Source organism: Mesoplodon mirus, assembly GCF_964341445.2.
Source record: "Mesoplodon mirus genome assembly, chromosome: 3".
In the NCBI taxonomy this organism is placed as follows: Eukaryota; Metazoa; Chordata; class Mammalia; order Artiodactyla; family Ziphiidae; genus Mesoplodon; species Mesoplodon mirus.
The window spans coordinates 197,224,248-197,368,426 of NC_138978.1; the positions used below are offsets into that span (position 1 = coordinate 197,224,248).

Genomic DNA, 144,179 nt, shown 5'->3' on the forward strand with positions numbered 1-144,179 from the left:
AACAGGCATGATAAAAAAGCTGGTTGACAAAACATGAATAAATAAATGAGCACGAGCTCGGGAATGCTACCTATAGTGCTTCAAAGTGTCAATCATATCCCTAGTCATCACTTAAAGAATGAATGTCTGCCAACGTTATCATCTAAAATATATTTACAGAGGTCAGAAGCGCTACGTCTGTCCTCCTCTATGCAAAGAGGCGATGACATCAAGGGGGTATGTCACAAGCCTAAGTTTAGTTAGTGGATTTAAGCTGGTTTGGAGTTTTATCCACTAAGTATGATCTTCTGACCCCTCAGTTTTACAACTTTCCACTCTCCAAGCTGCACTGCACCTCTCCATTTCTGAGTTAATCATTTGTTTGCCATTATCTGCCAAGAGTTCTTATCTCTTTTGCTGTCACTTTATAACAGGGTCCTCTTATCAACCTGCATAGAGTCATGTGATTAGTCCAAGCCTATCAAAAGTTTCCATTCCTCTGATTAGAAACCATCATGAAACTGGATACATTGTTTACAGCAGGTCACTAATGCTGGAAAAAGTACAGAGTCCAGGGAAATACTTGCTTGTAACTTTCTGGATTCTTGGATTTTTTTTGTTGTTTTTTGTTTTTTGGCTTTTTCTTAACTTTCACTAAGGGTTACTGTAGTCTGATGTGTCCTCCCCAAGGCTACAAAGTTTGACAAGCTGCACTTTTTCTTATGCTCAATGATTTCTGCTTTAAGCCAAAGGACTGCCTATAATTACATTGACAATGTCTTCTAATTCGGATACTGGGGATTTGCAAGAATCTCTAAAGCACGGACTTACACCTATTGGTAAGTAGGAGTTGCTCTTTTTATCATCTATTTATTATCCTGCTACTACACTAATACATGTAATTTAATCTCATTGATGTATTTACTGTTATAAGTCACTGCTTTTCCAATTGTGTTTATTAAAAGCACATAAGTCCTCATATATATCACACATTTATCTTTCTTGAAGTTCAAAAAAGGCAAACGAATATTTCAAATATTCATTATATCCTCTGTTTTTGCATGTCATCCTATTAGCCTAAGACAGCCAGAAAACAAAATGTACAATATCTCACCTTCATCCCTAATATTTTCTGATAATTTTAAATGAGAAATAATAAACTAAAATTTGAACAACTTGAAACAAGTTAGCCATATGGAGTCACCATTGATCAAACTTCAACAAGTGCTTTCACGTATCTGTGGAGTTTCAAGCCACATCACAGTATGTCTCATTCATTGCAGATATTATAGAAAACTTTTGTTTTTCGAGCCAAAAACAAAAACAAACAAAAAAATACCATCATTAGTTAAGGATTAGAAGTTAAAGGTGACTGTTTTTCAAAATAATAAGCATGTCTTCTTTTCATAAACAGAATAAGTAAACAAAGTTTATTTTCATTTTTAAAAAATAATGGCGAGCCACAAACGTTAACGTTACAGCAAGAATACCTCTAATTAATCCTGAAAGTAAAGGACTAAAGGCAAGTAATTCCCAGGGGTCTGTAATTATTAGTCTGTTGGAAATCTTGCCCTTCTTCCTTCCACTAGTTTTTGAGGGACCTAAGCCCTTTCTTGTAGCACTTTCTTAGACTTTCGAACCGGAATTTCCCTGTAATTCGCAGAGGCCTGTCATCGGCGCTGAGTTCCAGCGCCGCTGGAACAAGAAGGAAAATCAAGGCTCCGGCTTTTCCTCTTTCTCCCTTGATAACCAGCTGACTCCACCGAACGCAGTGATTGAATTTTTTATGGGCCAACTACACCCTAAAGTGTATCAATTGAGGAAATGGTTACAAAAAAAATGTTCTGTACTTACGAAAAAGAAAACACCGGGAAGGCAGGCAGAGTGCAACAGAGAATCAATTGCTCTGCTGATAAAAAGAAAATACGGGCACAGAAGAAGCTGGAAGAGAACACAGAGCGATTTCAAATCTTTGCCCGGGGCGCAGCCGCCTGGGCGCATGGGCGAAGGGTCCCTACAGGCAGCGGCCGCGCTGGGCCACCGCGCTGCTGGCGTCGGCGGCGCGCGGCGAGGGCGCGCTCGGGCTGGGGATGCGGGGGCGCGCGGGGAGAGGCGCGCTCGGGCCGGGGAGGCGGGGGCGCGCGGGGAGAGGCGCGCTCGGGCCGCGGAGGCGGGGGCGCGCGGCGAGGGCGCGCTCGGAGTCTCATCCGCCCGCGGATGCGAATTCAGGGCGAGGGGATTCCCGAGACCACACACGAGGATCCCCACGGCGCGGCGCAGGCCCGGGGTGAAGGAATGCGGGGGAGATGGTGGAGGAGCCGCTTTCGCGTTGCCTCGGCTACCGCGGAAGAAGCGTATTTTTCACCCGACGCCCGGCACTCACACCGCGCCGGGTCCGTCCCGGGCGTGAAGCAGGACCACCTGCAAGTCTGGGGTCCGCCGGGTCCGGAGCGCCGGCAGCCGGCGGGGCATCCGTCTAGCCCCGGAGGGATCGCTAGAGGCTGAGCCTCAAGAAGGCCCCGAAGGAGAAGCCCAGAGCCTCCGCGAGCCCGCCCCCGACACCCGAAACCTGTGCGGGCACTTCCGGGCGCCAGATCCTGGGGTGACAAAATAACAGTTAAAAAAACCCTCTTTCCGGATCTCAGTCGCAGCCACCGCCCCCTCCCGGCCCAGGCACACTCTCTCCCCCGTCCCCGGGTATTGCAGCCCCACGGTTGGTTGTGAGGTGTCCCCATTTTGAACATCTTGGTTACCCGGAGGCGGCTGCTGGCACTGAGGGTCGGTGTGTTCCACAGCGTAGCCTCCCGGCGGTGCTGGGGGCCATTCCCGGGGTTCTTGGCTAGACCATCACCCGGAGGGACAGTGGAGCCATCAGGTCCTCCAGTGGGTCCCTGAAGGCCAGTTGCCTCTTGGATGGGGGTCTGACGGCCCCAGGCAGGCCCAGTGAGGAGAACCCACGGGTGCAGCTTATAGGGTCTGAGGTCCCGGTGGCTTTGATGGCACATTGGGATGGAGTGGGGAGAGGTTCCCAAAACTAAGCCAAGTGTATGTACAGCTCAGTCAGGGTTTGACTTCTACATCAGCTCATTTGTGTTCTTCTGGGAAATGTGCCTCTGTTTATCTAAAAAGCTGTCTCTATGGGTCCTAGAGACATGGCATGACACTTTTCTTTTATGCACACTGGCGGTTCCATGAAAATTGCATGTAGACGTCTGTGCTCGTATCGAAAAGTGAAAATAAGATGCCGTTCCTTCTGCCTACCTGCAAGATAATCTGTGTGGTGTAAGAGCAGCAGACTTGGGTTACAACCAGATTGTTCCCCTAAAGTTCACTAGCTCTGGGATGCTGTCCAGATTCTTGGTTTCTGGCTTAGGCTTTTTTCTTTCTGACAAATGGGGTGATTTTACTGAATAATACGCAGTACTACTTTGAGAGAGAGAATAAAGTACCTGTCTATGTCAGCCAAAGAGCCAAATCTGTGTGGTAGGAAACGTCATGTAACGAGTATTTATTGACCCTCTTGCAATGTGCTCAACGTTATGTTTGATTTGTATTAAATTTATGTAATTCTTCGAATTAAGTGCATTTTTGAAGAATATTATACAGTCCATATAATGTTGCATCGTGACCACAGGAGGTTCTGTCTGTGTGGCTAGGGGTACGTCATACACAGTGCAAAGGCTGTCTTGAGACTGTGATATAAACGTTGCTATCTGGTCCCCTTAGCACTCTTGGAGTCTGATTTGATTCCAGTGATAACTTCCAGTAAGCTCTGTGCCCTTAAATCTCTGGAAGTCAACGTCACACAGTGGAAAGTGAGAAAGCCTGTTATGTCACCAGAACCTCTAGCCAGCTTTATTTGCAGTGCTGTTTAGAACACCAGTTACCCAAGCCCATGGTCTGATTCTTGCTGCTGGGCTTAGGCAGCCAGTTCCCTCCAGGAAGCTAAGCCTCGGAGCCTTGTCTCCTTCCCGGCTCCTGCCCACTTCCGAAACAATGCATCTCAGATTCTCTTTGCTGGCCTGGATCCTCAATTGTGATGGGACTTAAAGAATTTCTTTAATGCCTCTTTTAATAAACCAAGAGAGATGTATGGATGAAGCCAGAACAGAGGCTTGGGAATGCTTTTTTTCTTTACTTGACCCCTCCACGCAGACACAAATGTCTAGGGTTATCTTGGACTCAGCCTTGAACTTGAGCTGAGCTAGAGAGGGGCTCTGGGACAGTCTCCGGCCAGTTTTCCAACCTCCCCAAACACCTCCAGGGATGCCCTATGCAGGGCAAGAGTCAGATGTCTTACTCCCCAAGTCCAGAACCTACCTCAGGATAAAGCTACTTATTTGAGGGTATGTCTTCACTCTTCGCCTTGCTGGAACATCTTCTCTGAGAAACCCACTTGGCTTCAAGGAACTTCAGGAGTTTGGCGGGCATTGCGTCTGGGAAGGGCCTGGGGAAGAGCTGAAATATGACTGGTGCATGAGAGATTGAGCCTGGGGAAACATGTGGACTGAAATTGACCAGACCGATCAATAAAGGCTGCCTCTTTCTCAGTCTTTGAGGAAGCTCTGTTATGTGTGTTTTTGCGTGACTGACAAGTAAGAAAAGATATACTTTACTTTTAAACCTCAAATAAGCTGAATATCTGCGGGTAACGTGATTGAGTCCTGAGGACTGTGTCAAACACTGCAAGATGGCGGCATTGGCAGGAACCTCCCGCTGGAAGGATCCATTTTTAATGGTCCTTAGAATGGCTAGTGATTCCTTTCCCAGTTGTTTTCCTTATAGAGGATGGTTTGGGGGAAATTAGGGAGAAAGAGAAAGAACTGATATTAATAACAGTGTGGTGGGCTGCTCTTCTGACACGATCACCTGTGTATAAAGTTTATTTTGTTTAAAAAAAGTTTTCTTTGTGAGCCTTACTTTACTGATGAAGAAAAAAAAATGGACTCGGAAAGGTCAAGTGATTTACCCAAGGTCACTCAGTTTGTCAGAAGAGTGGGCTGTAAATAGAAATCATGGATGTGACTCTGAAATCCATGCTTTTTCCTCAAGGTAGTATCTTTTTGCTCTTGTTGATATAAAGAAATTATGATTACAAACAATGTATGTCTACTCAGACTTTCTTCCGAAAGGCATTTGGGGCTTAAGTAAGACGTTTGTCAATCGCTCTTTATCTTCCTCTTCAATCCGCAGTGGAAACCCCGAAGAATTTGGAAGGGTGGGCTGGGGCGTGGCGTATGGGTGGGGTGGAGCCATCTGGAGCCCTGAGAGCTGAGCAGAGATGGGGGGTGGGGGGTGGGGGGCAGGGAGGCACTTCTGGTCTCTGACTCTGGAATTTCCTGAAAGGATCTCTGGAGTTTGACGTTGAGCTTGCAGTTCTGTGGCTTATGGTAGCAACTCGCGGGGCTCCTGAGTGGATGAAAAGGAAATTGAGAGGAAATTCACAGCATCCACTTGTTATAGAGTCCGTGATATGAGGACGGCAGGGAAATCACTCAAAATGAGTGAGTTTAGAGAGGACTTTTTATTCCTAAGAAACAAGCAAAGGTCTCCTGGGGGGAGGGCATAGGGAAAGAGATAGTTTAAGCACCTCCTCCCCCGCCCTTTTAAAGCACTTTTGACAAAGCCGGGTGTGTCTCCTGCTGGGAGATGCTGGTCCCACGCCCGGCGCTAACGTTTTCCACAGTTAATGCTGCTGAGGCTTGGCTCTGGACGTCCGCAGCCTCAGGGCCCCAAAACTCCGCCGCCTCCAGCGGTGCCTATAGGATTGGAAAGAAAACTGCTCGGAACCCGCCACCAAGTCCCCGAAGCGACGCCCCACAGTGTCCAGACGAGAAATCCTGGGGGAAAGCGAAAGAATTCGTCCCCAAGGCTCGGTGCACGCTGGCCACCATCTCTTAACCACGAAAGTTGTCTGCAAGTTGGAAAAGGAGCTGACACCCTCCGAAAAGCGCGACCCGCGGCATCTCGGGGCCCCTAACACTCTCCCTACGCCCACGCGGCAAGTCCCAAGGTGACGAGACCACCCCGAGTGCCCCCTTTCCAAATCCAGTCTTGCTCTGTTGTCCAGGAGGGACCTGAATTGCTCGACGGCCGCAGTTCTGCGGCTCCGGCACTCTTTGATCTTAAAAACCAGAACACCCTGCGCGGGGGCTCCCCTAAGGCCGGAGGCTCCCGATCCATCCCCGCGCGGCCACAGCCGGGGCCCCATTCGGAAGCTGACCGGCACGTCGTCCCTTCCCTCATGAAGCTTCCAGTCTGGCCAGATTCAATGGGATGTCAGCCTAGAATCACCTCGTGCTCAGATCTGAGTTCCCGGTCCAGGTTGGGGCGCGGGAGGGACGACGGGGGGGTGGAGTCGCCGTGTGAGCGTTCGCAGGGTTCACCCAGGGCTCAGTGGCCTGCAGGCGCCAGCGTCGTCCTCGAGAACGCCACTCGCTGTTCTGGTTTGTCCCGAGAATGGACAGGGATGGTTCCGAGAGTGGAGTCTCCAGTGTTGAGTTGGAGCTGACTCACATCTCCATTTCAATTACAGAGAGGAAGAGCTAGATTAGATTGGACCACCTACCCAAGGTTATTTCCCAGCCAGCTCCTTTCTCCAGACCGGATCTCCCCATTCACCTCGAAGGGCACCGGCTCGACCAAGGTGGGACGCGCCTAGACCCCTGGGCAGGGGCAACCCGCCCCAAAGAAAATGAAGTCTAAAAAGTTCTACAGGGAAGCCTTATTACCGAGAGCTGTAGATTCCGATAATACAGGCCAAAGTCTCCAAAAACCTCACATGTCCTTCAGGGAAAGGATGCGAGTTTGTTTGGAGGGGGTGGAGTCTTGATTACCCAGATAAATGCGGCACCTTGCGTTTTCCTCGCTGGTAAAGACGGGGCCCTGATATACTAAGATACTCCCATAGTGACTGTGAATCAGTCGCCATTGGCTGGCCACCCCCTACCAGGCAGTCTTTCTCGGGGTAGAAGGTCTAGCTAGACTGGCCGCAGTTTTTCCTCCTGGACGACAGGCTGTTTACTCAGGCAGCAGAAAGGGATTTTTTTTTTTTTTTAACATGACACGACTTCTCACCTATTCCAGTTTATTCTCTGAAAGCTTCGGCCAATTCGGTGCTCTTTGTTAATTTATATGTCTGCACTAAAATTTAACCTCTCTTTAAAAAAAAAAAAAAGTGCTTCGAACGCGGGGGTGGAGCGCCTAGAAGCGGGGGGTGGGGGGGTAGCCCAGCACCACCCCCCTTCCCGGCTCCAGCTCAGCAGCGGAACTCTGGAGTTCTAGCTGAACTTGATTTTCAGAGGAAAGCAAAAGGGGCTTCTGATGGGCTTTTCGAATGGGAGGGGCGGAGAATTTAGGCAGAACCCGAGCTTCAGTAGACTGATAAACTTGTTTCTCTTTCCCCTCGGGCTATCCCGGCCTGGTTGTGGAGACTTTCGTGGGTGGGTGGGTGGGTGGGGAAATCTAGGTTTCTTTTGCGGCTAAAGAGTAGGCACGTGCTACGAGAAAAGTATTCTGGTTTCTCGAAAGCACCAAAAAGTAGGAATGGAGGAGGTGTTAGACATTGGTTCCAAGGATGTAGATTTGCAAGTTTCGTGCGGGGTTGGGCGGGTCGTGCTGGGTCGTGGCAGGCTTCTCCCACCCAGGCGGGCGGGAGACGTAGGTCTTCCACGCTGTAATTCCGGGGACCCGTGTCTGCCGAGCCCAGGAAACTTGAACCAGTCCTGAAAATCATGACCTCTTACGCCTTTGCAGACTGCTCGCGGGAAGCGCGCGGGGCCGCCCGACACTTCTCAGGTCAGGTCAAGGGCAGGCTGTGCCCGGCGCGCGCTCGGGAACGCGGCGCGGAGCCACGGGAAGGCGGCGGCGGGAGAGCAAGGCAGTCGCATCCTCGCGGGCGGGGAGCGCGAGACCCCCTCCGCTCCTGCCCGCGGGTGGACGGGGCGCACGGCCCCGCGGCGCTGAGTCTGGATAAAATATGCCGGGACTGCGCTTCTCGGGCTCATCAAGGCTGCGGGAGCCTCCCCGAGGCATCATCCTTTGTAATTGCAACCGTCAATCAACGCTCGAAGACTCAGTCAGAACCGGGAAGGACGAGCCTGGAGACCAGCCCCGTAGGAAAGGAGGTGGAGGCGCGGGGGAAGCGGGGGGAAAGGGGAGCGAAGTTTGCCAGGAGTTGGCAGGGGAGCGGGGGAGCGAGTTGAGAACGCGCGGGGCGGCTAAAGCCGGAGCGGTGTCGCCCGGCCTCGCGTCCCCACCGGTTAGTTACATGCCCCGCGGCCGGGGTGGATTCCTAAGTGCGCTCCCACTAAGAGGCAGTCGGTGAAGACTTCCCCGGAGGAGAGTGGGAGGCGTCGGCCCGCCTGCCGGGGCTTTATCATTCCAAGGCGGTGGGTGTATCTCTCCGTGAACGCAGACCACCGCGAGCCGAGACGTTTAGACCACACAGGCCCAGTCCCCCATCCCCATCTCAGGTGCCTCCCCTCCTGGCGTCCGCTTCGCCCTCCCGCCTCGCGCGGAGGCCTCTGCCACCTGGAACCATCCCCAGGTAACCGACCCGGCACCGCGGGCGGGCTCGGGCACCTCGTCCCCCAGCGCTCCTTCCGCGAGGGTGCTCTGGGAGACGCCCAGGCCCATCCCAGGTCACGGGGCAAACGGGTCCCGGGCTCCAGTGGGGACCCCCAGCCCAGCGGAATTGAAGGGGCAAAGGACCAGAGTAAGTGCTGGGGGGGGGAGGATGGGGGAAGGGTGCACTTGGAGGGCGGGAAGGAGCGCGAGGTCGGAAGCCGAGGCCTGCCCCCCCTGCCTCTGCGTCTGCTCCCCTAAACCCCACTCAGAGCGCCCGGGGTAAAGGTGACTGTACTCTCGGGTCTCTCCCGCGGGAGATTTCCCGCCCTGTCCACCGAAGACGGGGTTTCGACGTCCCCCTAGGGGACCTGGCGAGGTCTGGGGACCTCGGGAGCTCCTGCGTTCCTGGAGCTGGAGGCCCGGAGCACTGGGGGCTTGGGGTTCCTTTGGTTCTCAGAAAGGGAAGTTTTCTCTCGGCTTGAGACCTCCTGCGCTTTCGGTGCCCGTTGGGCTCGCAGCTGACTAAGCAGAGCCGTCAGCCTGGACTAGAGAGCTTCAACTGTGGCTTCTCTTAAGGAAGGATTTTTAAAACCTTGACCCCAGCCCCTATTCTCCCGCCATCGCCGCTCGCTTTTGTGAGGAGACAAATGGATGCCAGCTGGCCCTTTGTCACCGTCACTCCAGGTGTCTGGGGGTGTGATGGGAGGGCAGACTGGCCTAGACGGAAGAGGTGTCAGGTGTGGCCTAAACAGGTCCCTTCTGGGGCTGAGGCTGGGCCCTGAACATAATCACAAAGTTTGCCTCCAGCCAGGTCAGGCTCAGCCCCAAGTCCCGGCAAAGATTTAGGCCACACTCCAAGTCCCTGGTGCTGTCAGACCCTCTATCTACTTCTTTCAGCTCTCCTAACCTCCTCCTCCCGTCCCAGCAACCAGAGGGCCTTCCCTCCCACAGAGCTCCAGCCTGGTGTTGGGAAGGCGTTGCAAAAGTGCCCCCATAGGCTGTTTGGTTGCTGTGGGATGAGGGTGCTCTTAAATTAGGGCTTTGTAATAAACTGATGCTCAAAGTTCACCTGCATCCATAAGGAAAGCGCACCGAGCACTGATCTGAGCCCTGAGACTTTATCCCCTTTTTGAATTTAATTCACAGTGATACTTAAAATAACTATAGGAAATCCTGCAAATGGACGGACTGTCACCAAAATCTGAGCATCTTAAGGGTCACTAGTTTGGCAACTTCAGCCCACTCCCCTTTACAAACTATGGGCAGCCCTCCCACCAAGTTTAAACATTTTCATGAAACCTGCAGATGCTACTAAAACTGAGATTTAAATAACTTAGATTCTGCATACTGCATGTTAAACAGCAAAATGACAAATCAGTTTCAGGAGGCAACAGTATCTGAATCGCCAGGCGCGGGGAGGTGATGAACGACCCATTTCATATAAGAGTGTAGATTATGCATGGCAATGACTGGAGTATTTTTCAAGTCTTCAAATACTGGACTGGCCAGTTTGACTGTGTGATCTCTATACCATTCAAGTAGAATAAATTCAGAGCCTTTGAGATTCAAATTCACCCCCTTGTGGGTGGACTCTGATCATTACCCGGTCTCACAGCAGACACTGAATATGAGGCATTTCACATGCAGTCAGGAGGCTGGAGAGAAAAAAAAAAAAATGTTTTCATCGTGTTGCGATGAGATCTGAAAACTTTGAAGATGGGGCTGGGCGGGTGGAGGAATAGCTTGCATAACAGATGGTTCTTTAAAACTTTTTTTAAAGTGCGGGGCCTCTGGGCCTCATGTGGATCGTCCCACCCAAGAGGCAGCAAAATGAAAAAGAAAGCCCAGGCTGCTCTTTGCATTCTATATGGAAACCCAGTTCACCAAAATTTAGGAAGTCTGCCGCCAAGATAATCTTGGGCTCGAGGAGGCGGGGTGGTGTTTATAAGTGAGAGAAGGAACTGGGGAAGAATGGGGAAACGGGGATAGCCGTTCAGATTCCCGGCGACACGGCTGTCCCCTCGGTGAGCAGGTGAACCGTGACTCTCCGCCACTCCCGGGGGCCCGCGGACTGAGCGCCGAGGGGAACGAGGCCGGGAGGCCCTCGAGAGCAGGCCAGCTCTTCTGTTCATTTCTGCGTTGTTTAAATGTGTTTAACTCCTCCTGCAGCCGCTCACCCGGCGCACACGGGGGGCGCCCCCTCACCCCCAACTCCCACTCGCGTCCCTCTGGCTTCCCCTCTGCGCGCGGACACCTCCGCCCGAGCTTCTCCTTGGCCGCCGCGCTCAGACAGAGGTCGCCTCTCACCCGCTGTTAAGACCCGCCGCGTGCGCATCCCCCGCCCCGGGCCTGGGTGGGGTAGGAGGGGGCGAGGCGGGGTGAAGAGGTTGGGGCAGGCGAGGGGACTGGAGCCTGCGCCTCGTCCTCATTGGCTGGCGCCTGGTGTCCGACCCGAGTCCGGAGCCCGCGTCCCCATTCACTGTCATCACCCCTCATCCCGTCTTGCCCCTGCCCAGCCCCACTCACCTCCCTTCTCCTCCTCTTCCTCCCCTTCTCCTTCCCAGCCTCGCCTCCCCGGGCTGGAGAGTAGACGAAGCGACAGAGGGAGGCTGGAACTTCCTAACTCCAAGCCTGATAGCGAGCGGGAGGGAAGCAGAGACGGGGAAGGGGCGGAGAGGAGAGGAAAGGCGAGGAGGGAGAGGAGAGTGAAGCCAGAGAAAGCGCGCGCGAGAGACCCTGCGGATCCCGAGCGCTGCGCGGCGGAGGGCGGGGTGCGGGCTGCCCGAGCCGAGCCGTCCGGGAGCAGCGGCACCGCCGCTGCGGCAGCAGGTCGGCCGCCGCCTCCGCTGCGCGCCCGGAGCTCGGCCGTACGCGCGTTCGCGCCCCGGGCAGCTGCGCCCTTGCCGAGCCGGACCGGGGCGCCCGGACGCGGTCTTCGCCTGCAGCCTGCTGCCTCCTCCTCGCGGTTCGGGGGCGGCTCGGGAGCCGCGAGCCTGGACGGGGCTCAGGGGTCCTGACGGCAGCCCCGGAGGCGGCGGAGGCGCGCTCCTGCCGGCGGGCGAGGAAGCAGCCACCCGGTCGCCCCCTCCTTCCCGGCGGAGTTGAAGCTGTGCTGCCGGCGTCCAGGTGCTGGGCTTCCGGACCGGCACGGACCCCCTACCCCGCCCGCGGCCGCCTTGTCATGCTGCCCAAAGTGGAGACGGAAGCTCTGGGACTGGCTCGGTCGCATGGGGAACAGGGGCAGATGCCGGAAAACATGCAAGGTAAGGAGGCGCTCGCGGCGCTTGGCTCCCGCGGCTCCAGCGCCCCGGGCTCGCCCCGCGGGCTGCAGCCGCCCGCCCAGCGCGGGCGCTTGACTGGCCGCCGAGCGCTGGTCGCCGCGGGGCTGCGGGGCTGCGGGGCGGCGCGCCCCTTCCCCAGGGGCAGGCATAAAAGTTTATGGCTCTTGAACAATGCGGGGCGGGGATTTTCCAAGCAATGCCTAATTGGCCACTTCTAATTAAGAAAAGAGAGGCTTCGAGCTCTGGCTACAAGAGCGGGGCAGCTTCAGGCTAAAGATCGTATTATTCTAAAGATCATTCTAAGGGACGGAATGTCTCGCGGGAAACCCGAGCAGGTTCCCAGTCGTTGGAATCGGCGGGAACTTGAACCAGAGCTCTTGAGCGGTGGAAGAGCACTGCCTGGGTAAGTCAACTGCAGAGAGAGATGGAGCCTCGGGGAGAGCGGGCTTAGCGGTGTTAGGACGCACGGGCACCCCACAGCCCAGGCGCACCCAGGGAGCCGGCTCGAATTTGAACAACTTCATAAAACTGCAGGCAGAACTGGAGAGAACCAGTTATTCCCAGCCCATCCTCTGGTCGGCCGCTGCGGAGTGAGTGTGGGACGGGGGCGGCGGTTGAGCCTCAAGCTCTTCTGTCTGAGACCTGGGAAACTGGAAGGCCTTTTTCATTTCCCAGCTTTTGATTGCTAACAACAACAGCAAAAAAAAGGCAAATCCCGTAGGCTGTATTTTCGCCGCATTCCAAAATAAGCGACTCTAGATCTGGCCGTATTGAGCCCTTCAGAAGTTTATCGCAGTTGCTCGGGGCCGGGGAGGAAACAATGCTAGGAAAAGTCACCGGTGCCCTTCCATGCTCGCCCCTGCCAGCGCGCAGGATGTGCGGGCCGGCGGGCCTGTGATCCCGGAACGCTTCCTGCCATCCCCTTGAACGAACTTGAAAGGGCCGGGGAGGCGTTGAGAGCAGAGTTCAGGGCTGGTGCACGCGGCTGTGCGGGAGAGGCGGCGCTGGGCCCGGGGCCTGAGGTCGCCCCGCTGCTTTGAGAAGAGGGGGCGGCGGGAAGGCGTGCGTCCTGCTGGTGGGGTCGGATACCGCTCGCGGATCCTGGGGTCCCGCTCAGCCTCCAGGGAGGGCCGTGGACGTCCCCTGGGCCCGAGACCCTAGAGTCCAACTTGGAGGTTGGCTGCCGAGGGGACCCGGTTGGCCCAAAGAGGCTTTCCCTCTGACACCTGGGATTCCGCGAAGGGGGGCGCGGGGGAAGCGGCGCCGGGGAGCTGCCTCCGAGACCCTCCGCCGCCAGCTACCGCGAAGGACTATCCTTTGGGCGTCCTTGGGGCCGGCGAGATTCTTGGGCCAAGGGGAAGTTTCTGCTTCTCCTTACCGCGCGCTTTTCTGGGCGACTCGGGAAAAGCAGCGGAGGGAGAAGCTGGAACAGGAAGCCGGGGAGGCAAGAATCAGGGTTTGGGGGGAGGTGGGAGGGAGATGCCATTGCAATATTTCCTTTGTAGAATTCGAGAGTGGCGTTCTCGACCCGACCTCCTGCCCCAGAACAGAAAGCTGGCTTTCCCTGGTGCCTAGGGCTCCAGGAAGCCTCCGGCCGCTGGCTCAGCCCCGGGGTCGAAAGCGGGTGGGCAGCGCCCGGGCGAGGCTTCCTCCATCCAGGCCACGCGGCCTGCGCCGGAGGGGAGCCCCCGCGGAAGGCACCCCAGGACCAGGCTCGCTTTGGTCTCGGCCGGGAACGCACCGCCGTCCGACCCGCGGGGCGGGGGGCCGGGGGGCAGAAAGAGGACCCGCTACCGGGTCCCGGGACAGTTCGGGGAACTTGTCCGCGCGCCTCTGAGGCCTTCGCTGTCCAAGACCCCACCGCTCCCTCTACTTTCTCAAGACCGGGACTTATTTGCTCGGATGCACTCCATGCTCGAAACGCTAACTTGGGTTAACAGCACCTGGGCGCTTCTGAAAGGTGCCCCGGTCTCGCACCGCAGCGTCGGTCTCCCCACACGGCCTCTGCCTTTGAATTTTCCAAGACGGTCCCAGCCCCAGCCCCAGTCTTTTGGGTGTCGGATCCCCGAGGCGCGCACCGGGTCCCCTGGAAACGGTTGCCTCTCCGAGCCTCTCAGAGGCGAAGTTAAAGTTTACTTTGTTGGGGAAAGGGGGAGGGAGAAGAGAACACACTTGGTAAAGCACACCTTTTTCCGTCCCTAAAACGTGCCTCAAGACAATAGTCACGAGCTTTAGGAGGGATGGGGCTATTAAACTTCTGGAAGTCTCAGCCTCGGCCAAACCCCCAGGTTCCCCAAACGTGAGCGCGGCCCTCTCAGGGCACCGCCGGGAGGACTGCGCTCTGCGTCTCTTTATTTCTGTTTCTCGGAGCCCACACGTCTGCCTCGGCTGGAACATCTCTTCCCAGGACACCCCCCCCCACCCGCCCAAACTCTGGCTAACTCACCCAGGTTTATGCCCCAGCCCAGGGCTCTGAGTCCCTGGGAGAGAGCCGGCCCCACTCTGCCGGTCGCGGCTCAGCCGAGAAAGCGCTGCAAGGACCCTCACCCCGACGGCCCTTTCCGGAGGCCCCCAGAATCCGTAAAGAAAATAGAACTTTATTTTAAAGAGAAAAAAAAAATCAGTGATCATTGGCAAGGAGAGGCCCCTATGGTGATAGAGCGGCCGAGTACTGTGGGGCTGGGCTGGGGGCTGTTTCTCCCTTTCCTATTTGGTAAACAAATCAGAGGAAGCTTCTGCCCGGCCCTCGGTTCCCCATCCACCCCCTCCCGCCCCGCCCCGCCCCCTGCAAATGCCACTGATTAACTTAAAACAAACTTGACTGGGGCGTTTGTGCGCTTGTGTGTAGCCGAAAGTTGAGCAAGGGGCGAGAGGCGAATGCGCCCGGGGTTTCACCGGAGGTGCAGGGAGGCTGCGGGCGGCGGCCGGGCTGCGCGGACCTGCCCTCGGGATCCGTCCCCTGCGGCGCGCGCTGCGAGGCTCGATCGGCGAGGACCGAGTCTCCGGGAGGGACCGGATCAGGTATTAACTGGGGTCTCCTGGCCACTGCCTCTGCTATGCAGTTTATCCATCTTGGAGCTGTGAAGACGCCTTCGCGGTGCTGCGTCGGAAGGAAGGCCGGTTACCCGATCCCTGCAGGGAGCCGCTCAGAGCCGCGGCCTGATTTCTGTTTAACAGGGCGAACTCGAGGTGTTTATATTTTGCGGTGATGATCGGAAACATGTGAGGTTCATTAAACGACTTCAGTACTTTGCGACGAAACCAAACCCTCGTGTGTATCTTTTCCCTTCCTTCTTTTTCTTCTTCTTCTTCTTTTTTTATGGGGTCCGGGCGTCCTGCCTTTTGCCTTTTTATTTTTACAGGAGATTTTTGAAAAGTGTGGAGGGGAAAGCCGTATCAATACGTAACTGAATGTTTGGATTAATCTAACAGATCTGAACGCTGGGAGCCGCAGACTGTCGTTAAATTGGGGCTGCTGAGAAGGTTTCTGGGGGCGTCCGTTCCCCTGCCAAGTGTTTGCATATTGGTGTTGCTTTCCCCAAACACCCTTATAGTTCGGTGGACTTTGAGCAAACTCATTCCAGTGGGAGGATAATGCCGTGTGCTCCTTTCTCTCCCTTAGGCAAAGGTGACACTTTGGAACTTAACCTCAAGGAGGTTTAAAAGAAATTCGAAGTTGTTACTCTATGCAATTCGTGTTTCTATTCTGATCTGTTGCTTTGCAGAGTCAGGGGCACTAATGTTCAACAGTGGTCAGCTTAAGAATTTTTAACGCAAGAAATTAGAATTATTTTTAAATTAAAAGAATGCAAAGCGCATGCCAAAAGATGTTTTACTTCCACTGTATGAAAATAGCTCTCTGCGGTACATCTGGGTAAAACATTTTTATTTTCTATTTTACCTGGTGATGTTTGCCCACCAGTCACCAAAATGGTTTTTATTGCAGGATTAAAACCTACCTAGTAAATTAATTGGATATGTGCGTGCATTTCTCTTGTTTCAGTGTCTCAGTTTAAAATGGTGAATTACTCCTATGATGAAGATCTCGAGGAACTCTGTCCTGTTTGTGGAGATAAAGTGTCTGGGTACCATTATGGGCTCCTCACCTGTGAAAGCTGCAAGGTTTGCCTTCTACGTTGCTACCTGAGAAATATAATGCTCAAAACCAAAATAAACCATTGGATTACTTCTTAAAGCTAAATACAGGCTGTCTTTTTTGTACCCAATTAAAAATGAGAGAGGGAATGAGTGAGTCTTAGTGAGATGATTCTTAGAAATATGTGTCCAATTTAACTCAAAAGGCAAAGAGATTTATGCTGTTTAGAAAACTTTGCCAGTCTCATGGCTTGAAAATAGTTTATGGTAGGAAGGTGATAGAGCTGTAGAAAGACTTCTATTTCTAACGGTCCAAAGTATTGATTTTGCTTGACTTATATATATTTAAAGCATCGTTGTTCTTGAGAGCGAACATGACAAAGTATTTCCCGAATACATTTTAACTTCAGAGTATTCTGTGCTACACGTCCAAACATTTTTTACCCACAGACATAAAGGTCTAAATTCCCAGCTGCATGATTTCATCCTGATTTATTCCAAAAATAATTTTTAAGATTTTTTTGAAATCTATATCATAAAGAATTAGAAACCAGATCTTAAGTTTATAGTAAGAGTAGTTTTCATAAATATATTATATGACCTATTTAAATGCAAGAAATTTTAATATGTAAGATGTACTGTATTATTACTTACAATGTCAACTATACATTAAGGATTTATCTCAGACCTTTTTCATATATTCCCAGTAAACTTGATACCCCCTATTTTTGAACATTTTTAAAAGTAGAAAACTCAGTACAATTACTTAAACCACTGCCAAGAAAATCCCTTCTTTCCTTATAACAAAGTAAGATGGTTTCACTTTGTGGCTAGTAGGACAAACGGAATATACCATCCAAGCTGTTATTATGTTACAAAACTACAGATTTTATTTTTGATTAATTCTTGTGGGTGAAATATAAAGAAGGCTTACACTCTGCTAAAATTCAGCTCTTTGCTATATATGCTTTTTTCCCTCAATGAGTTTCACCTTTTTCTTTACACAGTTCTCCAACTTGAATGTATTCCAATGGAATTATGAACATTTTCCCATTTTATTCTTTAAATCCTTTTGCTTTTAACTATCTAGTGCTGACATTTGTAAAAAATCTGAGGTGTTTTGCTATTCCATTTTTTCCATTGCTATTTTACAATAGTTTGCCACTGAAATTGTATCAGACTACTTGAAAACAATGCCGCTCTCTCTATAAGTGCCTTATCTGGAATATGAAGGTTAATAGGAAAACAGATTTTCTTCAAAAAATTACTGGTTAATATGCATGTATTTTTCCCTGAGTGTTGAGATAAGATGGTGTGTAGCTAAAGCTCCCCAAGATTTGATGCGATTCTTGAAATATAACTCTGATGCCAGAAAAATCTCTACCATAGCCTGGTTTTGGAGGGTTGATCTTGTTAAAATGTAAAACAAACCACAGAACCACATAAGGGCTCAAACGGTGCAATGAAAAGATTTGGTGATTTCCTTAAAATGAAACAATGGAAGAGACGGGTGTTAGCTTGATAATATGTCTCACTATTTTCTCTTATAGGGCTTTTTTAAGCGAACAGTCCAAAATAATAAAAGGTACACGTGTATAGAAAACCAGAACTGCCAAATTGACAAGACACAGAGAAAGCGCTGTCCTTACTGTCGATTTCAAAAATGTCTGAGTGTTGGAATGAAGCTAGAAGGTAAGTTTTTTCTAAAGACCACTGCCTGTTAAAACTCTCCAAGGACATTGGATTTAAAACAACATTGTACTTATAACATGGTAACAGTATTTTCCTAGTCTTTTAACACTATTGACAATAAGATCTTTTGATGTTTTGTCAGCAGAATAGTCCAAGTCTCATTTAAATGCTGGTGAAATTTACTCGGAAAAAAATTCTAATACCAGAGTTTCGCCTTCTCACCTCTTTCCTTAGTTTGAGGAGCAGATGCATTTCATAGGTTAGATGAAAGGTCATGTTAGATGAAAGCGAGACTAACATGATTCAGCTGAAAACAGGTAAAAATAATTTGCCAAAATATTTTTTTAAATCCTTTAAGTTTTCAAATCAGGATGCCCTAGTAAAAAAGTTTGATTTTAATCTTTTTAAATAGGTATGCTTGTCATAATTGTTACTATTAGTTTCATGATTCCTGAATAAGAGTTAAAGCCTTTAATTATAAAAAGATTTTCTCATGTAGAGTATCATTTTTGATTGTGTGGGAAAACACGTTTCTTTTTTTTTTAAGATGATGACTGAGTCTGCAAAATAAAAAAAATTTTTTTGAGAAGCAGGAAACATGAAAAATAATGAACCATTACATCGGTAGCATTGGTTTGACAAAAACAAGAGAATGGTTCCTCAAAAGCCACATTAAACTTTATGTTGAAAAAGTAGAACCTGCACTTACGATGTACAGATTGGCAGGAAGTAACGTTTAATATGTGACTTCTGTAAATCATTTGTAATTCATGGACTATTATGGTGTGTTGCTGTTTTTCAGCCTCTGACCTACTGACTTTCCAGAGATTAAATATATTGTAAATAAAGTAATAAGTGATACAGATCCCTGAGATGTGCCAGATACAGGAGTGCATTTTATTTGATCAGTGAGGCACAGACTAGTCGTGTTTGGGGCTTTTCTGTTGTGTGGCACTCAGACTTGATGGCAATACTCAAAAAATTTCAGATAAGTCTGCTGAATTGCTAATAGGTTCCTTCCCAATAGAAGTAGCCACTTGGGTTATCAGGAGGACTGTTAAGTCAGTGTTGCTTTTAAGACGAGATTGAGAAAAGAAGTAACTGATTCTTGTTAATTTCTTCATTACCAATCCCTGTATTATTTTCCAAATGGCAAAACAATGTGGTAGATGCTTACTTACTATAGTAGAGACTCAGAAGATAAAATGTTAAAAATTAAATGTTGTGATTGCATATGTCATTTGATTCCTTTTTTTTAACAAAGGGAAAAGGTTACATTTCTTTACCTTAAAAAGTGTGCTTTCTTAACAGTAAGTCACTTGGCTATGCATGCTCATGCTTTGTTCACAGTGATATGAAACAATTAAATATTCAATAAATTATCATCCAGATGAAAAACTCTTTATTATCTTGTGCAGTGCTCTGGATACCTAGCATTCACAATAAATTTTTAATGCTATACTAATCCTAAGATAAAAAGCTCAAAAACTTAACCTCCAGCAATTTCAATATGTCACAAGCTGTCAGAGGTTGCTGGGTCCTATCTAATTGCCACTGGCCACCATGAGCTAGGAGAGTCCTGCTAAGTAAATTACTAGACGTGGCCCCAGACGCCACATAGCATCGTGACGGTGGACCGTTTTGACAGCTTCTGAAATGAATTTGCTTTAATTATGTCCAGTTCTGCTTAAATGGAAAACAATAACCAGTGGCTACCTGATGTGTGCAAGTCCAGGTGAGGATGATTTTCCAAGAAGAGTATGTACCTAACGCTTTTGCAGCAAATTAACCAAAAGACTTTGAGAGAGGAAGATGTTCAAAGGAAAAATAGTCACAATTTAATCCAGAAATGGCTCCTTTGATTTTTTTTTTTTCCCCTTTTAGCAGTTTGGGTTTCCATAAAGAGAATCACAGCATCACTGGCATGATAGGACCTGATCCTCTTCTTTAGCAACATGAAGCATCTACTGTGTGTAGCAAAAATTAGGAAATCTCTGCAGTCGCCAAAGGGTTAATATGTCCCTACGTATCCGAAATTTTTTTTTTCTTTTTTTTTGCGGTACGCGGGCTTCTCACTGTTGTGGCCTCTCCTGTTGTGGAGCACAGGCTCCGGACGCGCAGGCTCAGCGGCCATGGCTCACGGGCCCAGCCGCTCCACGGCATGTGGGATCCTCCCGGACCGGGGCATGAACCCGTGTCCCCTGCATCGGCAGGCGGACTCTCAACCACTGCGCCACCAGGGAAGCCCCCGGAAATATTTTTTTTGATGACAAACACACGTGGAGGAAAGAATTCATAAATAAAGAGGACATGGCTTTTTTTTTTTAATCTTCGTGGGCTATTGTAGAGAAAACAACCACACACAGACCACTTCCGGTCCATTTTCAGCCTTTCTAACTATCTGGAGATCTGGAGAATGCTAATAATTTACATCTTATTTTTACCCTTACTTTCTTTTTTTCTTCCCCCATCCCAACAGCGGTAAGGGCGGACCGAATGCGTGGTGGGAGGAATAAGTTTGGGCCCATGTACAAGAGGGACAGGGCCCTGAAGCAGCAGAAAAAAGCCCTCATCCGAGCCAATGGACTTAAGCTAGAAGCCATGTCTCAGGTGATCCAAGCCATGCCCTCCGAGCTGAGCATCTCCTCTGCGATTCAGAACATCCATTCTGTCTCCAAAGGCCTACCTCTGAACCATGCTGCCTTGCCTCCTACAGACTACGACCGGAGTCCCTTTGTAACGTCCCCCATCAGCATGACAATGCCACCTCCTGGCAGCCTGCAAGGGTACCAGACCTACAGCCACTTTCCCAACCGAGCCATCAAGTCTGAGTACCCAGACCCCTACACCAGCTCCCCGGAGTCCATCATGGGCTACTCCTACATGGACAGTTACCAGACCAGCTCCCCCGCCAGCATGCCCCACCTGATCCTGGAACTGCTGAAGTGTGAGCCCGATGAGCCCCAGGTCCAGGCCAAGATCATGGCCTATTTGCAGCAGGAGCAGGCGAACCGCAGCAAACACGAGAGGCTGAGTACATTCGGGCTCATGTGCAAGATGGCAGATCAGACCCTCTTCTCCATCGTGGAGTGGGCCCGGAGTAGCGTCTTCTTCAGGGAGCTCAAGGTACGTGCCAACCCTCGGAGCTTAGACCTCCCCTTCCGGGAGACCCGGCTGTGTCCCTGCTTAATAGGGTCTTGGTGTGGAAAACACGTTCTCCTTACTTTTCTTCTTTGTAAAATGATGTTTTCGACCTTGACTTCAGAACTATTTGCAGCTTAACTTTACGGGGCTTTTCTTCTCTGTAGCTCTTCATCTGGGGGCATGGCATTTCATGTCAAATAGGGGAAAAGTTGGTTGGGTTTTTTTTTTTCCGAGTAGGAGAATGTCTTTACTTACTCCCTTTAACCTCAGATGGTTTATGGCTAAAAAACTGAAGCCAGTGTGAAACAGAACCTAGTAAACTTTTAAAAAATTACCAAGTAAAAAGCTCTGTTATAATGGTGCCAATTTAGAAGGAAAAAAGGCCAACATTTAGTTGTGTTGAGATGCTAAAGAATGCAAGTGGTACCACTGATTAGTAGTTAGCAAGTAGGTATTTACTACCTGTTTACCTTGACATTAGGTTGGTAGAGCCTTTGTTTTCGGAGCAGATTCCAATAGGATGTTTACCGCTGTTGGCTGGGGAATGGGCCCATGGCAAGTGCTAGCCTGCTTGGCTGGGCTTTGCTACTCATAATCCATGTCTGTCGTTGATTTTAATGGATTGGTACATTGTAAACACAGGCCTTGTTTGTCTAAGGATCTCTGTTTAACTACATAATTATTTTATTTCCTGAAACTGAAGACCGAATTAATATGGGAAAGTTATAGGGAAGTTTGGGATCTGAGAGTAGCTACCAGACTGTATTTGGTGGTCAGTGATTTCGTTCTCTGTGTTGAAAACAAAACTGAATCCTGGGTTTGATTTCTAGTCTGTCTGTCACAAAATCAATTTCTTCCTGTTCCTGTGGCTGCTTCAGACACCTAGGACTTTGGGAGGAGATTTAAAACCTCTGAGAGGACAGTACGAAGCAGACTTTTAAGTTAAAGGTTTCTGTTTAAAGTCGTGTGTGCACGGATGGTCTGGGGAATGTGGAAGCCACGTGCAAATGGAAAACAGCGCTTTCCATGGCCGTCTTCACCTGGCACTGTGATCTGCAACAAAAAAATTATCTGAATGGATGCGAGTAAGTTACTAGGCTACCCCCAGCCTGCTGGTCGGATGCTGACCGGTCCAGCCCTGCTCTCTAGGCCTCTATCCCGCGCATACAGACGGCTGATGGTGGGGATCACTTGGGGGTCAAGCAGAATGCACCGTTAGCTGTCAGGCCAGACCCTCTGAGTGTGGAACCACCCTGGGATAGCCAGGACGTTGTTTATCATTAAAAACAAAACCAAACAAAAGTTTCCCGCTGCTCTTAGGATCACGAGTTTGTCCCTTAAGAGAACAGGTAAGAAATTGGAAAATGAAAATGAAAATGATAATTTTACATACAGCCAAAATGTTAGGAAATGTACAAGTGAGGTTAGGAAATGTACAAGTGAGGAAAGCACATCCTTCCAAGTCAGAGGAAACCAGTTTGCATTAGATCTTTGCTACTTAGCAACTGTCTTTGTGGGCAGGTCCTCAATCTCTGAGCCTTAGTTTTCTTGTAGGTAAAGTTGTAGGTGTGGTGTTTGGGGGGTGATGGAGGGTATGGAGGGAATAGCAATACGTGTATTGAGGTTTTTAGAGGAATAAATGAGACCATATGGGCAAAGCATCTAGTCCTGGGAACCCGGCCTATATTATATACTCAATAAATCAGTGCTATTTTAAAATTGCTCTTATTGTTCTATGACAAGTGTGTGGAGGCTTTACGTATTACTCTTATACTCAGGAAAAAAACATGCACTTGTACGCTGATGAGTTTGACATTGGAAAACAATATCACCACATGTGTGGCAGAAAGTAAAATTGTATAATAGTCATTAACTACTGCCAGTTGAGGACCTCAAATTTGTCAGGCAGTTAGTTGGTGTAAGATGGATGCAAAGTGGAATAAGACAAAATATTTGCTCTCAAAGATTTTATAAGACAATTTCATAAATATCTATTCAAAAAAGAAAAGACGAAGTTTGTTTCACAAAAGCGTGGGGAAAGAAATCATGTGTATTAATTACCTGTGGAAAAAGAAAGGAAGGTTATAAGGTGAATATAGAGCCCCCCAGGTAGGACTTTAAGAGTGCTAGGAAAAAACTCTCTCCAAATTTTTCATTTCTTTTCCCTGTAATTAAATTGTATGAGATTCCTTTCCAGGGCATGAGAGTTCATATTTGGCTAAAATGTAAACACTTTTAAGAACGGGACATATTAAAGCAATATCAGTCATTTCTACTGTTGTTTAAGGCATTTATCAGTCTTTCATGAGAATATGCTTTAAAGAGGGAAAGGGAACAGATACAAACCCTGGGGGTGACACCTGTAAGGGTTGGGAGGTGCCCCCAGGAGAAAAAGACAAACTGGACCCACTTCACCATTTGCCTTGGGCTTACATTGATTCTGTTTAAGTATTTTCCAGAGAAAGAGAAGTAGAATTTCAGAATAACTTAGGGGTCATTTAAATATGGAGTTGTGAGGTGACCATTTGCTTCAGAAGAATTCCTTTTCCTTTGTTTATAAATTTACTTTGTGGAAACCAGACCAAGGCGTTTGAAGCCAGCATGGAGACGTGCGTTGCCGTGTATTTCTCCAGGTCAGAGGGTTTCAAACTTCTGAACTAAGACCTGCAGTAAGAAATATATTCTACCCTGAAACCTGGTGTACCAAACACATCTCACACACACACACACACACACACACACACACACACACAAAATGCACACACACATACAACTGAGCCAGAGTTCCACTAGATAGTACATGATTTCGTCCATGCCATGCACTCTGATATTTTCTATTCTGTTCTGCTTTAGTCTAACTTATTTCATGCTTTTTAAAAATTTCTGGTCATGACCCACTAAATTGATTTCACGACCCACTAATGAGGCATGACCCGCAGTCCAAGAAACACTGCTCCTGGAAAGGTGTCATGGACCTTCTGCTGGGCGTTGTCTACCTGCCACCACTAAGAACGGCTCATGGACAAGGCTTCTCCCTCCCGGCCTGGCCTCCAAGACATCCCCGAAACCTGCAGCCCGGTCCCTGCCTACCTTCCTGCAAAACTTGTGATTTTTTTTTTTTTTTAAACTTGTGATTTTAAAATATCGTTTGGGAAGATGAATGCTCCCCTTTACACATTTGTCTTTTTCTTGTTAACTTCACTGCAAATTACCCACCAAGCGATATACTTATAGGGCAGATCAGATTGCTTATACCTCTACAACCCCAAGATGAAAAGGCACATATTTGCACCCGGAGAGTAATAGGATAATAAGGCAATTTTGCAAATGACCCCTTGCTCACTCTCCCAGGACAAGTTACACTCTCTCCGTGGATGAGAAGAGGGAATACAGATTCCATTTGTTTACTATTTAAGGGATCAGAAGGGCCAGAGGAAATTTGGTGGGTTGTTTTGTTTTTCTACATAGTTACAAGGTGTAAAAAGAGATATTCTGGTTCCCATTCAAAATATCGCAATGGGAAAGAGGAATATATAACTCCCAAACACGTATCTTGAGACATAGCACGTGAACAGCAAAAAAGAAAAAAAAAATACAATATACTCATAGAAAGCGTGCAATTTCAGAGCTGGATGATGAGTAGGGTAAAAAAGCTAGAGGATACATGTCAGTGAGCTGTCTCGTTTTTCTCTATACCTGTAAGGAAGGAACAATCCTGATCTCCATCCAAAATCATGGCATGGAAAAGATGAAATTAACACCCTGAAACTAGTAGGTTTCCAAACAGCACTTGTACATCCAATGATACTCCTTGCCTAGAAACCACAGATCTTTCCAGATCTGGAAGAGACGGTGGGGGTCGTTTGATTCTACCCCCGCCATTTACATACGAAGAAGCTGAGGCAAGGGGCCTGTGGCTTGTACCAGATTATACAGCTACTGAAAGGCAGAGCTGGGACTGGTAGATTCAGCTTCCAAGAAGCTGTGCTCCTCCGCAGCCCTGCCCCCCACCCCCCAATGCACACACACAAAGAAGCCGTGTAACCTTTGACTCCAAAAATACACGCCTTTGCCAGTGAAGCTAAAGCAAATCTCCACGTTATCAGAAGTCCATCACTACCACCCAATTACTAAATCACTAATAATCAGGGAGATAGATTTTCTCTGAGCCCAGACGACCCCCTGGGAGTGAGTGAGTCACTTTAGAAAGCTACTATAATTCTCGCAGGCCACTGGGGCATCATTCAGTGAAGTGCATATCTACCAGCCGGCACTTCTGAGCCCTGGAGGAGTGTCCAAAGCTCTCCGAGTGCCTTTCCCTCTGCTCACAGCCCTCTCGGGGAGAATCAGGTGCGGCAACCACGTGCAGTTCTGCTCTGCAGGAAAATGGCTAAAGGAAGTTATGTCCTGGGTCCTACTTGATGCTGGGTGCAACAGCATGGGCTCCTTTTTATGTATGTTTGCAAAAATAGGAAGGAAGAGAATTTAGGATTGTAACCAGTTGATAGATGGGCCACAAATTACTGAAGTATGACGATATTTTTGGGGTAGTAACGTACATTCACTATACCTTCAAATCCTTTTTTCTTTTTTTTGGCTGCGTTGGGTCTTCATTGCTGCACGCGGGCTTTCTCTAGTTGAGGCGAGTGGGAGCCGCTCTTCGTTGCGGTGCGCGGGCTTCAGTAGTTGTGGCACGCGGGCTCAGTCGTTGTGGCTCGCGGGCTCTAGAGCGCAGCCTCAGTAGTTGTGGCGCACGGGCTTAGTTGCTCCACGGCATGTGGGATCTTCCAGGACCAGGGATCGAACCCGTGGCCCCTGCATCGGCAGGCGGATTCTTAACCACTGCGTCACCAGGGAAGTCCCTCCCTTCAAATCTTTAAACCCCATCTGTCTTACAGTGGCCTATACTCTTGACTTTTCCTTGTGTTTTCGGAAATCAAGAGCGAATTCCAGAATCCCCCTCCCCCTCCCGCCCCGCCCTATCATAGAAAGCACTGTCTTTGTGAGTCAAGAAGATTGTGCTTTTTTTCTTTCCGTTATTTTTCTCCCATCTGTGTCTTGAATATCTCACAAACACAAGAGCAGTGAGAAAATAATTCCCACTTTGTTGAACAACTAATGAATCTGGAGGATCTATCTGATCTTCTAATGAGACCAGCTGTCTTCAGAGGATTCTGGGAATGGGTATAGAAGAACTTCCCCTCCGTGAATGATTCTGATACATGGAGGAATAAAAAAAAAATCTAAATTAATCCTGAGTGAAACACATAACTAGTGTTCCTGTGGAAAATAGGGCTCAGAGGCTCAGGGAGTTTGTGCCAAAGGAATTCAGCCGTGCCGAAGCCAGTTTTCTCGAAAGTGAGGAGACTGGGGGTGGGAGCAAGCCTTTTCTCTCTGCTCTGGTGCAGAAGCTTTTTGAGCAGAGTTTTATTTATTTATTTTTAACACCCTAGATCACTTTTCCCAAGCCTTAGTTCACTTTCCCAACCAATATAGGTCTGCGGTTTGAGATTTCGTTGGATTTGCCCCAATTTTTTTTTTCCTTTTTTTATTGGAGTACAGTTGCTTTACAATGTTGTGTTAGTTTCTGCTGTGCAACGAAGTCAATCAGCTCTATGTAAACCTATATCCCTTCCCTCTTGGACCTCGCCCCCTCCCCCCCGTCCCACCCATGTAGGTCATCACAGAGCACTGAGCTGAGCTCCCTGTGCTGTACAGCAGGTTCCCGCTAGCTATTTTACACCTGGTAGTGTATTTATGTCAAAACTAATCTCCCAATTCGTCCCACCCTCTCCTCCCCCCCCGCCCCGTGTCCACATGTCCCTTCTCTACGTCTGCATCTCTATTCCTGCCTGCAAATAGGTTCATCTGTACCATTTTTCTAGATTCCACATATATGTGTTAATATACAATATTTGTTTATCTCTTTCTGACTTACTTCACTCTGATGACAGACTCTAGGTCCATCCACCTCACTACAAATGACCCAATTTCATTCCTTTTTATGGATTTGCCCCAATTTTAAGCCATGTTTAATGGACTTGCTTAACCCTTCTTTTCTGTGTGTGTGTGTGTTGGGGGCAGTGTGTGCATCATGTTTTCCCACATTCACCCGCCGTCCTGCTCCCCTTTGATTCCCCCTGAGCTTTGGGATTCAGGGTCACATACCCAGAATTATAGTCTGTCACTTCACTTACCTGTGTTTTCATTTCTTTGGATGCAAAGTAGTTCCTCCTGGAAGCAAATGATGAGCATTGAAGTGATTTCCTATCAAGAGGGGAGAAGTGTTTCTATCTGAAGGCAAATTAAAATATCTATGACCATTCAACCTACTCATCGAAAAGAGATCAGAAGAAACGAAACCGACCCTTCTCTGTTTACAAGGAAATGAGAAAACTGGCTTTTCTTCCACCGGGGCCGGGAAGTTTTCTTCTGCCTTTGAATTTGGAGGGAACATTGGAATCTGCAGGTCTGATTCCATGACTCGGGGCTCTTCAGGCATCAGACGTCTGCTTCTGTGATTCCCTCCAGGCAGACCTGGCACAGAAGCCTCTGGGCTGGTTGATGGTGCTGAGAATGTATATGATTCTAGCCTTCCTGGCTTGGACAGGCATGGGTCTTCCGGCACCCACATCGGTCACTGATTGAGAAATCCATTCTTTAGACTTTATAGTCTTCTCGGTCACTGTCCCATCAATACCTGTTCGTGCTATAGGTGTTCTTTGGTGGAAATGGCCCCCTGACTGCGGAGATGTGGCTTCTCCGCGTTCCGTGTTCCTTTTTAAAGTATTACATTTGCTTTATTTAGAGAGGATGCATCTGCAAACTGCAGACTCGGTTTAGACTCTGACTTCTCGAAGCTTGGTTTCAGTGTAGCCAGGCGCTAGTCGTTTCCTCCCTGGGAAGCCAGGAGATTGGGTCGAAGCAATGATGATGGCTTCATACCGGGTTTGCTTGTTCACACACCCGATACGCTTTCTGTTCCTGTTAATCTATTTTTTTTTTAAATTTTTGACTGTGTTGGGTCTTCGTTGCTGTGTGCGGGCTTTCTCTAGTTGCGACGAGCAGGGGCTACTCTTCGTTGCGGTGCGCGGGCTTCTCACTGTGGTGTCTTCTCTTGTTGTGGAGCACAGGCTCTAGGTGCGCGGGCTTCAGTAGTTGGGGCTCGCAGGCTCTAGAGCTCAGGCTCAGTAGCTGTAGCGCACGGGCTTAGTTGCTCCGCCGCATGTGGGATCTTCCCAGACCAGGGCTTGAACCTGTGTCCCCTGCATTGGCAGGCGGACTCTTAACCACTGCGCCACCAGGCAAGCCCCCTGTTAATCTATTTGTTATCTACCAGCATCGTGGGGAGCATGGGAATAGCCAGCCATACCCAAGGAACCCGTGTTTAACTGGCTGAGCCATTGTCAGGCGTCTGAAATGAACAATGAGGGTAGGAAGAGAATGGGCATCTTCCTTGCTCTGCTCAAGGTCAGGTGGTGAAGGGAAGAGAGGCCCCTTTTACTGGGTGCTCACTCTTTGCCTGCTCTAGGACTGGGTGCCTCAGGCCCTTTTCTGGTCCGCTCCTTAGGGCAGCTCCGGGAAATGAGGACAGGACAAGGTCTCCTTTGGTCTTGGAGAGGGAGAGGGAAAGCCCTGGACCACTGCGGTCACATAACGTGGTCCTTTCAGAGGACACGTCCATCCCTCCCTTATGGGTCCAAAGAGACACGGAGTTAATTGATTAATAAAAGTTTGTTAACTAGGTTTTTATTTTTTAATGTTTTAAAATTTATTGTATTCAAGTATAGTTGATTTACAATGTGTTAATTTCTGCTGTACAGCAAAGTGACTCAGTTATATATATTCACTTTCATACTCTTTTCCATTATGGTTTATCACAGGATATTGACTATAGTTCCCTGTGCTCTACAGTAGGACCTTGTTGTTTATCCATTCCATATATAATAGTTTACATCTGCTAATCCCAAACTCCAAATCCACCCATCCCCCAAACCCCCTCCCCCTTGGCAACCACAAGTCTGTCCTCTGTCTGTGAGTCTGTTTCTGTTTCATAGATAAGTTCATTTGTGTCATATTTTAGATTCCACAGATAAGTGATATCATATGGCGTTTGTCTTTCTCTGTCTGATATACTCCACTTAGTATGATTATCTCTAGGTCCATCCATGTTGCTGCAAATGGTATTATTTCATTCTTTTTTATGGCTGAGTAGTATTCCACCATATATATACACACATATTTATATATATGTGTGTATATATATATATATCACACACATACACATACATACACACCACGTCTTCTTTATCCCCTTATCTGTCGATGGACATTTAGGTTGTTTCCATGTCTCAGCTATTGTAAATATTGCTGCTATGAACACTGGGGTGTGTGCATCCTTTTGAATTAGAGTTTTGTTTGAATATATGCCCGGGAGTGGGATTGCAGGAAACTCTATTTTTAGTTTTTAAGGAACCTCCATACTGTTCTCCATAGTGACTGTATCAGTTGACATTCCCACCAACAGTGCAGGAGGGTTCCCTTTTCTCCACACCCTCTCCAGCATTTATCATTGTAGGCTTTTTAGTGATGGCCGTTCTGACCAGTGTTAGGTGTTACCTCATTGTACTTTTGCTAACTTGGTTTTTAAACAACCAAGTTTTTTAGTCAAATAATCTGTTAGTACCAGCAAAATTAACCGAGGCGCTTGAATCAGTTGGGGGATGGGTGGGGATCAGGAATGAGAAAGATGGAGGAAGAAACAAAGACATGGGAAAAAAACACCTCAGCAGGTAACCTGCCCCCGAGGCTTGGAGGTCCATTAATAGGCGAGGGTTTATGGAAGACTCAAGGTTAACAAAAATACTTCCATTTTTCCTCGACTGCAGAGTTTGGATAATAGGTGAGAATAATACCCGCCATTTATTGAGTTTTTACTGTGAGTCAGACAGTTGTTAAGTGCTTTACCAGTACTGTATCTCACTTAATACTAATTCATCCCTGGGCAGTGGGCATGTTTGCTCCCAGTGTTCAGAGTAACCTACCAAGACCTAAAGATTTTCACCGATTTGCCCCAAGTCCCATGGCTAATAAGTGATAACAATGTCCTCGAAGCAAAAAATGTATATGGCGGTCTTTTGTAAACTATGCCCGTCTCAATACCGCTTTACAATAGGTCTTAAAGGACCTCTTTGACTCTTAAACTACAGAGAGCAGTTTCTTAAATTGGCCCAAGAACATGTAAATTCTTTCTTTCTTTTTTTAATTGGAGGGCGACCTTGTAGGGCTGGAATCCGGAACCGTTTGCATCGGAGAAGATGAGGAGTTTGCCATTGGTGGCAGACTCTGGAGCTTCTAAACCTTCATCCGTAAAAGGGGCTGTAACTGGGGGGGTGGGGGGCACAGAACCAGGCCATCGGGTGCAGCAGGGGTGCTGTCTTCTCGACTTGGGAACACTGGGCAGGCTGTCCCCGCCGCCCCACCACCAACGCCCAGCACCGCTTCCTACCGCATGATCAGTAGAGGCAGGAGCATCAGTCTGTCTGCTTAGAAGCAGGTACACACTTGTTTGCTGAGAACAACGAGGGTCCCTGCTCACTCCAAGACCTGTGTCTGCCCAGCAGGGCACACAAACTGCTCACAGATCTTACAGAAAGTCCGAGACGTTCATTCCTCAGTGTCGGGGAGGGAGGGCTCCCTGAGTCCCTGAGTCCTGTCTGCCCACGGTGTCTGCTGTTATACAGAGTCAGGTAATGGGTGACAAAGCCGAAGACATTACTCGTGTGTGACACTCCTTAACCCAATTTGAAGGACTTTGCCCTCTGAACCTGTGAGGTAAAATACATCTTCCTATTTTCCAGGGTAAGTGAGGGATGACTATATTCCTACTTATTCTTCGACAACTTGGGAAGTCGATCATACAAATCTCTGAGGGTTCCACATCCGTTTGCAGAATGGCTGCATGGAAATTGAGCATTTGTGCTATTGTTCACATTAAAGACATTAATGTCTAACCCAAGAATCCCACCCACACTCGAGAACAGAGACGTACACGGCATCACCTCTGCCAGCAGCTGGGTCTTTCTTAAATGTCTGATGCTTAAAACCTAATTCTCTCTGCACTTCTGCTTTTTCCGTGCACCAGGCGAAGCTCAGGCCACCTGTGCATGGGTCCCCAGCCAGCTTCTCTGGAGACACTCGGACCTTCTGTATCATTTTCCTGATTTTCTCCACTTTCCTTCACCTCCATCTCTCCTTTTCAATCTGCCCAGACTCCCTTTCTCTTTTCTCACTCACATGGCTTCTCCTCCTTCCCTCGGGATGCCTCAGCTTCCTAGAGGCACCCGCAGGCATTGCTTTGTATAGGATCATGATCCCTGGGACCCCTGTCCTCGGCTGCATCTGCGTTTTTCCCTGCAGGTGGAATGTGGTGGACCAGGAGGGCACCCAAACCCCGTAGGTCTGAGGATGGATGGAGAAGCATGAGAAACAGTTGAGTACATAGACCCTAGGAGTGGGCTGCATTCAAGAACAGTAGATGGAATGTCTATGTGGCCCTGTCTCTGGGTGAGGGGACCCCATGCAGCGGGGTTTTCTGTTGGGGATAGCAGGTCACCTTCAAGGGCAAAGGCAAAGGAGACTGAGCAGGGGAATGTGTGGATCCCTGTAACGCCCGTGCAGAGACAGATTAGAAATTCTCCTTGTTTCTCAGCAGCGGTGCGTGGCAAGGCCCTGCTACCTATGTACGTTGTGTAGCGACATCTCCACACAGTCCCACAAAGGGCTACCAATGCGTCCCTCCCTTTTAACTTCCTCCCTGGAAATCATTTTCAAATGCCATATTTCCGACCTCCCAGGGCCAAGTCTGTGAGTTCTTCACATACAGCATCCTCTGAAGGAACAGCCAAACACTTGAAGGAGAAATTGTACAAATCTGAAGTGCACAGGACCGCTGGGCCCTGCCGCTATTCATTTCTCTCCAGAAACTAAAAGAACACCACGTTAGCTTGAATATTTAGAAGTGTCACCAGGATTACACAACATTTGGGATTAACTTTACAACCAACCTTGATCCAACTTCTAATTCTGTAAGAATGCTTTTCCTTTACATGACAAATGGACTAATTAGCCAATAGGTCTAAAGTCCTTATTGCGCAATAAGAGTGTTGCAAAGGCAGAAGGTAACCCCAGATGGGTGCCTCTTGTCTTTCATTTGGGGAGCGCGGAGATAACTGGCCTTTCATCCAATGGCTCACAGTGTTGATTTTTAAAGTCTACAGCGGGACCACCTCTGGTGAATTGACTATCACATTTCTAAATACTCTGTTTACAGAATACTTTACCTGTGAGAGCAAGATAATTATTTCATTTAAATTAAAAACATATTTTTGGGGGGGATGAAACACAGAAGGTACCAGATCCGTGTTGAATGGATACACCCAAGATGTGGAGGAGGACGGGTTGGGAGGGATGCGGGTAAAGGCAGCAGAGATAACATTCTGTCTTCACTTTCAAGCGACGTTAAATTGCTAATTGGTAATGGGAAAATTCTCAGGATTTCAATGGCTTCTTAAGCAGTGTTCCTGATGTGATTGATACAGACACACTCACATTCTTTTGGTAAAAAATAATTCCACTCACATATAGGTTTTGGGTCCCACGTGGATAGGTTTTGGGTCCCACGTGGTTCCTCCAGGCAGATCTTGTGTGCATATATATCACAGAGTTTTGAGTACATATCCTGTTTTCAGATGTGTTCCCTGACATGTTGGCTCATTCTAAGACCTGTTTTATTTTGACCACTGTATCTTGCCTCGTCTGAAATCACCACAAATCCTTCTTTACCACACACATCCCAGCACCACGGTTGTGCTTTTTGGATCTGAAGTTGTGATGGATAAGAGGCTTGGCTTATTGCCTAATTAAAAAAAAAAGAAAAAAAAACTACTAAATATTACACTTCCCCTTGTAAAATAATGATATAGATTAGTGTTTGTGCAGAAGTGTTGGCAACAGAATTCTTCAAAAGTTTTCCTTTGGGTGATGAAAGCTGTTATATTATTTTGACTAGCTAATCAAATGTAATTGGGGAGCTTGAAGTGCCTTAGATTTTCCTTGTACAGTTATCAAAGCGGGAAATGTAACTCGTGGAGCTGATGAAAGGCATCTCTCACGGTATTCTTTCAATTATAAACCTTACAGAGGGAAGAAAGAACAGTCCTGTCGCTAAAAACTCAGGGCTTGAAATGCCCCTTCATGTTAATTGCTGTATTAGCTAGTTAAGACATTATTATACATTTTAATTGATTCTTGCTCCAGTTTTGGAGAAGAAAAAATTCTGGATCTCTGTGGCAAGTAAATTAAGGAGGGAAGATGCCTGGGCACCATAGTATTACTGTTTATATTAGGTTTAAATCATGCCAGATATCTGCAGTGCAAACAGTAGCCCTCACTTTTGTGGGGTCTCACGTGCTTTAAAAGCATTAATAGTTTGCACTCATGTATTGGGATTTGTGGTTATGAATGTTTTCCAAAGGAGTTTTATTTGACCATTGAGAATTCCTTTTATGGTTTTATCCATGACATGTCACAATCTTGAAAACATAACTTCATTCCAGTCACGTATTTGGATGGGTCCAGCTGAGGGTTGGCTTTTGAAAAGAATCAAAACATATTACACCTGCATTTCATTCACCAGGACGTAGCGTTTTTCTTTAGGGTTGAATCCCACTCTCAAGCTACCTGTAAAACATTTCTGGCATAAATGATGAGTTGTGACCTAGGATTAGGACAGATTTCAGCTTTTATTCATTTATGAATTCACTTGTTCACCCCCTCATTCATCAAACCTGTAATGAGTTCCTACTGTGTGTCGGTCCCCTTGCTACATTACAGTAGACGAGACAAGTGGGCCTGGCCGGACACAAGTTACATCCTCCTGGGCACTTTTCTCAATTAAAGTAAATGCAGCACCAAACACCACAGCCAACCCTGACTCTGAAAGCTTGTGCAGCTACTTGTGACTATGCTTCCACTGATGTGTGAAATGTATTGGAACTGGAAAAGACGATTGACTTCTCATAGACAACAGGCCGACCTCTGAGAAACATGGCAGTGGTCCAATAATGATGAAAACTGAGAGATAGGGGTTTGTCCAGAATGTAGGGTAAGCTCTTGGGGGGTGCCTACCCAGCCTGGGGCAGGGGAGGGGGAAGCCTTGGAGGATGAGTGGGAGATGTCAACCAGATGAGCAGCTAGAAGTGAGGGGAGCCAGGGAGGCGTCCCCAGCAGAGAACAGCTGGTGGGAAAACATAAGGTCTGTGCACTGTACTTTGGGGACCAGTGCATAATTCCTGCGGTGGGAAGGTGAGCATGTACATGGGAGGTGGCTGGACAGGGGACTAAGGTCACTCACTTGGGCTCTTAAGTAAGGATTTTATTCAAAGCAAAGGGAAGCTACCATGGGAAGTTGAGAAGGGGTGACCCAGAGGGATTGGAAATGTACCACAGTGACTGTTGGACATATATGCCTACTGTTTCCTTTTTTGTTTTGTTTATTTATTTATTTTTGGCTGCGCTGGGTCTTCGTTGCTGCTCATGGGCTTTCTCTAGTTGAGGTGCGCAGGCTTTTCACTGCGATGTCTTCTCTTCTTGCGGAGCACCGGCTCTAGGTGCACGGGCTTCATTAGTTGTGGCTCACGGGCTCTAGAGTGCAGGCTGAGTAAGTGTGGCACTCGGGCTTAGTTGCTCCACGGCACGTGAGATCTTCCCGGACCAGGGCTCGAACCCGTGTCCCCTGCATTGGCAGGCAGATTCTTAACCACTGTGCCACCAGGGAAGTCCTGTTTCCTTTTCTGAGTTCAGCTTTGGTGTGGTTTTCCCTCGTTTCCCAGCATTCAGCTGAAATACATTCCAATGATTTCTTCTTATGTATCACTTAAAACTTTGTTGTTGTAAAGAAGGCATATAGTTGATATCTTTTCTGTATAGTTTGTTATTTCTGCTATTCTTTCCAATAGGCCTTTTCCTTCTAGGTAAATTCCAGTTAATTGGTGACATGGATATATTTGAGGTCTTGGTCTTTGTTTCATGTTTAATTTAAACAAATGTGACATTTGAAAATTTCTTCAGTATAACATGTGTTTTGACCAGAAAGCTTTTTCTTTTTAACCTTACACTTATCTATTGCTGTTTATTTCATAGTCATTGATTTAGTGGCACCAAATCAGTTTATATTCACGTCACTGGGGGGAGGGTGCTATCTAGCCCAGTGGACCTAGAGCTATCACATACCAGCTTTTAAAATTATTTGTTCGAATCATTCATTCATTTATTCATTCAATACATGTTCATTAAATACCCACTAAGTGCCAAGCCCTACTCTAAATCAGAGGATGCTGTTGTGGACAAGACCAACAGGGTACCATTTTTATCGACACTCACTTTGTAGTGAGAGGGAGGCAGATGATAAACTGACAAGAAAGATAATGTGAACAGTTAGAATAAATGAGTGAGGAGGGTAGATAGGAAGAGAGGGAGCAGTTAGAGGGCTTCAGAGAAGACAGACGTGAAGGGTGGACACTTGAACTGAAATCTAAACAGCAGGAAAGAACCAGCCTTGCTAAATCTAGAGATGTAGCAGTCCAGGCACAGGAGCAGCAAGTGCAAAAGCCCTGAGGTGGAAACCAGCTTGGTATTTTCAAGAAACATGAAGAAGACCCAAGTGCATAAGTCAAAGAGTTGGCAATGTACAGCCCACGTAGGGCTTGGATTTTATTCTGTTTGGGACAGAACTCTTAGGATTTTAGGCAATGGAGTGTCTTCATCGAATTTCATTATAGGAAATGTTGCTCTGGCTGGAGGTGGGAAATGGGTCAGGAGGAAGCAAGAGAGGGTGTAGGAGATTCAGCAACCCAGCGGCTTAGACAGGGCATGACAGTGGGAATGGGGAGAAGCAGATGGACTCAGGCAGGACACAGATTGAGGCAAAGCCGACAGAATTTGCTCAAAGGGGCTTTGGGAGAAAAAGATGAGGCAAGCGCAACTTGGGTTTTTGGCTTGAGCCGTTGAGAGCCATTTGTTGAGAAGGAAGGGGAACCAGCCTCTCTGGGAGCAGGGACTGCCAACTTCCTAAAATGCTCCTGGAACAGAGAGACGGCAGAGGCCAGGGCTGGTCCTTAGATGCCTGCTTTGGGAACCACTGATTATTCTGGAGAACACAACTAAACCACCCCGTGCAGATAAGAATCCAAGCTCTTCTTAGAGGCCAGGCTTCTCCACACTCCCCTGCAGTCTACTTCAGAGTTTAGCAGCAGTCAGGATGCTATTTGATTTGCAACTTAAACCCTTCCTTCTGCAGAAGTGTCACCCCCTCTGTCATAAAGTCAAAACAGGAGGGTACCCTTGGCTTGATTCTAACCTGTTACTGAGTTACAGCTTGTTGAGTTGCAGCTCCATGAAAACCTACAGATATTGTCATTAAGGGATTCAAACTGATTTCAGTAATCAAGACACAGGAGTCTGGTTAAGACTGGACCCCTCTGCCAACACAAACGGACCAGGATGCAAATTCAATCGGAGTGACACCTCAGGGAAATTGGTGGCTGAGGACATTCACTGCTTGATCCCAGGTGACTTCTCCCTTCCAAGAACATAAACCAGATTTGGACCATCAAACCTTTAAAAGGATTTTTCTTACTTCAATATGGATTCTCTAGAATTTGACCCCAAAGTCTGAGTCACCACCTTGACATGGACTCAGTTTGTTTTCCTCCACAGTCCTTTTTATGAGGAGAAAATTGCTAGCTGTTTTAAATATTCTTTCTAAGCTTTATCTCCAATCCTTTCATTATCTTTGTTGCTTTTCTAACAGATTTCACTTTCTTTTCTGTAGTAGAAATCAGAGATAATCTAAGCTATAGTCTCTCCAAAGCTTCTCTCACCCCAGCGCAGAGTAGTGGATGGCATTTGGACAAATCCAGGGATTTACCTACAAAATTATAGATGGGCATGAATATGCCAGACATACCAGAATCAATAACCCTGCCAGCAGCAATGAGTGTTTTATCTACTCCAAAAGGACTTTGTTTCCCACTGCTTAGTACCTTACTTAATTTACTTCCAGGCACTGAAAAAACCCTGATACTATTTTGTCCAGTATCTTTGCAGTTGAAACAACTTCTTGCCCACTCACTTATTAGCCCAAATCAGTGGTCACTTGCAATGCAGACTGACCTCAGCTTTGAGGACCCTGAAACTTACACAATTTAGGAAGTGCTTGATGAAAAACAAAAACATCTTCTCTTTTGCACATTTTACAAACTCGAGTCCTTGTGCATAGAATTGCTTGGATTCCCTCAAGAGCCTGGAGAGCGCTCATCCATGGGAAGGTTCCTGAAGCTTAAGCTCATTCGTTTCAGGTATAAGTGCCTCTGATTTGCTTTCTGCCAAGGAATTTCTTGCATAGGTTATCACTGGGGCTAGGAGGAAGGTGGGGATAAAGAATCTGCATGGTGGTCAAAGAGGATTTAAGCGTAGACCACCCAAATTGAATAACACAGATATGAAGCCCAGATACCTTTACCGAGTTTTCTTTCTAAACATAATTCCTCATTGGTCATGGGACAAAAGATATTCCTGCCTGTAGACTGAAGACATAACTACAGCATCGTTAGATGCTCTCTGGCTGGTCCACCTTCTCCTCACCTATAGGCTCACTGACTGGCCGCTCTAACACGTCATCCTATTCCTCCGACCCCACTCTCCTTGCCCTAAGACATGTCTCATACACATATCCAACCAGTTTATGCAGAAAGTGCCGTTAAGTTCTATTTCAGTTTTGATGAAGGATTCATAGAGAATTCAGACGCTCCGATAACAATAGTACTTCGTGTACATGTAGGTGCCTCAGTGATCTCATGAGAAATGTTAGGGGTTTCCCATGGTGAGATGAAAGAGGTTATAAAGGTTTGGGGCTCCTCAGATTGGAAAAATCCAGTTTTTTCCTTTCTCTTAGAATCACACTGTAAACTATTACATGATCATACATTTCCTGTTTGATTTTATTTACCTAGTCTTGACTTACACATCTGAGTAAAAAGACCAGAACTCTGAAGGGATTTGTTAGGAAGAATACTGGAAAATAGAATCCCTAACTGGGTCTCAGTACTATGCACGCATGCATGAGTGGTTACCTCTAAGCTGGACTTGTCGGCTTCAAATGGGACCTTGCAGAACGTTTTGATGAAGAGTTTAGTCTCGAGAGCTCAACATTCAAAGTAAAGTTTAAAGGTTTTGAGAGGTTTTTAAAAAGTGAATTTTACTCGCTTCTAGTATGGCTAAAAAAAAATGAAGTGAATTTCTTAAGTGTTTTTCATTTGTGAGGTGGTATGACTATATAAATTGTGCAGAAGAACTTAAATTTCTTGCCAAAACAAAAATGAATAAAGAAATGAGGTGGTGGATGTGTTAATTAACTAGATGGGGGAATCCTTTCAAAATGTAGCAGGGAGGGATAAACTGGGACATTGGGAGTGACATACACACACGACTATATATAAAATAGGTAACTAATAAGGACCTACTGTATAGCACAGGGAACTCTACTCAGTACTCTGTAATGACCTATATGGGAAAAGAATTTTAAAAAGAGTGGATGTGTGTAGACGTATAACTGATTCACTTTGCTGTACAGCAGAAATTAACACAGCATTGTAAATCAACTATACTCAATAAATTTTTTTAAAAAGTAGATGTATAATCAAATCATCACAATGTACACTTTAAATATCTTACAATTTCATATGTCAACTAAATACATCGATAAAACGGAAATAAATTCATTTATTTATTGTACGGGGGACCAAAGGAGTAGGCATTCTTTGAATGGACGGGTAACAGGGTCCCTTTGTGCATTAACTATGGACTTTTGTTTTGAGGAGTAATTAAGGTAGAGAGGAAAGACAGTCTAGCAAATTCTATTAAGCCAAGTCATATTTTGGAGTGTCTTGTGGTTTTTATTTCTAAATAAACTACAAGTCAAGAATCTCCTTTAAATAAAATGACCAGTCGGAGGTTTCATGGACTGTTCCTGCATAGTAATGTTTAATAGAAAATCTCTTCTAAAAATTGAATGTATCAATGAATCTGGATTAGAGCTGATTCAGGTTGCTGACTCTTACTTCGTGGGAGCATACCCTACCTGTGATGTATAAACATGAGTCGTGGCAATGGTCAGTAAATGAGAGAATTCTGGAAGAATTTGTAGGGCAGAGGAGAAACACGTTGACACCCTTTGGAACAAGAGAGTGAAAATGAATTTATTTATTTTAAAAAATTTTTATTGGAGTATAGTTGATTTACAATGTTGTGTTAGTTTATGCTGTACATCAAAGCGAATCAGTTAAACATATACCTATATCCACTCTTTTTTTTTTTTTTCACTCTTTTTAAGATTCTTTTCCCATATAAGCCATTACAGAGTATTGAGTAGAGTTCCCTGTGCTATACAGTAGGTCCTTATTAAAATGAATTTATTTTTTGAAATGAGAACAGACTACCCACTTTTCCAGATTCCTGTCCTTTTATGAGATGATTTTTTTGAGCCATTTTCTTCTTTGGTTAGGAATTATTTACCCAGATGACTACCTAGTGAGAAATTAGAGATCAGTCACATTATGTATAGAACCATTTAGATTAACGTTCTTTGATTTCTAAATCAAATGTGCCACACAGAACACACTTTCACAGTGTTATATCCACAAAATAGTGGCTATATCACGGTGCTTATATCCACAAAATAGTATTTCACATGCTTTTGCAGTAGGTTTTTCCACAGCTTTGAGCCCTAACCCACTTCACTTCAGGAGGAAGGAAAAAACCCCACAAAATCAATGATTAGCTTAGATCTGAAAACACTTTGCTGCAAAGGTGTAATATCTTTACAAAGGTTTCTGAGGTAAGGAGTATTTGTTTAGCTTTAACTTTATCAAAATAGAACACTAGGTAAAAACACATTGAAAGGGCACTTGAAACAGCAGAGCTGCCCCCAAATCATTGTTCCGTTACATTTGAGGGTCAGGCAAATCCAGTTGTTAAATTATCTCATGTTGAGAACTGGTAAATAAATGTTTATTAATTGCTCCCACTTTTCCTGACTCTCTTAGTTCGATCAGTTTTAGAGCAGAGAAGTAAAAAAAAATATATATATATATATATATATATATATATATATATATATATATATTAAGAAAGAGCTTTTGCGATTGAATCCTCTACTTAACTGCTGATTATTTCTCTAAATAGACTATCTTCTTTTTTTCTTGTAATATTAGTTCACTTATTTATTGCATGAAAGATTCATTAAATTTTATAGTGCTTTACAGTTTTCAAAAGCTTCACACATATGATTTCATATAATCGCAGAATAACACTTCCTCCTCACCCCTATATTGCCCCACCCCCCATCAAACTGGTAACCACTAGTTTGTTCTCTGTATCTGTGAGTCTGCCTCTTTTTTGTTTTATTCACTAGTTTGCCATATTTTTCAGACTCCATATATAAGTGATATCATACAGTGTTTGATTTTTTTCTCTGACTTATCTCACTTAGCATAATGCCCTCCAAGTCCATCCATGTTGCCTCAAATGGCAAAATTTCATTCTTTTTTATGGCTGAGCAATATTCCATTGTATACGTGTACCACATCTTCTTTATCCATTATCTGTTGGTGAACACTTAGGTTGTTTTTGTGCCTTGGCTATTGTAGATAATGCTGCTATGACCATTGGGGTGCCTGTATCTTTTCAGATTAGTTGGGGTTTTTTTTCGGATGTATATCCAGGAGTGGAAATTCTGGGTCATATGGTAGTTCTATTTTTAGTTTTTGAGAAATAGACTATTTTCAATTCAAAAAAAAAACACTTAATTGTCTCCATTCTAGTGGATTTAAAGCTGCGATGCAAAGCAGAGCTGATATTCAGGAAGACCGCAGGAGCCAGTACACCTGGGTTACTCAGCATCTCACTCCTCCCAGACAGAGCCAATCATAGTATTTAGCAGATATTTTTTTCTGAAAGTCTTAAAAGTTGGTCAATTTAAAAAAAGATGTACACAGGCTATCTTTCATTTGATTTTGTGATTAAAACAGTCTGTGTTGTGTTATGAAGGGATCCAGGGACATGGGATGCTGCTTCATGTTGACAGAACGTGCTTGTCTGTTGTCTTAGATATGAGGGAGAAATGGATTTCTCTTTGCTATGACTGTCTTCACAAGGAAATACTTGTAAACAGATAGGCTCTAACTCACCAAAAATCAAGGTAATAGATGGGAAAAGAATTTGAAAAAGAATATACATGTATATGTATAACTGAATCACTTTGCTGTACACCTGAAACTAACACAACATTGTTAATCAAACTATGCTCCAATATAAAATAAAAATTTTAAAAAAATCAGGGTAAAGAAACAGCAGAAGTAAATCTGGCAAAATTGATCTTCCTGATTTGATACTTATTATACCAGAAAACCCATTGGCTACAAAGGGAATCCGTGGGTGGGACCATTTATAGAGACTGTATTCGAGCAAGCAGTTTGGGGGGCAAGGGCGGGGAGAAAATGAGGCTTTTTTATTTTTGGCTGTGTTGGGTCTTCGTTGCGCTGTGCGGGCTTCCCACTGCGGTGGCTTCTCTTGTTGCGGAACACGGGCTCTAGGGGCGCAGGCTTCAGTAGTTGTGGCGCATGGGCTCAGTAGTTGTGGCTCGCGGGCTCTAGAGCACAGGGTCAGTAGTTGTGGTGCACGGGCTTAGCTGCCCCGCGGCATGTGGGATCTCCCCGGACAGGGGCACGAACCCGCATCCCCTGCATCGGCAGGCGGACTCCCAACCACTGCGCCACAGGGAAGCCCCCCAAGGCATTTTTTAATATTATATTTTCAACCATATTATATAACAATCAGATATGTTTTTAAACGATAGTCTGTTGATTAACAAACTCCTTGTGGGTTAGTTATAATACCAACTTTGCTTCAATATCAAAAGACAAAATTTGAGTGATATCAGGATACATGAGTGGCCACGTAAAGTGAGATTCTTTTAATCAAAACATCTAAAGGTCAAATAATAATAATTCATATAAAATTTGGAAAGAACACACAGTTGTATACCCCTCCCACGCCCCACCATTGAAATCTGTTTTTAGTTAATGGGAAATGGGAGTAAAATATTTTATTGAGTCTAAATATAGGCTTTCATATATTAAAAGAAATGCTATTTACAGGTGATTTGTTACTAAATAAAATCTTGGACACTTTTAATTACCAGAATGGTAAGGTAACAATAAACACAGGAAATATAAATGAATAAAGTGTTCACAGACTCACACTGCTATAAATAACCCCCCAAGTCTGCTACTATTATTAGCATGGATGAACAAAAGAAGAATCCAGAAATAGAAAGGGGAAGAGCTTCTCAGAGAGCCTTGTATTCCATGGCATAGGAAATATTTCTAGCAAGCTCAGGAATTTAGGGGGTTAATTGATTTTTAAAGAGGACATTTCCATGCTATCTGTTTGCCAAGGAAATTCTTTTTACTGGCATGTTTGTAAAGTTGGCAGGCTGATATTTCCTCTGGGTGACAAAAGGTGTGATGAAGAATTTTATCTTGACCTCCTTACTAAAATCGGCACTGAGGGCTTGCCTTTTTGTTAACTTATTTGGTTATTATCAGATTATATCTCTAGAGGATTCGTTGATGTGGCTGAAGTTGGGAGGGGCAGTGGACAGCCCTGGACCAAGAGTCAGGTCTCAGCATCACCTGAGCCACCAGTGAGCTCTGGGTCAAAGCACTTACAGATGTGTCCCTGTGCCAGTTTCCTGATTGATGCATGTAGCAAACATGTATTGAGCCGCCAGGCCCAACGCTAAGCAGTGGGGTTACAAGGTAAATAAAAGTACCTGGTTCCGGGCTTCCCTGGTGGCGCAGTGGTTAAGAGTCTGCCTGCCGATGCAGGGGACGTGGGTTCGTGCCCCGGTCCGGGAAGATCCCACATGCCGCGGAGCGGCTGGGCCCGTGAGCCATGGCCGCTGAGCCTGCGCGTCCGGAGCCTGTGCTCCGCAACGGGAGAGGCCACAACAGTGAGAGGCCCACATACCGCAACAACAAAAAAAGTACCTGGTTCCTGCTCACAGGCCATTTGTGGCTGGGAGGGCAGACCTGGAGTTTACAAAGAATGTGTCATAGAGATGATCCCTATGCAAGAACACAGGGCAGGACTGTACTCTATCTAAGGAAAGGGCTCCCAGGAAAACTTTGTAGAAATGGGGCCATCTGAATCAACTCCATCCTGAAGGATGCCTCATTATAAAAAGGGATGAAAATGGCTGTACTCGGTTATCTTACAAGGCTCTGGTGAGGAACCAATGATAAAGGTGAGTTGAAAAACATAAAAGACAGTATAAACATAGGCTACTACTGTCCCATATGACACATACAACAAATTTCTATTTTATATTATTTTTTATAACAAAGGATTCACATGCATGAATAGTATTATACATTGTCTGCTAAGGTTTTTTTTCTTTTTTCATAACTAGTGATGAGTGCAATTATTTGAGAACTGATTATAAAACTGTAGTTAAGTGACAGAAAAACAAATCTCAAGTACTTTGTTTTTGTTTTTCATCAGTTAGGGCCCAGAATCAAAAGAAGAAAAGATAACTTCCCCAAATACAGCTATATTTTTCCATATGTGGTAATGATAGTAATTATTTGTAAAACAGTTATATTTGTGGTGATTTTCAGGATATGAAATTATGACTTTGAGGTATTTAGTATTAGTAGATTATTATTTTTAATCATAAATTACTTATGCACAAACTGTGTTTTCTGGTGAAAAGGTTATCTTTCTTAGGCAAATGAAGCATTAGATTTATCTCTCTCCAGTAGAAATTTATTATTTTCTTATCCTCAGTTGGATAGCTGGCTCTGTGATTTAGTGATTTATTCAACAAGTATTTTTTGAGTGCCTATTATGTGCAGTGTCAAACAGGGCAAACAGTATCCTATAGAATACGTTCCAATATGTCTTTTTAGACTGAAACATTTTTTAAAATTAATTTTTATTGGAGTATATTTGATTTACAATGTTGTGTTACTTTCTGCTGAACAACAAAGTGAATCAGTTATACATATACATATATGCACTCTTTTGTAGATAGAATGAAACATTTTAAAAAATACATGGAAGTCAGGCATTGATTGCATTTCCCCTCAGCACCTCCATGCATATAAGTGAATCAGTGTTTGACCACAAAAAAACAGGGAAGCCTCTTTGCTTCAGTAATATGCAAATTAATTTGGAGTGTGCACATAATTTGAGCAGACAATGCGTTACCATTTAGAATTACCATTGTGAATAACTTTTACTCCTGATATGGTTTTTGTTTAAAAGTAGACGTGAAACAGAGAAAAGGTGTAAAACAGAGGAGAAATCTCTCCTGTGCCCCTGCACGGCTATTGATAGGTTAGCATAAACCATCGCTGGTACAACCAGGTTCAAGTTCAAAGGCACAAGCCCCATGTCTGCATCCTGTGTCCACCCCTCCCTGTGTTCTGTGCACACTGGCTTTTCTCCCGGAAGCTCTTAGCCTTCCTTCTTTTAACAGCTTGGACTGAGGTGAGGATTCTCTAGTTAGGAGCCTTTATGAGCCCTGTGTTGCCAGGTTTCTAAAAAGTGTAAGCATGGTAGTTTGAATTTAGAAAAAAAATACCAAAGTGTATATAAAAGCTCTTCTGGTTTCATTTGATTTTTTTGTTAAGAAACAATGGTGTTTATTTACCATGTTTGGCTTAGAATTTCTTTGGTTTCTCGGTTCTCTCATTTTTTTCCAAGAAACTAAACTCAATCACAACCTTAGCAAACAAAATAGTTTGCAGTTGAGGGTGGGTGAGGAAGTTATATGAAGATTGAGTGGGAACATCAACCCAAGGACATAATAGACAAGAAACCATGTTTTTCCTCCCTTTTCTTCAGAAGTAGTCTTCCGCATGGTTTAATGTGCTAACATAACCCCGGTTCCAATATTTCAAAAGATACAGAACTTCCCAGCACGATGATAAAGTTTTCCTGTGTTCCAATAATAAAACCTCAACGTACCAGTGACTTCCAGTTCCTCTGTGGCAACTTGTGAACACCAACCAGGTCCTGAATCCTCAGCCTGCAGTATCAGTGTAGGAGTCGGAAACAGATGTTCACGGGACAATGCCATTTTTTGTCACTGTCGATACTACGTGGCAACTTTCCCAAACGAAATTGTTTGTGGATGGAAAAGAATGTAAGCAGTGATTCATGCCCAGGAATTTTTTTTTCTTTTCCTTTTTTTTTTTTGGCTGCAGGCTAACCATATTTTTATTTGTTTTAAAATCATAGACCATTACTGGATTAAAAAATTTAGGATAGCTTATTATTAGCAGATCTTTTCCATTTTGGGGGTCCAGCATTTCCTTCTAAAAGGAGCGACTATTTTAGGTGGTTTACTGGAAGTATTCAATGCCTTGCTTTAGTCTGAGGATTCAGGTAATTGAATGGCATGCCTTGCTTTGTACTTTTGTTCATAGTTTGGAAGCAGAGAGAATTCAAAATAAACATTAAGTAGAAACATATTTATTGGTAATAGGTAGCATTACATGATCTTGATTTGAAATTTTCATGAATATTCCAAAGGCGCATCTACGCTTACCGTAAGAGACAACCGATTTATCTGTGCAAATTAAATATTAATTTATAGAGAAGCTTAAACTGTGCTTACAATGAAATAGGTACAACAAAGCTACTTAAAACTTAGGCCCACCCTGTCCTACGACACACACACACACACACACACACACACACACCCACCATCTATTTCAGGAAGGAAACCTAACAAGAATTCAAGGCATCGTATCCATCATTCTACTGCCGTTTTTGTCAAAACAAACTCTAATCCACAAAGGAAAGTCTTAATGTTTATTCATAACAGCAGATGCCTAAGGCCATAATTATAAAATGTTTTATGCTTTTTAAAATACATGGGTATCTCTTATAATTAGGTTTCTGTATCACAGATAAATTATTTTAAGGGACATGAAACAAAATCTGACTTTTAAACAACAGTCAATGGAAAGGTTGGGATCATGTGTAAGGGAGGAGTAGTCCTAGGTTAGGAAGCAAGAGTCCGGAGGTCTCCTTTCACTAACTGGCATTTTATTATAAAATCGTGCCATGTGGCTGCCTTTGTCAGCCTATTTTGTCTCATCTGCAAGATGACAGGTCAGGCTGAGTGACCTTTAGGGGCCTTTCAAGTTCTCACAGTTCTGGATTCTAGTTTGGTGGCAAAAACTTCGGGGCTTCGAATTCTAGTTTCTGTCAATCACTGTTCACCTTCTTTGGATCACAAACACCTTTGAGTATCTGATGAAAGCTATTATGACTCTTCCCAGAAAAATGCATAAACAGGTGTTTGTGTGCCATCCTGGGGCTTCACAGACCCCCTGGAGCCCAGGGGCAGCCCCTGGTTAAGAACCCTGTGGCTGGGTAGCTTCGCGTTTCTGTGAAAATTAAGGCAGGCATTTAAAAATAGCTCAAGACTTTAGCAGCAGAACTTTCTAATTATTTCTTTAAGTTAATTATTTTTATTTTCTAACATTTCCACATGGTAGACACTTGACATTGGTGTCAGCCTGCTTGAAGAATGGAAAGTCACGTTACTTGGCCAACTAAAGACCAATACGTATGACACTTGGAAGAGATCCTGTGTGTACACAACTAGAGGAGAGGGTGACAAAGGGTGTCACACCTCCCAGCTGAGGCCTTGCTTTAGAGCAGGAAATGAATGAACCGAGTTCTGCTTGCAGCTCCCAATCAGTGGATCAAGACTGTTGTTGTTTTTAATTGATGAAAAATTCAAAATTAAATGCTCCTACCAAAGAGACAAGGGGCCTAGGGAGGACTGTTTCCAGCCTTGTTCATTTTCTGTACCCAACACAGAATATTCAAATGCACAAAGGGACTGGAGAGAATCATAACTCAAGTGATAAATACTAAGTAGGAATTAATTCTAATTCAGTTTTAAGAATATTTAAACTGCTCATTTCCTTCCAGCAAACACCTCTGTGTCTTTAGTAATTTGACATTTTCCTAAATCTAATGTTGTCTGGAGAAAGGTTTGGACTTTTTTATTTTTTTAATTTATTTTTTATTTTTGGTCGTGCCGTGTGGCTTGTGGGCTCTTAGTTCCCCGGCCAGGGATTGAACCCATGCTCTCAGCAGTAAAAGGTTGGAGTCCTAACCACTGGACGGCCAGGGAATTCCCTGCACTTTCAAAAGTACTTTCATGTAGGTGATCTCATTTGATACTATCTTTTTTTTTTTTTATACACATGATACATACATAACTAAACGTGTACGATTCCTTTTAATGAGTAGTGTGAGCCTCAGAAAATTTACTAACCCATTTCTTTCATCCAGCAAATTTATAATTTTCAGTAAAACTTTGTTTTTACCATCATAACTATAGCTTTTAAGTTCTTAAGCGGACACATTCTTCGTGTGCGCACTTTTACATTTTTCGAATTCTATTAATTTCTCTGTATTAAGGTCAAATTGACAGATTCATGTTGCCTACTTCTGGCATTCACAGCAAGTCAAAGGTGCTATCCAGAAAACAGAAATCTAATCCTGATGTTACAGGAGAGCCCCAATACCACTTGACAGAAATGATTTCAATGAGGGCAGCCCCAACCTTACCTTTCCTATTTCACTGGAACAAATGGTATTGGTACTAGGGGCATCCTTGGGTACCAAAAAACCCTCTCACTCTGTGGAACAGAGTTCCTTAGAGCGCTCGAATCCCATCTTTGATCTCCGGCGATATTTTTCTCTGTTATGTCACAGAGGTCACCTGGCTCATGTGTGACAAACTGCCTGCATAAGTCACAGTGCCAGTGGCAGAGATTTGTAACCATGCCCCTGGTCCATTGCCTTTGAATTATTTCACAGGCCTGCTGCTTTACATTTACACTCTGTCGGAAGATGAACAGGGGAAGGGAGTAAAATCAAGGGCAGGGTCTCATCCTGAAGGACAAGGGGAAACAGGTGGAAGGTTAATGGCCTTGGAGCGATTCCACAAGCCGCTCAGGCTTGATATATGGGCCTTGGGCCTAAAACGGGCATTGGCTTTCAAAGATATATTATTTCATTTGGGGAGAGACATTCTGGAGTTCCTGCATTTGTCTGCTGATAGATGACCCCCTGTCCACAATTGGTTATGGCGTGTGAGTTTTCCTTGGGTCTGCTCCCATACATAAAAATTTTGCTGAGCTCTCCAACCTCTCACGGGCCTGAGGAACAAGAATGGGACGTGTGCAAGCCGCCTACCAGGCTGCGGCTGGATTTCTGTTGCTATTTTAGTAGTTCCTTTTGAGCCATGAGGCAAGTGGGGGATGAAAGAGACTTCTGTTCATTCATACAGTACTTGATAAGGGCGGCCTTGCCCAAAAAAATGAGGGTGGAAGGGATGGCGGGTATCAGACGTGTGTGTGGGTCGTGTAAGGTGAACCCAGGAGGATATTCCGTCATTAGCGTTTCAAAAGTTGCTCGCATGAAAAGACAGATGCCACCAAACAGCTTTGGACTTTCTGTTTTGCACTCCCCCTAAGCTTTTAATAAAGGGCTTAGTCAATTTTATTATTGTGTTCAGAAAATTTGAGGTGATATGGGGAAAGGAGAGAACAAGACCTTTGCAAAAAGATGCTTTAGACACAGACCGATAATGGATTTGCCTAACGAGAACCACTGGTCGACGCCGCCAAAAAATATGTCTGTTGGCTCAAATGGTACAAGTGAATTGAACTGGATACCAGATTAATGGAACGAGTGTCTTGCATGAACCTTGTGTGGCCTCTTAGAAGTTGTACTACAGATTCTAAAGCTGCAAAAGTCACTTATCTCTGCCTCCTGGTGTTCATAGATTTAATGATCACTAAAATATTAGGAATTCTAATATGCCTTAACTTATAAGTCTTCTGAATTTAATTATTAACTCTGGTTGGGGGTGTGTGTATATATAAAACCTTTGACTTTATAATTCCTGATAACTGTTATACTAGCCTTGTCAGAGAGATAATGTTTATTTTTATGGCAAGCATTCAGGAGACATGAGTTCTGTAAACTCACTATCTAAACACAAGGTGAGTTTTCTTGCCAGTTCTTTTGTGTTCCACTGCCCTTGTGTCTGGTGGATACTCACACCACTGTGTGAAGTGTTAAAGTTCTGTTTGTGGACATTTTTATTACACTGAATAGCTTTGTCAAAGGCAAATTCATTATCATCATAGATACATGGGGATTTATAAGAAGTTAATATTGGGCAAACAGTCTGATAATATATAAGTACCAGTAGGAATTGAACTTTTGAGTGAGAGACGCAGCTGTGCCGCAGATTATAAATAATTCACATATACTTTACAAGGCACCCTTGTCCCAATCCTTATTCAGGCAACATCAAGCCCAGCCCTCAGTAGAAAGATGCAGTGTCTGACCACTGGCCCTGCTAATAATAGGCTTATAGAGATGTTCATTTATTTTCCTCTGGAATATTGCAAAAGCACAGGTTAGACCAGACTGGGGAATCTGTTTAGTACCTGCAGGAAGAAGATGGCCTGAATTTTTTAAAGGAAAGCTTCAGCATCACTAAGTAAAGAGACAGTTGGATGGTGAGTGGAATCTGCTTTTCCACTTGTTGCTTGGAGAGATGAGGCCCCTGGTCGGGGAACATCATAGATAAAAGAATCCCAGCAGGAGGACATCTCCCAAACCACACCAGGATGCTTTTCAGTCACAGAATATAATGTGGTTTTAGACTTTTTTTGCTTGTGACCTAAACGCCTCGTTTTCACGTTGGAAGAGTTACCAACTTTATTTCAGCCCATTCACTCTTCCTCCGCAGTATTTCCCCACCCGTAGACCATCATCCTGTGGGTGATGTCCGTGCCTAAAGCAATGATCAAATCGCAGCCTCTCACATAATGGGGGCTCACTCTGAATTAGTGAGTCTTCTGCATCTGTCAGGTCTCCCGCTCAGATGGACTTTTCCAGAAGGCAAGCCAGAGGAAGCCAAACATTTGCAGTCTCTTAATTGCTCATTTGCAGTTGGACAAAATGCTAACCACAGAAAGGCTTCAAAGCCAGTGGAATCTGCATTGAAAACAGGATCTCAATACCCATAGTTGCTTATTGTTGCAAAATTAGAATAACAAATGTTCCCAGCATGAAGCCAACATAAACTTGCTAGAGTATTACTCAGCCTGAGACAGATTCAACTTTTTCTTTTTTTCCACAGCAATAGAAGACGCACACTTTGCCCTCTGTTTGTTATTCTATACTGTTCATTTTAATGATATATTTAAGTCTCCATCACACTTTGTATTTTTACGTATAATTACCCGTATTAAAAAAAACACTCATTACTGTTCTGTTCCACTGACTTAATTATGCCCTTAATTAAATCTTGACTAACTGGGGGTCACTGCGGTGTCAGTGGGATTTGTCACTGTTTGTCAGCAGGTGTCTGGTGGCTTCTATTTCTGGTTTTCCTCTGGTTTGAATCTGTTTAAGAACTTGCTTTTTTCCTCAATGCCACAGAGAGAGAGAGTGCTCATTGGAGGGAAGGAACAGTATATATTTGACAGGCAACTGCTCCCCGAAAGCTTGTTTGTAGGAGGACATTTTTGTTATCATTAGTCTAAGGATATCTCTGAATTAGGGGAAAGATGCTGAAAAAAGACTTGGATATCACAGATGCACTTTTTAAAAGATCAGTATGTTTACATTCTAGAAATCATAATCATATTCATGTATACAATTCTAAAATTTCCTTGAAGAACAAAACATGATTTTTTGTGGTTGTTATGAGACCATCACATTAGATGTCTTGCACCAGGGTAGTTTGTATTAGTTAATTGTTTGACTGACATTTGTCATTGTAAAAATATAAAGCTAACTACAAAATCAGGAATCAAACTGAAACAAAAAATGTCTTTTATGTGTCTAATGTTCACATAAAAGTCAGCTCATTATTTGTAAGGACTTTTAATAATTAGACTGTTTATACCTTCACATTTCATATTAGAATGTTTTAGACTCCTGATTTTAGTACATTACTTAAGGGAGATATAATTCCCATGTTTATGTCTATAATAGGCACCTAATGTTGATCTGAGTAATTGATTAGTCCAGTCAGGTTTTTATAATTAGTTGTTAGCTTTTCAACAAAGAACCCCAAAACACTTGCTGAGAATCTACAAAGCTTTTACATTTATTAATCAGTTTTTCATCCAGAAATGTATGCAAGCTACCTGAAAAGAATTTATATTTTTTTCTGGAATTAGGATGGCCCTTCTAACATAAGCTCTAAGAAACTAAACTCAGACCAAATGTCTCTAAGTTTTTCAGTCTAGAAATTCTTTTTTTTTTAAGATTTATTTATTATTTTTATTTTATTTTATTTATTTTTGGCTGCGTCGGGTCTTAGTTTCGGTGTGCGGGTTTTCTCTCTCTAGTTGAGGCACGCGAGCTCCACAGTTGTGGCGCGTGAGCTCCATGGTTGTGGCGCACAGGCTTAGTTGCCCCGCGGCATGTGGGATCTTACTTCCCCGATCGACCAGGTATCGAGACCAGGGATCGAACCCACGTCCCTCGCATTGGAAGGCGGATCCTTTACCACTGGAACACCAGGGAAGTCCCCAGTCTAGAAATTCTGATTTTTCATATAGCATTTATTTTCATTTAAAGGTAAAAAGTCACAATTTTTCTACCAGTTAAGATCTTTTTCAGAACTTAGATTTCTAATGGTAACTTTAAACAAGACAATGGGTTACAGATATCAGACTATCAACAACATAAAACAGTATTGTCACCTTATTGTCATTATAGTTTGATGTTCCATAAACCATTTAGATTTACCTACTAATAGCGTAGGGCAGAGTAAGAAGGAATTTTTCAAGAAACGTACACCGTAGTTCAAGTACTTCTGAAAGAAAATTCATTTCATCCTAAGGCATTCATTCCAGCTGCCTCTTCTTGAGTAACAAATATCCTCTTTGTTATCCAAATTATTCTCAATGCAAATCTTATTTGAGGTTTCCTTTAAATTTTCTTATCAACTTTAAAAGTAATTTAAAATTTAAATATGCGAGCATACAGTGGTTTTTAAATCAATTCAAATGGTGAGATGATACCAATTTTTATGGATTCTGTGGATTCCTGTACAGCCTCTTAATAGTCCCTGGAGAATGAAAGACTGGATCCTGTGTGTAACCTCAAGCAGCTACCGAAGCAACATGAATCCCGATTTCCTTACACTTACATAACTGAAGTCACAAATGTACAGTTGAGCTACTATAGCGTTGGTCAGATAATTTTAAGATTTCTTCTTTCACTCAGTAAATACTTATCAAAGGCCAGTTGTGTACCAGTTACATTTTAGGACTTAGAGGTTCAGCATCCCTTCTTTTGAGGAATATATTTTATATATTTTAGTGGTTATGAATCTTTTTTGAATAATTACACTGACAATAAAAGCATTTCACATTTATCAAACTAGCCTAATCAAGGATTAAAGCTACAAGTCATGGAATGTTTCTGCTCCTCCTCTGTTTAAGCCTCCAAGAGACTCCCCAGTTCTCCCACCCAATGTATAATATGAGTTCAAGTACATTCCCTGGATATGTTCAAAGGTTTTGGGGTTTTTTTTGGCCGCACAGTGCGGCATGCGGGATCTTAGCTCCCCACCAGGGATCAAACCTGCACCCGCTGCAGTGGAAGTGCAAAGCCTTAACCCTGATCTTCCCTGGACCGCCAGGGAAGTCCCAACGTTTATTTTAATAGTTAGTGTTCCTTTCTGAAGCTCAGAGTCAAGGTAAAAAGGAACAGTCATGGTTAAGAAGAATAATAATTTTTTTTTCATAAATTAAAAGTAACTTTTTTAGGTGAACTAGTCAGAAGGGTGGAAATCATACAAATAAACAATGATTTTAAAGCCTGATGGAATCTCTAGAAATTTTTTTTCCATGTGACAGCTAAATGGTACCCATCTGTAGACTTTCACTTGTAACCTCCACAGAGCTGCCATTATTCTCAGAGAATAATGAGTTACGCAGTTTCATTAAAAATGCATTGATCCTTTTGGAGTACCTTCTCTAATTCATCGATTTGATAATATAAGCACAATAAACATTTTTGGCATCACAAAATGCAGTACCAAAGTGTACTATACCCATAAGTACAAAATGTAACAGGAAAGCAAACATACTTACCAAAAGAGAATCAGGTTTTCTAGCTACAAGATAAAGCTCGGTTGAACAGTGCTAAAATCTAATACTGAAACCGAGCAGGAGCCTTTGGGGCCCTCCTGGGCACAAAAGCCCTTCTGCATCCCCCGTTTCATGTTTGCAGAAAAAGGCTGTAGCCTCCTGGGCCTTTCCTGAGTTCCAAAGAGCAGACTCAAGCAGTTACTGATTAGGGAAGTCAGGAGATGCAGAAACAAAGGAAAAGCAGTCAGGAAACAAAATAGTTCGGCAATAAAACAGAGTATGATTAAAATTCCCCAAACATCACCCCGTTACCTCAGCACCAACCAATCAGAAGAAAGAGGCACACCCTGCAGCCCTCACCCTAAATGTTACCTTTAAAAATTGTTCCCTGAAAGCCATTCGCGAGTTCTTCAGGTCTTTTGAGCACGAGACGCCCGTTCTCTTTACTTGGCACCTTGCAATAAATGCTCTACTTTCCTTTATCACAACCTGGTGTCAGTAGATTGGTTTTGCTGCTTGGTGGGCAAGCGGACCCAAGTTTGGTTTGGTAACGATGTATTAAGAATTCTGTCATCGGGCCATATTGTAAGCAGTTTTGTACCAGGTCAAATGACTTGAGAGTCACGGGCAGCAGAAACATCCGGGCTCTGCCCCAAGGAGGCTCCAGCACGAGTTACCCCGGATCTGCGCCTCTTGGGAATGGAGAGGGTAGTGGCCAGAGCTAGAGGTGTCCCCTCTCCCAGTCTTGGGTCTCTACCTATGTTGTGTAAGAGTCAGGCTCCCCCCTGCAGAACACAAGGTTACTTCTTTCACAGGCGTAATGGAGGATTACAGGACTTCACACAAATCAAGTTCCTGGTAGTCTATGATCAGGAAATGTCAATTTCTTCTCTCCTGAATTGATGCTTGACAGTCTGGTGCTGTATTTGATACAAGTTCCTGGGCTTGGTGCAGGGCGCTGCGTAACTCGTTCCTTCCCTCTGATCCCAACAGAGGCCTCCTGATGCGGAGATTACATGGGCTTTGGAGTCAGACTTGCCTCACATCCTAGCTCTGCCGCTTTCTGGTCATATGCTCTTAGGAAAGGGACTTAACTTTAGTGTCCTTGTGTATATAATAGGGATCATGTACTACTGACGTGATATTTTTAAATTAAATTAAATAATATGTGCAGAGTGCACTGTGCGAGAATCTGGATGCACAGAGATGAGATTGTCTCCACCTTCAAAGAGGAGGGCTCATGTGTGTAAAATATGAGCACCACTGCTGCTTGGGGGCTGGGGGGAGAGGCTAGAACACTGTTCCCCAGCAAGAATTACATTCCTGAAATTCTAGAATAGAGAGATGCCTGGTAAAGACCAACACAGTTTATTGTTCAAACCAGCAGATGTGTTTATTTTGTATGCATTTGGTATCTGCTGTGTAGTTAAGCAGAATTTACGAGACAATTCTCTTAAGTCTGTATTACTCTCTCCCGTTTCTCTTGGGTCTGATGTAAGACCTGCTCAGTCCCTCGTCCCCACTGAAGGACGGAGGGAGGGGAGGATGGCTGTGGGACCATCAGTTTATCGAACTCCGTGGTCAGGAGACGAACGCTGGGTGCACTCAGGCTGAAGGGAAGGAAAAGAGCTACAAGAGTCAAATATGATTCACTCACTGTTGCTAAGTGACTTTGTGCTTCCTTTTATTAGTATGTCAGACAGGCTTATTTATGCCAAATAGTTATGTCTATTATTAATGGAAGGGTATGAGGGTAGGGAGAGAATGAGTTCCGGAAACTTTTTTAGAAATTTAAAAAAAAAAAAACCCTCAGATAATTGCATTACAATATGATGAGTGCAATAATAGAGGTCCCCCGAGGAGAAGACAATCTCAACACATGGGAGTCCCTTTTTTTCTCTACAACCCTGACCTGGGTTAAAACTGGGACAAAGAAGCAAAGGGTGGGCAAATTGTAGTTTCTGAAGAAGCTGAGGGCTTTGTTCAGGTGACTTCTTTTAGCTCTGACCTACCTGCCATGTTTTAGCCACAGGTATACTCCACAAATGCACACGCCCGCTGATCAACACACACACACTCTCTCTCTCTCTCTCTCTCTCTCTCTCTCTCCCCCCCCCCTCTCAAAACCTCTCCTCCAGAAAGGCTCATGTGTGTGCTTTCAGCTCCGTGTCCCCTCTTCCTGTTGTGAAGTCTGAGGGTCCCTTCTCTTCTCACTTTCCCACTGTTCTCTTCATCCCACTTTCTGAGAGAACATCTTCTGTCAGATTTTTCATTCCATGTAAGCTCTTTTCAGTCTTCCGCCTCCACGGGTCCCCTCACTCCACAGGGATGTGCAAGTCTCCACTCCTAAAAAAACAAAGCCCGCCTCCCTGATCCGGCATCCTGTCTGTCATCATCCTGCCTTTTCCCATCACGGTACCTGCGCCCTTGGTTCTGCTCCTGGTGTCTCCACAGCCGGGAGGTCTGGAGCTGGACCGGCACGGGGGCTGGACCCACACTTCTCAGTGGAAACGGCTCACGAATCTCAGACGTTCCCGGTGACCTTGACCACGTCTTCTCCGGCCTCGTCTGCTCTCCGTTTTGCATCCCTGAGTTTCCTGGGCACCAACTCTTGATTATTCCCTCCCTGGCTCCCCTCCCTCTACCCAGCCCCAAAACAATATTTTCCTCTAAGATCTGCTGTTGGTCCCTTCCCTTCTCACACTACACGTTCTTGGTGATACTGCCCATGACCTTGTCTTCCAGACTCCGCGGGAGCGTGTGCACTGCTTGCAGGACACAGATGCTCAGCCACCAATGTCACCGCTCAGAGGTCTCCTTTAGGTGCCCCCAATTTTTCCTTCCCTGAGTCTCAGAGAGCACATTCCTTCCAGCTGTTTTCCTGGGTTTTCTGATTTCATCACACTGCTCTCAGCTATGAGCTGCATGTGCAGAAAAAGTTAACAACCACTCAGCAGGCATGTCAGCATCTCCACCTTCCATCTCCCTCCTCAGTGTAGACACACCCAAGTACTCACACTTTCCCACCTTTGCAGCCTTCCCGCTGCTATGCTTGGCTCGCAGCGAGACCCCTTCACAGCATTTATCAGACTTGGCTGAGCTAAACCCCAATTCCAGAAACCTTCCTCAGTGGCTTGACCTGGAATTAATTTCCCTCCTTCCTATATGACTATAGTATCTTGCTTGTTCTTTTTTAGCTAATATGTCCATATATTCCACCACCACCACCAAACTCGAAGCCATTGATGTGACAAGTGTAAATGTAGTCACGGAACTCTCTGGACTTGGGGCTGTCTGACAAAATCTGGGACATATGTTGATCATCTTACCCTCTTTCCCCCGGTGGTATTTACTTATGTCTATCTCTCCCGTTCATCCCCAGCCCTTCTTTGTCACTGTTGAGGATCTTCCCACAAACCCTAGCAGGGTTTTGAACCCACTGCACAGAATTGTTAACTTGTCAGAAATTCACCCATGTTAATATGAAAATGATTGATACTGATTTAAAGCAGCAGTCTCAGACTTTTCGACTGCAAGACCCTTTGCACTCTTGAAAATGACTGAGGACCCCAAGACCTTTAGTTCATGTGAGTTTTAACTCTCACTATTACCGTCTTAGGAGTTAAAACTGAGAAATGGTTAAAGCACAAGAATTCACCAACACACGTTCCACCTGCCACAAGAGTGATGTCATTTCATCCTGGGGCCTCTGCACTGTCCTGAGAGGCAGAGGGTCAAAGGGCAAATAGCATCTGAGCACAAAAGGGAAGACAGTTTTCACCTCTTGGACCCTCTGACCGCGCTTGTAAGACCAGTGGTTTAAATATCACTCCTGTGGATATTTACTCTCTCATAGGGATTAAAGCTTGATGCCAGCTGAATGCAGTTCCCAAACCAGAATTTTCACATCAGCAAGTCAGTGGAGACACCCAGGGGAACAGAGCCCTTCTGGCTGTCAGTGGTCGAGAAGTCGCTCTTCAGGGCCAGGGCAGGGATGCCAGCAAGGCCGGGGCAACCATGGGGGCAGATGGATGTTTGTGAAGGTCACTGACAAACAGGCACCAGCATGCACGCGCTCACCCGGTACCACCTGCGCCTTGACTGGGAGTGGCCGGTAAAGGGACAAGTGGGTACCCGGGCCCTCATCCTTCTGAGGTCAAGATCCTCCGGGTTTGTGCAGCAGCTACAGTTTCTGTCTGGTCAGCCCCCGGGACAGGGAACTGGAGGGACCACGTCCCAACAAAAGCCTGGAGTTGTTGCTTTGGGTTTTTGGGGGTTGAACTCTTGGTTGGTAGTCACCGTTGAGCTGAGGGTGACGGACTGAGCCAGACTTTTGTAGAAGCACAGTGGTGTCCTCTAGACAGGGCACGTATTTATTGAGCCCAAGCCTTGCCCAAGTTCCAGACATGCACTAGCTCAGTGAACTCTCCTCCCAAATTCAGGGTGTCAGTGTTAATTAGAATGTGATGGTAGCTGGGGCAGGAGGGTAAATCAGGAGTTGGGATGAAATACACACACAACTATACATGAAATAGACAACCAACAAGGACCTGCTGTAGAGCACAGGGAACTCTACTCGATATTCTGTGATAACCTACATGAGAGAAGAATCTGAAAAAGAATAAATCTATGCATATGTATAACTGAATCACTTTGCTGAAACACTAACACAACATGATAAATCAACTATAATCCAATAAAATTAAAAAAAAAAGAATTTGATGGAAGCTGGACTAAAGTAAGGCTCAAGGAGTTAAGTGCTTTGCCCAAGGTCACCCTCCTCTGTCAGCCATGGGTGGAATCTGGCTTTGCATCAGGCCTGTCCCATTCCCAAGCTCTCACCCTTTACCATCTCTGTGTATTTTCTCGTACCATATTCCTGGGCCCAAAACGGTGGTGTGTGAGTGTATGTGTGAGGCCGTGTGTGCACACACATACACATGTGGAGGGGAGATACCCATCTTTTTGCTGGAATTTTCTAGAACTTTTTATTCAAGGGGTGGTGATTCCATCAGTGCCAGCCTCACTGGTCAGCTTGTTAGATGTGCAGGACCCCAATCCCAGAATCTGCTGAATCAGAACGTGCATTTGAACAAGATCCCAGTTAACTGTAGGTGCCTTGAAGTTTGAGAAGCACAGGGGATGAGCACGGCTACATCTCCTGAGCTCGTAAGGGAGGGTGAAGTGCAGCTGTTATGAGGCTTCCTGCTTAGAGAGACATCCAGCACCTTTAGCTTTAAAACAAAAAGAAGAAGAAGAAGGAAAGGGTGCTTCTTAAGAGAATATGCTTTAAAAACAGGCACTTATGCTGTCTTGCCCATAATTTCAGACAGAATGTGCAAATTCTTCAAGACCTAGTCTGTAGAGAAGGTGCACTGTCATTTCTCATAGTCATCTTTGAGGTCTGCCTGCAATGTGCTTGATTAAAGCAAGCAAAGACGGAAGGGCCGCACTGAAGAATGTGGTTTGTGGTGGAGTCTAATTTGTGCCACTGGGCAAAGGTCAGGAGACGAGCTTGTTAACGGGCTCAGTCCGGGCCGAGATCCATCTCCATGCTTCACCGTATCGATCTGAGCTCCCGGGCACTCCCCTCCTTGAACCGATGGGCTCACGTGTGGATGGAGGTCTCCGAGCTGAGGATTCCAGCAGGGATGCCACCCAGGGCAAAAGGTGGGTGTTTTAACACCCTCGTCTAGGTCCCCCTTTCGGTTCCAAGTGACTTGTTTATCAGTTACTCAGAAAAAAAGATTTTAAAACACATAGGTTGGTTTTCTACTATGAGGAGTATTGTTTTTCTTCTATAGTTGCTATAAATCATGTCTGTTCGACGTAGGGATTAAATGTATTTGAATATAGGCAGATGGCTTGCTTTCAAGTATAACGTGGATGTTACCAAAACACAGCTCATTTCTTTCTTTTTTTCTTTTTTTTTTTTTTGGCTGTACGCGGGCCTCTCACTGTTGTGGCCTCTCCCACTGCGGAGCACAGGCTCTGGACACACAGGCTCAGCGGCCATGGCTCACGGGCCCAGCCGCTCTGCGGCATGTGGGATCCTCCCAGACTGGGGCACGAACCCATGTCCCCTGCATCGGCAGGCGGACTCCCAACCACTGCGCCACCAGGGAAGCCCTTTCTTTCCTCTTTTAACTGGCCAGAACTGAGGAACTAAAACATTATTTGAAATGAGCGCCGATACAATATTGGAAAATAGTGTTTCCATGATGCTGATGTCCTTCATGTTTCACTTTGGGCCCTGTAGTGGGGTTGAGGAGTCCTGTGTCCCAGCGGTCCCCAACCTTTTTGGCACCAGGGACCGGTTTCGTGGAGGACAGTTTTTCCACAGACGGGGGCTGGGGGATGCTTCAGGTGGTGATGCAAGTGATGGGGAGGGCAGATGGAGCTTCGCTTGTTCACCCGTCACTCACCTGCTGGGCGGCCCAGTTCCTAATGGGGGTTGGGGACCCCTGCTGTATCCCTCCCTGCTGAGCTCTAGGAAGGGGCGCCGGCAACCAGGAGTTATGTGACGACTCAGTTTGCCTTTGGGTCTTCTGGGACCGGGGCCAGGCCGGGGCTACCTGGCCCTTCAGCAATGACCCAGGGGACACTAGGAAGCCAGCTGCATGGCTATGGAGGTACAGGGCCGAGAGGTTTGAAGGAGGTGACCCCAGATGCTGCTCCAGGGATACAGCTGGGGAAAGGTGGTCCCCACAGATGGCTGGCCAGGTACCACTCTTTCTGTCATGACCAAATGGACACATCCTCTGAGGTTATATGTGGACTATTAGGAAAAAGGCCCCAGGATCAAATTAAGTTAATATTTGCCTAAGTATCTTGAGAGAAAAATGTAGTCAGTAAACTCAAATCATAATTTGTGGGTTTTCAAAAATAGGAAGAGAGGATACTCATTTTTCTTTTCTCTTTTTTTTTCTTTCTTTTCTCTAGGCCCTTTTTCCATCTTGATTCTAGTTTACCCAGAAGAACGGTATCCCCATTTCAGTTGGGGCACAAAACAGATCCCCTTGGGATTAAGTCAATGCCAGGTCTTAGCTCACCCTCCATTCAAGTTACCTTCATAGTCTTTCCCCCAGAATAGGAAAGAGCATCTGTCTAGATTTTATGTCCAGATTAAAAAATCCAAGCTTCTCTCGTTGGGTAACCCTATTTGGTGTATATTTTTCCAAAGGACTTTATTTCTCAAGTCAACCTTCTTCACATTTGAAATAGAGACATTAAATTACCATTAATTTATTTCCTTGCAGGAAATAAATTGAGGCAATGTTACCTTTTAAAAAAATTTTAGAAAGATTGTTCTTTTTTCCTGTATGAAAAAGGCTTAGTGACAGGGCACTGGGCTAGGATTCAGAACACCTGGATTCCCACCCCATTTCTGGCCCCCGACTAACCTGCTATACACCACAGCCCACCTGACCAGAATGGCCTCCTCTGTAACATGAAGTCTTTGAACTGAAGGTGGTTACTGGGTCCTTTCAGCACTGACCAAGCAGACATTAATTAGGCAAAGCAAAAATGGTTTGGTTTACCTAGAAATAATCATCCTGCACTTTGGACTCCTGGAGTTCTCTCTTTAGTTGCCACCACTTCTGTGAACATATTTCTGGGCACCTCTGAAGACGCAGGTTCATGTATCCTCAGCACTGCGACCTGAAGGGGGAAGTTGAATCCTGTGAAGGGAGCATGTCCTCCTGTGTCACTGGGGAACAGGGTGGAGGGATTCTCCCAGGAGCCTTTGTACCCAGAGAATTCCCATCACTGAACGGTCCTGAGGGACCTCTCCTTTGCCTCTGCCCTAATGTGGGTTGTATTTTTGGTGATTGATATTTAGGCCACTTGGGTTCTTTCCTCCTTTCTTTGGCCAAAAGCCTGATTGAAGCAGCCAGCCAAAAAGGACCCAAGGACATTTTAGCCTCTTAAAAACTTTTTTTTTTTCTTCTGGCTTTGAAACGCAGTCTACCAAGGAGGAAGCTGCATTCAGACCTTAAGGGAGTCACAGCTCATGCATCTTCCTTCTCCATCTGGTGTCCCAAGGGCTCCAGCCATGGATCCATTTCATGGCATGTAGGGCTGCCAAAACCTTCCCTAATTTATGCCTTAATCACTGTTGTCCAGACAATAGACTGTTGCATACCTGGAATTCTGTGGCTGGTGTCATTATTGTTTTTAAGGCAGTGTCTGGAAAATGAAGATTATAATCTTAACCTCACTACCCTATTCCGAAAACGACAATCATATTCACAGATGCTTTCTGAACATTCCAACCAGGCTTAAAGGGCTTTGTCCTCATGGCTGGAAGATCCGCCTGGTCAGACATGTGAGGAACGTTGCCTTAATTATACAGAGGAGATTTCTAAACTAGAGAACAGGAAACAGGCAGTGGTCATAAATGAAACAATACCTACTAGGAGAAAGCACTGGAAAATATTTCACATCAATCTGCCTTAAACTATTTATTTTCTTGTTCAGCAACCTTTGCCGTCACCTGAAATCTTTTTCCTCTGTACTTCATTCAACACCTCTTATATTTGGCCTTCCTTTGTTTATTTAGATTCAGGTTTCCTTACCATTAATACGGTGTCTGCTGTGTGCCATCCACCCAGCTGGGCACACTTGTGTTTATCCCATTTAACAAAAAAGCCATTGCTTGGGGGAGCAGCTGAGGTTTAAGGAGTTTGAACTCTTTGCCCAAAGTTACATGGTGAGGGTGTCAAGGTAGAAACCCAGCTTTCTGAGCTGTAAAGCCCGTATATTTCCTTTGTAGTGTCTAATGGTCCTGAACTAGGCTATAAATGAAGGGGCCTAAAATGTATACCTTTTCTCCATTTCTGGAGTGTCTCAGGTTATCTTTGGAAAGCAGACCATCAGAAAATTGTGTTCTAGGACCAGATTATCTTGGCTTCTCTTTTTTTTTATTATTAGTTTCTGCTTTATAACAAAGTGAATCAGTCATACATATACATTTGTTCCCACATCCCTTTGGCTTCTCTTAACATTAGCTTTACAGGAGCGTTTGCTGTGAAGCTCAGTGTTGGCTATGGAGGGGATGTTGTCAGAGCCTGGTTTATGTGCCATCTAGAAGCCTCCTGTAAAAACACATGTGAAGTTTCTCTCAGGAGTCCAGTACTAGAAGCTGTTTCGAATGTCACGTGTCCACAAATCATGTTAGCAGTGGTGCTCCGGTGACGAGGACCCAAACTGTGGCCCTTTGCCAGCCACTGGAGCAGCCCTTATTGAGCTTGGGAGCTGATGCTATTCTTGACTTCGACTTATTTTCCTACCTTTATTTTCCCTTTATCTCCATTTTCTCATTTCTGTCATTTCATCTTTGATTATTCGTACATATAAACTCCTACAAAAAATTTTAGGGATGTTGCATTTATTTTGTTATTATTTTTTAATTTAATTTTTATTTTATATTGGGGTATAGTTGATTTACAATGTTGTGTTAGTTTCAGGTATAGAGCAGAGTGATTCAGTTATATATATACATTTTTCAGATTCTTTTCCCATATAGGTTATTACAGAGTATTGAATAGAGTTCCCTGTGCTATACAGCGGGTCCTTGTTGATTATCTATTTTATATATAGTAGTGTGTAGGATGTTTTATTTTACACACACACACAAACACAAATATTTATTTATTTTCTAATCATTCGTTCCATGGAGTTTAACACGTTATATGTTACCTTGTGCACTGGTTATTTTGTGTGGATATGTCATGTTTGCTCAGTTCATTTGTAAATTCCTTGAGCATAAGAATTAGGTCTTATTTCATTCAAGTCTCAATGGCACCCAACACCAATCTGTGTAATTTGATTGATTGTTGATTGGGAAATGTCCATAACCTGACAAGATGAATGAGTCCTAGGTTAAGCATGCCCTTGTACAAACCAACCTTTTTAATGCCAGTCTCACTAAATCTGGGGCTGGGTTGGCCATGAAGGTCACCAATATGCTAATTCCTACTTCTTGACTTTGTAAAAGACTGCCACCTTACAGAAGAATCACCCGTGTCGTGCTGACTAAATTGTCCTGTCAAAGCCTCTCTTAGGGGAATGATGGACACAGCTCACCTTCTCTGAGTGGCAAAAAAACCCTTTTCTTCCCATCTCTTTGCATATAAGCATGCTTTGACTTTTTTTTTAATTTTTATTTTATATTGCAGTATAGTTGATTTACAGTGTTGTGTTAGTTTTAGGTGTAGAGCAGAGTGATTCAGTTATACATGTCCGTATCTATATCTATATATTCTTTTTCAGATTATTTTCCCATTTAGGTTATTACAGACTGTTGAGTAGAGTTCCTTGTGCTATACACAAAATATTTAAAATTTGTATGGAAACACAAAGACCCTGAATAGCCAAAGCAATCTTGAGAAAGAAAAATGGAGCTGAAGGAATCGGGCTCCCTGGCTTCAGACTATACTACAAAGCTACAGTAATCAAAACAGTACGGTACTCACACAAAAGCAGACACATAGATCAATGGAACAGGACAGAAACCCAGAAATAAACCCATAATCGACTTATGGTCAATTAATCTTCAACAAAGGAGGCAAGAATATACAATGGAGAAAAGAGAGTCTCTTCAATAATGGGTGCTGGGAAAACTGGACCACTGTGTAAAAGAATGAACATGCTTTGACTTTGAAACAGCAGAATGTGATCTGTTCCTTAGACCACAAGGAAGAATGGTCTCTTTACCTCTTAGCGCTCAACTTAGTCAGATCACGTAAATTTTATGTGGCTGGACAGAGAAAACTGAACAGAAGACGCTACCAGTACTACTGAGCGCAAACTCTTCACTGACCCCACAAGTACGATGAACGTACTGTTAACTTACAGTTAATTTATATGTCAATAAGAAGCTGTTTGAAATGTGGATAGAGGAAGAGGAAAGTCTGGGCAAAAGTTATCCTTCACTTTGACAAATTCTGAGAATGTAGCTAATTGACCCCACAAGTACGATGAATGTACTGTTAACTTACAGTTAATTTATATGTCAATAAGAAGCTGTTTGAAATGTGGATAGAGGAAGAGGAAAGTCTGGGCAAAAGTTATCCTTCACTTTGACAAATTCTGAGAATGTAGCTAATTGACCCCACAAGTACGATGAACGTACTGTTAACTTACAGTTAATTTATATGTCAATAAGAAGCTGTTTGAAATGTGGATAAAGGAAGAGGAAAGTCTGGGCAAAAGTTATCCTTCACTTTGACAAATTCTGAGAATGTAGCTACAGTTCAGTCTGAAATAAATTGGTTAAATTACATCATGTTGTGTGGTGATAACGTGGATCTCAATAGTGATATTTCATGTTTACATACATTATGCAGTCTTTTTCTTCCAGACCTCAAAGGTGTCTCTCACTGATGTAATAACTTCACATGTATATAAATGAAAAACGTCGGCATTGAATATCTGGCATTAGCCCATCTTTAAATAAAAGAAAATTGAATTCAGCATCCCTGGGAAATAAGGCATACCAGGCATCTGAATGTTCTGGATAAATGAAACTTACCTTTGGAAGCATTCGTCTTCAAAAGAAATTTAGTGATTGTTGATGGAAAGCCTCCAACACAAACCACATGATTCCCTCGCTTCCTAACCGAGGATTTTTTGAGCCTGTTCTGCTGACTCATCATGGTCCAGGGCGCCTGCTCTTGGACCCTGGGTTCAGGGTGGTCCCCTTAGGGCTCCCTGACGTCTTGTGCCCCTGACACCTCTGCTACCCCTGGATTGAGATGTTCAAGAAGTAGATTGAGGGCTGGTCTGTTTTATCTTTTATCTCCTTCCTCTGCTGACGGCTCTCATGTTCACTTCCCAACCACTTTACCCCTGATGGTGTGGAGGTGGCCCATGTCCCCGGAGGTTGAGGCTATCAGCTGTAGGGCAGCCACTCGACCCCCTCAGTTCCTGGATGATGGGCCAGTGGGCACACTGATCGGTGTCCGACCCCCACACACTGGTCAGGGAGGTTTGCTTTGGGAGAGGTCTTCGGAGGGAAATCTAGGGAATGTGGATGAGGTTTGTGTCCAGAGGAATAGCCTGACTGAAATAGATCGTTCTAGTGACGGTGTATGTGATGAATTACAACTACATGGAGAAGACCGTTGACTCACAGGGTCCTATTTCCATGGACTCTTGGTTGTGACCTAGATGGGAGGGAGTTGGTGGGAGTGGAAACACAGGGCAGGTACCCTGCAGTCAAACCTCTCTGCCTCCTGCTTCCCTCACCTGGAAGAGAGTTTCTATACCAGAGGGAGAAAAAAATCCTTTGTTGGTCCACTGGAGAAACGGAGAAGGGGCCAGAAGAGCTGAGTCCCTGGCTAAGTGTTGCCAGGCAGGTCTTTGTACTCTGGACCGACAGCCCGCAATTAACAAATACACAGGAATCACTTCAGTTGTCTCTGAGTGGGGAAGAACTCATAAATCTGTTGGGTTTTGCAACAATTGACAGGGGAGTTAGGCTGTTATTTCTCTTGTACAGTATTGTTCTTAGTACTTGTTTAATCATTGTTAGTGTGAAATCATTTTTTCTTGGACTTTGTAGCAGTTTATTACAGAGGTTGCTGATAATCATCAGTGTTTTTTATAAAGCCAGTAAAGGATTCAAGCAGTTGTGTGTCGGTCTTGACCAAAGTAGGTTCTCATTAGGAGTTGCTAAGTTGATGCTGATTTGTTTGAGTTTTCTCTCCCTGCTTCTGACTATACCTTTATAAATGTCATCATTGTCGCAAAAGAAAGTATAAGGAAATGGAGGTCCACCTGCAAGGATTTTTTTTCTTTTGTCCAGAAATAATAGCTGGATGTTATTTGTAATGGTTCTGAAGAATCTTCATGTTTTTTTTAAAACACTTTGTTCCATGGGCTTCGCTGGTGGCGCAGTGGTTGAGAGTCCGCCTGCCGATGCAGGGGACACAGGTTCATGCCCCGGTCCGGGAAGATCCCACATGCCGCGGAGCGGCTGGGCCTGTGAGCCATGGCCGCTGAGCCTGCGCGTCCGGAGCCTGTGCTCCGCAACGGGAGAGGCCACACAGTGAGAGGCCTGCGTACTGCAAAAAAAACAAAACAAAAAAACCTTTGTTCCAAGCATTGTTTTAACAGGAGCTACTGAGGAAAAAAAAAAAAAAGAGTTTTTTAAGTGGTTCTACAACATTAAGACCTGCTTAAACGTACCCTTCTCAGAAGCTTCTGTGACCCCCCTGGAAGTCTCCCCAAGAAATGAAGCAGGGTAAAGTGACCCCCAGCTTCTAATGCACATGGGGTTATTATAATGGATGTACACTTCTGTCTCCTCTCCTTGGAGTGTGACTTTTCTTAAAGGCAGGGATTGTGTCCTGGCCACCTCTGTTTCCCCCCAACTTTCTAGCACAAGGCCTGGCACACACCAGATTCAATGATCCGAAATTAGAAATGGGTTCGTGTCCACTTTAAATTACCAACCCATGTCAGTCGAATGTTTTCCTAAACATATCTTTCTTAAAGCTTAACCGCAATGATTCATGATGTCGATTTTCAAATAAATACCCCTGCAAGAGGGAAAGTGGAATAACAGTTCAATGGCCAGACTGTGCAAAGGTAAATTTGAAGGGGCAACAAAAAGGGTCTGATAAGTTCAACCTGGGCTTGAGAAAGATCTACACATTTTTCTTCTTCTAATTGTTTGCCAAATTCACTCCTCTTATGAGAAATCACAGGTTTCTAATGATTAACATCCTGGGTTGTGGGAAGGTGTGTTCCCAACACTGTGAGGCCTGTGTTCCTTCACACGCTCATCTGTAAGACCAGTGTGAGTCTTTTCTGATGAGTGACTCGGGTTCTGAGATAAGCCCTTCTTTTTATTACAGCTGATAACACAGGATTGTACGAGGGGGTATTACCAACTAGTGAGAGGTTTTGATATGTCATGGAAATGACACTCCCTCAGTCCCCTGACTGGGCTCCCCAAATGCCACCTGAAATTGTTTGTTGACAGCATTCATACCTGGAAATTTGCTCAAAAGTAGTAGATTATTTTTCTCCTCTCCTCCCCACCCCCTCCACCATATCACCTATAACACTCCTTCCTAAAGAGAAATTATCTTCAAAATTGCCAACATCTCTTATCTGGAGATAAGGAACAAGTTGGTCATCATAGTTGCCTTGTCCTTTCATTCATAGAGCTGCATAAACACTATGTCACCCAAAGCCCCGTGAAGCTGCATACTCTCCAATTTCAAGATAACATAAAATATCACATAATCAATTGTGGAAATATTGAAACGGAATGTCAGCTTGGAAAACCTCCTCAGAGAGCCTTAAAACAAGGAATCAACTGCCCGAGAGGGGTGTTAAAATTACAATCAGTCAAGAAGTCTTTACCGAGGGCCAGCGGTGGGTCCAGACCTGCCGGCCCGTGTGGGGAGGGTCACCCATGTGTTCATCCCCGGGTGAAGATGACCCTTCCCTCCACGAGCCCTGAAGGAGTCACTTTTGCTGTTGTTGTCCATGTCCCAGAGACACCGGCCAAAAGCAGACACTTGCCGGAGTGAAGGCACCACGGTCAGTCACGTGTTCCTTCCTTTATTTCACAAGCTGGGGCTGCACTGGACCACCACCACCCCCAACCCTGGGAGCTGCGGCTTCCAGGCTGCCCCGGCCTCATGGAGTAAGACAAATAAACAAGCATTTACAGTACTTGGTGGAAACAGAAGAAATGATGACATGAACGGCACAAAATACAAAACCAAAAATGAAGTGCTAGTTATGGGAAATAGACATGCTCAATTTCATCTATTCCTGCAACTTCTGAAGCAACAGAGGATCCAGGAAATAGACAGATTTTCAAAGCCAATCCATCTACACACACACACACACACACACACACACACACAGTTAAGAATAAGGTCTGAAAATGATACATTCCACTCTTTTTCTGAGCATGACACACAAATATATCCTTATTTCGAAGTGTATCCTGATCCTAAAAGAAAAGAAGGCCAGGGAAAGTGAGGTTCTTATCTTACAACTTGAACAGGATTTGATGCTGGCAAACTGTTGCCATAAGTATTCCTCTCATGTTATATACCAAGGATAGGGGCCACCACATGCACATGAGGAGGAAAAGCCCCCTCAATGTGATGGCTCCAGGAAACATGCTGCTTTTAACAGTCACTCACCTTTTCTCCTCTTCTCTATAGCAAGAATATCATCTCTTAGCTTTTTCATTTTTCCACCTTCAAGATGGGAATCATAAATCTTCCTGCCGTGTAAATAGGTTCTTAAGCTGGAATCCCGTCCAGATGTCTTGAACCACGCTTTGAGGTTATTCCCCAATTCTTGGCAACCTTTGGGTATGATAACTCTTTCTGGGGAGAAGATCCCCAAGTGTAGTATTTTCAGCTTCCCTGGAAAGAGTGCTAAATAAATAACTAAAGCTTCACATCACAGAAGAAAATTTGCAGGGGAACTGAATTGCCACCGTGGACTGATACGTTTGAAATAAGACGCTGATAGGGTATGAGCTGGAATGAAGTGTAGTAAGCCCAGTAGAACCAAGTGCAGTTGGTTTTGAAGTTGCCCCAAGCATCTGAGAGGGACGGTCCCTGAAAACTGCTGGACGTGAGGACACCCATGTTGTTTGGACATCTGGCTGCAGCTCCTAGTGTGAGCCGTGTGCAGAGAGCAGCAAGGTGGGTCTCCTTCACCTGCTGCCACAGCCCGACGTGTACACACGACACTGGAGATTTTCCTCTGAAGAAGGAGGAGCTCCCTCTGTCACCAACCCACTCATCTCTGTTGGTGAGCGTTCTCCCCTAGGAGAGTAATTTCCACAAGGTAGGGACTGCTTCTACCTTGTTCACCATTATACCCCAGACCCAGCACTTAGACCCAACAAATAAATGGCTCTTAACATCTATTTACTTAATGAGTGAAATTCTGTGGGTCAGAACAAATCATTTCTGACGGAGATGTTTGAGGATGCCTTTTCCTGATCACAGAGCCTGACTGTAGCTTCAATCTCTGCAGTTACCTTTTTCCTTCTCAACAGGATCAATATGGCCTTCCAACTGGGAGCCTTGTGTTTGGCATTGTTTCTTCATTAGTGTATTGTTTCACACTTTATTCATTCCATCCTCAAGACAAAAACTATCTCTTGTATTTTTAGGTGAGAAGATAAGGCTTAGAGAACTAAATGCTTGGCCAAGCTCTCAGAGCTGGAAAGTGCACAATTGTACCTTGAATCCTTGCTTTAGTCTAAGTTCAGTACTGTCTTGTTTTCTAGACTCATGGAAATAGTCAGCCCTAAGCTCCTATCACTGGTAATATGTGAGTGGAAACTTCCTAAGTATCACCCAACCGTCCAGAATCTCATTAAATATCTGCTTAAAGATGAATTTGTTATAAGTGAGTTAAATTAATTCAGTTTAGAAAATTCTAACACCTCTTTTTCTTTTTTTAAAAAAAATGGGTAGGGCTTCCCTGGTGGCGCAGTGGTTAAGAGTCCGCCTGCCGATGCAGGGGACACGGGTTCGTGCCCCGGTCCGGGAAGATCCCACATGCCATGGAGCGGCTGGGCCCGTGAGCCATGGCCACTGAGCCTGTGCTCCGCAACGGGAGAGGCCACAACAGTTGAGAGGCCCGCATACTGCAAAAAAAAAAAAAAAAAAAAAATGGGTATAGTTGATTTACAATATTGTGTTAGTTTCAGGTGTACAGCAAAGTAATTCAGTTACATATATATTTTTTCAGATTATTTTCCATTATAGGTTATTACAAGATACTGAATATTGATTGTTCCCTGTGTTATTACAGTAAATCCTGTTGCCTATCTATTTTATTTAGTGTATATTTGTTAGTCCCATACTCCTAATTTATCCCCACAATTCTCTGGCTCCCTTTTAGTAACCATAAGTTTGTTTCTTATGTTTGTGAGTCTGACACCTCTCCATGTAATTTGGAGACATCCTAGAGCTTGAGAGAGAGAAAGAGGATCCTCTAGGTGTACCAGTTAATAGGTCTCTGAGACCATATTTTCTCATAATGTAAATTGAAGAAAATGATGCCGGTTCTGCTAACTCCACAGGCAGGTTCTCTGAATTAAATCTAAAACAATATGCAAAACTCTTCAAAACTGTTACATGACATCTAAATATCAAGTGTTGTTGGTATAAATGTGTGATGTATTTGGGCACGCCAAGATCTTTGGCTGGTACGTATTACAAAATGAAAAGAAACTGTCACAAATAGCCATGGAAATGGATCCATATGCCCTCCACGTTTGACCGTGGATACGTGGCCTGCACCTGAAATAGGTTATGTTGCTGTCATTAAAGAATGCGGTCCCCTGGCGGGGGCGACACCATGTGGATAAAATACTCACTGTGATGCAGTCCTCTTCAGTTTACTCCCCACTGCCGTCCTGTGAGGGGGTTACTGTACTCAGCCCATTTTTCAGATGTGGAAATGGAAGTGTAGGGGGTTTATGGGAAAATTGTCCACATCCTAAAGCAAGTGCAGGTGAACATCAAGACCAAGCTTGGTGATTGTTCTAGTCAAAGTCTAGCACAATTTGGACTTTGGGTGAACACGGATGACAAACAACGCCGTGTGCCTCTAAATTCAGAAGTCATTTGAGGTGTCCAGCTGATTGCCTCTCATATAAATCCTCACAGTTTGGTGGCTTGCCAGTATCCAAATCCTATTTCAGCTTGGGCTCAATGGATTAACCTCTACACAAGCCTGGGCTATTTGGGGTCATTCTAATGGGGTCCACTGAGGACACTCTGAGGCGCCTGTACCTCCCACAGGCAAATGCTAATAGATCTAATGACAGACCCATCTAATAGAGTACCGTTTCCTAGCAGCTCATTGATTATAAATATTTAGTTTAAGTATTTATATGTGGCCTAAATAGTATTTGTCCAAATGAAAAGAATGATTTTCAGGAGGAAGGATGGAAATTCTGAGCATCTGTGCTTCGGTGACCTTTGGTGGTCCTTCCTTGCTTCTAGTGGTTTCTCAGGTAAAAAATCATGCAAGAAAAAAAAAATACTGAGTTACAGTGTCATTTTTTTTCTATTTCTTTTACAGGTTGATGACCAAATGAAGCTGCTTCAGAACTGCTGGAGTGAGCTCTTAATTCTCGACCACATTTACCGACAAGTGGTTCATGGAAAAGAAGGATCCATCTTTCTGGTTACTGGGCAACAGGTGAGTGTAGACACCGTAAAAAAAAAAAGTGTCTTTTTATTAAGCACGTTCAAGATGGCACGAATTTAACTAGGTCAGGAGCACTTTTGTGCTTTGAAAGGGACATTGGCTGCAAATAATTTAGAAAAGCTGACTTGGTGTGCTCTGTTCCTGCTTGGATGATTACAGTGAAACTTGTAAAAGCCGGTGCGATCACAAACAGCCTGCCATTTCCAGGCTTCTGGGATTGAGAGTTGTGCTTTGAAGGGTCAAAACAATTGCTGAATCAAAATTAATGGTTTGTACCTAGGGTTTTTTCCTCAAGCTTCTGCATGAATCTACCACACTTGTTTGTCTGCCTTTTTTTTAAAAAACCTTAGAAATGGTGGAATCCTCACTATTTTGGAATCATGTTGGTGGAAGAGACTGATTCAAATATCATATATCAATCATCTAAATATTTGACCTAATGGCAAGCAAGTAAGAAGGGAAGGGAGTGTTAGTGTTAGTTGTAAGAACCAGTCATTATTGAAAATGAAGGTGGAAAGAGGAAATTACAGTGAGGTCCTGCTCCTTTCTGAATAGATATTTGTTCAGGCAACAAATATTTATTGAGCATCCTGCAGGGTCCAGCCATCATGGAGCTTAACACTGTTGCAGGAGAAACTGACAATAATCCTAATAAATGTTAGAGGTCAAAGTGCTATTGAATTTTTCTTTAAAAAAGGAACTGTTGTGTAAAGGAGCATCAACGTACATCCGTGGTTGTGTTGCTGAGTGACCCTTGGGTTGCCGTGTTAATAGGACTGGTTGGTTGAGCCTTATTGAGAAGGTGAGATTTGAGCAAAGGTTTGAAGGAAGAGAGACATGTGGGCTTCTGGGCACCTGGCGGAAGAGAAAGTCTGCTTAATGGGCCTAATTCCAACTTTACAGGATTTTGGCCTGTCCCTCCCATTTCTTAGCCTCCGTTTTATAACTGGTGTGTTATTAAAATGGATGCAAGGAATGCAGAGATCTGTTTACTCCATTGGACTGTTCCAGGCATGTGTGGAACGGTGCTTCAGGACTCGGGACTCAGGCACTGTGATCTTTTACATTGGCCATAAATGTTTATGTGCTGTGAAACCCCAGCAGTGCCTATTTGAAAATGAAAGGCTGTCTCCACATCATTTGCTGAATTATAAATAAATCACATGTTCCTAAGCAAATTAAAGGAAAGCATTCTTTCAGAGTTTTTGCAGATTGGACCAGTCTCATCACTGTCTGATCTCTGCTTTCTGCACTATTCATGAGAAAGGCTTTCTAGAATCAAGCCTCAGTGGGCTTGACTTCCTGATCTTGTGAATTTTTGTTGAGCCTTTTCATCCTGTGGCTCAGGTCTTTGGGAGAAGTGTACCCATTTTCAGAGTTGCATCACGGGTCTGACTCCCCACCCCCTCCCTCCGAAACCCGACTGGGAGCTGCATTAGAAGAACAAGACTCAGCCCACACATTAATTTGATTTCATCCTTCTGAGTTCCAGAAATCAAATGGGTTTGTGCCATTCTTTCTCAGAGCACTTCCATTCCTGCTCTTTAGAAATCCTCCTTATTTCATGTTTCATTTTGCCTTAAGTGCTGTCCCTGGGTAAAGGTAATTACCATGTAAAAAGTAGAGAAAGTGCATTTCTTTCTCTGAATTTCCAAACCAAGAACAGTCAAGGAGTAGATGGCATTTCTGGTCTTTAGTATCAATTGTTGCGACTTTGCGTTTTGCGAACACAATGGAATTTCTTACTTAACCCTAAAGTTAGCTATTTTAATTCTGTCTTTTAGTCTGGCTTCTATAAGTGTACATTAAATAACCTTGTTAAGCCAAAAGGAAATAATGATTATCCGTAATGTTAAGCACTGCCAAATCAATTCCACATATTTAGCATCTTATCACTATGACAAGAATTCGTTTCTATCCAGTATTTGAAAAATACACGCACACAAAACATATGGCTGTATGTGTATATATAAAACAACAGTAGAGGATTTTGATGTGGCACCACTTTTCAGTATTTGCATATTGTAGCTAATTAACAGCCGCTGTAAGATTTTCCTAAGGGAAAGGACTACTGGCAGTTTATTCATTACCTTCTATTATTGTGTATCATATTAAAAAGGCATCTTACAACATACAAGTCATCAAAAATTTCAGCTGTTAGAACTAAAAGCAATTTAGCTACAGCTGTTGCTACCTTCATGGTGAGTGAAATTTATCCAAAGGGGATATCTGCTTACAGTATTTCTTCAATATCTCTGTTGAACTTAATGGCACAAAGATTCCATGTAAGAGAGCGATAAATTAATTTTACTAAGTACATAAAAGACAAGGCCAGCTGCTCCTGAAATGAGGGCAAACTCCGCATTCAACAATGAAAATATAATTATGTTTGTAATAAAATGTCAGGAAGTTGCCGATCTGGGCGCTGTTTCAGGAATAAATCACTGCCCCTCCTTCAGAGCCATGCAATTTGATAAATTAGCCTTGAAAGAAATGTTATCAGAGCCCCCATTTCATAAGCATGTTTGGGCTTTCAAATTAGCATGTAAATAAATGTATAGCGATAAAGTTGTTGGCGTGACAATTGATTTCCTGAAGTACTTCTAAGTACAGAATCCTGTGAAACCATTTCAGTCCCTTTCCATTAGAGCGTGTTATTTTCCAAGTATGAAGTTCTAATAGTTGAACTTATTTCATACCTGCTCAATTTACACACATAACAAATTTTAATTAACATATATATATATATATATACATTTGTGTGTGTGTGTGTGTGTGGTACCCGGGCCTCTCACTGTTGTGGCCTCTCCCGTTGCGGAGCACAGGCTCTGGACACGCAGACTCAGCGGCCATGGCTCACGGGCCCAGCCGCTCCGCGGGATGTGGGATCTTCCCGGCCCGGGGCACGAACCCGTGTCCCCTGCATCGGCAGGTGGACTCTCAACCGCTGAGCCACCAGGAAAGCCTGACCCATATATTTTTTTAAAAATTAATTATTTAGAGTCCTTTCAGTTACAATGTACTACATTTGCACCTGTGAAGGTCTAGTATTTGGACTTACTTCCTACCTGTTAGAACCACAGACATAGCAAAATTGAATGAACCCCATCTTAATAATAAAAAATCAATTAATACCAACATATTTCTGGCTTATTTTAGTAGTACACCTTCCTGGTTTAGGGATCCACTAGAGATTTTTATTAAAATGTGTTATGTACATGGACTTCCCTCACGGTCCAGTGGTTAGGACTCCACGCTTCCACGGCAGGGGGTGCAGGTTTGATTCCCTGGTCGGGGAACTGAGATCCCACATGCCACACGCTGCAGCAAAAAACAAAAAACAGAGTGTGATGTACCTTCTAAGCTACACCAACGATGCTTTCAGCAATTGATTCCAAGCTTAAGTTTGCAGTGTTGCCCCAACTACTCTCATTTCTAGATAACAATGGAAGTGGGTGGCACCTTACTATTATCCAGCTGAAGTGCCTCCCTGAGAGATGGGGGCACGAAAGATGGAGCCTTCTTGTGACTACCCAAGGCTCTTGCTTCACCAATGGCTTCACTGGCCCACAGCCTCTCCTGTCTTGTCCCAGGTTTCCTCTACCTCTGGCCCTGGCTGCCATTCCCAATTCTACCCCAGTTGCCCCTATAGGATTTATATTACTACCATGTGGAGTAGTTAGACCATGTACAGTTTCTAAGGGACTCAGAGCTCAGCCACCCCTGTTAAGTAAGAAGAACATCCTTGGAGTAGAAAGTTCTCCTGTAAGAGAACTGGTACACTGATGGTTGGGACATCCCTGGGGTGTGCCAGACAGGTGACCCTCACGTGGTCCTTGACATCCATCCACTTGTCCTCTGCTTCCGGCTCAGGGTTCGGGCTGCCTGTGTGCTGACCCTTCCTTTCACACAATCTGCAACAGAAACCACAGGTGCGCTTAGGACAGTTGATGTTTGAATTTAACGGGGAGATGCGGGCACCTGGACCAGGCGAGTAGGACAGTGCGGTGGTGATGCGGCGGCCTCCCCAGGACACGTACAGACTGGGGCTTTTTCACACACAGTTGACCCTCTGTAAACCGATTGACACCTTTGGGGGGGCCATCTTTCCACTGACTCATAATTTTTCTCACTCTCAAAAAAAGGTTTCTGTACACCCAGTATTCTCAAGTTAAAGCTGAAAATTCAACTCATCATATTTACACAATTAAAAAAAAAAATCCATCCTGCCTTGTTTTTAATTGCAAATTCTCCTCAAGGGACTCATTCTCCTGCTTAGGAGGCAGCCCTGTGCCTTCTCCTAGAGAAGCAAGTGCAGTCAATTATGGTAATGAAATGTCAATAAATATAAAAATTTAATACAGTCTGCTCCGGGTGAGTGGCAGATGAGGGCTTGCCTCCCAGACAAATTTGCTGCTGCTGCAAATATTAAATGCACCTAAAAGAGTATCTGGTTGCCTGAGAGCTCACCAGTAAAAAAAAAGATGGGAGCGTCAGGTACCAACTGGGCTTTCCCCTTATGCTGTAATTGCAGTCGCAAAGCCAGTTCTGCCCTTGATAGCCACCCCTACATTTTAACTTATTATTATAAATTGAACTTTTGGTGTCCCCGTGAATAATCTGAGATGGATGCATTGCAGCACTTTTTTTTTTTCAACGAAGAGGGAAGTAAACCTTTTTTGTTTTCTGAATCAAGAAATTATTCTTCTCATAAATAAGATCACTGCTGGCATTAGAGAGAAATGTATTGACAATCATAGGAAAGTAGCTAGTCTTTGTAGCTTTTGAGGAAGCAGCAAATCAAAGAATAATCTAAATGTGATTCTTTCATCATCCATAAGCATGCAATCTTGAGCAATGATTACTTTAAAATGAAGTCTTAATAAAATTAGAAACATATCTCTGCCTTCACTTGCCTCATTAATTAACTTCATGTGCATATAGAATGCCACCCTGGATTCACTTTTTATGGACAGTATATTTTTCTTTAAACTTACTCATGAGCTAACAATTTTCATCTTAGGTGATAATGTCACTTCACAATAGGAAAAAAGATAAAGGTATCTACGTGTACAATTGAGGCAGTCAAGACCTGCTTCCTACAAAGCTTATCAAAATGATTAGATTGATCAGGATGATTATGATACAGTTTATTATAATAGAATGTGTATCAAACTGTCTTCATGGGGAAAGTCCCCTTTGTTATGGATCTATACTGCAACCTGATTTTACCCATAGTGCTTAAAAGTCTCAAGGGAAATATATATGTATACATGTTTTTAATATATGTGTATATACATATATAAATTTTAACATAAATAATAAATAAATATAGAATTTCCGGTTCTGAAAACCCCCTAAACTGATCCTGTGTTGCAGGTGGACTATTCCATCATAGCCTCACAAGCGGGGGCCACACTCAACAACCTCATGAGTCATGCACAGGAGTTGGTGGCAAAGCTTCGTTCTCTACAGTTTGACCAACGAGAGTTCGTGTGTCTGAAATTCTTGGTGCTCTTTAGTTTAGGTAAGGAATCCTTTTCTCATAAAAATGACTAAATGATACTGACCTTTAAGTGTCTTGAGGTCCATCCATGTTTTTGTTCTTCCAAGATAATGACCTTCTTTTCTAATCGTGAACTCTTCCAGCTCAATTATGTTTTCCTGTGTGTGTTCCTGGCTGAGTCATAGCCCTGTAGTGGGTGGTTTGGCATATGGGGAAGGAGTTAGGACTGGAGTCCTGAGTGTTCTTCCCTGATGGATGTAATGGGTGGGTGATGCTGATAGACAGCCATGACAGAGGGTTACGAAAGACGCATGGTGTCACATTTTGGCCACCTTTCTGCTGTTAGTCGTTTCTCTGCACCTTTTGTTTCAGCTTGCAAGCTACTGCTGTTTTTGTTCTTGTAAAATATGGATGGTAATTAAAAACCTGTTTCCTAAATCTCTATCAGGATTAACTACAGAATGTTTATAACCAGATGCACCACTATGCAAGCATAAAAGATGACGGTTGTCAAGGGGAAAGGATGCTTCTTTAGGAAAGCTTTGGAGAAGAAAGATAACTAAGCAAGACAGATTAGCTAAACCAAGGCTCCCAGTGAGTCAGTTGAGAAAAATCACCACTGCTTGGAATAAAAAAAGGATTAAGGAGATGGATTTTTATTGACTTCAAAGGAACAGATTTTTCTGCCTGTCCCATACTTGATTTCTGTATTTTGTTGGCTTAATAAAGCCAACTTAAATAAACTTTTTGCCAAGTCCATTTATTGCTCATTGGCAGACAGCTGAGGGAGGCAACTTCCCTTGAATGAAAAAAACATGCAGAAATCAGATTTACCAACATGTGTTTTTTCTTTAGTCTTCAGTTATAAGATAGTTGTGAATTCATATCCTTAGAAATAAAACAATAAAACGTACTGCAAAGTAGAACAGATGTGTCTACACCCCAAATTGGGTACTTTCATTTTAAAATGCCTCTTGACAGCCCTGCACAACTGTTGCTAATAACGGGATGGTTTGAAGTAATAGAACCAGAGTTAATTTTGCACATGTAGTCAACACTTGAAAGGAAAGGAACATTTTCATATTTTGGAAAATGTGATAAATAGAGCAAAAAGAAGTGTTACTGAAAATTTAAAAAGACAACAGAATTTCATAGATGTAGTGTTCAAAGGTTTACCATGCCAGCACTGGGTCCTGTATGGTTTCTGTATTAACCACAAGAAATGGGAAAGTTCTATTTAACTAAGTCTACGTGGTTTGCTCAAGAACAGTTGTTTCAAAAATTAAGAGGAAGATAGCATAGGCCTGCTTGCTGTCATCTCACAAATTATTCTGGTATATGACAACATCTTCGTCTTTTCAACTCGTACGTTTGATCAGTAATTAAATGAAAAATGTGGTAATGTGTGTGTAAGAAATCTTGGTGATAAAATATTTAAAGAGATTCATCTCACTTCAGTGGTATTTTAAATGAGTTGAAGAACTGCATGACGTTGGAAGATGGTGAGATTAACCATCAGCCATGTTTAGTTTTCATCCCTTTTATCGTTCCTTCATCATTTTTCAAAGTTATTATATCTCTGCCAAACACTGGGGGACGGGTGGTCAGGATGGGGTTGGGGAGCTCCTGAAGTGCTCTCAGCATGCGGACCTCACAGATCATCTTCCCAAACAGTTGGGTCGTGTGTTTACCAGAACCTCAACCACACAGAACTCTCTGGTTTAGTAAGGGTGTTAACTGTTTCAGGATCCTGGGCACCAGGGAATAACTAGTTGAATGTCCCTTAAAACTATGTCTGTTTGTTGTTTAAGGAGGAAAGGACAGCTTGGCTTTCCGATCGATCAGAGGTAAATCAGGTTTGCCCAAGAGTTTATTTTTATTTTTATTTTTATTTTTTATTTTTTTATTTTTTTGCGGTACGCGGGCCTCTCACTGCTGTGGCCTCTCCCGTTGCGGAGCACAGGCTCCGGACGCGCAGGCTCAGCGGCCATGGCTCACGGGCTCAGCCGCTCCGCGGCATGTGGGATCTTCCCGAACCGGGGCATGAACCCGCGTCCCCTGCATCGGCAGGTGGACTCTCAACCACTGCGCCACCAGTGAAGCCCCAAGAGTTTATCTTTAAAGAAGCAAGAATAAAGTAACTGGCAGTAAAGTTCAGGTAGTTTCCAATTTGTGAATGGAAAGCTTTTCTCCCCCATAGAAACAATGAGTAATTAACCTTTGGGTACCCAGGCCACCCTCCAAAAGCCTGTTTTACCTGTGATGGGAGTGAAATCATACCAGGGCCTCCCTCGAAAGCCGAGCCTGTGCCCCTGAGTCTGAAACCTGCAGTGGTCTGATCCCAGCCCAGCCTTGAGCCTCTGGGACCCTGGAGGAAAACGAGGCTTCTGTGGACTGATCCAAGGCCAGGGGCTGTGTGGGGAGAGACTGTGTGCTCTTGGTGAAGCAGGGTTTCCTGATGGACATGGTGAGAGGGTAGCTGTGAGCACATGCAGGTACAGTCTCCTCAGCCTCATGGATGCCTGGGGCAAAAGCACGGAGGCAAGAGGGCAAGAGGAGTTCAAGGTCTCCGGGACTCTTGGGAGACCCGTGTGGCTTGAAGGAAACAGCGGATGTGCTGGAGAGGCTGAGCACTTCCTGTGAGCAGCCCCTGGGATATAGCTGTGACCAAAACTGGGTACCACGGTCTTCATCCTGCAAAAAATCTAGGCAGACGGCAGGATTCTTTAAAGGGGGATGAAGTGCGTCGCTGAAGTTGATTTGCCTTCCTGGTAGTCATGTGGAAAAGGGACTAGAAACTGTGTTCTGAGTGGCTTTAACGCACTTGGAGACAGGAGTGAGATGGGGTGTGGACACGTTACAGGGTGCAGACCATGGGATGTGATGGGGTTAAGGGGAAACAGCTGGGATGCATCTCAGGGTCCTGGGTGCTTCAACCAGAATAGGAAACTCCATAGGAACGGCAGCTGATTAGTTGAGGTCCAACCACCTTCCTTCCAAAAGTCAACCTTCACTGAAGCTGGGTCCTGATTTCCTGAAAAGCTAATGACAGGACTAAAGTAAAAAGTACAGTTGACCCAAATTCTTCCACTCTGCTGCCTGATTATTTTCCTCCTCAAATAGTATCCGTGAGCAGACATCAATTGGGTAAGCTGGTTGGAAAAAAAGGAATAAAAGTAAAAAATGCCCATCTCCCAGGATATTTCTGTGTGTGATCTAACAGACTCTGGAGGCCCAGTCTTTGCTGGTTGGAATGTTTTCCTAAAATCCTATTACTCCCCCCTCCCCCAGACCCTTTTTCTCACCTAACTGTGAGATAATTTGCATCCGTGGAGATAATTCTAAGTTGGCCAGTTGATATTGATGACCCAAGAGAGGCCAAAATAAAATTTTTGTTTCTTTATTGGTTTGTACTCCCACCTTTTAAAAAGGAATCAAAGTGACTGATGAAATTTGCTGTCACCAACCAGGGCAGAAATAAATCTCATAGAGGAAGAGGTGTGATCCCCAAACACTACCATTATCGCATGCATTCCAAAGACCAGTAGAATTCCCATTAACTGTATCTCCTGAAAACAAATGCAGAGCTGAGAAGCAATCACCTGGTCTTTATCAGCAGCTTCCTGAATGATGTCATTACATGGTCAAGCCCATCAGGAATACGCATGTGGCCTAAGTGCTCAGAGCAGCAAGTGACCAGAATGTGCCAGCTAAGAGATTCCTCTGGCTTGGGATTTTCTCAGCCTTGAGGCTCCATGACTAGACGCTGCTGGACTCTTGTTCGATCCCAGGTGGCAGGAGAAAGTAGAGGCATATTGCATCCTGTTTCCCCCGATGAGTGCCCTTGACTGGTTGTGAGTTATTCTCTTCTCTGGTCAGCCAATATTTCTGAAAGCACTTTTTCATACTCAGCTGAGTTAAAGAGATTGTTTATTGTCTTGGAGAGGATTTCCCCAGCGTAAAAAGTAGATTAGGGTTAGAAATTGTCCTTTATGTTTCTCTACAATTCCAGGTTTCTAGCACATTGCTCAGTACACCGGAGGGACTTAGGAAAGGTTGCTGATAAAATAGATGCATCAGTAGACTGACTTAGTTTTTTTTTTAAGCAGATACTTTATTTAATGTTTATTTTATATTGGAATATAGTTAGTTGATTTACAGGGTTGTGTTAGCTTCAGGTGTACAGCGGAGTGATTCAGTTAGACTTACTTAGTTTTAAACTCAAAGCAAAGCCTTTACCAAAGTAGCTTGTGATCTGTAATGGGAAGTGGTTAAGCTGCAAAGTCCTATCCAAGTGCAGGTTAGTTTCGGAGACTAGTTTTTCCAAAGAACTCTCTAACAGCTGTTTTCTTTTTTTTTTTTAATTGAAGTATAGTTGGTTGACAGTGTTTCAGGTATACAGCAAAGTGATTCAGTTTTATGTGTGTGTGTGTGTGTGTGTGTATGTATTCTTTTTAGATTTTTGTCCATTATAGGTTATTACAAGATACTGAGTAGAGTTCTCTGTGCTATACAGTAGGTCCTTCTTGGTTACCTATTTTATATATAGTAGTGCATATATGTTAATCCCAAACTCCTAATTTATCCCTCCCCAGCCCTTTCCCCTTTGGTAACCATAAGTTTGTTTTCTCTGTCCGTGAGTCTATTTCTGTTTTTTCAGTAAGTTCATCTGTATCATTTTTTTTTAGATTCCACATATAAGTGATATCATATGATATTTGTCTTTCTCTGTCTGACTTAACTTCACTTAGTAGGATAATCTCTAGGTCCATCCATGTTGCAAAATTACATTATTTCTATTACCAATTTGCATTCTGCTCCTGGCCTACTCTCTGACACATAGTAGGTTTTAAAGAAATATTTATTGCATTCATAAGTGAAAGAAAGCTTTTCCTTCCAACTTCTAGGTTAAAAAAAAAATGTAACGGTAGCTGGAAAAATTAGTTTAAAAAAATGCACAAAATTCGAAGAAAGGGAGACTAGAATAAACACATATTAGACAATTTGACATCTTTTAATTTTAGAAAATAAGGATATGTCTTCACATTGTGAAGGGAATTCTTATAAGGAAAGTAGAGACTAAACAGAATCTTCTCCTTTGGGAATAAAATAATTAATGGAATTAAGGACTGATGATCAGTATTTAGATTCTGTTGGAATTGTGACACTAAGCAGGTCAGATATCAAAGTGAGCTACAGAAGGAGGGAGCAGGAAGGCTTCTCTTCTGTAGTGTTAATAATAAAATACTTCAAGCGGGTAAATCATTTACTATCTCCCTTCCATTTTGCATTTGAAGTGAAAAAAGCTAGGTGATTTACCCCCAACATTTTAGGCTCAGAGCCAGGTCTGGAACTAGCAACCCCAAATTCCAGTCCGTGTTTTCTCTGCTACGGCACACTGTCCCCTTCAGAGACATATGAGCTCATCAATCAATATTTTTAAAATGCTCCCTACATCCTAAGGCACCATCTATACAGACAGAATGATGTAGGGAATTGGGACCATCATGTGAGGAATATGGACCAAAAAGAAAACCAGCCTCTCTTGGGTAAAAGCAGGGAACTGCTTTACATGAATTTCCAATTTTTACTGAATATACTAAATAATTGTGAAGCTTTTTACTTCCCTTGGTTTCTAAATGTGAGTTGTTTGCATGTGTGTGTTTGTATTTTTGTATGAACTCTGGGTTCAGGATTTCAGCGGGCTTGTTGAAAGCAGTTGCCTTAGAGCCTTGGTACCTCCCTCTCGGAGAATCTCTCCTTGTGATTTTGTTGTTGCCTCTTAGGTTTGTCGTTTGCTTTGGACCACTCACTATGCATTAGGAAAGCTGCATGATCATAAGCTTTCGTTACTTGTATGTCTACTTTCTATCTATTTGAACTCTGGTGTTCAAAGGAGAAAATTAGCCAAAGTAACTTGACGGTCATTGTCTGCTTCCCCTTTGGTGGTCTTTGGCATTAAAAACCCTAAAATAGAAAAAGAGGAGCCGTAGGTGTCTGGGAGGTTCAGGGCATGAAGCTCCTTGGTGGGGAGGGGAAGAATTAGTCAATTCTACCTTCAGGTACAACCTTCCGCTTTGCTAAAGGGTCCACCCTGACTCTTGCAATATGATGTTGGCATTGTTAATAGTAAATAAAAGTGCACCGTGTTTTCTAGCTGGAGAATGTGGATGGTGAGTTCATAGTCTTTTGGGTTAAGGAAATGTATTTTCAGTCATTGGTTTTCCAAAGGGCTTAGTTTTTGATAGGATAGGTATTTTTTTCTTGTTTGAATTTTGTCCAGTAATTCTTCTGCTTGGAGCTTTAAATAAAGGTCTATCTTTGTTTTCTTTTCCTACATATGTCATTTCTCCTCCTGGCTTTCAAGGTCAGAACGTGGCCAAGACGCACTGTAAAAGCTCCCCGCAGAGCAGAAGGCAAAGCAAAATGCCAGTAGGGAGGTGACCCACATGTAGGCAGGGCCTCTGTGCAGAGCTTAGAACTTCTGTCACATAAGGGAACTCTCATCACTGTCAGGACCAGATTATTTATATCTGTAGATTTCAGTTGAAACATGAAGGCTTTATAACGGGCCCAGAATTGGAGAGCAGCTATTGCCCTCACATCTCATTAACCAGAGGCCACAGGACTTGCAGGGAGAGCAAACATTCCGTCCTTAAGTACGTACACAAAAGTCTCCCGTGTTACCGGCCTGGAGACCATAGCAGTTCAATCCTGGCCCCCTTAAGGGAGGACCCGGTTCTTTTGCTGCAGGATGAGAAGGGCCACCTTGAAGCTACCAGCACAGATGGCGTGCGCTCTCCTATAATAAGAGAAGACTTCACCTTGCACACCCGCTTCCTCCCTTCCCCCCTTCCCCCCCCCAGGCCACCCCAGGTGTTTGAAGCCCTGAGGAGGAAGGCAGAGGAGGGTGTAACCTCTTTGCTAAACTGCATTCCATTTGCCAATCCCAGTCCAGAGGTCAGCACAGCATCAGTGTAAGTCCCCACCTCCTGGGGGGAGGAAGCAGTTTTCGCAGCCTCCCCTGATGATTGGCGAGTTGTGGGGTGGCCTGGTTGTTCTGCCCTGGCTGTGCCCGGGCGCCCCACCCTCCCCCAGCCGCCCTCCCCTAGCTGGGCATCCCTGGCAGGGGGCGCACACATGGACACAGTAGAGACCCCGTGCTCCGTCCCCCGGCACTTCTAGACTAGCCTGGAAATAGCGCCCAACGCTTTTGGAGAAGGGAATGCCAGGGGTTACAGAAGAGGCTACTGGTTTTGCCCACCTCTCCAGAAGAGGTCCAGCAACTTGTTGGGTCTGAGGGTTTTTTTGCCATAGAACTGTGTGCCCCTATGGAGTTGGAAGAGGGGTGGTGGACGGGGGCAGTGGGGGGAAGAAAACACAAATCTAAGCAAACAGGAACAAAGGGAAACTCGAATGCCCCTTTGCTTTTTTGCAACATTAAATCCAGTTCATGAAAGAGGTTTCCAAATCCAAGAGACAGATTTGATCGCAGTGATTAAACACTGTGTTTGCAGTGCCTAAAGCAAAATGAACTGATCACTTTGTCGATCAGACAACAGCGCACCAAGTGTATGGACCGCTGTGGAGCAAACCCACGGCGGAGCCAGGACGCGTTTGAGGGCCCATTCCCCTCCTCAGCTCACAGCCTCCCTCCAGAAGCTCTGGAAAAGCTTCTGAGGCTGGAACACTAGCAAACATTTGTATTTGTGCATCACCATGTATGTCTGAATACTGTATTAATTCAATTCTGAAACAAGCACAACTGTCCGCATGTCATAAAACGCTGCTTACAAAGTATCTGCATAAAAGACGAAAACAGCGAAAACCAACCTTCCCATGATGTGGTAATTGTCCTTCCTGAGGCTGGTCCCAATATTTGCTTTACTGTAGCCTTTCAATATACTTCACCGTGCAAACCCTCACACGTGCACGCACACACATACACACATGCTGTCACCAACTGGCCTGCAAAGTCTAGTGATGGATACATTCCCCTCACATCTTTACCCAAGTGCATTGGCTAAATTGTTCCTCATGAAACAGATAAGCGAGAGAGAGCTCCCTGGGTTCTTCTTACAATTAGCATTCAATCTCAGTTTTTCCCTTTCCGTATAGGATACTCTAATTTAGAAAAACACTCACCAGACACTTGTCAAATAACCACACGGATCTCCATATTAATGCCTGGCTGATATATATGTAGCAGAGGGTAATGCTGGCAAATAAGCATTTCCTAAAATTTACGTAATCATTTGAAATTCAGAAAGGATTGATTAGCATTCAAGGGATACCGCCGTTCAATATTTACACCATAGAGATTTCACAGAAGCAAATAATGGCACATAAAGTTAATGCTTGTCTTAATTAAATGCAGTGTAATAGGTGATGTGTGGATTTTTTTTTTCTTTCAGTGAGCAAAGCAGTTTAGCAATGACCAGATATAATTCATTTTGGAGTTCTAAGTTTGAACTGAATCAATACGAATTTACAGCCATGGAAGAAGTGATTATCATTTGTTATCTGCTGGCACAAGAATATAATTGCCCAAATAGCATTTATTTAGGCATATTTCTGAATAGCTTATGCCTAAAGATATTTATCATTTTTCAGTTGTTCATACTAATATCATCATTTTGCTAACTACTGCTATTTAGTGAGATGATTTTTCAGTTGTATTGGCCTAGCAAACTGGGAATAACCTACGAAGAAAGTGGATGAGAATGCTGAATGTACTAGCTGATGTTTTTCCTGCCTTAGTCCTGCCAGCTGCTTTGTTAAAATCCCAGAATAAAGTGCCTGTCTTAGGGACTTCCCTCGTGGTCCAGTGGTTAAGACTCTGCCCTTCCAATGCAGGGGGCGCGGGTTCAATCCCTGGTCAGGGAACTAAGATCCCACATGCCACGCGGCCAAAAGAAAAAATTAAAAAGTAAAGCGGGGACTTCCCTGGTGGCGCAGTGGTTGAGAGTCCACCTGCCGATGCAGGGGACACGTGTTCGTGCCCTGGTCCGGGAAGATCCCACATGCGGCTGGGCCCGTGGGCCATGGCCGCTGAGCCTGCGCGTCCGGAGCCTGTGCTCCACAACGGGAGGGGCCACAACAGTGAGAGGCCCGTGTACCACAAAAACAAAGAAAAAAAGTAAAGCAGCTGTCCTAGCCTTGACTCAGAAGAGGTTAGCTGGTTAACATGGTCAGTTCAGGTCCTGCACACGAGTTAACTCCGGACCCCCCCAGGCCTCAGGGTCATTTTAGAATGGAGCCAATCCGTGACTCACAGCCGAGTCATTCGTATGCCTTCTTTCTAGTTGACTGATAAAATCCAGTCTTGAGTTCTGGGTAATATTTGGTTAAGACAGACCAATTCAAGCCAGGAACCAAGAGCAGATATAAAAGGTAAAGGCCTTTCATTGCTTGGAAGCATTAAATGACAAAACATGCTAAGTGCCTACTACGTGCAAAACCGTGGCACTCGGTGGTATCTGAGCGGGCAGCACAGCCTTTCCAAAGAGAAGGAAGCTCCCCTCGTGGTACAGAACTTCACTTGGATGCGGCGGACACCCTTCCAGAAGAGGCACACACAGGACTGCACTGCCTGGTGCACCGGTCGTGGCTGCCCGGCCACCTCCTTCTTTCCCTCCTTCCCTCCCTCCTTCCTTCCTTCCCTCCTTTTTCTCCCTCCCTCTGTATCACTGCATATGCCACACACATGCCTGTCTCACCAGTCCTGTCTTGTAAATGAAAAAGCCTTTCTCAACCTTCCCATGGCACAAATCTGACCTCCATCAGAGGCAGGAGGAATTGGGAAGCTGGCTGGGGGGTCCCCTCCAGGGCTGCTCCCACACACCCCACACCCTGAGCTACCTGGACTTTTCACAGAAACTTTGGCCCGAGCCCTGAAAAGAACCTGCACTGTGGCCAAGTCCAACCACTTCTCCCTCCTGGATGAGGAAATTGAGCTGAACAGAGGTCAAGTGACTCGTGCATAGTCCCACAGGGTCAAGGTCTGAACTGAAAATTTTGGACTCCACACACAGGAAAAGAGCACAGACGTGGATTTCAATACTGACTGAATTACGGCTGTTGCATTATTTCAAAATTAGATCAAGATATTTCTTGGCCAAATTTCTTCACTACATCTAAAAATGTCATCATTGTGATGCATACAAGTAATTTCCCAGGAAAACAAGGAATGCTCGTTGCCTTTTATTACATTCTGGAGGGCTCTGCAGCGCATGCCAGGTCCTGGGTGTCCCGGCTTTGGAAGAAGGCACCCGGCACATTCATCACACTTTGATTCCCCCAGCTTTGCCCCGGGGTCGGGGGCAGCTGGGGGGTAAGGGGGAGCCATCCATAAAGGCAGCAGTGTGACCAGAGTGGCAACACTGACCTCAAACTGGACAGTTCTCCCTAGTCCCTAGAGGGGAATGAGCACATTCAAGGTGTGTATCATTTTGTCCTGCCTTAGCAATATATAAGCCCCGATAGCACACCTGAAATAACCCTCTCTCTCTACTCTTTGTCCTAAGAGAAAATAATGATTACATTAGTATTACTATCATCTCTGCAGGATTTTTTTTTAAGGTACAGATTTTTTTTTTTCTCATTTAAAATTTTTTTTTAAATTGTGGTAAAATATATGTAACATGAAACCTACATTTTAACCATTTTTGAGTGTTCAGTTCAGCAGTATTAAGTACATTCACGTTGTTTTGTAACCACCACTGCCACCCGCCTCTAAAATCTCTTTCATTTCCTAAATTGAAACTCTGTTCCCATTAAACCAAGGGTCCCCAACCCCCGGGCTGAGGACCGGTACCTGTTGGGAGCCGGGCCGCACAGCATGAGGTGAGCGCCCGGCGAGCGAGTGAAGCTTCACCTGCCGCTCCCCATCGCTCACGTTACCGCCTGAACCACCGACTACCCACCCCGCCCCATCCGTGGAAAAGTTGTCTTCCACGAAACCCGTCCCTGGTGCCAAAAAGGTTGGGGGCCGCCGCATTAAACAACTCCCCCCCGCCTTTCCTCTAATGCTTGCTACTACCGTGTAGAACTTTTTTATTTAGAAAGTACTCTTTACATATAACATAACAAGTTAGAGTCATTTTAGAACGTGGCTAGGTTCAGAGACTGTGGCTGACGTGCCCAAGGCCACACAGCTCGGAGTCTGAGAGCCTATGACCCCAGCCAGGTTTTCTAATCCCAGACCTGTTGTTATTCGTCTACACCCACTGGAAAGGACGTCTTAGGATTGGGGTCCTGACGTTGGAAGAGGGGAAGGGGGAGGCGTTCATAACCAGTTTATTACCACCAAGGTGGGAAAGGCTGCAGGCTTGAATCCAGATGCCTAGGCACCTTAGCTCTCCTGTTTCCCCATCTGTAAAATCGAAATAGTGACGTTCTCCCTAAAAGCACTATTGTGAGGGTTAAATGCAGTCATTATTATGAACTTAGCACAGCACCTGGCTCATGGTACCAATAATTATTATCCAAAGCCTCTCTATTTACATCCAGCAAAAGTCATATAAGTGAAGGCCCCTTCTTGGGAAATTCCTCTTCCCCGAATATAATCTCTGGTGTACAGATTATATGAAAAAGATCTTCCCTGTGACAGCGGAAACTACTCTCTTAATTCAGCACCAAGACATAATTTGACATCTTTGATCTACTAACCCAGGGTGCCATTATCACCTTTGATATTTTGAAATATGTCAGAGGAAGCAAGAGGAAGCCACTTCCTTTTAGTTCATCTACATACATCCCCAAATCAGACCAAAGTCACACAATAAACAACCCGTCCCCTTTCTAGGCTGCTGGGGCCCCAGGGATGATGACATTGTAGCCATGTGGAATAGCTGGGTTGACACCTGCTCCCTGGAGACATGTTTTCCCCAGGAAATTCTTCAATGTGTCCCTCCCATTTTCTAGAATTATCAGTGTTCTGTAGTTAACTTTACCGAAAAAGATTGTAAATTCTTCTTTCAAACTTATTGATACTTAATCTCTAATTCTAATGGCTACATAGAAATTACAGCTTCCAGAGTACAAAATGGAAGATTTCACTTTGAGAACGAAAGCTATTTCTTTTGGAATGAAAATCCTGGGTAACTTCTTCCTTCCAAGGGAAGTGTTGAAATTTGAGAACTGAAACCTCTCAGAGAAATTAACTTTGTTCTTTAATGACCGTACTTTAAAATAATAGGGTGCTTTATTAATAACAGTTACTAATAGTGATTCTAATACAATCAGGTCCACCCGCCCCCCTCGCCCGAGTATTCCTGGCGTCAAACTCAAGAAACTCAGTGGACTGGGAAAAATGAAAACACGAACTTGTGCATGTTTTAAAATATTTTTGGTTCAGAGTCCTGGGTTCTCCCACCTGGAAGCAGGATGGGTTGGGGCAGGGGTGGGGGGGAGCCCCAGCTGATGTCAGCAGCATCCTTCACGATGTGAGTCCCCCTGGAGATTCTGTTCCCTCGACTGTAAAACACGGACACCAGGGTGCGTCGGGTATTTGTGTGTGGGTCACCCTTCACATCTCAGATCAAAATCACCACCTCTGACAAGTCTTGTTTCTCTCACTTCACAGACAGATCCATACTTCTTCCTCTGAATTCCTGTTGCTCCTTTCACAAATCTCCACCTACCACAGTGTTTTGTCCTTGTGTTGTATGCTGCGCATAGAAAGCCAGGCCTCTTTTCCTTCTGCATTCCCGGCACTTAGCACCATGCCTGGAAAATATAGTTCACGTTAGAAAAAATACTCACTTAGCGAGTGTGCTCAGTGATTAAGTGTGTAAACCGTAAGGCACTATATACCAATGCTTGTCATTTAGGATCGTGATGACCCCGTCTAAATAGACCAGTCGGGAATCTGGAGGATATCTGGTACTTCCACATCTTTCTTGCGACAACAAGTGTGGAGTACCCGCCCCATCTTCTTCGTGGCTAGCAAGCCCTCTTCCCAACATCCCGCTCAAGACTGCCATGTGGAGTTTCACCCAGGGCTGATTTCTACTGACCAGTTTTAGGAGGGGATGGCAAGTTTTCTCAATGCAAAGTCAGAAGCACTGCTGAAATTTCAGGGCACTTAGGGTTCATGCTGACCTGCTGATTCTATGAAGACTTTTCTTTTTAATGTGAAGAAGCATCTGGTGTCCAAATCCCTATCCTCCAAATCTTTAAGGTAAACAGAATCTTATAATTTATCAGATATTCTGAGCCTGGATCATTAACAGATTCTCCCTTTCCTACCATGGCTAGCTTCAGAATCAAAGGACTGAGCTTAGTAGCGTGGGAGAGTAGGAAATAGAGACGAAAAGACGATTGTGTGCAGGTTTTAAAGTATTTTAAGAAAAACCGAAATTAAAGTTTTCATCTTAAAAATCTTTAGTACATTCCTGATACTCATAGTCAGGATAGAGTTTTAGTAATTATCCATCTCTTTTAAAATTAAAAAAAAAAAAGTTGTCGTTATTGCTCGCCACAAGAAATTACAGGGTAAATTGTATAACCATATGTCCTGGCATTTGTCCAGAACAACCCATATCAGAAAGGATTGGTTGCATGAATACTGTAACAGTATCGTTTCTAATTATAACTTCAAGAAACTTCCTCTCTCAAAGGGGTAGCTGCAGAAATGTATTCTTATCTTACAAAAGAATTGAGGCTTTCAGGATTAAGAAACATCTTCATTTTCCCTTTTCACTCCATGTTGTTTTCCAGATTCCTATTTTGATTCTTGCAGATCTGGAATCCTTCATAAATCCAGAGCCTGGATCATCATTTTCACTGGGCCATAGATTTCGTTATTTAATGTACCACAATCTATTGATTCGTTCTCCAGGTGGTGGATATTTATTACAAACCACACTAAGGGAACATTTTTCTACATGTCTTCCTGGACATATATGGCTGGGAATCCTTTTCAGTTCTAGAAACTGCCACATTGTTCCTCAGAATGTCTGGACCAAACTGCATTCCCAGCCACAGAAACTGAGAGTTCCCATTTCTCCAAGTCATCGACACTATCATTGAATTTCTGTCATTCTGATTACAAGTGAGATTAGGAATCTTTTTACGTGTTTCTCTGAAGGTACCTGTTCGTGTCCTTTGCCTATTGGGATGTATGCCTTTCCTTACTGATTCGAAGGGCACTCTTAGATATAGATATATACATAAATACATAGATACATAGATAAGTTTGGCTTTTCCTTTCACTTTTTTTTTTTTTTTTTTTTTTTGTGGTACGCGGGCCTCTCACTGTTGTGGCCTCTCCCGTTGCGGAGCACAGGCTCCGGACGCGCAGGCTCAGCGGCCATGGCTCACGGGCCCAGCCGCTCCACGGCATGTGGGATCCTCCCGGACCAGGGCACGAACCCGCGTCCCCTGCACCGGCAGGCGGACTCTCAACCACTGCGCCACCAGGGAAACCCTGGACCCTTTTTTTTTTTTAAGAAGATGACCCAACTTTTTAAGTAAGAGAACCAACATAAAATGTAGATTTCAGGTTCCTTCTGAAAAATTAGAAGGTCTGACCACACTAGGTCCTCACATTGCAGGTTCCTGGGTGCCTTGATGCCACAAATAAAGAAAGTGACCCTAAGAAGGGTTTGAGCATCAAGGAAGAATTCATGTACTAGAAGAATGCTGTTTACCATACAGATGGAGATGTGAGCCCTGGAGATTTGAGATTTCAAAATAAATAAATATTTGGGACAAGTATACTGGATAAATGATTGTAAGCTTTACTAAATATTACCAAATATAACTGTATTCTTCAAAAATGGACATATATATAGTTATACACATACAACCTCTCACTGTAATAAAAAACAAAATAAAACTGGGGACTTCCCTGATGGTCCAGTGGTTAAGACTCCACACTTCCACTTCAGGGGGCACAGGTTCGATCCCTGGTCCAGGAACTAAGATCCCACATGCTGCACAATGCGGCCCAAAAAAAAGTTTGGAAAAGCAAAATAAAACTACAAATAAAATAAAAATTATAAAGTTACCAAATACTAAAGACTACGAAATACAAGATTTCTAAATATTAATAAGGTTGCTACATATTGACAATGTGTCCTGAGTTGCTAATTTAGTTGTGGAACCACATCTACGAGGTTTGCAGTGTTATGTGGAGAATTCTTTGAGATGAATGTGAGCTGTCTACAGCCCTCCAAATATAGATACGGAAAAAGAGTAGGTTTGGTTTCTGTCTCCCTCCTAAGTGGATCCCGTTGCTCTGGATTGCTTAGCCAAGGCTACCGTAGGAAATCTTCTGTGGAGGAAAACACAGGACAGTGGGGTTTGCTTGTTTGTTTTAACACAATACAGCTGTGATTTTAACATCCTGTGTAAATGGCCATCTGTAGGCACCATGGAAACCTTCTGCCATTCTTTATCTCTGGGTACAGGAGAACATCTAAGGCAACTTATGATATATTTAAGATCTAATTTTCTACTAATAAAAATATCTTAAATATTAAATAAAATCAAATTAGAACGATTTACTAAATAACTGCCATGTGCAAATTGTTAGAAGTGCACAACAATGCCCATCCTGGCCATCTCTGAGAATCATGGCTCCCAGACCACCCAAACTGCCCCAAGAATTTTCAGTACTTCTAAGACTCCATTTAGGAATTGTACATTTACCTACAATAAGATTGCCGAGGCTAAATAACACAAAATTTCTTTCGTTTTTACTGAATGATAGTGAGTCAGTATACCAATAGTTATCTCGTGCTGAGTAGGGTGTCTGACTGGCAGTATTATGTTTTTCATTGGTTATAAAAAATAGAAGTTTGGGGCTTCCCTGGTGGCGCAGTGGTTAAGAGTCCGCCTGCCGATGCAGGGGACACGGGTTCATGCCCCAGTCTGGGAAGATCCCACATGCTGTGGAGCCTGTGCGTCCAGAGCCTGTGCTCCGCAACAGGAGAGGCCACAACAGTGAGAGGCCCGTGTACCGCAAAAAAAAAAAAAAAAGAAGTTTGGTTAATTATTAGTTAATAACCACATGTTCGTAAAAAAAAAACTTTTGAAAATGGGGAGAGAGAACAGTACAATACAGTGAAAAACAGTGAGAAAACACTGATACAGAAGGGAAAAGATCTGAATCAAAAATAAGATACATACACACCTGAAACTAACACATTGTAAATCAACTATACTTCAATAAAAAAATAAAATTAAAAAAAGCCAGAAACAAAAATAAGATATACATAGACTGTAAATCTGAGCAAAAAACAAGTTTTGAAAATAAAAACCTCCCTGATAAGCTTAAAATGTATTAAAATCACCATTTCTACATGAATGATTTTCTCTTTCCTTTTATACATTTCATTAGCTGTACAAATTATCTATAAAAAATAAAATAAAAATTGATCTCCAGGCACGGGGAAAGGTGAAGGGGACCCTGTGGGCATGTTCTGGCCTCGTAAGGGTGGAGATGATTCCTTCATCGTTTCATGTCCAGCTCTTGGTTCAATCCTTGTTGCACAGCACGCTTGTAGACAGGGTCTATTTGTTTGTACTTCTTAGAGCTGTAAATTCACACCCTGTATTCAAAAGAGTGACCACGACCGATGACAGTGGGTTTTGGTAACTGGTGTGTGACCAAGGCTGCTTCCCACCCTGCATGGCACCGGCTACACCCTGCTCTAGGAATTAACACATCTGGTGCCGAGGCCAAGAGCCTCCTTGTTTCTGATCCTGATCCGTCAAGTCAGTCCATCAGCCACTGAGTCACTGCTGTTTCCCAGCCACCTCAGCTGTGTTTTCACATCCACCCATATCCCCCTCAACACACTGCAAGCACAGTCGAGGGGATAAGATCAGAGAGGAGGGAGGGGGCTTTCTACCAGGGAGAGGCTTGCGGGCAGAGGGCCCTGGCACCTGAGGCTGATTGTAGCAAGGACGTGGTGCAAACTCAGAAAGGCCTGTGTGCCAGCCATGTGTGTGCATCACAGAGCCGGGAGCACACACACCACGAGCTCCTCACCGGTAGGGAGCCCGTCCTGCGGTGCTTTACATCCCAAGCGTGCATAGTGCAGTGCCGACCGTGCAGGAGATTGTCCCCGTCTGTGTGACTTAGCTTCTGCTTCCACCTGTCGACTCCTGTCGATCCCCTAGGGCCCATCTTCTTCCAAGATCCCTGCTTGACTCCCCATGACATTTTCCTACTGACTTCCACATAGTAATTGCAATTATCTGTTTGTACTAAGGTTTGCACCACTTGCTGAAGTCCCCAGTCTTGGCAAATAGTAGGTGTTCAAGCAGTCTGGAATGGAGGGATGAATGGATGGAGGGATGGAAGCATGAATGGATGGATGGATGAAACATTCATTGATTAGAAACCATGTCAAGCAATTTGAAGCAGCACTCTCTCACACACTTTCTTTCTTTCTATCCCAATTCATTCTATCCCAAGACTGACACATAAAAGGGGACCAAAATCAAATGAAAAAACTAAGAACCTAACCCGTATTTTGTCATCCTTGGTACATACTTAGTGGAGGAAATATGAAATTGTGCTACTCGTTCAAAGAATTAATAAGTAAACCAGTTTATCCACCACTAGCTTGTTGTTGTTGTTTTCTGCGGTATGCGGGCCTCTCACTGTTGTGGCCTCTCCCGTTGCAGAGCACAGGCTCCGGACGCGCAGGCTCAGCAGCCATGGCTCACGGGCCCAGCCGCTCCGCGGCATGTGGGATCTTCCCAGACCGGGGCACGAACCCGTGTCCCCTGCATCGGCAGGCGGACTCTCAACCACTGCGCCACCAGGGAAACCCCTTGTTTTTATAGCATCAATCTGATGTAGAGACAAAAACAATCCTGGATGTTAGTATCATTTATATTTCATGCCTCTGTGTTTATAGCAGTAAGACTCTGGATGATTGTCAGCACCACTTAAAAATATGGCTCCTTGTTAACTCATTAATACATGTGATGTGGAGAGCTTCAAACAATGCTCAGCGATCCAGTAATTAATGGACTAATTACAAGATGCTTGTAAAATGGCCTAAACAGGAAGAGTATACAATAGATGTAATTGTTGTAGAGTTAACCCTGTGTATTTAAATGTGGGAAAATGTTCAGTGAAGCTGGTGGGGGGTTGGAGACAGAAAGAGGGAAAGAAAAGTCATAAGATAACATGTTAATATAGGGGTCTTAGTTATTGAGTTAAGATTTTTTTAAGGTTCTATAAAGGCAGAATGCAGGCATTGTTGATGCCCCAAACATTTTTTGAGCATGATTCTAATGACATAAGAGCATCACCATGAGTCACAGGATGCCGTGTACCTTTTTGTGTCTTTAATGTTTTATTAATTAATTATTTTTTTATTTTTGGCTGCGTTGTGTCTTCTTTGTTGTGCCCACAGACTTTCTCTAGTTGCAGTGTGTGGACTTTTCTTTGCAGTGGCCTCTCTTATTGTGAAGCACGGCCTCTAGGTGTGTGGGCTTCAATAGTTGTGGCATGAGGGCTTCAGTAGTTGTGGCACGTGGACTTCAGTAGTTGTAGCACGTGGGCTCAGTAGTTGTGGCACGTGGGCTCAGTAGTTGTGGCTCACAGGCTCTAGAGCGTAGGCTTAGTAGTTGTGGCGCACGGGCTCAGTTGCTCTGTGGCATGCGGGATCTTCCTGGACCAGGGCTTGAACCCACGTCTCCTGCATTGGCAGGTGGATTCTTAGCCACTGTGCCACCAAGGAAGACCCATGTACCTTTCTGAAGGCAGGAACTGCCACAGTTTAGGTCCTTTCAGCCTAGTACCTTTTCTGAACCAATAACAAAAATACTCTTATTACCAGTGCCCAGCTCTCACACTGTTGGGTATTAAGAATAAGAATGGTACTTCGTGATTTTCTCTCTGTTGTTTGCTGTCCTCAGAAATGACCTACCCTCTGAGCTTTCTTGGGGTCTCTGACATTTCAGCTCTTTTCTGCCTAGAGAAGTTCCTTTAGCATTTGTTGTAAAGCTGGTTTGGTGGTGCTGAATTCTCTTAGCTTTTGCTTGTCTGTAAAGCTTTTGATTTCTCTGTCAAATCTGAATGAGAGCCTTGCTGGGTAGAGTAATCTTGGTTGTAGGTTCTTCCCTTTCCTCACTTAAAATATACCGTGCCACTCCCTTCTGGCCTATATATAGAGTTTCTGCTGAAAAATCAGCTGATAACCTTATGGGGATTCCCTTGTATGTTATTTGTTGCTTTTCCCTGTTGATTTTAATATTTTCTCTTTGTTTTTAATTTTTGTTTGTTTGATTAACATGTGTCTCAGCATGTGCCTCCTTGGGTTTATGCTGTATGGGACTCTCTGCGCTTCCTGGACTTGAGTGTTTCCTTTCCCATGTTAGGGAAGTTTTCAACTATAATCTCTTCAAATATTTTATCAGACCCTTTCTCTCTCTCTTTGCCTCCTGGGACCCCTATAATGCAACGGTTGGTGCATTTAATGGTGTCCCAAAGGTTATGACATTTCAGCTCTAGAAAGAGGAGGGGGGAAAGGAAAATGGTCCTCCTGACGGCACACCACCCAGCGGAAGTGACCCCCACTCACTCGCCCTGCAGAGGAAGAAGGGCCTCTTGAGAAGATGAAACATGGTCTGGTGTCCTTTAGCACCTTCCTGTGCAGTCAGTCTGTTAGAACGGATTGGGCGATTATAGGACAGTCTTTTTCAGGAAAGCCATGGGTTTCAAGTTAGCAGGAACAATCTATCAATTCCTAAGATTACGCCGTGATTTACTGTCAGAGCATCATGTATTCTCTGATTTTCTGCCTCCCATGAAACATTGTGCTTTCCTTTTCTATTGATGTATCAACTATAATAGTTACAAGCAGCTACAGAAAAATCAATAGCAAGCTTTCATTACCGTGTACATCAAGCGAAGAGCCGCGGCAGCAGGAGCATACCTGGTGAGACCCAGCGTACCAGCCGCGGAAGGTGTGCCCACGTGACCCGTTTCTTCCAGGCTGAACAGAAAATCGTGGGATTCGGCACATCTGTTGTAGGGGATTTTAGAAATGCTGCTGTATTTGAAACAAAAGAGCAGAGAGAGCCTGGGAAAGCCACTCGGAAGGCACGGGAAGCTTAAGCATCTTTCAAAACAAAAGCAGGCTGTTGCCCGGATGGACATAAAGATGCTTCTCCTGTGGGTTCTGTTTTGCAACTGTCCCCTTCAGGTCCTCTGGGCAGTGGGAGGACGTTCCAGGTTACTGTGTCCCCAGACTGACTCTCTGAGCAGGCAGTGACCGCTGCTGAGGTGAAAGGTACAAAAGTTACACGTCCACCTGGCTGAGGACGATGCAAACCGTGTCCCTGTAAAGTGATATCGCCAGAGTCTAATCAGCTCAGGAAGCCTGACAGACACGTGGATGAGTTGAATTCTCTTACAGAGCATACATTGGGGAGTGGGAGGAGACTTGGGATTTTAGAGCAGCAAGTACCTTTATTTGCCTTGAGAGCATCTTGGCTACCAATCCATGCCTGGGAGACGGGCAAAACCTCAGATCTTCTCTAGCATTTCGGCATCAATTTGGGCAAAAGAAAGAGGAGATCTACAAAGCAGTTCCTAACAAGTCTCAGATCTGAGCTGTGTGCAATCATAAGTCCTACTAAATTCCCAAACTCAAAATATATGTACAATGAAATGCACAAGCACACACACACACACAGACATTCATTACTTTCCGATAGTAATGATCTATACGGTAAGTCCCCTGCATACGAACCTTCAAGTTGTGAACTTTCAAAGATGTGAACGTGGGTTCGCTTGTCCAGTCACGTAAGTTAGTTCACGTGTCTGGCATATATTGTCACGTGCGTGTACCCTCTACAAGTGATTGTGCTTTTGTGTACTTTACTATACAATACTGTATAGAGTGCAGTAGTACAGTATCTTTATTTCAAGCCTAGAATGTCCGGAAGCAAGCGTAAAAGCAGCAGTATATAGCCAGTTGTGTTAGTTGGGTACCTAAGCTAACTTTGTTGGACTTACAAACAAATTGGACTTCGGAACATGCTGTCAGAACAGAACTCGTTTGTATGTGGAGGACTTACCATATAATGGTTTTTCGTATTTCACTACTATGCTCCAACTGCAAACCCCCATTATAAAAATTATCTTTAGAGATAATATATTTATCGAGAAGGTAGAAACTTGCACCTGGATAATTTTTTCATTTGTATAAGAGTTTTAAAGAACGACAAAAATATTTTTTGGAAATGTCACTCAACATTAAACAAACAACAAACAAACAAGCAAAAACCTTGAGCAGGAGATCAACCTCCCCAAAGGAGCATTTAAGGATGACTCTGAACAAGTGGTTTGACTTCTCTGGGTTTGTTTGTTTGGGAGTGGGGGGCAAGGAAGGGAGGGAGGAATGTTTCAATGATGAAGTTTTCAAATATTCCATTTTCTTTCATATTATTCCCAACTTCTGGGTTTTGGGGTTTGTTTTTTTTTTTCCTTCTGTGTTTATATGCTACCAGATTTTGTGTGAGAATGTTTTAAATTTCCCTTTGAAGTTCTGACAACAGAATGGACAGGCTCTCCCCTTCTGCACGATGGCCTCAGAGATAGATGCTCCTTTCCCTGGCTAGTCAGGTGGCTGTGACATCCACGAAGTTACCCATTTTATTTGCCAATGTCCCCAACAATTAAACCTGTACAGATAATTCATACATGGCCAATCTCTTAACTATATTTTTGCCCTCATTTATTTCTTTTGCTATTTCCCTGGTTGATGTTTTGCGTGTTAGTTATGTGCAGTATGTTTTTTAACCTGCTTTAGAGGTGGTTGTCCTGACTGTAATTGGAGATCTAAGTCAAATGGAAAATCATGTGGACGGTTTTCAACCAGGCATCATTACAGAACCCTGTGAACTCAGCTAACGCTTCTCTCCATGTCACATCTGTGCTCTTTTTAATAATTCTGTCGTCTGGTGGCCAAAATGCACTCTTTCCGTGTACTTTATTTCGCATAGTTAAAAAGAACCCTTTCCATGACACACTGAATGAACCCTAACACCAGACATGCTGGGGCTGCCCCTGAGCTGCTGGTGGCTGCAGACAGAAGGCATAGGCCCTGGCAGGAAACCCCGGAGCAGGATATTGAGCCTGGGAGGGGCTTCCCAGCCCAGCTTCCTCAGCCCTGGAGGGTCAAATTAATGGGGAAATCCAGAATGACAGCACATTTGCCATCAACTCATCTGGCTCCCCACCAGAGAGGCTGCTGGTCCGACAGCCACACGTGCAGTGGGGGTTGGATGTTTTTTAAAATAGGTGCAGTGAAAGAGAATACATTTTAAGCAAGAGTTGAGAATGCAGTAAAAATGAGGTGATAATGTATGAGAAAATAAACAAGGTGAGGAAGAGAGAGGAGGGAAAGAAAAAGGAGGGAAGGGAGGGAGGAAGAAGAAAGAGAGGAGGGAAAGAGATGGAAAGAAAGAGAGGAAGGAAGGAAGAAAGAAAGGAGGGAGGGAGAATCAGTTAGTAGTAGAAAACCAAATATACAGTAAAGCAAAGGAACGATTATACTGATTTCATTCCCTAATCATATACGATTTGAATTTTCTTCCTAATCAAGAAAAAATAAAGGAAGTTCATAGATCAAGAAAAGTACTCTGGGGGCTTCCCTGGTGGCGCAGTGGTTGAGAGTTCGCCTGCCGATGCAGGGGACACGGGTCCGTGCCCCAGTCCGGGAAGATCCCACATGCCACAGAGCAGCTGGGCCCGTGAGCCGTGGCTGCTGAGCCTGCGCTTCCGGAGCCTGTGCTCTGCAACGGGAGAGGCCACAGCAATGAGAGGCCCACATACCGCAAAAAAAAAAAAAAAAGTACGCTGGAATTGCACTGGCATAAATATTATCCTGTGATCCAGTTGAATTCTTAAATTGGTGCATTCTTTATGCAAATTAGTTAAGGAAAATAATGTGGATACTTTTATATGTTACACAAGCATTCTTTCCACTTTCAGCCCGTTACGAGGTCTTCCCATCACAGGGGTCCCCATCCGCCCTGCTTCCTCCAGCTCCTCAGTGTAGGACCCTTGCAATCTGTCTCAGCGTCCAGAAGCCAAGCATGTGAGCGTGGTCAGGAGTGCTTGTGCAGGAATGTTCTAGGACCAGCCTCACAGATGGTGTGATTTCCTGAGCTAGGCTCCCCCCTCACCGGTGGCCATCCTCACACTTGACATATTTGGGAAGGGACAGGCTTGTCCTAAGGCACAGGCCACGCACCTCTCTTCACCGCCTCTAGTCCAGCCACAGGGGACACACCTGCTGACCTTTCATTGGTTCAACTGATCGCAATGGTCACAGGCCCCGTGAGTGTCCACAGAACAATGAGTGACACTCAAGAGACAGAGGGAACCCTCTCCTGGTGGTCCCACAGCAACCCACCACTCGGAAGTGCACACCCTGATCATAAAGGGATTATGGGAACCCCAACCAAACGTTTTGGAAGCGTCTCACCAGAGACAGTGATGGACCTGTGCTCAGGAAGCTGCCTTGTTTTTTCGCTGATGCCTGGTTTCTGTTGACTCCAGTCTCACATCTCCACTCTTCTGGCATCTGCCTGAGTGGCTGGAAAGCTCTTTCAGAAGTTTAAAAAGATTTCATTTCACTGACGCATCAATTCTGCACTTCCAGCCTCTCGGGGGGACCCCCTTTGTAGACGGGGCTTTAGGAATATCAGTGCTGCAACTTTGGGACCAACATTCAACCGTGCTTCAGGAGGGTGGAAGGACCTTTTTCTCCCTCACCTCCACTCCCATCAAAGACCTTGTCTCCCAGTAACAAAATGCAGGGCATGATGAAAGGCACAGGGGGCAAAACTTGAAAATCCAATGGACCCGGATTCTAATCCAGTTCCCAGTTCTACCACCAACCAGCACCAAAATGGAATAATAAAAACAACAACAATAACGTCAACCTACTGGGTTGTCTTAGCCTTAAGTGAGATAATGGGAATATAGATAGAGACCTCAGAAATGTTTCTTGCTGATATTATTAGTTAATAGGCCATTCACCATAAATATACAAGGTCCATACCTTTCAAGCTGAAAATGCTCAGATGGCTGTTACAGGATAACATGTATTTCTATACATCCAACTGATTTCCTTTCCACCATGACTTTTGTTTTAATCAGGGAAATAAGAACTGTTCTTGATTAGATGATGAGGAATTTGTTTGCTTTGAAATAGTGAAGATAAACAGTTGGTCTGGTCACCTCATACAGTCTAAATTGTATACCTTTTTAAAAAGAGACATCTCTATCCACAAATTTCATATTCACAGAGTTTAAAATAAAGCTCAGAAAAAGATTTTGCTTTTTTCACTATTACACAATAGACTGGGAGAAAGATAAGCATCTCAAGAGTCTTTTTTTTTTTTTTTTCTGTTTTGAGATGTGTTTAATGCTTTGAAGAAGTGTTTCTTTAAAATTTAGGAAATGGAAGCTTCCTTATTTCTCCACAACCAAAGACTAACCACAGCACAGTTCACTCTTGGAAGAACCTCACCGGTTCTGGAGTCATTGCTGCCTTTGGTCACAGTCAGACCAGCTCCCAGATTGCTGTCTGTGATCTAATGTCACTCTGGAATTTTAAAAATTATCCCCGATTTTCTCTGTTAATGAAGGCTGAAGGACAACAGATAATCGGCAGATTATCCAAAAATCAAATCTTAAAAAGCTATGGCAATCCTTGGCTTCGCAAGATGAGAGCTGTTATGAATACCAGCTGTACCTCGGAGGCACTGAGTGGTGTGGAGCTGCCCTTGAACTTGATGTGGGTCCAGTCACTGGGCCCCCACGAGGCACAGGGGAAGAGTATCTGGTGTTTTGTCTCATATACTGAATACTTAAGGAAATGCCCATGAGACACGGCAGACACCACCCAGGGCTCCTCCTCGGGGCCACGGGAGCAATGCCCTGACTGTGGGAATTAGCACAGTGAGCAGATCAAGCCGCTGACCCTGACCCTTACCACAGCCGCTCTGGGGGATGCCTCGGGTCAGGAAGAACCTTCTCTGCGCTGGAGATACTTCTTGCCAAGGAAGTCATCACTGGATGAAATGACTAAAGATACTCTACAGCCTAGGCACTGTCCTGCCTCGTGAGAATGACTGTTAAAATACATTTAAAAGATGAGGAAACTGAGGCTTGGAACCTGTTCCTCATTCCAAGGTCGGCTGGCCAGTGAGAGGTTCACAGATTTAAAATCACCTTTTCCCAGCAGTGGAAACGCAAGGATCAATAATTCCCCTAAATAGTCAAGAGCGGCTATACTACAGCCCCAAGAGCGCCAACCTCTGCCGACTCTTAAATTCATGATACCTGGGTGTGGAACGGTATGGTCACCACCTATTCATTGTTCCCGTGCTCTGCAAGCTTAGAACTGGGCACCATATTTTCCAGAACAAATATGATCAAATATTAGGTATTGTAATATCAGCGCTATCACCGTCTTAGCAAAACCCACAGTCACATCAAGGCGGGCAGGTGGGGTGTGGAGAGCTTCCTTTGCAAAATGTTTCAAGCTCTTAAAAGCTCTCAGTCTCATCTTTCCTGTTACTTTTTCTGCCACATTGTTAAACAAATAACAGAACCAATTGGTGATGGATTTTCTGTCTTTCACGTACAAATACATATCCCTAAGCAGTTGGATGAATTATTAACTTATGTCCAAAAAATTGATAAGTATTTGGCCTTAATGATCTTGTTAGGTAATGTTTCCCTTCCCCCTTAGTTCTCACCCCAAAGACCTCTCTTTTCTTTTTACAGTCAGATGATTCAAAGTAAGTCTTGGTTCGGCAGAATGATTTTTTTTTTCCCCTTCATTCAACCTCTGATCTTATTGAGCGGAATTTTCATAGGCTGAGGAAAATGATGTAATGATAAGTAACAAGTGTATCTAGCTCTTAAAGAGTCATTTTATTTTAACGCTACAAACTCAAACAAACAAACAAACAAACAAACAAACCTTGGATGTTTAGAACAGATGTATACAAATAACGGTTCTCATATGGGCCTAAAGTTGCAAGCATTTTCCTGATTGTGATGTTACTTTTTAGTATAAGTGGAAACAGAACATGCAAAGTACAAGAAACCTCACTAATTCAACTTGGCAACAGAAAGCTGAATTCACATGTAATTAAAGAAATGCAATGTTAGTGACCTCACCCCAATGCTTTCTCCAAAATAATAGAGTTATCACAGTGGGGTGCAATTAAAAGAGGATTGGGAGCATCAGATGCAGCATTTAAAAATTCCTAATTCTGACAGGTTTCCCACCCAATCCTATCATTAATCCATGATGTGTCTTTCTCAGAAGGCTGGTGCCCGGCCTGCCAGGAGTGTTGGGGGAGGGGAGATAAAATAGATGAAAAGGCTTTGATAAAAGTTCAAAGAACTAAACACATGTTTCATTCTCAGAAATTGTAAGACACACTAAGCCTATATTTCATAAAATACCTTACAAAAGGCCTTTAACAGTTAAAAAATGGATTTTAAAATAGATGACACATAAACAGTACTTTTAATTCCTTGAATTTCTGATTCTGCTGCTGGTTTCAGATAGAGTTTATTTCTCCGGAGTTAGATATTCACGCTGTGATTCAGAAAGGCATTCTTCAAACTTCCGATCAAAAATAAAACCCAACTTGCACAGAGCTCAAGGAGCTGAGTGTTGATCCGTGCACCAACCACAGACAGTGCTGGAGTTTCCCATAGTCTTTTTCTTGCCCTTTGGGAGGCAAAATTCCTTACCTTGTTACACATTCTTGTATCGACTTAACTGTAATGTGTTTCCTTCTTTTAAAATAACCAAGGCTTACTCTTTTAAATGATGCGTGTGTTACAGTCACGTCTTGGTTTCTGTTGAAATGAGTGGGATGAGAACTGGTCCACCAGGTGTTTGATTTTTTCACATCTATTCACAGCTGCCACTGGGTGGGAAGTATGGAAGCCAAGTCACAGCAGTGATATCCCCGGGGCCCTATCACCCAGGGAATCAGGTCGGGAGCACAGCTGGATGGTGGAGACACATCTGTGTCTTTCTGGCACCAGACAGTCCTACCGTCTGGTGGCCTTGGTACCAGAGAAGATTCCTTGAGGTTCCTGCCCAATCAGCTACAGGCCCTGAGGTCTGAGTAATACAAGTGATACTGTGTAAACTGGTTATTTGGGGGAGATTGTTGAATGCCTTTTTTTTTTTTTGACATTTCCACCGCTCTTTAGTTGGAAGGAAACTTCTCCCTCTTCTCCCCCGCTCCCCCCAGACCCTCGGCCCTTCTCATCCCTGGCCCTTTCCATCCCTCGCCACCTCCCAGGCCTGGAGGACAGAGAAAACAGGCTGGAACCAGCCTTGTGTGTGGAACAAGCCGCCCCTGGCAACGCAGTTGCACTGCTGCCAGTGGACTAACAAGAGCCCTTTAAGGAAAAGGATTTCTGGGCTTCCCTGGTGGCGCAGTGGTTGAGAGTCCGCCTGCCGATGCAGGGGACACGGGTTCGTGCCCCGGTCCGGGAAGATCCCACATGCCGCGGAGCGGCTGGGCCCGTGAGCCATGGCCGCCGAGCCTGTGCGTCCGGAGCCTGTGCTCCGCAACGGGAGAGGCCCGCGTACCGCAAAAAAACAAAGAAAAGGATTCCTTTCAAATGCTGAATTATGAAGGAGTGTTGATTGTACAGGTAGAAATATCTAGAAGATTACATCTTCTGTCTTCCGGACTATGGCTCTAACGTGGAAAAATGTTTGAAGTCAACTGTGTATTGCGAATACAGTACCTTGTTTACTAAATGTACATTTATATTCTCAACTGTTACCCTTTCTTTTAGAAATAACCTCTCCCAGAGTCCGTAGGAAAGTTGTACGACACTAACCAAAGCTGAGTACGTCGGACTGACTTGGGCTTTTTTGTCACTCACTCTGCCACAAAATAATATTTTAACTGGCTCAGCTAATATGGGATCCAAGTTCGTAAAAGTTTGAAATCAAATAATTGAATGCAAATACGGTCTTCATCCCAAAGACGATAAGAATGCCTTTAAGCTAATATTTTTAACAAGAACGGTTGGACAGCCTCTCTTGTAAATTTTATCATACCTGAGGCAGTTTTCCTCATTCGATTAGCTGGAAAGCTGAATTTATCCTGAGGCAAACCAGACATGGAGCCCAGGCTAAATTCAACAACTGGAGCTTAAGTTTGGCTTAATATATCCCCACTTGGATCTGCCTGTTTAATTCTCTTTCATATGATAACGTTGGTTTATTCATAGGCTAGACTTGCCTATGAACAAACTGACGCCCATACCTTATTCGAAGAGAATAAGAAAGCTTGTCCAAAACTGCAGGCTTTCCTGAGTGGAAATCAAAAATGCAAACGTATGATTCAAAAACTGTTTTCGAACGTGACTACGAGAGTGGGATGAGGAGCTTTTCTCTGAAGAAGGACAGCTCTTTATGCATGTGGACATTTCCTATTCTGCGAGGACAGATGGTCTTTATAACAAGATGAGGACCCAGGCTCCCAAGGCCGGCCAGCCAGGGCAGCTGCGACTCGAAATGCTACCTATTTTATCAAAACGTTGTATGTATTTGCCCTTCATATTAAGTCTGTTTCACAGACAGCTTTATTTGAACTTTAGGGGGAAACCGGGAAATTGTCTCATCCTGTGCCCCTTTAAATTCTGTTTCCTGGTTCAAAATATTCCATCGATTCCCAGCCAGAGACCTTTTTTTTTTTTTTCTCCCTTTCATTCTCCATGCATTTTTATGTGGCTTTCAGTATCAGTGGCATGTAGAGGTTGATAAAACTTACAATCTGTTTCAATTCTTGATCTTAAAACCCCTGTAGTATAGCCTTCCTGCCTCATTTGTATCCCTCGGAATTCTGGAAAACAAATTGCAAATGTATACAGAGAAGGAAAATAATGAATGTCGTATGTCAGCGGTTGGTCCCTGACGTAGCACACAGCCCCCAGATAGACTTTTCTCAGCATCTTCAGATTACGTACCACTTCACAGCATCGAACAACCAGATGGTCTCCCTTCTCCTACACACTGAACTCCGTTTCTTCAATTGTGTATCAAATTGTGAAATTATTTTGAGTCAAAAATTCCTCATTGTTTAGAGAGGAATGATAGGAAATGTGTTCTACTATTATAGCTGAAATGGGTTATGGGTTTAACCAAGTGAGGAACTCTGAAACTGCCTAAGGGTCTAGTAGCTGGGACTTAGGCTCATGTGAGGTGTTCAGTCCATCCTTAAGGAGTTACTCTGCATATGATTCATATTCATGGGAGCTTAATTCAAAGTAGCAAGTTTCCTAGGGTCTATATTGGGCATCTGGGCTTCCGCGAGGATGCCGTGTAGGAGGAGAGGCAGGACACAGGGACTGTAGGTTCAGGAAGGCCTTCCAGACACAAACAAGGCGAAGATGGATGTGTACATTAATGTGAAAATGTATTCTCTCATTTAACAAGTGTGAAGGGGGTTCGACTTTGTCCAGGCACCGTGCTAGGCCTGGGGAAGGGTGACCGTTACCAAGGTCAAGATCCCTGTCCTCACAGTTGACAGGTAACCAAGTGATATCCAGCGCCCCCTGTGATGGGCAAACGGAGATGGGCTTGGGGGAGGCTTCCTGGAGGCTGGAATGTCTGTGCCAAGACTGGAGGACATTGGTCTGAAAATTGGTGCAGGAAAATTAAGAGCTGGGACGGACTCCCAGAAACCAGGGACTAGAGCGTGTGGTGTTACACACCCAGGTTTGTGATGCCCGCTAGCCATTCAGGCAGGGTGTCCAGGAAGCAGTTGGATCTACAGAACAGAATAAAGCCATACCCTGCAGCCTTCAGCCTGGGGCCTTGAGTGCGCGGGGAGGGTGGACGGCGCAGCAGAGGAAATAAATGTTCTACACGCAGAAGGTGCAAAGGAGGCAAGAAACGCCGGCTGCCTTGGCGCTGCAGGCAAAGCACCCAGCCAGAATCCCCACTGAAACAGTGTCCCTAGAAAGCACAACACAGAGTGGAGTTGGTGCTTTTTGTTTACGATTATGAAACAGTTCTGCAGGAAACAAAGTCTGCCATGAATTTGATATGGAAGCATAACAGCATGTCAAAGGCCCCCAGAAAAAAAGAAGAAAAAGAAGGAAAGAAAGATTTTGGTTTAGGGCCAAACAGTATTTAACCAAGAAATGTATTCTTTCATTCATCCCTCACATATTTAGTGAGGGTTTTCTCTGTGCTATGCACTGGCCTAGGTGCTGGGGCTCAGCTGCAAATTAGACCAAGTTCCGGCCTTCACAGCTTTCCTTCTTCGTTTTTATTTATTTATTTATTTATTTAGGCTGCGTCGGATTTTAGTTGCAGGACGCGGGATCTTTGTTGAGGCACGAGGGCCTTTCGCTGCAGCACACGGGCTTCTCTAGTTGCGGCGTGTGAGTTTTCTCTTCTCTAGTTGTGGCGGGCAAGCTCTAGGGCAAGTGGGCTCTGTAGTTGTGGCATGCGGGCTCTAGTTGAGACACATGAGCTCAGTAGTTGTGGCTCGTGTGCTCAGTAGTTGTGGCACGTGGGCTTAGTTACCCCGCGGCATGTGGGATCTTAGTTCCCTGACCAGGGACCGAACCTGCATCCCCTGCATTGCAAGGTGGATTCTTTACCACTGGACCACCAGGGAAGTCCCACAGCTTTCCTTCTTGTGAGGATGACAGGCAAACATAACAATTAGACAAATAACCGTATACTGTAAAGTCAGTCAGGCATCAATAAGAATGTACAGTTTAGGGATGTGAGGGAAGAGGAAACACAAAATGGATAGCGGTCACTCTACGGCATCAGGAATTGGCCCATGGAAGGAATACACAGGTAACCTGAAGGGTGTCGGTGGCCGTCTGGTTCTGCAGAGCAGTGGATTCCCAGGTGTCTGTTACATTATGTTTAATAACCTACACGTACAGTACATTATTCAATGTTTAATTGTGGTAAAATACGCAGAACATAAAATTTCTTTTTTTTTTAATTGAAGTATAGTCGATCTACGATGTTGTGTTAGTTTCTGCTGTACAGCAAAGCGACACCGTTATACGTATATATACATTCTTTTTCATACTCTTTTCCATTATGGTTTATCCCAGGACACTGACGATAGTTCCCTGTGCTGTACGGTAGGACCTTGTTGTTTATCCATCCTCTATATAAAAGCTTACAGGTGCTGACCCCAACCTCCCACTCCACCCCTCCCCCAACCCCATCCCCCTTGGCAACCACCAATCTGTTCTCTACAGAACATAAAATGTCTCACCTTCGCCGCTTTTAAGGGTACCGTTCAGAGGTATTAAGTCCATTTACGTTGTTGTCCAACCAATCTCCCAAACTCGTTCCGTTTTGCAAAACTGAAACTCTGTACCCGTTAAACTACCCCCATTTCCCGCTCCCCCCAGGCCCTGGCAGGCACCCTTCTACTTCTGTCTCCATGAATTTGACTGCTCTGGGTACCTTAGATAAGTGAAATCATACAGTATTTGTCTTTTTGTGACTGGCATATTTCACGTATCAGAATGTCCCTCCTTCTCAAGGCTGCTCACTGTTCCATTGTATGTAGAGACCACATTTTGTTTATCTCTTTACCCAGTAATGGGCACTTGGGTTGCTTCCACCTTTTGGCTACCGTGAACTGTGTGTCTGAACAAACACGGGGGCACGCATAGGTCTTGCACACGTGGCATATATTTTTAAGGAAAACTAAGGCAGAGTCAGGAGCCAGAGTGATCTGATAGTGAGGCAGTGCTGTTTTAGAAATGGTTCTCCACAGAGGCTTCTCCAAGGGGCTGATGTGTGAGCAGAGACTCGGGGGACATGAGGGACAGAGCCCCACACGATCGGGAAGAACAGCAAGCGTGAGGTCCTGAGGCAGAAACAAGCAAGAGGACCGCTGCGTCCAGAGAGGAGCCCGGCAGAGATGTGGTCTCAGCGTTAGACCGGGGCAAGGATGTCCATCTTATCCTGAGAAGGACATGTCTGTAAACTCATGGAACAGTGTCTTGTTCGACGCATTTAAGTGACGCCGTTTGTATCCAATCTATAATGTGTAGACTTCCAGAAAGGGAGCCTGACCCATGTCAGCACCCAGAGGCAGCTTTGCAACTTCTGCAAGCTTTGTCCTCAAGTCCATGCAAAAGCTACACCCTTCCTTGTAAAGGGGGACGCTGCTAGGACATAAATGAATTCAGGTACCATTTTCCTGTGGCACGGCGTGTCAAATCATGGCTGCACACTAAACAGAGTTTGAAATAATTTGTAATTCAGGCCAAAAAACATCTTGGAGAATTGAAGTCCTATCCGGACAGTTGAGTGAAAACGCAGGTGATGGGGTGGGTGCGGAGCGATGCCTGTCCCTACTTGTTTGTTGACGACACCAATCCAGCACCTTCCTTCCAAAAGTTGGGCTGATAATCACGCAGTTGTAGACTCTTAGAGCTGGGTGACAGGAGATCGTCAAGCCCTCAACCTTCACAGGCCAGGAAACTTGAGGCCCCAAAGAGTGACATGCTCGTGATCTCACAGTTGGATACAGAATCAGGTCTAGAAATCACGATATTTGATCAGTGAGGAATGTTCTTCTCCTTTGGGAGAAAAACCACTGCCTCTTGGGGGTGACATATTATGAACACAAAACTGACAAAAGGGCAGGCCCACTGCGAGTGACATTCTTTATGCAATGGTATTTCCTGAGCCTGTACTTTTCAGCAACCATGTGAGGCACTGCATTAGTAGCCTTTTGTTCAGAGTGTCATATGTGTTTGGGGAAATTGGGCTTCAAAATTAAGAAAACATGGTGGCAGATCTTTAACTGAAACTTAAGCCTTGGCCATGTTTTCCTGAATATTCTTTGTGATTGAGGATAGGATAAACTTGCAAGTAATCCCTCTACCTTCCATTAATTTTGGAAAACTGCAACATCAGAGATTCTGTTTTGTCCATGCAACTTTATGGCAGGAAACCAATCACATTGCTGTGTAGAAAGGTTACCTTCCAGGTGTGTATTGGAAGCAAACAAAATCTTCAAATTTTATCAGTAAAATTATAAGAAAAATAAGGCCCCATGAGTATACAATGCTTGTACACTTTTTAAAGTTTATTCATATTTAAGGTATCATTTTACTTTTAAGCGATCCTAAGAATTATTTCCCCATTTTGCAGATGGAAAAACTGGCTCAGAGGGGACTGAGTGACTTGCTTGAAACTAGATTAGACCACCATTCCTGTCAAAAATCAAGTGGCTTTCAGACTTTTTAAATTGATGAAACCCTCTTTTCTAAATATAAAGCAGGTTAGAATGGAGAAACTTACTTCTTAGTCCCGGCACCTCCACAGCCCCGGTGGCAAGGGCTGGGCTCCAGTGTGTCCAGAAAAGGCCCCCAGGAGGGAGCCTGTGACGCTGGACTCTGCTCAGTGTTAGCTGTGACTATTTTTAACCATGATCTGTGTCATTAAGACGATTACAGTGTGTAATACGTCAATATAAGTGTCGGGAGTATGTTATTTCATTCAAATTCTCTGAAAACTTCATTCAGGGATCATGAGACCCTTTAGAAACTGAACTATTGGACCAACCAGCACACGCCTTTCTCCAACCCCCGCAGGTGGCAGGAACTTGTGGGCTGTCACATGGGGGGAAAGTTCTGGGACTGGGATGTCCCGAGCCCTTTGGGGCTCAGGTCCCACCTCTGTGATCTCGTGGGGCGGAGCCCAGGGGTTTCGAGGGAGACACCAATTCCAGCTCAGGACATGTGTGACTCACTGAACCCCTCTCAGCCTGTTTCTTTCCCTGGAAAATGAGAATCATAATACCTTCCCTGTAAGATTCTTAACAGTATTAAATGAGATATGTTAAAAAAAAATCCTGTGCACGTTGACAAGCGCTTGCTAAATGTCAGCCGCTCCCCCATTCTCTGGGTGTGTCCTTAACTTAGAGATCGTGGAAAAGCTGTTTAATCTCTCTGAGTCTAAATCTCATAACACCTGTAATGCCTTCTCAAGAAAGAATCCTTGGCAAGTTGGCTGTCTCCAGAAGCCCACCACCGACCCCTTCTCTGTCCACACGATCCCATCGACTCTGGGGGTTTCATCCATCACCTGGCCACTGACAGCTCCCAGATCTGGACACCAGGCCTGCCTCTCTGCTGCGTCTAGACCTGTATCTCCAGCCGTCTCCCCTACAACCCTAGGGAATGTCCCACATGTCCCTTAAACTCACCACGGCTGCCCCTCCAATCTGCTCCAACTCCTGCTGAAGGGATGGCCACCACTAGCCTGCCTGCCTGGTGTCATCCAGGACCTTTGCTCGCGATTAATCCGGGGCCAACAAGCTCTGTTGAGTCAACCATCTTGATGCCTTTCAAGTCCGTCCCCACCCCCATGGCCACCGTGCTTGTCACCTGTATTCCTGCGACAGCCTCTCCACACACCTGGCCTTGCTGACTCAGAGCTGACCGCATCCTTCTTAAGCTCTTGCAATGCTTCTGCATGGCTTCCAGAACAAAATGCAGACTCTGACTGGTGTGCAGCGCCCTTCACAGTCCTAAACCTTAGGGTCCATCCTTACTTTGCACTCTGCTCTCCTCCATGGAAAGTAAGCCACTTTGCAGGGCTCCAAGGACCCCGCTTCCTGTCTCAGAGGCTGTGTGTGGGGGTCGCCGTCTCCTGCCACCTTTTCCTCCCCGTGTTGCTCAGCTCACCCGTTTCTCAAAACCTCTCAGGTGTCACTTCCCCCAAGAACCCTTCTTGCCCCCAGGCCCTGGGTTAGGTGCCCATCCTGTGTGTGTCAAGGGCACCCACTTCTTGTCTCTGAAGCACTGGACACAGAGACTGTGTCTTATTCCTCTATCTTCAACACCTGGCACAGGGCTCTTTGAATGAATGAATGAATGAATTCATAGACTGTGTATACATAACGTATGAAAGAATAAGTGAAGCATGGTAGCATGTTTTGTAACTTATGAAGCACCAACCAGTTGGAAGGGCTTCTTTCTACATACAGAAATAATACGTATGCTATATGTCCACATTTTTACACACAGTTCCTGTCAAAGAGTTGCATTTTCTTGTTAGTAATTTGTATATGAAGACATTGAATTGTATGTTCTGGTCACTAATAATCATACACATGTGCACACATATACACACACACACATTTATGTAAAGGACTTACCAGTAATTAATTTAAAATCTTGAGTTTAAGTTTTACTGGAAGCAGAGTAGAATCTAATCTCAGGCATCTGCACTAAAAGTGTCCTGTCTGCCCATCTCCAACCCCTAAAGAGCCCTCACTATTAAGTGAACTTGGTTCATATGAAAAGACATAGCATGTTGCTCTCCAGAAGTTCCTACAAAATTATTTATGCAAATTATTTAAATATAGCCCTTTAAAAATAATTTTAAAATGAGTTCCTTGTAGAAAATTCATTTCCTTTCTCCTTTGCTGGCCTATCAAAGGAAAGGGTCTTCTGAGGACAAATTGTGAGCCGGTTTACAGATGTCACCCCTCCAAAAGCCACAGGGGAAAGAAGTGTTCTCCGGCTGCAGAATGGTACCTCTTTTCCCCACTTTTGTATCTTTGAAAGGACAGAATGAGATTTTTTTCCCCACGTGTGGAAACTGAACAAAGATAATTATATTCTTGGGTCATTTGAGTCTTCCCGGCCCCCCAGGCTCCTTGCTCAGCAAAGGACCAGTCTCTGAAAAGTGTGTGCTGACCGGGAGGATTTACAGCCTATGCCACATGGCAGGTACCGGGGAGATAGAAATCAGTATCTTCATCTTCAGAAAGAGCCTGAATGCCACGTAATGACCGAAAAGCCAGCTGTAATATATTCAAGAAGACCTAAGGGTTTACTTTCCACTAAGGATGGAAAAAAATCTGAGTACCCCACTGTGAGCTTATCCTAATGCTGCCTCTCATAAAAAGTTGGTAATTAGTCCCTGAGTGAATAAAGTAGAATAGATGATAAGAGATTGATACTTAGAGGAGAAGCTCAAAATGATTTTGCCAGTCATCAAAATTTAAAGGCGCTGGAGAAAGGGTTGGATGCCTCTGTCTGTTTACATACTGTTTCCAACTCAGAATTTGTAATGTTAGGGTTCATTAACTTGCGTTTCTAAATTGTATTAAGATGAAGTTTACATAAACGTCAAAGAAAAACGTAGTGTGCCAAACGCGGGAGACTTTGGGATGAAGCACCACAGAAGAATTGGGGGGAAATATCAGTTCATTCACGAATTTCCTGTGTTATGGACTCCTGGTAGGGATGAGCTAAGACTCCCAAGCATGCCAGCACCCATTCATTAGAGGAGGGCTTGGTTGGTAGGGGAGCATCCCAGAGGAAATGGTGAAGATTTTAAATGTATTTCATATTTAATTTTTCAGGAAAGGGCATTGAGTAGCATAAAAAGGAATTCTATGAGCATTATGGGAGCACAGTTAAATTTCTGGACTCTTCCTAAAAAGTACATACAAGTGAGCTACATGAAAGAGAAAATTCTAAGTCTTCCGAGAGGTGGTGGCATCTGTGTTTTGGCACTTCTCCATTGGCTTTTTTTTTTTTAATTCACAATTTTTAAAGGTTATATTCCATTTATAGTTATTATAAGATATTGGCTATGTTCCTTGTGTTGTGCAATATATCCTTGTAGCTTATTTATTTTGTACGTAGGAGTTTGTACCTCAATTCCCAGCCCCGATCCTGCCCCTCCCCCTTCCCTCTCCCCACTAGTAACCACTAGTTTGTTCTCTGTATCTGTGAGTCTGTTTCTTTTTTGTTATATTTATATTCACTAGTTTGTTGTAGTTTTTGGATTCCACATATAAGTGATATCATTACAGTATTTGTCTTTCTGTGCCTGACTTGTTTCACTTAGCATAATACCCTCCACATCCATCCACGTTGTTGCAAATGGCAGAATTTTATTCTTTTTTGTGGCTGAGTAATATTCCATCGTATATATGTACCACATTTTCTTTATCCATTCATCTATTGATGGGCGCTTAGGTTGCTTCCATATTTTGGCCATTGTAAATAATGCTGCTATGAACGTTGAGGTGTATGTATCTTTTCGAATTATTGTTTTCATTTTTTTCAGATATATACCCAGGAGTGGAATTTCTGGGTCATACAATATAGTTCTAGTTTTAGTTTTTTGAGAAACCTCCATACTGTTTTCCACAGTGGCCACACCAATTTACATTCCCCATAGTGGCAAAACCAAGGTCTGCCTGTCAGACCGAAAACGAAAGACACTCAGGAACCCAGGGGCTCACAAAAGATTTCACCACAGGATTCTTTGAACAGAACACACTATTACATTTAAAATATTTCAGGGAGAGGTCTATTGTATAAATCAGTTTTTGAAAGCTGCTCTCAAATTAGAAAAAGAAAGGAGATAGACTTATAAGATACATAACAGCTATAAGATACGTAACAGCTAATGTAATAGGTCATTTTATAACTAATCAACCTTGGACAAATACACCACTAATATAAAGCAAACATTAATTGGAGAAATCCCTGGGGAAGCCTTGACTAAAACATATAATATATAACATGTCACCTGAAGATGCTGGCACTGTACATAGGGAAATGGACGATTAATAAAGGAGGGCAAGGTGCAGTGAGAGAGACAGGAGCTGAAAGAGATCAGCCAGAGCAATGATCCAGGACCTTCTTGGTCGGTGAATGAGAGTAATTCAACCACAATCTTTTTCTTTCCCTCCTTCCTTTTTTTTGGGGGGGGGCCCATGCCGCGTGGCTTGTGGGATCTTAGCTCCTGACCAGGGATTGAACCCACGCCCCCTACAGTGGAAGGGCGGAGTCTTAACCCCACTGCACCACCAGGGAAATCCCTCTTTCTTTCTTTTTTTGACCTTGTAGCTTACATATCAGAATCATTGCCACTAAATTACAAATTGCCTGTATAGACATGGAAAACAAAATAGACATTCAGTTAGTAAGTACCTTTGGGGCAACCAGCAGCATAACTTTTTTTGTGTTTAATGATAAACACATTAAAAACACAGTATTTTCCTTCAGAAGGAAAATTGCATGTATTTTTAAACTTTGGGGAGAAAGGTGGCAGTTTGGACCAGTATTCACAGAAATTATCCAGCGAATGCTGAACTGAAGATTTTAATGGTTATATGTACTAATAGTAAGTGAATAAACCAGAACTTATGATCCATCCTTTGTTTTATGTTTGTTAGCAGTTGGCTGTTTTTGTTTCTTAACAGAATTCCGTAATTTATCACAGAAGGTTGAACCTTGTTCTCAAAAAATACATTTATCAAAAAAAGAAGGTTTCAAAAACAACTTTCTGAAAAGACTATTATTCGTTTATCTTGCATTTCATTCCATGCAAATTCCTCCCTATAAACTTCTGTAACTATTGCTAGCTTTTCTTGCTGTGAGAGTATCTTTCATTGTAGCATAAGATAGTACTCCATTTCGATTTTTTTCCTATGATTGTGTTAAAATCACTGTAACACTGGAAGTTGCTTGTTTGGGGGTTTTTTTCAACTTCTTACTGGTAAATAAAAGAGAAAACTAAATTTTTCCTTATGTTTCATGTTTAAGTTTAAATGTTTTCTTTAGGTTGAGTGGAGGGTAAAGAGAAACAGCACTAAGAAGTTGGTCAGAATTCAGATGAACTGTTTTTGCATTACCCGTTCTCTGCTGTGAAGCTTTATGAAGCACTGATGTCTGTAAGCAGAGTGTGAGCCTCTGAAAGTATAAGAGCATGGCAGAGAAGCAGGCTAACATGAATGTAGATTTTTCTGTCATCTGCCCAGGCACAGCGTAGTCAAGGTACTTCCAGTTGTTTACATTTTGTAATTTTGAACCAAATATAACTAATATTTCTAAGTATTTTAAATAACTTAAAATAACTTTTTAGACATTTTAGATGAGATAGATGGAAACTGCTTTATTAACTGTCAAGTGCCACCTGGGTACAACGTCCAGTGGGTAACAACTTAAATGTCAGTTTAAATGCCACAGGAAGGCGTGAGCTCGTAGTGTAGCATTTGTCTGTTTGTACATCTCATTAATAAATAATCAAATATTTCTGATTCCCCCATCGTACTTTGACATAGATGTGATCCTGAATGCTCACACTATGTCGGTACTAATTCCCCACTGTTTTTAATTTGGGCCAGAGATTTGGGGACGGAAAGGGGGAAGCATGTTTCATGCAAAGTTACGGCTCAAAATGTAAACACTGAAATCATCCTGGACACATTTCAACAGCAAATGTAAGGCAGCCTATTGTAACAGCATTTAGAGATACCAACATGGACCCGCACATACATACAGGCTAAGGTTAACAACATATAGAGCCAAAAATATCGGATAAGTTATTTTGGTGACTCTTAACTGAGTTTAGCACATTTAACTTTTTAGTCATAGTATTATGTGGTTTTCTATAGAATCGTTCTTATTTATTTTTCTCCAATTAGAAAATAAAGCAGGGGGAGGGGTAGATGCATCTGTTTACCTTCTTAGCATGGATGTCTGTAAACGCACACACACATATCCATGCATTTCTTCTAGAGGCTTCTATATACACATTGTGTAAAAGTTGTACAGTTAACATAAATAAACTCCACAAGAGAAATTCCACCACAACCGTTTTCCCTTGCTCATTGTCTGTGTGTGTGTGTCGGTCTGTCTTTTGACTCTGTTTCCCTCTTATTCAGCATTTATGAGGACCTGTAAGGCAGAGGATCTCCAGGAGTTAGGCTGGGTGGATTGCCTGCATCTGTCTCCTCTGTGTGAGCGACTCATGTCCAGAAGGAAAAAGAAAGAAAGGGAGAAAAAAAAAAAAAAAAGTGAAGTATCAGACTTTAGAAACCACATTCAGGTTAAAGGGTGCCGGCCATCCTGGCTTGAATCCTGCCTAAAGGACAAGGCTTTCATTTGATAAAGATCATTAGTCACTGAGACATATATTTTAGAGAGTTCCCAGCAGCGACTATTCCGCTGGCAGTCACTGGAGTGTACAGATGGTTCATTAGCATAGGCTAGACAAGTCAAAGGCTTTCAGAATCATTTAGAAAATGTCAAACAGAAACAAGAACCCTGTCACTTTTTATTAGAATTAACTACATCATACCCTGGACACAGATTTCACCTTGGGTCAGAAAAATTAATACAGAATTCTATGAATTGTGTCATATACTGGGTTAAGATAGGTCTTCCTAGAGGGACTCATTTGCTGGCAATATATTATGATCTCTCTGCTTTAGGAATCCTTAAACCTTTCCTTTTGTGAGATATGAAAAGAATTGACCTTGCTCAAAATCCATTGGTGTCTAATTGATTTGGAGGTGTAGGCAGAATTTCAACAAGACATTCTTCTAAAGCGTTTTTGTGATCGTTTTCCCAGGAAGCTTGGTGAGTGGGGCTGACTGAATCTCGAGCATTGTATCAAGTCTGCTTTATGTCGGGAGGAAAACACCTCCTTTAACTGAACACACTGCTGGGGTAAACAGGAATTAAAACATCATCGAATTATTGTGGGGTTTTTGTGTTTTTTTTTTTAAATCCAGATGTCAAAAACCTGGAGAACTTCCAGCTGGTCGAAGGGGTCCAGGAGCAAGTCAACGCTGCCCTGCTGGACTATACGATGTGCAACTACCCACAGCAAACAGAGAAATTCGGGCAGCTGCTACTCCGACTACCTGAAATCCGGGCCATCAGCATGCAGGCCGAGGAATACCTCTACTACAAGCACCTGAACGGGGATGTCCCCTACAACAACCTGCTGATTGAAATGTTGCATGCAAAACGAGCTTAGTTACAGCCCCTAGGAGTGCGGCTTCCAAAACACACAGAGATTGGTGGGGGGAAAGAAGAACAGAAAGAAAGGGGAAAAAAAAATACTCTGAATGGCTCCAAGCAACACAAATTAAACACTTGGTTTAAAGATATTGAATTTAATAAAGCATAATAATCAAATACTTAATAGCCAATAAATGATGGATCAGGGTATTTGTATTGCAGACTGTGAATCAAAGGTGTCACATCCCCAAAGAATTCCGTATAAAAGACATTGGAATGGAGTGAATTGAACTCACAGGTGGATCCCAACGCCACATCAGGATGAAAATGGACAGAGCAGTTCTTGTATATTGAAACTGATCTCCGCTGTGAAGAAATCTAGGAACTGATCTGTGTTATCCATTAGGCTTTCGCAGCGGGGGATTTGGGCTTACAGAATTCCTCCGTGGTAAAGCTGAACTGGAACCACTCTCAAGAGTTCATCCGCTGCACCGATCGTAGCCCCTTCCCTCTTCCTTTCAAGGACGCAGCACCTTCTGTCCCGTGATCAGTACTAAGGACTAGCGCTCAGCCACACCCACTAGTAGCTCCACCAAATCATGAAAAGCCTAATCTTGAATGTCTGTGTCTTAGACCTGCAAACAGCTAATAAGAACAGTCTATGAATATGTTAGCTTGCCATTTTGACTTTGTTCTGGTTTGTTTTGTCATGTGTTCATGTTAAAAAAAATAAAAAGCAGGCAGTATCCCTCTTCTGATCTTATATAAAGGATTAATTAATATTAAGGGCGCGAGTACAAACTTTGAAAGCTTTGGCTTTAGCATTGTAGGATTTCATAAAAACTTCCAGCAGAAAGGCTTGTTAGACTACATCAGCCTTTTTAACCATCAAGGTTTGTAGTTCATTAAAAAATACAACATGAGCTGTATTTTGCTGGGATGTCAAGTAGTCACAGTTCTAAATAGTTTAACACAAAACTGAAGCATGTTAAGCTATGCAACATAAAGGAAGGGGTGCGCAGATAAATTGACTCGTTGCAATTGATCATCCCCTAAACGCAGAGAGGAAACAGTGATCTTTACGTATGGCCTGGAAAGATAGTAAAGTGATTCCAATCTTCCCCAAAAGGGAAGGGAAGAGAGTGATACTGACCTTTCTAAGTCTAAAAGTCTGCTGTTGAGCAAATTGGAGGACAGAGAATTGCGAAACAAACTCTCCACACGACGCTGTCAGTGTTATAAACAGGCGATGCCACACATACGCAAGTCTTGCCTTACTTCACAATTCTCAGAGGTAGCTGTGCAGATGTGGATCAACATTTGTTTAAAGTATTAATACTTTAAAGTCAAATAAAATAGAGTGTTTACATTCTTTAGGTCCTCTAGGGGGAGGGGGTAACCTGTGATATGACAAAAGAGCTAAAGCAGTAATTACCTTAATGTTATTTTTCTGATGGGTAATTATTTTTAACAGTACTTAGTTATTATATGTCGTGAGACACTAAAATCAAAAACGGGAATCTCATTTAGACTTTAATTTTTTTTGAGATTATCGGCGGCACAATCACTTGTAGAAACTGTAAAAAAAAAAAAAAAAAAAAAAGAAAGTATCTCCTAGTCCCTTAATTTTTTCATAAATGTTTCTGGCTTTTGAATAGTTTATTTATATTGTATATCATAGTTTCAACTGTAGACAATTATGATGCTAATTTATTGTTCCTTGGTTTCGCCTTTGTCTAAGATAGCCAAGACTGAAGAAACCAAATATATGTGTTTATTGTAGCATGTCAAGTTAGCGGAACATAGTTCAGAGACAGAGAGGGGTCTTAATGAATCAAAATCATTCACTTGATTAAGTGTCTGTAAATCTTCATAATTCTTACTGTAGTTTATTTAATATCTATTGTAAATTATGTGACTTGTAACCTCCTCTGTTTTCAAGTAAATTTAACAAGGGTGGAGTCTTACCTGGTTTTTCTTTGCAAGCGTTGTAAGTTGTATACCAAAGATATTAGTTATTACTTCTGTGTGTACAAAGAGGATTATTTTATTATTTTTATTAATCACCTCTAATATGCGTCCATGTGAAGGGTACCCATTAGCTAAGCCGGGCATCCACAGCCCCTCATGCAAAGCTTGGTCACCCGTGTCACCTCCGTGGCTCAGAGGACAACGGAAAACTAGCTGATCAGAGTCCATATCCAAAGCAGTAAATAAAACAGCAGCATCTTTGCTCTCCCCAGTTAAAAACCAAGTTGAGGGGAAGAGTGTCAACAGTTAATGAAATGGTACCATCAATGGGTATGGAACATGGGTGGAAGCAATTTCGAGATTTGGGGGATAGTTATTTGGAGGGTCCTTAACATTGTGAAAAAATTGTAAAAAACAAATACATTTATTCCAAAAGTCCAGGTTTTATTTGAAATATACAGTATTCCCCACTGACTATTAACACCTAAAAAGTGTCACATATTGTTATGCTGTTGACCTAGGAAATTACACCATGAGAACAGCTAGAAAGAGGGGCAACACGGAGATTACAGCCACGCTGCTGGTGCCATTAAAGGCAGAAGCTGATAAACAAGAATGCCAGCTGCTTGGCGTCCGTGGCCCACGTGAAGCACGCAAGCGAATTTTCTCTAGTGTTCATCGTTAAGTGGCTTACAACCAGACACTGACTTAGCAACTGCTTTATCAACTACAGGATTTATTAGTAAAAGCAGACTCAAATATGAAGGTTTGGGGCTTGGCCTCATTTATTATCTTTAGTCTATGTTTATAAACAGAAAATCTGTCATGTCTGAATATTTGTCTTACAGATCTTCTGCTGCTCCCTTGGATCTGAACCCATACAATGTTTAGAGTGTGAAGTTGGTTCCTTGTTGACATTACTTACTGTATCAGTGAAATCAAATTGTCCTGTTGGTTCTTGCCAGGAATTTCTCAACAAAATGGAATTTTTTTTCAGTATTTCAATAAATGTTGATATGCCCAGCCTGATCATTTTTAGAAGTTTTTATGGTGTCCTCATTCTATTGGGTTCTAAAGCTTCTACGTAACTAAGATCCTTGACTAGGAATGGAGTCCAAAGAATTCCACGTGAAGAGATACTTTTCCTTCTCTAGATACTTTCTCAGGTGGTCCACTGTCCTTAGTTGGATACTTAAAGCATTGAACTCAATCTGTGCATCACCTCTCCATACATGAAACAAAGCAATTTGTATCATTAACTGTTACAACTGTTGGCAGAAATCTCTTACAGTATCTGTCTTTGTAGAGCTCACTGTGCCCTAGTCACGTCGCCAAGTGTTTGGTTAATTCACTCGGTCCTCAGATCAGCTCCACGAGGTATCATCCTCCTCCTCTTACAGCTTCTTGCTCAAAGTGATACACTAGTCAGTGGGAAGTGTGGATCTAAGACCCACGGCCTTAAACATGACAATATGCTGTCTCTAAACGAGGGTGATGCTTACGGTTTGCTTTAAAAGGAAAAGAAAATCAGCCATCAGGTACTAAGTTATTGATATTTGATCTCAGTGTTATCAATGATATTATTGATAAAAGCCTTTAAATTTTTTTGGAGTTTAACCCTAAAATTTAACATCTTTTTGTTCTAGACATTAACCTTCTCTATTTATTTATTTAGCTATTTGTTTATTTATGGCCACACGTTATGTGAGATCTTAATTCCCCGACCAGGGATCAGACCCCTGCCCCCTGCATTGGAAGCGTGGATTCTTAACCACTGGACCGCCAGGAAAGTCCCTAGCCTCCTTCAATACCACTGAGCCTTTGGAGTTGTTTGAAGCAAGAAAATACCTCCACAATCCATTTTGGAATTTAACAATTACCTCTATTACAAAATAGTGCAAGGGCCACAAAACACTTAACAAGGCTTATGATATGTGGTGGTCCAGCCTTCCCCCTTACACATCCTGCTTTCCCCCTGCCAAGACCAACAGTAGGTGTCATGCCTTTGCCAGGCAGACACTGATTCTTCTTATGGTCTCACCAAAGGATACCAAGGAATCAGATCCAAAATGCCATACCTAGAGTCTAGTAGATTGCGGAGTTAAGATTTTTAATCAACTAAATAGTGGCCCACAAAACACATCTCCCTTGTCAACCTCTTACTAGAAAGAACTTAAAAAAAAATTCTTGCTGACATTCCATGGCATATGAAAAAATATGTATATATTCATACTTAGTTGGAAACTAACTTCACATATAGAAACGTGTACAGTTTGATAAATGTTTACATATGTATACACCCAGGTAATCATCACACAGGTCGAGGAAGACATAGAACATAATTTTTAAAATGTTTTTATAAGTGGTTATATACATTTGTTAAAAAATTGGTGGAGGGGGAGTTTTTCTGAAGCCCAGCCCGACAGCCAGCAGAGGTGATTCTGATGAGCAGACACCTCACTCACATAACTTAGAATTTCTAACTCTCACAAAGTTGTTGAATCCATCAGCATGAAGCAGCCCCTGAGGCAGGGGGGGAAAATAAGGTTCTCGCTGATGTGCATTTGATTGTTCTATTCGATATTCACAAAAACTTTGAAGAGGTTTGTACCTTTAACTAAGTTTGACGTTCGGTTTGAAGCCATCTCTGATGTATATTTTTATGAGAACCATGTGGAGAGTTTGTTCTCCATAACACAGGTCAAAATGCTGCGACACTCAGTGATCTTGACATTTCCCTGGAATAATAAAGACCAATTTTCCTTAAGGCTGAACAGGAAGTGTATGGTTCAGTCACTCAAAATAAATATTCCTGCAGTACTTTAACTGTTTCACATAGGCATTTGTTTTATGTTAAGTGAGGAATTAATAATTCAGTGACTGAGATCAGGCTGTGATGATGGTTTTGTTTGTAGAAAAGCTTAGAACCAGTCTGTGAAATGTCGCATATTTAATTGTTGCTAGGAAAGAGGGGAAAAGGCGGAAGGGGTGTAATCAGACTAATCGCTGAGCATCCCTGATGTGAGTTTGACACGAAGCGGTCAAGAAGCCAGTAGACTGGTGATTGCTGGGCCCTTCACGCTCCCCTCCTGAGCTGAGGCCAGCCTGGGGCGGACCCTGGGTGCCCCAAGAGGTCTTGTGGACCCCAGCCCAGCCTCCCTGGGACACTGGGCTGAGATTGTCCCCAGGACCACGTCTCTGAGCCAAGGGGAGACAGGAGTCATCCTTCCAAGGGTGACTTTTTGAAAAATTCTATTCATTCATTCAAAACTGCTTCTCCAGCATCTGCCGTAGAGTAGAGGCAACTGTGGTGGTGGAGGTGCTGGTTCCCCACATACACCTCCTCTGTGGGCCACAATGCCCTGAGGTCAGATGAGGTGACCCAGGAAGGTTGCTTTCCCAGCCCTTCCTCAGAGCGCTCCCTGCCCGCTGACCACAGAGAGCAAATGAAAGAGGTTGCACTGTGGGCTTCCCGGGTGGCGCAGTGGTTGAGAATCCTCCTGCCAATGCAGGGGACATGGGTTAGAGCCCTGGTCCGGGAAGATCCCACATGCCGCAGAGCAACGAAGCCCATGCTCCACAACTACTGAGTCCACGTGCCACAACTACTGAAGCCCGTGCACCTAGAGCCCGTGCTCTGCAACGAGAGAAGCCACCGCAATGAGAAGCCCGTGCACTGCAACGAAGAGTAGCCCCTGCTCGCCGCAACTAGAGAAAGCCCACACGCAGCAACAAAGACCCAACACAGCCCAAAATAAATAAATAAATTTATAAACATTTTTTAAAAAGAAAAGAGGTTGCACTGGAGAAACCCACGCCATCCACAACAATGTCTTAACTGAAAGAAAAACAATTTGCTTACTAATCCAGTATTTCTCACCTGAAAAATCCTCAGCATCTACTATGTTCCAGGAAATGATCTCATTGAGGAAATGCATCCAAAAAACACATGTTAGAAATGCTTCAAGAAAATAACAGCATCTCTCTTTAAGCATTTATCATGTGCTAAGCATTGTGAGCTACATACTGTGACAGACTTGTTAGTTGTCTCCCCAAAATCCATCCTTCCTGGTTTCCTGGACACATGGCTCCCCAGTGAAAGACTACATTTCCCAGCTTTCTTTTGCAGCTGGTGTGATCATGTGCCTAAGATGCGCCAATGGTGGTGGAACGTGGGCGGAAACGATCCTCCCACTTCTCGCCCTTTTCCAGCATCAGAGACTAGCCACTTTCCTTGGACTTTGGCTCTTACCTCCTTCCTTGCCTGGACCCAAGGTGTGGACTCGGGTGAGAGAGAAATTAACTGCTCTTATTTAGGCCACTGTATTTTGGAGTCTCTTTGTTTCAAATGCTTAGCATGTCCCATAATATACAAAAATGATATTATTGAATCCTTGAGGCAACCCCATCTTACGACAAGGAAACTTACGTTTACAGAAGTTAAGTAACTTGCCCGGGTCTTATAGTCAGTAAGTAGTAGGGCAGGGTTCACATGATTCTGTTTGATTCTAAACCCCGTGTATGAACCCCCTGCAAGCACAGACCAGGCATCCTGCAGGACCTGTGTTCATTACTGAGCCTTTTCTTTAGGACTCAAAAGAAGCAACGGTGACAGACAGTTTTTTAAATAGTGGCACCCAAAACACAAAAACATTCTTTGTCTCAACAAGCGTGGGAGTGATCGATTATAACCACTGGCATCTAAAACAGGTGTCGATTGCCCAGGACCTCAGCGACATCCACAACATACAAATTCTTTGAGTCTTACATACACAAGAATCGGGGGCTGTAAACCTTTATTTGTACACCTTCTCGACAGGAAGCATCACCATCATCACCACCCAGATGTTAGTCCTGACGGTGTTGTAACTTTAAGAGCTCCCCTAATTTTCTCATACTTTAGTCCGACTAGTAGTTTCCCTATTTATTTTATCACAGAGTCATTCAAGAAACATCGTATCTGCATTCACTATTCATAACATCCTATCTACGAATCCAAGGCAATAATGTTTACGAAGAAAAGATATTTTGTGCCTGTCATTTCGGCTCACCTACCTTTGCCATCGTCCCACTTACTAAAGTACTCACTATTTAAAAAAAAGAAAAGAAAAAGATCTTGTCCCAAGGATTTTCCCCATAAATCAATTAGGACTGTCAAAAGCTCTCTGCCACCGAGGTGGAGCAGCTTCTATAAATAAGCGTGGAAACACGTGTCGCGCTGCCCCTGGTGTGGCCGTAGCAGTTTTTACTTCCCCTCTGTTCCTGCCGTGTGGCCTTGTGTTATTCCAGTGTCAAATATTCCTACAACTATTGTGTGGCCTGGATTGCGGCCAAGTTCCCGGGGCGATGCCCAGCCGGTGCTCACCCAGCCTCCTACCTCCCTTAAAGGAGAAGAAAGTGTGCAAGTACCCAGGGGAGGCCTCACATCTCCTACACCCACCCACGCACCCACTCCCAGTGTCACTGATGAGAAAAGGACCAGGACGGAGAGCCACGATTGTGCCCTGCACCGTGCTGAGCCCTCACTTAATCAGATCATCTCCCTTGATTCTCACAACAAGCCTAGGAGGTGGGCATTATTTATCACTGTCGCATCACAGATGAGGAAACTGCGGCTGAATCACTGTGGTTTCCTAAGGTTGCACAGCTGCTGGGTGGCAAGGCCGGGATGCTAACCCAGCTCCATTTCCCCATGGAGCCGTGCGTTTCACTCGGATCAGTACAGAAACTGCAAAACAACACAGGAGGAGGTGAATGCTAAGCTCCGCATCTGCTTTTTTTGTTTCATCATCACGCTGCCTGACTGTTTGGGACAAACCCTCCCTTTGCCCAACTTCAGTTGAGATCTCTATACATATCAAGAAAAGGCAAGACAACACACCCCAATCATATGATATTCTCACATCTGTAAAAACCACCGTGGCGGGCTTCCCTGGTGGCGCAGTGGTTGAGAGTCCGCCTGCCGATGCAGGGGACATGGGTTCGTGCCCCGGTCCAGGAAGATCCCACATGCCGTGGAGCGGCTGGGCCCGTGAGCCATGGCCGCTGAGCCTGCGCGTCCGGAGCCTGTGCTCCGCAACGGGAGAGGCCACAACAATGAGAGGCCCGCGTACCGCAAAAAAAAAAAAAAAAAAAAAAAAAACCACCGTGGCATAACAAAGCCCAAAAGTAAAATTAGCATGCCTCAGTGGTTTCTGCTTTTTCTCTGCTCATTTTCTCTTTGTTCGCTTTTGCTTTGTTTTGTTTTAATGTAAAGGAAGTCAAATGAGAAGCTGGGTTGTTTTCAACACTAAAATGCAGCCACATTCTCCAGCTACGTTGGTGCCTAGAATGTTACTGGCCCAAGAGAATTTGGTGGAAGGTGCAATATTTAGATGTGGGTGCTGCTCACAAAGGCGTGACGGGCTGACCCTCGGGTGAGTATTGAGGAACGAGAAGTAGGAACCAGGTGCCGAGGGAGAGTCACAGACATGAGAGCCCAGAAAGACAGAAGGATGAGTTCGGAACGTAGAGGGATTAAAGGGGGGGGGGGGCGGGGGGCGGACGGGATGTGGCCGCGCCTCTGCAAAAGAAAAAGCCTGTCATCTGGGATCAGCCAGGTAACAATGAGGAGTGTCATTGTTCTCCTGATATTAAAACTGTCACTGTATGACCTCATTCTGTGAAAACCTGTGGCCAAATAAGGAATGACATCAAATGATCTTACCCATGTGTAATTATTTTAGCTCCACCGAAGCACCCTCAGAACTTCCTGCGTTTATTTTCATGCAGGGCAGTAAGAGCTTCCATGGCACCGAGAGTCAGAAGCAGGGGGTTTCCATCCAGCTCTGATTTACGACCCACAGAGGTGCCAAGTTCCTGTTTTTCAAGCTCTGCGGGAAACTTTCCCAAATACAATCTGATGTGCAACAGAGCCACCTAGCAGGTTTGGGGACGGGAGGGGACTGCGGGGGACCTCGGGGCTATGAGTGTTTTTATATTGTGAACACAATTAATTATTTTTTATATTGAGAACCTAATAATCTAAAATAATCTATACATTTTTTATATTGAGAACCTAATCATCTAAAATTGTACTTTCACTGATAATTTCTAGGTCAATAGATTATTGATTATCTAGGATAGAGGAGATATGACCTAGAAACACAATTGTGAACACAATTCATGATCATTAGGGGGAATAGGGAAACCCAAAGCCTGCTCATTTTGTCATCCGTTGGTAAAACACTTGTTGCTGATCATCTATGTTTGCTTCCGAGCCCTCCAAGCCGAATAAAAGCCTGGGACCTCGCTTCTGTCTCTCAGGAGGGCAGGAATGGAAGGTAGCTCCTGTCACCCCCTCGGTGCCGACAAGAGGGTCCCGGCTCCCTTCAGCCCCTGGTTAGAAGTGTCGATGGCAGTCGCTTTGCAAACATGGGGCCGCACACCTGCCACTTGTGTATCTGGGGACACCCCAGAGAAAGCGTCAGGCTCCCAGAGATGGAGGGAAGTGGGGGGAAGAGTAGCAGGGGAGGAGCTCATCTCCCTGCCCGCCTCACCTTCCCGCTGTATCATCAACTACCTTTAAATCAGGTAACTGTGCTCCCCACACAGGCTAAGACCTTGTCCCCAGCTCGCTGGATCTTGCTCTATATCTTGGGTGGGTAATTTCGGTCCCGTACTTTTCTTGGTCAGAGGAATGTGAATAGGCTATTTACCCATCTGTGGTCAGGAGCTCAAGACAGCAGTGGTCCCGGTCCAGGCCCAGATGCCCAAAGGCAACGACCTGTCCTTCCCTTCCTCCCTCCCTACTTCCTTTCTGACGAATTTCCTGCAAAATAGCACTCACAAACCTCCCAGCCCCCAAAAACGCATGTCCCAGGTGGGTAATGTGCCATCACATGGGGCTAAAGAATTAAAAAGGAATTAAAGTCTACTGAACGCCCCCTGTGCCTTCACCAGGAAGCTGTGAGTGGTCAGACCCTCCGCCAGGGACCCATTCCTGCTCCCAGCCTTAGCTGCTTGTAACTCCACAGCTACTCATAATAGGTGCTTAATAAATGCTTCTTGGATTGAATCAAATATTTAATGGCTTTTCTGAGAATTTAACATATATTTGAAAACACAAATAATTTGAAAAGCCGTGTTAACAGATCTTTCACCTTGAAAGATCCTGATTTGTATGAAAACCCTCCTCTTCACCTTTCTTATAACTGCTTTCAAAGAGAACCTACCTAATAATCTAAAATTGTACTTTCACTGATAATTTCTATGTCGATAGATTCTTGATTATCTAGGATAGAGGAGATATGACTTAGAAAATAATTCTTAAAGCCATTATGGTCCAAACATGAAAACCTACTTGACTGTTCATTGTCAATTGACTCACCATGAATGTTCATACCTAAGATACAGATGCTATGAGCTTCATCAGTCCTTGGAGTCATTGCATCATAGACAACAGAGTTCTTACTTAGATGAATGTTTTGTTTGGCCGCTCTTTGATCTGAAAATCCAAGTGAGAAAGACCTTATTTCTTCACATCTAAGATCAATGCATTTCATGTCAGTTGTGAAATAATGCCATGATTGTACACACCACTGAAAAGGAAACATGCTTCTGGCATTGTAAGACATACTCTGACTTGGAATAAGTTTAGTTGGGAAAACGTAGGTCTTAGAAGTGATGATATAAAGTCTTCCTTGGCTACACATTCCTCACCGTCAAGTTCCAGAGCCCCAAATCCTCGAGCCACAGAAGGACCAAGCATCAAGCATTGTACCTCTGACTAATTACATCCAATATAAAATGACCGATGGCTTTGTCTTAGGGTTTATATATGTATATATGTTTCCTTATCCAGAAGATATTCCTTTATACCTAATATATGTGTTAGACACCATTCCTGCCCACCAGGACTCACAGTCTAGAAATATATGACTTTGATTTAGGCCAGGGGTCAGCTCACTATGGCCCATGAGCCAAAATCCCACAGACCTGCTTTTGTAAACTTTTGTTGCAACACAATCACACGAATTTCAGTATTGTCTGCATCTGCTACACTATAAGCACAGAATGGCTGCAGCAAAGACCACACGTTGCCTACAAAAGCCTGAAACATTTACTCTCTGGCCTTTTATAGAAGACGTTTGCTGATCCTTGGTTTGGACTAATGGTTTGGGACTTGCTGGGAGTCACTGAAAAAAACTTCCATTGGAAATAAATATGTCATCAGTTCCAAGTGGCACAGACCGTAAAGTCTAAGCAGGAAAATTGGGGAGGAGGGACGGACTGGGAGTTTGGGGTTAGCAGATGCGAACTATTACATACAGAATGGATAAACCACAAGGTCCTGCTGTACAGCACAGGGAACTATATCCAATGCCCTGAGATAAACTGTAATGGAAAAGAGTATAAAAAAGAATGTGTATATGTGTATAAGCAACTATACTTCAGTTAAATAAATAAGTAAATCAATAAATCATTTTTTTTAGGGCTTCCCTGGTGGCTCAGTGGTTGAGAGTCCGCCTGCCAATGCACGGGACAAGGGTTCGTGCCCCGGTCCGGGAAGATCCCACATGCCGCAGAGCGGCTGGGCCCGTGAGCCATGGCCGCTGGGCCTGCACGTCCGGAGCCTGTGCTCCGCAACGAGAGAGGCCACAACAGTGAGAGGCCCGCGCACCGCAAAAAATAAATAAATAAATTGATTGATTAATTAATTAATTAATTGATTTTTTTAAAGGAAAGAAAATTGTAGGGAAGGGGAATAAATAAAGAGGTTGTAACCCTAATAGAGAATAAACAGTTGTGATTATTTAAGAACTTGCTGCTCCGTCTCCTCCTTGGCTGCTAACTGTGGCCTTCTGAGAATTACACCAACATGGATGAGGAAAGAAAGATCTCTAATCCGACAGAACGGCAGCTCACTAGCAAGTCCGGGGTTCAGTCCCTTGTAGGTGACATCTTATTAACGACAGTGGACTTGAGCCGTGTCCCCCATAATCCTTACCAGTGACGCCCTCATACTGCATTCCGCCCTCCAGTCACCCGATACCGATGAAGCAATTGCTCTGTGCCAGGCTCTTCTGGGCACTAGGGTGACACAGGGGACAAGAGGACACACACTCTACTGATGGAGTTTGAACTATAGTGGGAAGAGACAAAAGTAGGCAGGGTCATAAACCTGTACATATCGGGCGATGGTCACAGTTGCCAAGATGAAATCAAACCGCATCAGGAGATGGAAAGGGGCTGCACGGGGCAGGAGAGACGGGCGGGGAAGGGCTCTACCCACTGAGGACAGAAGGAACAAGCCGTCTGGACTGGTTTCCAGGGCGGGAAGGGTGTCCTGCCCTGAGGCGGGAGCGTCGCAGGCCTGTGTGCAGGGGTGGCGCACAAGGGAGCTGAGAAGCCAGAGGGGAGAGAGCCCGAGAGGGTGCAGGGTGCAGGGCTGGGCGAGGACGCAGGGTCCGCCAGGGGGAGGCAGGAGGGGAAGCCCCCGGAGGCGGCGGGCGGAGGGGCGCGACCCGGCACTGGGTGGAGCCGGGGGGCTGGGCGGTGGGAGAGAAGAGGGGGGGACAGTTGGGGGCTGCTGTGATAACGAGGGGTCTAGGATAAGGGAGACAGAGGGAAATGTAGGGTGCAGCGGGCGGTCTGGGCACCTTCCAGAGGTGATGCCTGCAGGGTCTGCCGATGGGTTGGCTGTGGATGCTCACAGGAAAGGAGGCAAGGAAGTTGACCCATTCCCTGTAATGGACAACTGACGTTTCCTCAGCCCTACATGAAATGTGGACAAATGCCTCTCTAGAAAAATCGAATGTGAACTCGGTCACATGCAATCCAAGCCCTGGTGGGTTGTCACACAGATGCAACTTCAAGACAAACTGGCCCCTCTTCCAGCCAGAGGGCCTCCCAAAGCCCCTCCTAGGAAGAAACGCATAGCTTGTTTGTCACACTTCACTCATCCGTGTGGTCCTTTTTACAAGCAGAAATTTCCTAAATGGGAAAATAATCTGAAAGAGAACAGATAGATGTGTATATGTAACTGAATCACTTCGCTGTACACCTGAAACTAACACAACATTGTACATCAACTATACTCCAATATAAAATAAAAATTTTTAAAGAAATTAAAAAATATGGGAGGGAGACGCAGGAGGGAGGAGATATGGGTATATATGTATATGTAGAGCTGATTCACTTTGCTATGAAGCAGAAACTAACACACCACAGTAAAGCAATTATACTCCAATAAAGATGTTAAAAAAAAGAAATGAAAAAAGAAATTTCCTGTATCTGTAATAGCATCAAATGTAAATGAAATTTTATTTGGTATTAAAAATCACTCCTGAAATTAGCATACTAGGGTTTTAGGAAAAACTTTTTTACAAATTAGCTTAGAATAATACAATTGTATTTCATAAAAGGTTTTAAAAATCTGAATTACAGAATTATTTTTAAAGAAACGCGATCGCTTTACTTTCAGTTATCTGAAGCAGTGGTTTCAAATCTGAAGGGTCCCACAATCACCTGGAGATCTTACGAAAATGCAGATTTTGATTAGTGGGTCTGGGGAGGGCCTGACACTCTGCATTTCTAACAAGTTCCCAGGTGACCCTGGTCCTCGGACCACACTTCAAGGGGCAAAGACCTACAAGCTAAGAAACTAGGCTAAGAGTAAATTGCCTAGGAGATGGCCTTTTGTAGAACCAGTTTAGGAAATAGATACAAAGCGCTTATTCAAGAAATATTTACTGAGTGCCCTCTAAGGACCAGGAAGTGTATTAGATGCTGGGGTTCAGAGGTGGAAGCCGGTCCATGGTGTGAGGACTCGCTCCATCTGATGAGGGAGAAACCACCTGAATAAGCAGTTACAGCTGCCCTGGGTGCCCCGATGGCCAGGCTCTGTGGAGGCCAGAGGAGGAGTGAATGGGGCAGGACATGGGGGTGACGAGACCCGTGAGTGGTCTCCTGAAACACAGATAAGGAGGAGGACACAGCGGGGAACGACATTGCTGGTGGAGACCCCCTGGTACAGCCCTGGTAGCTCCTAAGTCCCTAACTTGTGTACTTGCAAGTTGTTCAGCGTGATGGGACTCGAGTGCCCAGGGGAGGGGGACAGGGAGGGTGGAGGGCAGGCCAAGGAACCAGAAGGGCTGAAGGGTGTGCACGGAGAGTGTCCGGGGAGAATCGGGTCTGCATCTTGAAGAGACCATGGGATGCGGGGGAGGGCGGGGCACGTGCTCTGAGCATCACTGACACCCAGGCAGCTTCTTTCTATTGGGACATGAAATGCATACATTTTTAATCCGTTTATGTGAACTTGATAACGTGAGTAATGTACACAGTAAAGGCGATGGGATATAATTAACAGAGCAATGATCTGCAAGATAGTCATCTACCCAGTGCTTGAAAAAAGTTTATTCTATGAGAAGGATAAACACTTTAATCTGCTCACTAAGGCTGAGGGTAAAATTCGAAATAATCTCTGCCCTAAAAATCACACAACTTCCAAATGGATAAATTAAAACCAGAGTGACGTAAACCGCTAGCTTCTTTTTCTGCCTTCGTTCTGCTCTGTGGCCACCCTGCGTGTGAGTGAGTGCGGCCACGGCCATGGCCATGGCCACGCCGGGTTTGCCATCAGCGCTGAGCTCTGAACAGCAGCTGAGGGTCCCAGCAATTCAGGTAACTGTGCCCCATGAAACCGCATTAGCCCCTTGGTTATAACTTGGATTCCTGTGAAATTTCAGCCTTATGCACGTATGGATTTGAGGGTGAATAATCCTGATTTCCAAGACTGAGATCTGTCTCCCACACAGGAAGAGAAAGAGAGACAAATCCGGCCTCATAAACAGAGGAAAGAAGCCAGGTAAGCTGTGGATACCCTGAGGCAATTTGTCTTCAGCATCAAAGCAGCCTCAGGACAAGGAGGCCGGAGGCTTCGTCAGAAACCACAGTGTGGTCCTCCCGTCAAAAAGCCTGGCCACACTGGGGTTTAACCCAGCAGGGTGAGAATCACACAAGGAGGGAAAGTCTAAATAAACATCATGCTGATTAAGAAATCAGACATGAGCAGATCAATGATAAGCAATTTTTACTGGGAAAGACCCAGCGGGGTCCCACGTGTACCGTTTTCCCTGGTGTTGAGGCCACATTAAAATTCCAAATTGCATTTACAGTCTATGTAAATAAGGAGAATAAGAATAAAAGTAGCCTCACTTACATCAATAACAACAACTCTCCTAAGAAATTAATTTTATCCGTTGACGGGATCCGCTTCTTTTAACCATCTGGAAGGACCCGGGCAGGAGTTATTCTCCACCTATTTTACAGAGCGGAAAACTGAAGTCACAGATCACTGCGGGAGTGCTTCTGTATGCCTTCTCCGTGGCTCCGTGACACTTAGTTCTTGAGCAGTGACAGGGCAAATATCCACTGTTTCCAAGCAAGTTGGTGCTTGCAAAGTATACACATATTCTTTTCTTTCCATTTATTATTTATTTGTTCATTTTGACTGCGCCGGGTCTTAGTTGCGGCACACGGGATCTTCATTGCCGCATGTGGGATCTTTAGTTGCAGCATGCGGACTCAGTTGCAGCCTGTGAGATCTAGCTCCCCGACCAGGGATGGAACCCGGGCCCCCTGCGTTGGGAGCACAGAGTCTCGCCCACTGGACCACCAGGGAAGTCCAAACATATTCATTCCACCAAAAATATTGGCAGATTTTACTCCTGTTTTCCCACAGGTGGCAGCTCCTGCTCTCACACCCCTGAAAGACGCGTCCTTTCCGAGTCACAGCATAGCTGGCAATAGTTAATAAACAACTTAGAAAGCCACTATAAGACATAGCCATCTGTGCCAGGAAATAAGTGACGCAGAGTTACAAGAGTGCAGCCTAACGGCGCGACCAGCAAGGTGGGCATGGCGGAGGCGGGGACAGGGCATCACGTGACCTCCCCCCCATCTCCGACGTGCTGCTTCCCTACCTCCAGAAGAGGCTCCCCAAAGGCGGACCGGATCCCAGAGGAGCCAGGCTGGCCCCGGGCTCACCCGCGAGGGTGAAGATGGAGCGGAGCTGGTCACACTTGTCCCTCCACAGCCGCGGGAGCCTCTGGTACAGCCCCTTTCATCCTGGCGGCTCCACCGATCTCACACACCTGCCACCAGGCCTTCTGGAGTAGCCATACCCAGCCCCCTCCCCGAGTCTTCAAACACAGCAGGCGCTTCCCTCCCCCCACGGGTCTGCGTTGCAACCTCGAGGTCCCATGACCCAGTCCTCCCACATCCCCAGTCCCTGTGAGGGTAGTTTTATGTGTCAGCCTGCCTTGGCTACAGAGCCCAGTCACTGAATCAAACACTGATCTAGGTGTTGCTGGGAAGGTATGTTGTAGATGGGGTTAATGCTACAAGCATTGGTTTTAAGTAAAGAGATAATCTTCAGTAAATGTGGGTGGGCTTCATCCAATCAGTTGAAAGGCCCTAAAAGTGCAAAAACTGAGGTTTCTCAGAAAAAGAAGAAATTCTGCCTCAAGACTCTAGCATCAACTCCTGCCTGAGTTGCCAGCCTGCCCTACAAACTTCAGGCTTGCTGGCTCCCTTAAAATAAATGTATTGATGTGTGTGTGTGTGCGCGCGCACATATGTGGTTGTGTGTGTGTGTGGTTCCCACCCTCCAGGCACACCCGCGTTGGCAGAAAGGATGGATGTCCCGCTGCCCCTCCACTTCATAGCTCATCTGTGCTTCTGTCAAACCATAAATGACCCCTCCTCCAGCTCGGCCCCACGCCCCCTTGCAGGGGGGCTGCTGTCCCCCACTGACAGCCCAGCCACTCCCGTCCTTCACTGAGGAGACTCTGGTCCCAGGGTCGCCAGTTTCTGCGTCCCCACCCACAGCACCACTTACCCCCATGCACACATTTTTCTCACCTGTCCTGGCCCTAATTTCAAGTGTTCACTTCACTGTCTTCCTGAGCATCTCACATCCAGTCCATGCGAATCCAATGGATTCGGTGTTCCCTCTACACTCAGTTCTGCAAGGGTCCCAAGTTCACCGTGTGGCTCATCCATCCGTTGAGTTACATGAGCCCAAACGCAGTAGCTTTTATGCCTCCCTCTTCTTCATCTCCTTATTTCTTAAATATCCTTCAAATACACCTCTGTCTTCATCTCATCACCACCCTAGCTCAGACCACCACTAACTCTCGTTTAGGTTATTGGAGTAGCCTCCTGAACTGGTCCCCTTGCTACCATGGTGCCAGAATAATCTTTTCAGATGCAAATTTGATCATCTTCTCTGATTAAAATCTTTGCACAGGGACATCCCTGGTGGCACAGTGGTGAAGAATCCACTTGCCAATGCAGGGGACACAGGTTCGATCCCTGGTCCGGGAAGATCCCACATGTGGCAGAGCAACGAAGCCCATGTGCCGCAACTACTGAAGTCCGTGCGCCTAGAGCCCGCGAGCCACAACTACTGAGCCCACGCGCCACAACTACTGAAGCCCACGTGCCTAGAGCCCATGCTCTGCAACAAGAGAAGCCACCACAATGAGAAGCCCGCACACCCCAAAGAAGAGGGGCCCCCACTCGCCGCAACTAGAGAAAGCCCGCGTGCAGCAACGAAGACCCAACACAGCCAATGATAAATAAATAAATTTATTTTTTTAAATCGTTGCACAGATAAAGATTTGAGGATGAAGTAAACAAACACACAGAACCCTTCCTTGGACGTGTAGCACTGCCTCTCCTCCCAGTTCATTTCACATCAGGCGCCCCTTCTGCTCCTCTGACCCAAGCACCCCTCCTTCTCATTCTACAGCTCAGCGAGGTCAGACCCTCTGGGAAGCAGGTGCCGAGATGGAAACAAAAGTGCAGGAGATTTGCCAAGGAAACTCCCGTGAAGGATAAAGGGGGAAGGGGCAGGGAGCCTTCAGAGCAAAACAAAGGTCTGACACTTGTGAAAAGACAGAGGAAGACAGGGCTGGACAAGAAGAGCCTCAGACCAAAAAGGGAAAAGGGAACCCTCCTACGCTGTGGGTGGGAATGTACACTGGTGCAAACACTATAGAGAACGGTATGCAGGTTCCTTAAAAAGCTAAAACTAGAATTACCATATGATCCAGCAGTCCCATTCCTGGGCATATATCCAGACAAAACTATAATTCAAAAAGATACGTGCACCCCAATGTTCATAGCAGCACTGTTCACAATAGCCAAGACATGGAAGCAACCTAAATGTCCATCGACAGATGAATGGATAAAGAAGATGTGGTACATATAGACAATGGAATATTACTCAGCCATAAAAAAGAATGAAATAATGCCATTTGCAGCAACATAGATGGACCCAGAGATTATCATACTAAGTGAAGCAAGCCAGAAAGATAAAGACATATATCATATGATCTCACTTACATGTGGGATCTAAACTGTGACACAAATGAACTTATCTACGAAACAGACTCGCAGACATAGAGAACAGACTTGTGGTTGTCAAGGGGGTGGGGGAGGGGCGGGGGAGGGATGGATTGGAAGTCTGGGATTAGCAGATGCAAACTTTTATATAGAGAATGGATAAATAACAAGGTCCTACTGTATAGCACAGGGAACTATATTCAATATCCTGTAATAAACCATAATGGAAAAGAATATGAAAAAGAATGTATATATGTATAACTGAATCACTTTGCTGTACAGCAGAAACTAACACAACATTGTAAAATAACTATACTTCAATTTAAAAAATAATTTTAAAAAAAAGAAGAAGAAGAAGAAGAGCCTTATACCCCAGTGTAGCTCTGAGGACATCATAGCCATCTGGGGTGAAAGCAGCCTTGGGTGTACGTGATGCTGGGTCCAAAGGGGCAGAGGCTGGAGGCTGTGCACTGACCACCCACCCTCCTCTCGGCAGCCTTTCTCTTGAAGGGAGATCCGTGGGGCACACCTCCAGGATGGCCACAAGATCTCAGCTCAAGCAGTGCATTTTTCAGCAAAAACCTTTTGCTGTATTTACAGTCGATTCCTTAGATTCTAGAGATTACCAGAGCAAGATACAGAAACATTTCAAAGGTTCTTGACATATGTTACTAACATTCTCAATCCCTGAGAAAAGACTAAATCACTTTTGCTACATTGTTTTATAAGATATGCAAGCATATCAATACATTTTATAATATTTTGAATCATAAAGTTAAAAGGAATGGTAGGGGGAAGCTTTGGACTTAGCAAGTTGAGAAAAAGGAAATTCGATTACATTCCCTTTTCTAAATATTCTACAAAATCTCAGTTTTATTATAAAAAGATGAGAGCTATAAATATGTGTGTTTGTTGCTAAACAGAACTCTTACCCTTTCCATTCAATTTGCCTTATAAATAACAAACCCCAAACTAAAGATTGAGGTTGGATCAAGCTATGGTTCAGAATACACCCCTCCCCCCATTTTTTTTTAACAACACCTATTTTATGTTTCCTGAAAAGGTGAAGAGATACATATAATACACTCCTGCTCTTGAGGAACCATATCCCAGCCGGAGAAAAAGACATGCAAATAGTTAACAATCTACCACACCACAATGTGCATTATGATAAAGAGAACAGAAAGCTAATGGGACACAGATGAGAAAGGAATTTTTTCAGCCAACATGCAGAGAGAGAGGGAACGAGGAAACAGAATGATTCACAGAAGTGACGTACACACTGGTCTTTGGAGAACGAAGATGAGCTGGCCAAGAAGAAGGCGTTACCAACAGAGAAATGGGTACATGTTAAGGCATGGAAGCACCAAGTGTGGGCAGTGGCAGAGGGCTGCAAAGGTAACTAAGGACAGGGCATGCAAGGGTTTGCTCCGGTAAGCTGAGAAGTTTGCTTTCACCTCTATAAACAGTGCAAGCGTTGAAAGGTTTTTGCGTAGGTAAGTGTCATATTCGGAGCGTTTTAGAAAGACCATGCCGGTAGCAGCGTGGAGGAGGGGTTGACTGGGATGAGGCCAGTGAAGCTGTTGGAATAGTCTAGGTCAAGAAGAGTCAAGAGGATGGAGTTGAATCAGAGAGTAGTGGCGATGAAGAAATTAGAAATGGACACAATCAAGCAATCTTTGGGATCTAAGCCTGGGTCTTAGGAAGCAGTAGGAGGTCTAAGTCTGGTCTCTAGACTCATGGCTCCAACCTGAGCTGGACTGCACACAGCCAGCATCCCTGAGAACAAGGCCTTGAGAATCATCTCTCCAAGATTCCATGGAACCACTTTACAGCCTGGCATCTGCTCATTCAGATTCAAAGGGTTTAAAAGAATTAACATAATCTTCCAGCTTGGCACCAGTACATTCTCAAATCTCACATGGTTCCCTGAGCCTCGGATTCAGAGTATGAAACCTTTTTAATGACTTGGGTAAGATTCACACCATCTCTATAAACAGCTGAGGTGTGTTACAGTAGGAAGAGGAAGAGGTGGACCTGAACATCCCCACATGTGGACCACCTGGCTCTTAAAGCAGACAAAGTGACTCTTCTAACTCCCTTTTTGGTGAAAACACGCCATTTCCTTCTCATTTAGGCACACGCTTCGGGTACAGCCACTCCACTATTTTCAAGAAGATCAAAATTAATGAACCAAGAAAAGGATCTCAGAATGAAATGATGATCCAGCATTTATGGTCCAGAACCATGTGTAGATGCAGAGCTCAGTGAAGCATGACCGACGTTCACTAGGGTCAAGCGGACTGTGTGGACGGCACTGACACTCTGCAAGAGGCGCCCTCTTAGGGAGCTCGACACAGATGGAAGATGCAGACTAAAGGTTTTAATAGGGTGCCCACCTTTGGCTTCCAGAAGCTTCTTATGAGTAACTGAGAGTCGTGTGCTGTTTCAACATACACTCACATCTCTGATGGCCCGACAGACGCCCCCACCTTGGGTGTCTCACTGATTCCCCAGAGTCAACATCTAATCATCTTACTCCTGGGTTAGCTCCTCCTTCAGCATCCCAAGGACTGTTTATGGCCCATCACTTGTAGCCCTCATCCATCTTTGATTTTTCCCTTCCCCGCCACACACACGAGTCAGATACCCAGTTACTCTGTTAATTCTTCCTCTTCTGTGGCTCTTCTTTTCTCTGCCTGCTGTCCCCACCTCATTTTTGTTCCTGGTTCCTCTCACCTGGAGTATAGTCCTCTAACAGGCTCTTAAGTCTCTAATCTCGTCATATTCCTCTCCATCCAGTTTCTGATTCCTAAGTTAACCTTTGTAAAGCAAAGCTTTAGAAAATTCAAAAATAATTTAATGGTTTCACCTTTTCTACCAAATAAATTCCCGACTCTTTAGTCTGATAGTCCAATGTGTTACCAATCTGGCTCCAAACTTCCCCTCAGCCTAAACACCACCTCAAATTGCACATCTACCCTTGAATCACACCCTACAATCCTTTCTGGATCCATGGTCCTGTTAAAGGTTTCCTCTGCCTAAAATACCTCTGCCCTCTCCACCCATCAAAATCTGTGACCTACTTCCTTAAGATAACATTGACTAAAAAAACAAAATAAACAAGTGAAAACAATACATTACTACCCCCCCCCAATAAACATGCTTCTTCTTCTCTCTTTCTCCATCGATCTACACACCAGTCTACCTAGAAAAATGAAATTAGGTTTTAGAAGATATACACCAACTTGCTACATTGTAAATCAACTATACCTCAATTAAAAAAAGAAGATATACACCAAGTTGCTGAAAGGACATCTCTCTTGGTGGCACAATCCTGGGTGGGTTTTTTTTTCTTCTTTCTTTCTTTTTATTATTGAATTCTCTACTTTTTCTGCAGAGAGCATGTATTATTTTTACAAGAAAAAAATACTGTTTTATACCAATAATTAAAATTTAGAATTTTTTAAATGCCTATCCATCTTCAAGGCTCTTTTCACATGTAACCTCTTTAACTTTCTTGATGATGAAAGTTGTGTACAAACTCCCCTTCTTTCAACTTCCTGGATAGCTTCACACACACACACACACACACAGAGTCATGTGGTCAAGAGGATAAGTTTTGAAATCAGAAACACAATGCAAAATGACTTTTGACTGTCCTGTTTAATCCATCCCTGACTGTTCTCACCAGTGTGCACCATGCTGATTGGGGCTGCACAGAGCCATCCACTGGTCAGTCTCAGCCTGGTTGATCTCACCACCTCCACTTTGCAACACACAACAGCACACTGGTTTTTTTACTTCACAATGGTGCACTTTTTTTTTTGAATTTTATTTTACTTATTTTTTTATACAACAGGTTCTTATTAGTTATCTATTTTATACATATTAGTGTATACATGTCAATCTCAACCTCCCAATTCATCACAGCACCACCACCCCGCCCCCAGCTTTCCCCCCTTGGTGTCCATACGTTTGTTCTCTACCTCTGTGTCTTTATTTCTGCCTTGCAAACCGGTTCATCTGTACCATTTTTTTGATTCCACATATATGTGTTAATATACGATATTTGTTTTTCTCTTTCCGACTGACTTCACTCTGTATGACAGTCTCTAGGCCCATCCATGTCTCTACAAATAACCCAATTCCATTCCTCTTTATGGCCGAGTAATATTCCATTTTATATATGTACCACATCTTTATCCATTCATCTGTCTGTCGGCATTTAGGTTGCTTCCATGACCTGGCTATTGTAAATAGTGCTGCAATGAACATTGGGGTGAATGTGCCTTTTTGATTTAGGGTTTTCACTGGTACATGCCCAGAAGTGGGATTGCTGGATCAGATGGTAATTCTATTTCTAGTTTTTTTTAAGGAAACTCCATACTGTTCTCCATAGTGACTGTATCAATTTACATTCCCACCAATAGTGGAAGAGGGCTCCTTTTGTCCACACCCTCCCCAGAATTTGTTGTTTGTAGATTTTCTGATGATGCCGATTCTAACAGGTGTGAGGTCATACCTCATTGTAGTTTTGATTTGCATTTCTCTAATAATTAGTGATGTTGAGCAGCTTTTCATGTGTCTCTTAGCCATCTGTATGTCTTCTTTGGAGAAATATCTATTTAGGTCTTCTGCCCATTTATTAATTGGGTTGGGTTTTTTTTTAAATACTGAGATGCATGAGCTGTTTATATATTTTGGAGATTAATCCTTTGTCCATTGATTCATTTGCAAATATTTTCTCCCATTTTGAGGGTTGTCTTTTCATCTTGTTTATAGTTCCCTTTGCTGTGCAAAGACTTTTAAATTTCATTAGGTCCCATTTGTTTATTTTTGTTTTTATTTCCATTACTCTAGGAGGTGCGGCAAAGAAGATCTTGCTGTGATTTATGTGAAAGAGTGTTCTTCCTATGTTTTCCTCTAAGAGTTTTATAGTGTCTGGTCTTACATTTAGGTCTCTAATCCATTTTGAGTTTATTTTTGTGTATGGTGTTAGGGAGTGTTCTAATTTCATTCTTTTACATGTAGCTGTCCAGTTTTCCCAGCACCACTTATTGAAGAGACTGTCTTTTCTCCATAGTATATCCTTGACTCATTTGTCATAGATTAGTTGACCATAGGTGCATGGGTTTATCTCTGGGCTTTCTATCCTGTTCCATTGATCTATATTTCTGTTTTTGTGCCAGTACCATATTGTCTTGATTACTGTAGCTCCGCAGTATAGTCTGAAGTCAGGGAGTCTGATTCCTCCAGCTCCTTTTTATTTCTCTCAAGATTGCTTTGGCTATTTGGGGTCTTTTTTGTCTCCATACAAATTTTACGATTTTTTGTTCTAGTTCTGTAAAAAATGCCATTGGTAATTTGATAGGGATTGCATTGAATCTGTAGCTTGCTTTGGGTAGAATAGTTATTTTCACAATATTAATCCTTCCAATCCAAGAACATGGTATATCTCTCCATCTGTTTGTGTCATCTTTGATTTCTTTCATCGGTGTCTTATAGTTTTCTGAGTACAGGTCTTTTACCTCCTTAGGTAAGTTTATTCCTAGGTATTTTCTTCTTTTTGTTGTTATGGTGAATGGGATTGTTTCCTTAATTTCTATTTCTGATCTTTTGTTGTTAGTGTATAGGAATGCATGAGATTTCTGTGCATTAATTTTTTATCATGTAACTTACCGAATTCATTGATGAGCTCTAGTAGTTTTCTGGTGGCATCTTTAGAATTATTTATGTATAGTATCTTGTCATCATCAAATAGTGACAGTTTTACTTCTTTTCCAATTTGTATTCCTTTTATTTCTTTTTCTTCTCTGATTGCCATGGCTAGGACTTCCAAACTATATTGAATAATAGTAGTGAGAGTGGACATCCTTGTCTTGTTCCTGATCTTACAGGAAATGCTTTCAGTTTTTCACCATTGAGAATGATGTTTGCTGTGGGTTTGTCATATATGGCTTTTATTATGTTGAGGTAGGTTCCCTCTATGACCACTGTCTGGAGAGTTTTTATCATAAATGGGTGTTGAAATTTGTCAAAAGCTTTTTCTGCATCTACTGAGATGATCATATGGTTTTTATTCTTCAGTTTGTTAATATGGTGTATCACATTGATTGATTTGCATATATTGAAGAATCCTTGCATCCCTAGGATAAATCCCACTTGATCATGGTGTATGATCCTTTTAATGTGTTGTTGGATTCTGTTTGCTAGTATTTTGTTGAGGATTTTTGCATCTATATTCATTGGTGATATTGGTCTGTAATTTTCTTTTTTTGTAGTATCTTTGTCTGGTTTTGGTATCAGGGTGATGGTGGCCTCGTAGAATGAGTTTAGGAGTGTTCCTTCCTCTGCAATTTTTGGGAAGAGTTTGAGAAGAATCGGTGTTAGCTCTTCTCTAAATCTTTGGTAGAATTCACCTGTGAAGCCATCTGGTCCTAGACTTTTGTTTGTTGGAAGATTTTTAATCACAGTTTCAATTTCATTACTTGTGATTGGTCTGATCATATTTTCTGTTTCTTCCTGGTTCAGTCTTGGAAGGTTATACCTTTCTAAGAATTTGTCCATTTCTTCCAGGTTGTCCATTTTATTGGAATAGAGTTGCTTGTGGTAATCTCTTATGGTGCTTTGTATTTCTGAGGTGTCCGTTGTATCTTCCCCTTTTTCATTCTAATTTTATTGATTTGAGTTCTCTCCCTCTTTTTCTTGATGAGTCTGGCTAAATGTTTATCAATTTTGTTTATCTTCTCAAAGAACCAGCTTTTATTTTTATTGATCTTTGCTGTTGTTTTCTTTGTCTCTATTTCATTTATTTCTGCTCTGATCTTTATGATTTCTTTCCTTCTACTGACTTTGGGTTTTGTTTGTTCTTCTTTCTCTAGTTCCTTTAGGTGTAAGGTTAGATTGTTTATTTGAGAGTTTTCTTGTTTCTTGAGGTAGGATTGTATTGCTATAAACCTCCCTCTTAGAACTGCTTTGCTGCATCCCATAGGTTTTGGATCATCCTGTTTTCATTGTCATTTGTCTCTAGGTATTTTTTTATTTCCTCTTTGATTTCTTCAGTGATCTCTTGGTTATTTAGCAGGGTACTGTTTAGCCTCGATATGTTTGTGTTTTTTACGTTTTTTTCCCTGGAATTTATTTCTAATATCATAGTGTAGTGGTCAGAAAAGGTGCTTGATATGATTTCAACTTTCTTCAATTTACCAAGCCTTGATTTGTGACCAAAGATATGATCTCCCCTGGAGACTATTCCATGTGCACTTGAGAAGAAAGTGTAATCTGCTGTTTTCGGATGGAATGTCCTATGAATATCAATTAAATCTATCTGTTCTGTTGTGTCATTTAAAGCTTGTGTTTCCTTATTAATTTTCTGTCTGGATGATCTGTCCATTGGTGTAAGTGAGGTGTTAAAGTTCCCCACTATTTTTGTGTTACTGTCGATTTCCTCTTTTATAGCTGTTAGCATTTGCCTTATTTATTGAGGTGCTCCTATGTTGGGTGCATATATAATTGTTATATCTTCTTCTTGGATTGATCCCTTGATCATTATGTAGTGTCCTTCCTTGTCTCTTGTAACATTCTTTATTTTAAAGTCTATTTTATCTGATATGAGTATTGCTACTCCAGCTTTCCTTTGATTTCCATTTGCATGGAATATCTTTTTCCATCCCCTCACTTTCATTCTGTATGTGTCCCTAAGTCTGAAGTGAGTCTCTTGTAGACAGCATATATATGGGTTTTGTTTTTGTATCCATTCAGTAAACCTGTGTCTTTTGGTTGGAACATTTAATCCATTCACATTTAAGGTAATTATCAATATGTATATTCCTATTACCATTTTCTTAATTGTTTTGGGTTTGTTTATGTAGGTCCTTTTCTTCCCTTGTGTTTCACACCAAAAGAAGTTCCTTTAGCCTTTGTTGTAGAGCTGGTTTGGTCGTGCTGAATTCTCTTAGATTTTGCTTGTCTGTAAACCTTTTGATTTCTCCGTTGAATCTGAATGAGATCCTTGCCGGGTAGAGTAATCTTGGTTGCAGGTTCTTCCCTTTCATTACTTTAAATATATAGCACCACTCCCTTCTGGCTTGTAGTGTTTCTGCTGAGAAATCAGCTATTAACCTTATGGGAGTTCCCTTGTATGCTATTTGTCGTTT

At 44.1% G+C, this 144,179-nt stretch overlaps 1 protein-coding gene across 2 annotated transcripts; it reads left to right on the forward strand.

Annotated features, from left to right (window-relative positions):
* Positions 1–568: 568 nt before the first annotated feature.
* Positions 569–120,641, forward strand: NR5A2 (nuclear receptor subfamily 5 group A member 2). Of its 2 annotated transcripts, none has more exons than XM_082615052.1 (7): positions 569–818; positions 15,832–15,950; positions 17,474–17,615; positions 20,095–20,741; positions 71,195–71,314; positions 76,703–76,850; positions 117,423–120,641. In XM_082615052.1, exons 1-7 carry the CDS (start codon positions 755–757, stop codon positions 117,668–117,670), a joined length of 1,488 nt encoding a protein of 495 aa, XP_082471178.1. In that variant the 5' UTR covers positions 569–754; the 3' UTR covers positions 117,671–120,641. The 2 variants fall into 2 exon arrangements, with proteins under 2 accessions (XP_082471178.1, XP_082471179.1); XM_082615053.1 differs by lacking the exon at positions 569–818 and adding an exon at positions 14,751–14,849.
* Positions 120,642–144,179: the final 23,538 nt, after the last annotated feature.

Excerpts from the sequence above, each read along its gene's own strand:
- NR5A2 (XM_082615052.1), top strand. The coding sequence starts at position 755 with ATGTCTTCTAATTCGGATACTGGGGATTTGCAAGAATCTCTAAAGCAC. Across the intron at positions 71,315-76,702 it reads TTCTGGTTACTGGGCAACAG|GTGGACTATTCCATCATAGC; the intron begins GTGAGTGTAGAC and ends CCTGTGTTGCAG. Across the intron at positions 76,851-117,422 it reads CTTGGTGCTCTTTAGTTTAG|ATGTCAAAAACCTGGAGAAC; the intron begins GTAAGGAATCCT and ends TTTTAAATCCAG.